Source organism: Parasteatoda tepidariorum, chromosome 4 (assembly GCF_982258835.1).
Source record: "Parasteatoda tepidariorum strain Cologne lab strain chromosome 4, Ptep-v5.0, whole genome shotgun sequence".
NCBI classification, from domain to species: domain Eukaryota; kingdom Metazoa; phylum Arthropoda; class Arachnida; order Araneae; family Theridiidae; genus Parasteatoda; species Parasteatoda tepidariorum.
This window is the reverse complement of record NC_141758.1, coordinates 106899494-107033471: the sequence shown is the minus strand read 5'-3', so window position 1 is coordinate 107033471 and position 133978 is coordinate 106899494. Positions and strand designations below refer to the sequence as shown.

At 30.0% G+C, this 133978-nt stretch overlaps 6 protein-coding genes across 9 annotated transcripts; 1 reads left to right on the top strand and 5 right to left on the bottom strand.

Moving 5' to 3' along the window:
* Positions 1–5898: 5898 nt before the first annotated feature.
* On the bottom strand, positions 5899–10647 carry LOC107451129 (uncharacterized). Its single transcript, XM_016067128.4, has 2 exons — positions 10519–10647; positions 5899–6264 (listed from the first exon to the last, which is right to left on the bottom strand). The coding sequence occupies exons 1-2, from the start codon at positions 10528–10530 to the stop codon at positions 6046–6048; spliced, it is 231 nt and encodes a 76-aa protein (XP_015922614.2). The 5' UTR covers positions 10531–10647; the 3' UTR covers positions 5899–6045.
* A 12487-nt stretch (positions 10648–23134) lies between these two features.
* LOC107453223 (uncharacterized) lies at positions 23135–25065 on the bottom strand. The gene is made up of 2 exons (XM_016069956.4): positions 24943–25065; positions 23135–23469 (listed from the first exon to the last, which is right to left on the bottom strand). Exons 1-2 carry the CDS (start codon positions 25042–25044, stop codon positions 23239–23241), a joined length of 333 nt encoding a protein of 110 aa, XP_015925442.2. The 5' UTR covers positions 25045–25065; the 3' UTR covers positions 23135–23238.
* Positions 25066–38075: 13010 nt separating this feature from the next.
* On the bottom strand, positions 38076–43181 carry LOC107453222 (uncharacterized). The gene is made up of 2 exons (XM_087160411.1): positions 43045–43181; positions 38076–38463 (listed from the first exon to the last, which is right to left on the bottom strand). Exons 1-2 carry the CDS (start codon positions 43054–43056, stop codon positions 38158–38160), a joined length of 318 nt encoding a protein of 105 aa, XP_087016537.1. The 5' UTR covers positions 43057–43181; the 3' UTR covers positions 38076–38157.
* A 13790-nt stretch (positions 43182–56971) lies between these two features.
* On the bottom strand, positions 56972–92633 carry LOC107453226 (choline/ethanolaminephosphotransferase 1). Of its 3 annotated transcripts, XM_087161883.1 has the most exons (10): positions 92158–92633; positions 83366–83513; positions 82116–82257; positions 79972–80056; positions 75065–75196; positions 73683–73814; positions 69480–69638; positions 69255–69380; positions 67790–67958; positions 56972–58794 (listed from the first exon to the last, which is right to left on the bottom strand). In XM_087161883.1, the coding sequence occupies exons 1-10, from the start codon at positions 92389–92391 to the stop codon at positions 58673–58675; spliced, it is 1449 nt and encodes a 482-aa protein (XP_087018009.1). In that variant the 5' UTR covers positions 92392–92633; the 3' UTR covers positions 56972–58672. The 3 variants fall into 3 exon arrangements, with proteins under 3 accessions (XP_087018009.1, XP_015925444.1, XP_015925446.1); XM_016069958.4 differs by lacking the exon at positions 73683–73814; XM_016069960.4 differs by lacking the exons at positions 56972–58794; positions 73683–73814 and adding an exon at positions 60574–60653.
* LOC147812530 (uncharacterized) lies at positions 86103–91014 on the bottom strand. The gene is made up of 3 exons (XM_087160425.1): positions 89874–91014; positions 89461–89774; positions 86103–88863 (listed from the first exon to the last, which is right to left on the bottom strand). The coding sequence occupies exons 1-3, from the start codon at positions 90933–90935 to the stop codon at positions 86103–86105; spliced, it is 4137 nt and encodes a 1378-aa protein (XP_087016551.1). The 5' UTR covers positions 90936–91014.
* Positions 92634–92827: 194 nt separating the features above from the next.
* On the top strand, positions 92828–122324 carry LOC107453220 (tyrosine-protein phosphatase non-receptor type 5). 2 transcript variants are annotated; one of them, XM_043051601.3, is made up of 15 exons: positions 92828–93108; positions 94906–95105; positions 97604–97717; positions 99673–99840; positions 102188–102325; positions 103320–103600; positions 105631–105711; positions 107214–107313; positions 107402–107480; positions 109457–109533; positions 111363–111500; positions 113222–113335; positions 116363–116526; positions 117649–117762; positions 121417–122324. In XM_043051601.3, the coding sequence occupies exons 1-15, from the start codon at positions 93051–93053 to the stop codon at positions 121502–121504; spliced, it is 1914 nt and encodes a 637-aa protein (XP_042907535.1). In that variant the 5' UTR covers positions 92828–93050; the 3' UTR covers positions 121505–122324. The 2 variants fall into 2 exon arrangements, with proteins under 2 accessions (XP_042907535.1, XP_071038926.1); XM_071182825.2 differs by lacking the exon at positions 97604–97717 and having other exon boundaries at positions 92856–93108.
* Positions 122325–133978: the final 11654 nt, after the last annotated feature.

Below are 133978 nucleotides of genomic sequence, written 5' to 3'. Positions count from 1 at the left end.
TAGGACAACAACAACAAAATTTTACTTCATTCTTTCGAACGTTATGCTCACAAACGGATCATATAACGACACAACCTTCTTAGAGGGACCTGACTATCGTTCGTCTACGGTAAGAACTCCCCCCGCCATTAAACCTCAGACCGTCTGCTGCTATGGAAACATGAATAGCGCATTTCAGGGAGGGTTGCTTCTCTTCACTCTAGGGTTAACACAGTAAACCGAAGAAAAAGATTCCCTATCTCTCGCCGAACCGACCCATAACCTGTCCTAAGCAATTATCGCTCACCCTTACTTGAAATAGTTATACGTCGTTACCATAGTCACCACCATAGGTCCAGACAGGGGAATTCTTACTTTAGACTAGCTATACATGGGACAGCATAAAAATGCTTGGACTTTAAAAACAGTACAGAATATAAGAAGATATTTCACGATTCCTGCTTTTAACTGTATTTCAGCTCAGCATACTAACATAATTGTTCAATAAGATACCACCTCAAAGAACAAAAACCATGACAAGATGGATTTTAGCTGAGCATACAAGACTTTGCGAAAAGAAACCTTATAATTACCTTGATTTGAGATTATTTTACGCCTTACAACTAGCTTTATTTAAGGATTTTTTCACGCTTGAAAACCTTAAGTCAACCTCGATTTAAGGTTATTATATAGAAGCTTGTTTACCAAGGTTTTGGATTAGGGTAATGAGCGTAGAATAGAGCAGATTGTCGCAGATCTCGTTTTAAGGTTAGAAGGTTTACACGTAAACCTCATTACAACCTTTTTAAGTTTACCTTAAAAGGTTTTTGCTGAGTGAAATAAAACCTTATTTTGCTGCCTGGGTAGAGTGCAGTGCGCAATAAAACAAGCTCTCAGAAACACCTTGATAAGTTTCGATTTAAATAGTTAGATTTTCACGTACCAGCTCTCGAACATAATGGTTGGAGAAGCAAACTTTAAATATGCTTTAGCTAGAGCGGATGATAATTTTGACTTTTAGAGACGTACTTTCCCTGAACAAAACAGTACTTGTCTGTAACAAAAACGTACTTTCTCTGAATGAACATACCATTTTCCGAAGGAATAGGACTCCTTACCCTTAAAATTTGGACGTTAGTTTAGTGAAAAGGGCCGTAGAAAACATACTTACCGTTATTTTCATGGTTGTTGATATGCAGAAAATATGAAATCTCTTAAAAAAACTTGATGGATTGTGTAGATCCTGATAAGGTGGACCCAAAGCTGATGTCATTTTATACAAAAATTCTGTGCTTACTTCGTGCTACCAAATTCAATCACTTCCTTATTGATTTCTCCGAAAAGCAATAAATAAATATTCCTCATAACAAGGTTGATTACAAGTTGTCATGTCTATCATTGTTCTTCAAGCTATATTCAATTTTGAAATTCCAGATGGGAAGAATTTTGCATGAGATTTTTAAAAAAAAATGCAAACATATTTACGCACGATATGTAATTCCATTTCGTTTGTTGCGACACTATTTTGTAATCGAAATATTCGTGCAAACTTAGTGGGATATCAGAAGTTTTTATGTTGAAAACTATTTGCTCAAACTATTTGAAATTGAAAAAAGTGCTACTGAACAATGGGAATAAAATATATTAAAAATTATTATTTTTATTTTGTAAAAAAAAAACATTTACTTTAGGATTTTTTTTTAAATGTGCCAAAAATAATTACTGTCCATTTTTATGATTTTATTGTGTTGGCAATTAGGTCCTCGACTTCGTTTTAATTTTTTGATAAGTTTTGTGTGTAGGAACGTTTCATTTTCTTTAACTTAGCTCTCTTGTCGCGCCGTTGTTGTTGTAGTTTATTTACGTCGCACTGGAGCTGCACAATGGGCTGTTGGCGACGGTCTGGGAAACATCCCCGAAGATGATCCGAAGACATGCCATCACAATTTTGATCCTTTGCAGAGGGGATGGCACCCCCGCTTCGGTAGCCCGACGACCTGCACGCGAAGTCGAGCACTTTACGATAGAACAGTTTAACGAGGACCAATACCGCACACCCTCGGTCCCTACGCAGACTGATCCAAGTGGGTCACCCACCCGCACACTGACCTCAGCCAGTGATGCTTGACTTCGGTGATCTGCTGGGAACCGTGTCTTAATGATCAGTGCACTACGGGACTTAGGTTCCAGTAAATGATCCGTTGTGAAAAGCAGTATATGCTCCATTGAATGAATGCTAAGAGGAACAAAATTGCCATAAATTCTAAGCAGAGTAATTGTGCCCCATGTGCTCAGTAGAGTACGAGAAATCTCGCACTTCAAGCGTAATATGGGCCATAGCGTAGAGCGAAATTGTCATTTATGTTACAATTTTCAGAATTTTACTTAGCAATCAAAAACCTGTGAAACTTAGAAATATTAAATTCTATAAATTTCAATATTTTAAAGCCCTTGTTGCCTAAAACGTTATTGTTAAAAAGAACTAATTTTCCTTTCTGTCTTCTAAATTATACAAAAACGCAGCTCTTGCTGCAATCATTCACGTCGTTTCAGCAGTGGTGGCTCAAGGGAGGGAGCGTTCCTCTTCCAATAAGGTAAACCGGGTTCGAATCCCAGCGACGACTGATGGATTCGAATTCCGCACTCGGCTTGCACTGATCACAGAGATGATGTAAAATATCCGCAGTGGTAGGCGTATCATGGGTTAGAGTCCCTTTGCCGTCAGTCTAAACATTGGAGTTTTTCGAGGTTTTCCTCTACATGTGACGCAAATGCGAGTAAGTTTTATCAAAACGTTCTCCACTAAGGCAAACTTCTCCCAATATTTGATCCAGGAATTCCCTTGTCTTCTGAATTGCGTTCAAAATAACAAGGCTACGGTTGAACATTATTCCCAAAATTGGATCGGCAGTTCGGTGACCGTTATGAAATAAAAAATAAAAATATACTTTTCGTAATATAAAAATATTTTGACAGTGTTCGCCATTCTATTTATTTATTAAAATTACGACCTGCTGTGTGCTCTAAATAGTTTATATTATATGAACCCTCTACTTTAAAATGTAAAACACACAAAAAATGAAGTTTCTGCTCACTGCTATTATCTTCATATTTCTATTGCACTCCGAGACAAGTGTCTTTCAATACTTCTTTAGTTTCAACCAATCCTGTAAAATAAAATTATTTTATATAAGATGTCTCAACTGGTCGAAATCACAAGCTTTTAAATGAAATATATATATATATATATATATATATATATATATATATATATATATATATATATATATATATATATATATATATTTCAAATTTTGCGCCGTTCTTTATTTTCTACGAATTCAAAGTTATTTTTAAATCTTACTTATTATCACGCAGTTATACAATAAATCACGTAGTTATACAACAAATTATCACGCACGTATACAATAAAAACTAATATGAAATAAAATCACAGCTTTTTTAAGCCTTCCTATTTTCTATGTTTACTTTCATATTTCCACCGCTGTTTTGGGTGCTTTACATTTTGTTTAGAAGTGCAAACTTTATAAGACTTAGAAACTCGAAATTACGAATGTGTGTTGAAAAAAAATACAGTGAGTACGAAGAAATTAAATAATTTAAAATTCGACTTTAAGGTAGAGAATTAATAACTGTGAAAAAATACCATGTTTTTTCAATCTGGAATTTTAAAAAATTAACTCGTTTTAATTTCAGGAATAAAAATGGCGCTTTCAAACGTCAAATTTCAGCTCTGTAGTTGTATTTCAGTGTTCTGTGGATGGGAGCACAAGCACACACCAGCATTTCCCCCTTAAAGGGGCATTTATTGGTAGTTGTAAGGCAAGGCAGTTAGTAAAAAGAGAAAAAATAACAACAAAATAAATATTTTATTTTTTTTAAAAAGCACAGAAATTTTGAAAAAAATATTTTTTCTATTAGTAGGGGCATTTTGTTTACAAAGTATTTCGAACTAATTGGTCAAGTTTAGTAGTAGTTGGGCCTCAACATGGCATAATTTTGTCTTTTTTTCATGAAATTTACTTCAGGATTTCATAGTATTCCTGTCGAAAATTATTCAGGTTGGTTGCCTTCTGTTCAACTTAAAATTCTTATAGATAGATCTCCCCCAGTCTATAAGGAAGCTAGCAAAATTAGAATTAAAGAGTGATCAGCCTGATTCATAATAAAACTTAAGACCGAAAGAATTATATTTCTCACTAACTTAATCTACTTCTCGATGCCGATGGGAAGGTAATGTCTAACCTATAATTTGTGCAGAAATTAGCTGATAACTTCGATAAAACCAAAAAGGAGCTTTGTTTACATCAATTCAAGAGACAAACAGTAAAGGATAGAGTGAGGTCAAGAAGAGAAGCGAGGTGTCATTGAACACTCTGAGGTGTTATTTCTTCTTGTGCAATATGCATTTCTTCACTTGATCATTTTCATTTGATTTCTTCATTTGATCATTTGTGGTTAGCGTGGTTGAAAACTCCCTTTTTTTAAACAAAAAAGTTCAAGTTTATGGTCAATTCTTTAAAGAAGGTAAAATTTAAAGAATCACAACCTTCCCATAAAGGAAAAAAAAATTCTTAATCACATTAATTTTAGTTAATATTCTAAATGAACTTTTTTTAATAAATTAATCTCAATTTCATAAATATTTTAAGGTAATATTACATAAGAAAACCACCTCCGAATGGTTACTTCTTTTTTCTGCAATTAAACCCAATATGAAAAGATACGTACCTTTTAGCAAACTTAATTTCGATCAATTGCATTGGTTAATGCAAAAACAATTCCTTTTCTAACACAATTTGTACATGAGTATTTTTGTATTTTCTTAAAGTCTGTTCAGTCCTAATGATATTTAGGAAGATGAAGAAAAATGAATGGCAGGAAATTAATAAGAAATACTTTTGGATATGCCAAGGTCCATTCCATGGTCGTTATGCCAAGTTGTCAATTAGTGTTTATTTCTTAATGAACACAATAGAGTCATATTGATACCAATATGCATTCTTTATTCTTAATAATTCTAATAATATTTCTTTTTAAGTAAGTCATTTTTTTTTCTCAATAACAAAAAATCGTTAAGATATATAATGTATTGCTGCTTGGATTGATTTTTGATTGCCTCAACTATATACATGCGGGGGATTAAATTTGACCGAAAAATTTTTTTAAAAATGCATTGTTTAAGGTTAGAATTTATCGTATGTCTCAAATCTATCAATCCTTATCTTCTCCTCTGCTGACCTTATGGGTGGACCTCACAATGTCCAAGTCCAAAGCGTCCTGTAGCGTCCATCACGTAATCGGGGGCAACCACAAACGATTTGTAGCTTACAAATTTTGTGGTAGGGTTAAATTTCATTGTTATTATCAAAATTGCTTACTCACAACCTAACAACAACAGCAATAACAACATATATTACCTTACAGGCATAAACATTTGCCATAAGTGGATATGCAATATCGATAGATAAAATTAGATGACAGAAAATTGCCTATGTTATGTCTTTTTTAAATTTGGTACTTTATGAAATTCAAACAGCGATGTATAAATCTGAAAAGCAAAATAGATTTTGACTTGTAATAATGTTCATACAAGTGACATGGCTCTGCAATTGTGATGGTAGAACGAGTTGCATGTTTTGTGATTGTCACAAACAATCAGGTTAAAATAATTTTAATAAAACTGCGTGGTAATGAAAACTAAATCTATGCGTTTAGCAAAAAAAACGTAATTTTATTTTTTAGCAAATATTACACTTAGGTTTAATTATTAAATTTGATAAATTATATTCGCATTTTAATTAAATTTGTTAGATTCGTATTTTTATTAAATTTGATTAGTCATTAAATTTAATTTGTTAAAACAACTTCACCATACTTGATTTTCCGAATTGAATCTGTATAAAATATGCACCTTTTTAAACGCAAAAATATTTTATTATCATTTTTGTAGGTTCAGAATAAATGAAACATAAAGTTCTAAATAGATATAATTTCGAGTTTTAAGCTTAAAACAAGTTCTTCCATGTCCATGGTGAAACATTGTTATTTTCCACCACCAGCTCCCATTCCAGATCCACCACTACCTCCGGCACCCATTCCAATGCCTCCACCCATTCCAAATCCCATTCCCGCTTGAGCTTGTGCTCCACCTCCAGCACCAGCTCCAGCTTGACCACTGCCTTGACCTTTACCTTGGCTTTGAGATTTACCTTGAGGTGCTCCATGGGTCAGTAAAATAAGTGCAGCACACAAAAGTAGGATCTGAAAATACACCAAGCATTAAAACAGCATAACAAACCGCAAGATGCCTTTTTTCCTAATCACGTTGTTTTTTGATATTGAAATTACTTTAAACTTTGATTTGCAGTAACGAGAACAAAATAGCAAAGCAGCAACTTTTCAAATGTGCAGTGCGCCAACTGAGCTACATTGTGCGGACCACACTGAATAACTTTTGTTTAAGTGATCGAATCTTCACGGACTCAAACTTAATAGACTCAAACTTTTTCAACTCATTTCGATTTCTGACCCCCTATTTAAAGGATAAGAAATCCAAATGCGTCGAAAAAAAGACATGTTTATTTGGAGAAAGTGTGTGTTTTATTCGGTAACTTAAAATATCGTCTGCACTAAATCATTAGCATATTTCAGTTCACCCCCTCGAGCCATTAAGTTTGGGTCCTAGAACGTGAAGATCCGATCATTTGATGAAAAGTTATTCAGGGTAGTTCTTGTACATGTAACGTCGATGAAAAATTATATGGTTCATAAGAGCATCAACACGTTTAAATGTACAAACGTCGATTTTATAGATTTTAATCCAAGTTTCAGTTCTAACAGATGACTATAGAATTGCTTGAAACGTTTTTAGAATGATGTTCTATTGCTTATATCTTCAAAAAATACGTCTGCAAAATGCAACTGTAAGGTTTCATTAGTTATTGCAGAAGTGCTAATGTTTTCGAATGCACATGATAAATGAAAAAGTCTGAAACTTAAAACAATTTCGTCTTTTCAACAAAACTTTCTTTTCTTAGAAGAGATTTCCTAAAGAAAAATTTTAACTTACATAGATTTCTGAATTGTTTACGATATACAGTGATTAGAAAACATGCGATCAAGTTAATCCTTAAAAACATTTTAATACATTTTAAAAGAGTCTGCACTATATTACGCATGATAAAATGTGGGAAGGACTCTGCAGGTTAATGTCTGCAGGTTATTCCATCATTCGAACCCTTATTACAATTTCCTAGTCACAAAAAAAAAAAAAAAAAAAAAAAAAAAAAAAAATTAGTGCTTTTTAATGAAAAAAGTTTTGATCAAGAAAAAAAACAGTAGAAATTTGACTAAAAAATGTATGAATTACAAACGTTAAACCCTGTTTGAAACCGAAATGGTTGTCATAACTTTAAAGTGTTTCTAATTATCGCCACTCTTATAACAAGACAACCGAACTGGTTTGGTATTTCCTGTATATATTTAAAATACTATTTTTATAGATTCTATGGACTCAACTCTGATAAATTCTATAAGTTCAGTACATTTTTTTCTTCATTCAAACATTAATTTGCAGTCACTAATGCAGATCTTTGTTCACCTCATTTTATGCAAGGATTTTATTATCAAGAGCGGAGATTACAAAATAATCAGTACAACGAATAAGCTAAAAGCGAAGAATATCCAGTTTACCTTATTGTGATAGAGTCATAAGTTATCATGTAAAATTATATAAATTAAGATTATGTGAAATTTGTGTACCTAACAATACAAAAAATTTTCTATTATTATTTAATGAGATAATAAATAAAAAAAATATTTACTATGCAATTATCTTTGGCTAAACGAATTTCATAATTGCGTCCAAAACATTTTCAATTTACTTAAAAAGTTCTAGAGATATGGCAAATACGCAAAAAGTAAAATTAACAATAGGGCTACAAATTTTGGATCGCTCTTTTGACCTAACTATGTAGACCATATTTCTCAGACTCCGGTCACCCCCATATATTTTTTGAGTCAATTCCACATCGTTGAAACAAAAGTATGTTTATTTAGAGAAAGTACGCTTTTGTGTCTGATTTTGTAACTTAAAATATCGTCTGCATCGATTGGTTAACATATTTGAAGTCAGCCATTCGAACTATTACGTATGAGTCTGAAGACGTGAGAATCAAATCATTACATCAATAGTTATTCAGGGTGGTTTGTTTTTCTTTTGCCGCAATGTGCATCATTACATTAAATTTCGAAACAATTGAATAATGAGGAACTATACATAAGTAATAATTGATAGCACAATCAATAAAACGAAAAGTCTTGTAAATCAACAAAACAAAACCAACTCAGTTTCGGTAAAGCTTCGTGGATGCGAGGTAAGAATTTTCTGAACTATTTAAACTGTTTCCTTCCATTTTCATTTTAAAATAAAATATTTTTAAAACATCATTTTTCATTACTTGAAATACAAATCATAACGAGAATTAATAACTCTAAACAAGGAATGCTTTGAAGAAAATAATTAAGATACGATCTTTAAACTTAAAAACTATTTTTATAATTGCAGAACTTGGGGCATTATAATGATAAGTAACGTTTTTCAAATTATTCACAAAAATAAATTTGGTTAAAAAAAACCATGATTTTTCATGATTGCTACAAGATAATTTATGTGCATTGCGTAGCTAACGGAAATTCTGGAATCTTGTGAAATACGTACATAGAAACGATAGTAAGAAACAGTTCGATGCAAAACTGTCATATTTGGAATAATGTTAGCTTATAGTTTTTCAATTCAGCTCGTTAATAGTTTCACAATTCAAATTTTTTCAAGGACACAATCGTGGTTAATTTTAGGATACAATAGATAAATGGTAAAAACTTAAAATAAAAAATAAATTAAAAGTAAAGTGAATTAATCCCAACGGACTGTTCGGAGCATGGGAAGAGATCCATGGTTGGCAATTTATCAAAGGATAACATAGCCAAATATAAAGCCATTCCCCCCCCCCTGAATCAATATTAAATTTGAAAATAATTTGGCGAAAGCGAATCGTCAAAAAGACTGTGAGAATTAGTATAACCCTGCAACTGAAACATTTTTGCGGTGCGAAATAAAGACTAACAAATAGATTTTGTTTTCGATTTTGTCGGGGCAGTGAATTAAAGCTAATTGAAATAAAAAGTTAACCGTTACATTGATTGTTAAGAGAAGAATAAAAACTTTATATTAGCTTTTTATTAAGTGTAATAAAAATTAAATAATTGGTTTAATTTAATTGAAACTCGATTAAGAATTATTTTAAAAAAATAAGTTTTAAGAAATTAAAGAAATTTTAAAAGGAAATATGTAATGCCTATTATGGTATCTCACGCCCAGTTTTCAATATGAGAAATAATGTATGTTTGAAATGAAACATAAGAAAAAAAAATGAAATTGAATAAAAATAAGTTACATTTTTCAGGTATAGTCTAGAAACGAGATGATAATTTTTCGTTCATCATACCACACCTGAAATGCAAAATGCAATAGGCACAACTTTTACAGCAAATTTCTATCTCATTCAAAAATGACCTTAATTTTGTATTTTTCCATTATAGTCCTTTCATAAGGAAAAATATTTTCTCGTTGAATTTGAAAAGCGAAGTTATTTAATTTTATTTAATTCTTTTCTTTTGAATATTTTTTTAATTTAAATTGTCAAAAAAATACGTTTTATTACAAAAATTTGCAGAAACAAAAAATAATTTTTTCTTCTAAATGCCAAATTCAAGATTTTTTATGGTTTTCCATTGATGGACCAAGATAGTCTTGAAGGTGACCATCAATAGCTCCGTCATAAACCATTATATTTTTTGATGGTAACCAACATAAGTAACCATCACTCCCATGTAGGAATTCGAACTGATTTATGATGGTCCGACTTGTTTCAATGGTTTGTTCATGTTAAACCATCAGAAATTTCCATCATAATTTCTTAGAAATCAAATGTTGGAACGATCATGAACCGCTAGCCCCCCAATGTCGGAATTTGGACAAGATTTATGATGGGCCAATATAAAAAATCAAACAAATTACATTGATGGTTCATTTCTGAAAACCCTCATGGACCATCGCGAATCATCATCGATTATTGGTCATGGGGATCAAAATTCTCGTGATTATTAACCAAAACAAGGCATTAAAGTAACATTTTCCATCATGGAATGAAAGAAGTTTGTTGACATATCAAAAACCATGAACACATAATGTTTTGATGTTGGATGACGGTGACATGATATTGGAAACACACTGAAACCAACATAAACCATCAAAATTGTTTGATGGGACAAATACGAATTTTGACTTGAGTAGCGGGGCATATTTTACGGCTTTTTAAAAAGCAATTAAAGCATATTATTTATACATCAAATGGGAAAATTAAATGCATTTTCAAAAATATTGTGCTTCAATAACTAATAATAAATCTAGCCAAGAACCTATGCAAAATAACCAATATAGATGTTAATACTTACAAATGTTTTCATATTTAAGCTCTTCTACAAAGGAAAAATATCTTGTAATATTAACTAAATATCAAAATCGATAAAATAGCATAGAAACCTGACGCGTATATATACCATTAATACCCATATGCATTGCGTGATATTTTGCATGTATTAACAAATATTTTGTATCATGAAATTAAAGTATTATTTTCCGCGTTTGCCTTTTCACGCGATTTTAAAACATTTAGTGTCAATATGCTTATTGCTTCTAAATATCACGCTATAATCATTATTTCTTTTAGTTCTCTTCCAGGAATGTATAGTAAGAGTGAAAACAGGAAACTTTTTAACAAATGAATTATATTCGTTTTATCAAATGCACTAGAATAATCGTTAACATAAAGAACATTTCCGGTCAAGTAAACAGGAAAAAATGGTGTTAATTCTAAGTGGCTCGAGGGCAATTTCATAACTTATTGACAAATTTTTGAAAAAATGATTCTCAAGTTTAGTCAAAAATACATTCAGACTTAAGGGTAATTTTAAGCATTGACCGGGAACTTTAAAGTGGAAATGTTTTTAATAAAATTGATATGAAAGTGTAAGTAAAATTTTTAAATGCTTTTATAAGCTATCATTCCGTTAGTTCAGCTAAAATTATCCTCACACGCAAGATCAATTTTAAACATTTACCGGGAACTTTAAAAGGTAAAACTTTAGATTTTAATTAAATTTAAATTTTAATAAAATTTTAAATACTTTTGTCATCAAGTATGTTGTTAATTTAGTCGAAATTACTCTCTCACTTAAGGTCAATTTTATACATTCACCGAGAACTTTAAATGAAAATTTTAGAAATTTTATTAGTCAGGTCATTTGACTGGCAATGGTAGAAATAGTATATATTAAGTGTTGGTATGTTTAGTGTTAAAAAAAAGTTGTGCTTTTCTATGCACTAGAAGTACAATAAAAGTTTCATAATAATTCTTTGAAAGAACAGAAAAGCAATATGTAAAAATTGAGATGCGGAAATTTAAAAAATTCAGTAATAGTTTATATCATCTCTAAGTTTACACCTGAATTTACACTATCTCAAAGTTACATGACTAAATTTAAATAAACTCTGAGTTTACACCATTTCAAAATTTACATCATCTCAAAATTACTTCTTTGAGTTTATATAACCTTTGAATTTTATAAAACGAAAAAAATAAAATAAAAAATATCAGATAAATAAAAATTAAGTATTTGTGCAAATTAACACAAAATTATCAATAGTATTTGATGTATTACTTTTAAAAACTATGTTAATAACAAAAAATGCAAAGCAAATGGCAAATATAATTTTTTTACTGCTTTAAATAAATTTTTTCTCATTTGAGAAATTTGATCATTTTAAAGATCATTATATTTAGTAACGTAAAAACCCATAAAGAAATTTTCAAGAAATTTTACTTTGTTACATCATTCAATTTTCCTTTATTAGATAAAGGGAATTAAAAATATTTTAGTTGCTTTCGGTAACTCTTCTCCTATCATTTAATAACTTAAGCAACCTCAGCACACTCGGTTTTGAATTTTTAAGTTTTTAAAGAAAATGATTCCAAATAAATATTAGAAGTATGGCAATTATTTTAAAATCAAACTGTTCCTTAGTATTGTTTCCAGAAATGTGTGCTACAAGCGTTATGGACTGTTAGTATTACTACGAAATAACAGAATAATACGCATATAAGTATTTTTTTAAAAACCGTAACTCACAAAAAAACGCTTCCTCACATTGGAAAAACTTACGTTACGGCTCGGTAACTTATCGTTAATTAGCATTCTAGCTTATCAAGAGAAACTTAGCTCAACTTTAATACGAAATTTTGCTGATAAAGATTAGCTGGCGCTGGCGTCATAGGTCACGTGCGTGGTCATGGGAGGTCTTCTTCTCCTTGAAGTGCAAGTACCCAATTGCAGTTGTACCTTAAGACGAATCCAGTACCTTATAAAAAAGGTAAGAGCACTTTTCTTTTAAGAAATGAAACGTTATATGAAGTAGATGACGAAGAAATCATATGTAAATTGCCTTCACCATCAACGACATTATCTTCATTGCGTCAAAAGCAATCAATTACCCTGTGAATTACATTGCATATGACATCTCCATGGACTAGATAAAGAAGCCATTATTTTTTAATATTTATAACTAAGATTCATTTTCAATATTCTGTTTAATTTTCATTTAGTACCAAGATATAATACCCTGTACCCCAAAGTACAACATGGTGTTGTACCTACTTTGAAAGGGTGTAAAAACATTATAACTCCCTTATAAAATAGCATATTTTTAATAGATTCTTTAAATGGTAAGCAATGAGATATCACATACATCTTTAGTATGATCTTTATCGAAGTAAAATTGAAAATATCTGTTTTTAAACTGTTCTTAAGTCCCCTACTTTATTGTAAATTTACCAAAATCATAACCGAAACACTTCGGTAAGAATCACATGCCTTTTTGATGATCCCATAGAGCCAGACACATGGTAAATTTTACCATAATATGGTAGATTTGAAGATAATTTTGTAAGTGTAGAAATGTAAAAAGCAGCAAAAAAAAATGGAAAGAGCGGTTTATGTACATTTTTCAGAGCAATGATCATTGAATAGCTATCTGTTGCAGTTTGACGATTGCTAGCTTTTAACAAATCAATAACGTTTAAAATCAGTCCGACCCGAGAGTTATTGCATAGTGAAGATGAGTAACGCAGGGTAAAACCGATCTCTGTACGCGCATAGATGACAGAGAAGAGAATGAAGTAGAGGAAGGGAATACTAGTATGGAAGTATATTTTACTAAAGAGTTTTGAGAAGAAAAAAAAGAAAAAAAACGATTCTTGAAAAAAAACGTCCGAGTTTCAAAATTTGTTTTTTTTCTAACATCAAAAATGTAAATACATACGAGAGTCAGTTTTGATATCACGCGTATTAATTTACATCCGTCCATACTTATATTTTTATAATTTCAAAGGTATACTTGCCCCTAAAACAATTCAATTTTTTTTTCTTCCTCAGAATCAGCTTTCATGTACATAAACTGTTCCCCCCCCCTTGATCTTCAAATGAGGTTTCCTTTTAAAAAAAAAACTGCATGACAATCATTCGACGTCGTCTTGAGAAAAGATAAATCTGGCCCTAAAATTCTTAGCAAAAAGTGCTAAAACAGAAGTAAAGTTTTTAATGACATTCAACAGATACTAAGGAACGTTTAAGATTATGTTGATTGAACGTTTAATCGGTAACAATATGTTTCACCTACTTTCTTTTTTTTCCTTCATATTACGCACCAACTCCTCACAATACACAACTAACTACGCGCATAAAGCCTTTTAATGGAAATGCGCATTTCGTAGAAAAAAAATAACGAGTCAATGTTCCAGTTGAGATATTACCCAGAAAGCATGTAACCTTTACGGCAACCTTGTTTCGGAATTTTCTTTTTAGTGTCACGAAAATGTTTCTAATAAAAACCTTTTTTCAATAAAGCAAAAATATTGCAATTTCAAACATTTCATTCTAAAAGGATTTAAAAAAATTTTTTAAAGTATTGTCACTTAGATAAAGTGGTCACTTAGGTCCATCGTGACGTTTTAGATGACGTCACACTAGCGATAGGATCAAATTGCATTATCCATTAAAATTTCAAGACAAGGTGGATTTTAGCTGAGTATATATGACGTTGCGAAAAGAAACCTTATAATTACCTAGATTTAAAATTATTTTCTCCTTGAGTCTAGCTTTATTAAAGGATTTTTTCAAGTTTGTAAACCCTAAGACAACCTCGATTTAAGGTTTCTATATAGAAGGTTATTTTCCAAGGTTTTTTTTATCAAAGTGATGTGCTTAGAATGAAGAGGATTGTTACAGATCTCGTATGAAGGTTAGAAGGTTTACACGTGAGCCGCATCACAAACCATTTTAGGGTTTACATTAAGAGGTTTTTGCTGAGTTAAAGTAAACCTTATTTTGCTCTCTGGGTGCTTGATTAGAACCAGTAAGATAGAGTCCTAATACAATAAGAATCCGATCATTAGATCAGAATTTATGAAGATATTCACCCTTTTATTTACATACATAGTGTCATAGTTACACTTTTAGTGTAATGTTACAATCACGCATTTATTTAAATCTTCCCATTTTTCTCTTATTTTGAATCTGTATTTATCCTTAATTTCATAACAGTTTTAGTTTATTCTATGCGAAATGTTAAAGAGGTTTTTTTCTTAATCTAAATATAAATTTAATGAATATTATTTTTTGTCTTGCAAAATTTCATTTCTCTTTTGGGTTTCAACTTTCTATTATCTCCTCTTTAAATTCAGAGGTCGTTGCCTGATATTAAATTTCTGGTGGATAAGAAAAATATTCTCTTCAAACCAAATGGTGCGTCATTGAAGGCGTTTTTTTTTTCTGTACAAAATTGTAGACTTCAATCGTTAATTCTTTCTTTTCTTCATTTATTTTCGAGACTTTTAAACCTATCCCAATTGTCTGTTTTTCATACTTTCTAATTCTTGAATTTTAACTGGATGTCGTTTGTCTGTAGGCTTCACCAAGTTACTTCTCATTCAACGATTTTTTTAGTTATGCCCACTTTGTTTTCTAACATCGGTTCTGGTGTTCCTTTTTTTGTTTCTTCTCAAAAGCGGATTTCAGTCATTTTTTCCTGATGTTTCTCAGTCTCTTTTCAGTAACTAAAATGTCCCTTATATCTGCCTCTTTATGCCTTTGAATGTTTCGTTTATGCTAAGATCCTTTCATTTAATACCTTCCTGGGTGTTAGTTCCGGCAAATGAGTGTTCCTTTTGTACATATCTCCTTAACTCCCTTTATATCTTTCTCCTATACTTTTTATAATAATTGCAAATCCAGATATAAATCCAAATATAAATTTCCAATTTATACATATGTATACGTTCTTGTTAAAATTATGTTCTCCTAACTTCATGTTCGCTGATCTGTTTATTGTGTCAATTTATGTCTAAAAGAAATTTTCGTTTGTGAAAAAATAATGTGTGATGTAAAACAGTTTACCATAATCTAACCGTCGTTGTGCAGCAGACAAATTTTTTTGGGTTTACGACAACTAATGTTCAACTCCGTAGCCTTGTCATTGCGAACCGAATCCAGAAGATAAGGGAACTCCTGGATCAACATTGAGAGAAATGGGTCTTCGTGGAGGACTTTTTGATGGAACTAACCCGCGTTTGTGTTACATTGGGAAGAAAACCACTAGATCATCACACGGATAAACTGCCAGCAATCGGACTCTAAGCCATGATTCGTCTATTATGTAGGATATTTTACGTCACCACTGTGGTTTGTGCACCGCGGAATTCGTATCTAGCAGCCATCGCAGGGGTTCGAACTGAGAAGGATAAAAAAAAATGTAAGGTATAATTAAAGAAAATACGAGTACAACATTTATCTTCATTTCATCTGTGTGTTGGTTTTTCTTTTTTTCAATTACGCCAGCATGTAGTATAGTTTGTCTAGAGTAAGAACTCCCCTAGCCATTCATCTGGACCCGTGGTGGTGACTATGGTAACGAGTAATAACTATTTCAAGTGGGGGTGTAGGGTAACTGTTTAGGACAGTTTTTGGCTGGTGTCAGTTAGATAAAGGTAATCTTTTTCTCTGGTCTCTTGTGTTAAACCTAGACGAAGGAAAAGCTACCCTCCTTAAAACGCGCTATTCCTGTTCTTGTTACTCCTCAGACTTTGTGGCGGGGGGAGTTCTTGCCGTAGATCAAATATAAGTATCTTTTATTATCTCCTTATTGGCATGATGTTATTAGAAGTGTCTGTATATTTTTTTGAAAAATTTCATCTTTTATTTACTGAATACTATTTGTCATTTATTTTAATGTATGTTTCATTTGTATTTTTCCCTCCTATTTCTAAATTCTAGTGGCACCCACTTGCTCACTGTCAACATCACGTAGTTTGACCATTGAACCTATAGGGTTACTGCGTTACACCTTGTTTTTTACTACCGTGCCTCTTAAGCAATCACGTTTCTTCAATAATTTCAAATTCTACTTTTATGGCATTTATTTATTGGATTTGCAATTTGCTTTGATATTCAATTTACTTCTTTTTCGGCCTTAATTTTATGCGTTTGTCTTTACTCTGATATGAAATTTACTTCCACTCCACTACAATGATAGACGAAATTCAGCATCCAAATATAATTTTCTGCAATTCATTATTGCTCTATGATCATGTTTTCCTAATCCTTTGGTTCGATGCTCGTGTTTCCTTTCATTCCAATCTCAAATTTCAAATAAAATTTTATTATATCATTTTAAGGCGGCACCAATTCCTTTCTATATATATATATATATATATATATATATATATATATATATATATATATATATATATATATATATATATATATATATATATATATATATATATATATATATACACTATTTGAAAGAAAGTGACGGGACACGACACTATAATGACATAAACCCATATTTATTAAAATTAATAGGAGGGAGGACGTCTTTTGGCTGCGATCACAGCTGCAACCCTCCTGGGCATGCTTTCCACTAAATTAGCCATAGTGGCAAGAGGAATTTCCTTCCAAATGTTTAACAGGAAGTTCCATAGTTCATGCTTGCTTTTGGGGAGTGAGGTGCAGGCTCTCAACCGACGGCCCAATTCGTCCCAGAGATGTTCAATTGGGTTAAGATCAGGGCTCTGCGCCGGCCACTCCATGCGTTTAACGTTGTTGTTCACATACCAATCAAGAGTCCTCCTTGCAACATGGGATCTTGCGTTGTCGTCCTGATACAAGCAATCATCCATATCGTTCGTTGCCCACAAGGTAGGAAGGACATGATTGTCGAGAATATCACAGTATCCATCGGCATTCATCATACCATCAACCTTCACCAGTGGGCCAGCCCCATACCAGGAGAAACAGACCCATACCATCAATCCTCGTCCACCAAACTTTACAGTTGTCCCGTCACTTTCTTCAAGATAGTGCATATATCTTTATATATAAGAAGAGAGTGGAATGATAACGCATAGCCAATCGTAGAAAACTTCTGGTTAGTAACGCACAAAACAGCCAATCAAACTTGAGAACGCATGTGTATTAAAAGGTAATATGTTTTAATAATGCTGTCAAAAAATACAAAATACAAACTGACATCAAGTGAAACTCAGAGGACTTCGAATCAAATAATTAAGAAAACTCTACTATTACGTTTATAAATAGGAAGATTTATTAACTCAACAACAAAATTATAGCATCGCCATTCCAAAAAAAAAAAAAAAAGCTGATACATGTTACGTAAAGCTATAAAAAGACCGAACGATTATTTATGCAAACGATTATATATGATTATTATGAACTAAACTTTATGCAAACGATTGCTTATGACGTCATTGAGTGGCAATGTTAAAAAATAGTTGTTCTAAAGTTTCATAATAAAATGTTTGCTTTGATAGAACGCAGTTATTTATTTTAGAATTTCAATATATTTTAATAACTTTGATAAATCGGGTAGAGTAATTGGAAGCACGAATCAACAGTCTCTCAAAAAACTATTTACATACCAAATTATCAAAATATTTTGAACAGAGTTTACTTTAAAATACTTATATCTTTTATAAAAAATGGATCGTCGTGAATATCTTAGGCGATATCAACAGCGACATTGGGCTGAACAAAATTTAGCTACACAAAATTAATATCGAAAATAATCGTAGTGTCATCAATACGCGACAGCGAAATCCGCGGCGAAGAAACGTTGAAGAGTCAAGACGTTTAAATGAAAACGAATAATATGGAAACGAAATTGATTTAAAATGCTGTATATAAGGAGGTTTTGTAAATAATTTTTAATTTTATCATTGTTTTTTCTTACTTTTAATTGTTTTTTACTTACTTTCAAAAAATCATTCAACCAGAAATGTTAATTAACAGTTCATATATGTTTGAGATAGTTCTTAAATAATGCATAAAAGTGCAAATCATTGGTACACAAAATGATGTGAAAAGAAAAATTAATGAAAAATGTACATAGCTAGGTTTTGTGAATATTCAGTGATTTATTGTAAATAATTTTTAATTTTATTGTTTTTACCTCATTTTTTATAACATATCAGACAAAAATGTTTATTGATCATTGATAACATAATTATTTCATTTCATGTTTGTTTTTTTTATTACACTCATGTCCATAAATTAAGGATAATTCAGAATCACACGGAAATCAATCTCTAAAATTAAAATTTCACCGGTAGAATTATCACACACATCCTGAAGAAGAATATGCAAATTACAGGAAACCACTAGATGACGCTGGTAGTACGTCACAATGAAGAGAGTGTAAGAGAGGGTTATATAAGGAATGGTGGCAAAGAAGTAAAATTGTTCACAAGCGCTTTAAAAACCTTTCAGTGCAATAACCGCATAGTTATGGCACAAAGAAAGCATTTGGATGATTTTTTACATGGTAGAATCATCGGACGACTGGAATGTGGACGTACCCAGCTGGAAGTATCCGAGGAACTTGGAATCGCTCAGAGTGTCATCTCCAGGCTTTGGCAACGATTCCAAGATGATGTGAGTAGACGTTACAGCACAGGTCGCCCCCGAGTTACAACGCCGAATGAAGACCGGTATTTGGCAGTTACTGCCAAAAGAAACAGACGGAGCACAGCATCAGACCTGTCTCGTCAGCTCTCTTCAGCTACCAGTACGACAGTTTCAAGGCAGACCGTGTACAGACGCTTAGGGCACATTGGTCTATATGCTCGTAGGCCAGTCAGATGTGTTCCACTTACCGCAACTCACTGTCGCCTGTGATTAGCCTGGAGTAGAGAGCATGCATTGTGGACACCGCAACAGTGGTCTTTAGTGTTGTTTTCCGACGAGTCTAGGTTTAGTTTGCAGTCTGATTCTCGCCGGACTTTCATATGGAGAGCGCCAGGTACCCGTTACCACCAAGACAACACCATTGAACGACACCGCTAAGGTGGTGCAGGACGGCTCGTTTGGGGAGGAATTATTCTTGGTTCCAGAACTTACTTTCATGTTCAGAGTGTAACGATGACAGGCCACATCTATAGGGATGTCATTCTGGAACAACATGTAAGTTTTTTTCGGGGCGCCATGGGTGCTGAATTTCTGTTTATGGACGACAACGCCCGTCCTCCCCGTGCAAACATTGTAGACGAATGCCTTCAATCGGAGGATATCACCCGTGTGGATTGGCCAGCATACTCACCGGACTTGAATCCAATAGAGCATGAGTGGGAAATGCTTGGCCGACGAATTGCAGCCTGTCAACCCCCTCCCACCTGTCTACCAGACTTTCGGAGGGCATTGCTTGATGAGTGGTGTAATATTCCCCAAGATCAGATTGATAATTTGATACTCAGCATGCCTAGGCGTTGTACGGCCTGTATTGCATCGTCCGGGAGACATACTCCGTATTAACCATCATACTAACCATGTTATACTGTTTTTTGTAAATAGGTTCTTTTTTGAAATTTGCTCCAGGGAGTAAAAATCGCAATTTTTATTAATTATGTCAAACATATAGCATCTTTTTTGCTCTTTAACTTTTGCTTAATACATAGACTTTACAAATAAGTCAAATTTGTTTGGCTTCTGTCTCTTTCTGTGCCTGAACGTCATTATCCTTAATTTATGGACATGAGTGTAGTATTCAGTATGAGAAAAAAATTTAATTGCTTAATTTACTTTGTCGAATTTCAGTTACATATGTTTTGATTATATGATTTGCTTTTTGTCTAATTGAGACTGAAATATTTTGTCAGTTGACAGTATTGAGGTTAATTGGGCAATTACTTGCAATGGTATTTGCTTTTGAAATATTACTCAGCATCAACTTATTTATATTACATGTTTTAATCCCCTGAGATTTGCTCCAAGATCAGAACCACTGACCAACAACTATGGAACATCCCTCCGGCCCACTCTTGGTGTAATGGACATCCTCCTGGTGGGGTACTTACCATAGGGGCTGATAGAGCCATACAGTCCTCTATAAGTAGGCTCATAAGTGGACACATCATGTGGGTATATAAGCTTGGGCGAAAGACCTATTCAACGTGCACGAGGTGTAACTCTGCAGAAACTTCTCCCGATCACATTTTACACAGTCTTGATCTGAAAAAGAAAGACCTCTACTCTGGTCCCTTACTTGTATTTGATTTCCTGAAGACTTTCGAGCTCATTGACTTGGTCTAGGCTTACCAAGAATATTAAGTCAACAACAACAACAACAACATGTTTTAATTTGTTTGCCATATTTTAAAGTTCTTTTTTTCATTAGATTTTAATTTTTTTTGAGTTTAAAATTTAAATTACTGGGAAGCATAATATAGGGAGCGTCTGGCATTCTTCAAGATCATCAATGATTTGAGTTAGGCTCTGCCACTCGTGCTTCGGATACGGAGATTAATCTCCGGCTAATGCCCTATAGTAATGTGTTAAATAATATTGCTTCCTCGCTTTATATAATTTTATAATATTGTTTGTATTAAAATTGCTTTATGTAAGTTTATAACGCTGATAATAAGCACCTCTGGCATTTTACAATCCTATCATATTCTCTCTATGTGATGTTGGTGCAGAAAAATTGCCAGCTAATCTCCAGAATAACGACTTTAATTTTGTTCGCGAAGAAAACAAAAATGTAATTGCGTAGCAATTATCGGGGGTTTGCGAGTGGTAGCGAGTAGGGGGCAGAGCCCTCTAGTATGTATATATATATATATATATATATATATATATATATATATATATATATAGTCTCGCAGTGGACTGATTGTTAAGACACGGTTTCCAGCAGGTCACAGAAGTCAAGCATCACTGGCTACGGTCAGTGTGCGGGTGGGTGACCACTTGGATCAGCCTACGTAGGGACCGAGGGTGTGCGGTATTGGTCCTAGTTAAACTGTTCTACCGTAAAGTGCTCGACTTCGCGTGCAGGTCGTCGGGCTACCGAAGCGGGGGTGACATCCCCTCTGCAGAGGATCAAAATTGTGATGGCATGTCTTCGGATCATCCTCAGGGATGTTTCCCAGACCGTCGCCAATAGCCCATTGTGCAGCTCTAGTGCGACGCAAATGAACAACAACAACAACATATGTATATGTATATTTATATATATATATATATATATATATATATATATATATATATATATATATATATATATATATATATATATATATATATATATATATATATATATATATATATATATATATATATATACAGTGGTGGCCAAAAGTGTGGACATTTTTTGAAAGTTTCATTTTTTTCAACATTGTGTGCTTGTAGCATATATTAATTTTCACTTAAATACAAACGTTTATACATGAAATTGAAGGTAATTTAATGTAGAATTTTATAATAAATACAGTATTACAATATTTATATTACAAAAAAAGTTATGCAACTAATAGTAAGATCTATCTTAGATTTGCATTTTTTTAAAGTGATACTTACACAATCAATACTTAGTAGGATACTACTCTACGCCTTACGTATTTTCTACCATCACTACCAAAGAGCGATATTTTACTCTCATCGCTCCAGATTACTTGCTTCGATTTATTTTCTGACCATTTAATGTGTTCTTTTGCCCACTTAACTCGTTTTTCGTGTTGCTTTTGATTTAAATATAGTTTTTTCCTTGGAATTCTAGCTTGTAGTCAAAATCCTGATAACCTTCTTCTTATTGTTCTTGAACTTACTGCAATACCCGCTGCATTCATTTCACATCTAACGGAATCTGATGAAATTTTTCTTTCTTGAAGGCATAGCCGTTTAATTTTTCTATCGGCAGTAGCACTTGTATATTTTTTTCGGAATGATTTGGCTTTATTTTCCACTGATTTCGTTTTTTCATAACGTAAGCAGAACTTTCGTACACCAGAACAAGTGACCAAGTGACTGAACCACCAGCTTGTCTTGAAATTTCAACATAAGGGAGGCCATTTTCTCTCAATATGAGAATTCGGCTTCTTTTTGTAGATGTCCAATCAGTTCTTCTTGTTGATGACATTGTTTAAAATTAGTTTAATTAAAGAAAAAGGACTTTAAATGTTCAAAAACAGCAATACTCAATTTAATTGTACTAGTATGCATTTTTCAGCAAAATATTTCCACAACAATAACTCTTTTACCATCCAAGTAACCTAAACTCTAGTTACAGACATTTGATTGGTTCTAAGAACAGTGTTTGTGATTGGCTAGTGCGCTTTTATTACAAAACACACCCTTATTCAAAGCGATTTGAGTTTGCTTGTTCTACCAAACTGAGCATAACTTTTTTTGTAATATAGATATTTTAATTATGTTTTGTTATTAAATTTTACATTAAATTACCTTCAATTGGATATGCAAATGTTTGTATTTAAGTGAAAATTAATATATTCTACAAGCACACAAAGTTGAAAAACATGAAACTTTCAAAAAATGTCCAGACTTTTGGCCACCACTGTATATATGAAAATTTTCAGTTTTATGTGCATATATAGAGAGAAAAAGATGTAAAAAACAATATACATAAAACATATTTAATGTTAAAGAACACCTTTTTATTTTAAAATATTTAATTGCTTGACAAAAATCATTGCATGTCTTCTGAAGTATTAAAACACTACAGACTGAATTGTAGTATTTTTACATAACAAGTCACTTCCCTGCCCCAGCTTGTGTTCCGCCTCCAGCTCTACCTCCGATTTCACCATTTATTCCAAAACCAAATCCTACATTACCTCCTGTATTACCTCCCATTCCTGTATTACCACCACTTCCTGCTCTATTCGAGGTTGGCCCTGCATCACGATTATATCCATTAACATCCCTATTGGTTACTTGGGGAAGTCCATGTGACATCATCAACATAGCCGACAGAATAAATACCTTAAAATGAAGCAAATACACTACGTTCATTTGTGATAGAATCAATCTAAATAAATAATGCATTAAATGTGAAACAAATGACGTACTAAAAACAACTTTATTTGATACTAAAACCAACTTTCAGTTACTTTCTATGCTCATTCTAAAACATCCTTCAATAATTCTAATGAAACGCAGCTATTGCAGTCCGTGGCCAAATTATTAGACGCACTATAAGATTCTATGTAAAATCTTAATCATAAGGTGACATTATACAGCTTTATTGTTTCTACCCGACTGATTCCGGTTTTCACTTGTTTATGTTTGTGTATCCAATGATTAACATTGTAATGCAATACGTTAAAAATAAATACAAATAGGAAGTATATAAGAAATCTTCTGAATAAATACCCATTACATGTATGTTTACATATAAAAGTATAGCATATGAACTCGTGCAAAGCATGTCATTATTAAAGCACTAGTGTGCGTCCAATAGTTTGCTCTAATTATTATAATATACTAATATAATACCTGATATAATAAATATTCTATATTTATATAATATATCGTCTAATTTATCCAGTCGTCGAATTTATGTTATATATCGTCTAATTTAACCCTTGATACACGAATGTAAACAAGTGCAAACCGGTTTCAGTCGCGTAAAAACAATAAAGCTGTATAGTATCATCTGATAATTAAGATTTTGCAAAGAATCTTAGAGTGCGTCCAATAATTTGCCAGAGACTGTATATAGAAAATGGTTAAATTTCTCAAACATTCTTGAAGATAGTTACTGTTTTAAAATAATCGTGCACTGTTGGTAACTGTAATGTAATACTTCGCCGAATTTGGTTTGTAAAAACTAAAAAGAAATACTAATACCGAATCGAACGTTCATTTACACTATAAAGGATCCCGCAGTGGACTGATCGTTAAGATACGGTTCCCAGCAGATCACCGAAGTCAAGCATCACTGGCTGCGGTCAGTGTGCGGGTGGGTGACCCACTTGGATCAGCCTGCGTAGGGACCGAGGGTGTGCGGTATGGGTCCTCGTTAAACTGTTCTACCGTAAAGTGCTCGACTAAGCGCGCAGGTCGTCGGGCTACCGAAGCGGGGGTGCCATCCCCTGTGCAGAGGATCAAAATTGTGATGGCATGCCTTCGGATCATCCTCAGGGATGTTTCCCAGACCGTCGCCAATAGCCTATTGTGCAGCTCTAGTGCGACGTTACGCATAACAAACCGTTTTAGGTTTACCTTAAAAGGTTTTTGCTGAGTGAAATAAAACCTAGAGATTGCAACCAGGTCTCGAACATAATGGCTGGAGAAGCTAACTTTAAATATGCTTTAGCTAGAGCGGATGATAATTTTGACTTTTAGAGACGTACTTCTTCTGAATGAACATACCATTTTCCGAAGGATTAGGACACCTTACCCTCAAAATTTGGACGTTAGTGTAGTCAAGAAAGCCGTAGGAAACATACTTACCGTTATTTTCATGGTTGTTGATATGCAGAAAATATGAAATCTCTTAAAACAACTTAATGGATTGTGTAGATCCTGATAAGGTTCACCAAAAGCTGATGTCATTTTATACAAAAATTCTGTATTTACTTCGCGCTACAGAATTCAATCACTTCCTTATTGATTTCTCCGAAAAGCAATAAATAAATATTCCTCATAACAAGGTTGATTACAAGTTGTCATGTCTATCATTGTTCTTCAAGTTATATTCAATTTTGAAATCCCAGATGGGAAGAAATTCGCTTGAGAGTAAAAAAAAAATGCAAACATATTTACGCACGATATGTAATTCCGTTTCGTTCGTTGCGAAACTATTTTTTAATCGAAATATTCGTGCAAACTTAGTGGGATATCAGAAGTTTTCATGTTGAAAACTATTTGCTCAAACTATTTGAAATTGAAAAAAGTGCTACTGAACAATGGGAATAAAATATATTAAAAATTATTATTTTTATTTTGTAGAAAAGAAAAAGAAATTTACTTTAGGATCTTTTTTTTTTAAATGTCCCAAAAATAATTAGTGTTCATTTTTATGATTTTATTGTAATTAGGTCCTCGACTTCATTTAAATTTTTTTATAAGTTTTGTGTGTAGGAACGTTTCATTTTCTTTAACTTAGCTCTCTTGTCGCGCCGTTGTTGTTGTAGTTTATTTACGTCGCACTAGAGCTGCACAATGGGCTATTGGAGACGGTCTGGGAAGCATCCCCGATGATGATCCGAAGACATGCCATCACAATTTTGATCCTGTGCAGAGGGGATGGCACCCCCGCTTCGGTAGCCCGACGACCTGCAAGCGAAGTCGAGCACTTTACGGTAGAACAGTTGAACGAAAGCTGATACCGCACACCCTCGATCCCTACGCAGTCTGATCCAAGTCGTCACCCACCCGCACACTGACAGCAGCCAGTGTTGTTTGACTTCGGTGATCTGCTTTGAGCCGTGTCTTAACGATCAGTCCACTGCAGGACAGAGGTAGGATGAAGTATGCGAAAATTAAGTTCAAATTAGGTGGTCCAAATATCTTGATTGTATAATTGGGACCATATTTTCCAGATTGTGGAAAAACAGAAAATTGCAAAAACTGTTTTTATCAGTACATAAAAGAGATATTGACTTCTTTCTAGTTCCTTTTTTTTTTTTGCCTAATTGAATGAAACTAACCGCAAATCGATAAGCGAAATAGTCAAATAGCGAAATAGTCAATATATGCAGTAAAAAATACAATTTCTAGATTGTTTATTCTTGCTTCCTTAATTGCTTTCTGGAAAAAAGAGTCATTATCTTCTAAAAGTAGGCTCCTCCCCCTGTTCGCTGACGCTTACCAACCCCCGAAAATCGCAATACAATTTTATACGATTTGCTTAGCAAACAAGCTACTAAGTTAGCAACAACAAGTGTTAGCAGGCCCTAATGAAGTGCTATCCTGCCAACACACATATATCAAAGTTTTATAGTTTCTCTTTTCTGCTAGAATTGTTTTTCTGACCAGATGCCTTACTTTTTATTTTACATATTTTTTTTAACTGTTAAATTTTTTACTCGTATACTGTAATTATACAACTGAATATTCTGACCATCTAATTCATTGGTCTGACTCTTTTTTCCCCTTTGGCTTGAGAACAATTACAAGGGTATACCCAAAGGAAGAAATTCTAATAGAATTACCCACCTTCCCAGACAGCAAAAGAAGGTTCATTTTAACTCAGCAAAAACCTGTTAATGTAAACCTATAAAAGGTTTTTACCCCATGATTGTAAAATTACCGAATTTTTCCACTTTTACTACCAAACAACATGGTAATAAAACAATATTTTATTGTTGAATTGACCAAAAATCATCATCGTTAAAAATTATCGTACTTTTTGGTGTTCTCATAGAGACAGAAACACAATAGATTTTAATAGAATCTGGTAGCCTTGACTACACTCTATTTCTCAGTTCAGATATGATCAACCCATCTCATCATTTTCTAGTTTTTAATTAAATTTTTAGTAAAAAAATAGTTTTATTGTTGAATTTTGAGAATAAATTTTGTATCAATAGTTACAACTAAGATGTCAAGAGCTTTCCAAAGAGTTTAAAAATATTTCTAAGTCGAAGAAACCTCAAAATATTTCTAATTACATAAAATTTTCTAAGATTTTATTTAAAAATTAACAGTTTCAGGTTTTTTCTAAGTACAAACAACTTCGGAGTTTTTCGAAGTTAAAAGCACTTGAAAAAGTATTTAAAGGTCAAGTAGCTTCAAAAACTTTCCAAGTGCAAAAAATTTAAAATTATTTCTAAGTCTGACACGTCTTCTAATTTTTCTACGTACAAGCTACTTCAAAACATTTCCAAATACAAACAACGTCACAATGTTTCTTATTACAAACAACGTCCTAAATGTTCTTAGAAACGTTTGTTCGTCAACGTCTGCTCTTAGAAATATTTTGAAGTTTCTGGTACTTAGAAAACTTTGAAGTTGTTTTAACTTTGAAAATTTTTGAAATTCTTTGTAGTTATAGAAGTTTTGAACTTGTTAATCTTTTGAAAAATCTTAGAAAGCTTTTCGTAATTAGAAATATTTCGAGGTTTTTCGGACTTAGAAATATTTTCAAAACGAATGGACTGAGAAAAATTCAGAAGGTATTCGCACTCAGGGCTAAAGAGAACAGAAAGGCTGGTTCACTCCTTTGTAGAAACTCTTGCCGCGCCAATCCTCCGATTTTCTCTAGTGACGTCACTTTGGCGCAAAGTTCGCACTTTTACTTCAAGAACGGAGCGTTCGGCCTTAATAGCTCTAACTAATATTGAAACATTTCTTTTTGTGACATATTCTAAGACATTTGTTTTTTTCTATAATGACTTTCCTCAGTTTTTGCAGTGAATTTACAAACATTGAAAACTATTATCGAAATGCCAGTTTGCGCAATTGCAACTTGTAAAATTTCTGATAGAGAAACAAAAGGAAAAAATATAATTTTCCGCGTGTTCCCTAAAGTAAATGAACAACTATGTAAAGAATGGATTCCAAAATGACACAGTTAATATAAAACAGCAATACGTTTATTCTATCGTTAAGAACTTTTATAAAAATTCATTATCTAAATAGACACCACCTCGTTACTTCAAAAAGAAAAGTAGGTGAAAAAAATTAAAAAATTTATAAAGTCAAAGAAAATTAAAATGTAAATAAAAAGTATAAATAAATTATATAGTATATAGTTGAAATTCTCCTAATTTCATAACATATTTTTAATGTAGTTATTCTAAATATTTATGATTCTTTTAAAAATTATATTCTCTTAAATTTAAATATCTACAAATTATATCATCGTAAATTTAAATATCTATAAGCAATTGTAAAATTTCTAATGTCATTATGAGCCTAAATTATTTTTTTGTTTCAGTAATTAGCGTTTAAGGTTGATGTTTCCTAATGATTAAGTATGAACAAATTAATGGCATATTTTAAAATCAGGTACTCTAAATTTAACTCAACTTATTGTTATAAAAGAATATGTAGATTAAAAAGTCTCGATATATGCTCTCATTTTTCTTAATAATTAAAGTTAAAACTGAACTTTTTAAAATAAAGTATTTATAGTGTCATTTTCACCAACTCGTAAAGTATTTTTATAAGTTTAAAATGGTATTTTTTTTTTAATATAATGGCCAAGAAGGTTTTTTTGAACTATGTTTATGAACGGAAATAATGTGTTAATAACGCAAAGTTTGAAAGCTAATAACCAGAAAAAGTCTAACTTATTTTTACAAAGAGAAAGATGCAAAGTTATCATAGTATCTTCGCTTGCGATCTCCGAGATCTGTGGACAGAGTGACGTCATGAGGAGGGAAATCGTAGCTTCAGCTCTAAGAGCGGAGTGAACTAGCTCTTCTATTCTCTTTAGCCCTGGTTTGCACTTAGAAATATTTTGAAGTTGTTTGTGCTTAGAAAAATGAGAAAATACATTAACTTTCTTTTTACTTAGAAATCGATAAGGTCGAAGTTAATAACTTATGTTGTTGTTGTTAGATATTGCTAGTTGTAATTTCTATCCATGGAGATCAAGCAATGTCTCCAAGAAATGGAGACAGAAATATACAGCCCATGCACAAAATTATCATAAACTAATTAAGAAGAATATAAGTGAATATGAACAAGAAAAGGATTAGCGAAGAAAACGGAAGATAAAGACGGGTAGATTTCGGTCAAAGTTCTAGCAGTCCAATATCATTGGGCTATATCACCAAGTTTCTGAGACTTCCTCGTCACAAAAGAAGTTGTTCAGCACTCCCTATACAGATTTGACAAATATTTGACCGAAGTATACCTATTCTATTCAGATGTTCTTCCAAGCAGACGTGGTCTGTCTAGAGTTTGCCCAAGCTACAATATGAGGTTTATGGTAACGTATTTTCCCGTTATCTTGGATATAGGTCCAGGATTTACCCACTGAATTTACTTCATGGACGTTTTTAGCACGTTAAATGCCACGCTAATTTTACATGGCTTGCCCGTCTGGCCAAAGTGATTTTCTCAGTATGTATTGTATTAATTTCTTCAAACCAGTTTAGTAACGATAATAATATAAAAAAAATTAAACGCATTAAAAATTTACTCGAACTGTGTGTTTCTAATAATCTTGGCTTCACTGGTCACCGGTGACCCCAGTGGCGATACGAACAACTCAATGCCGGTCACTGGTAACCCCCAGGGCATTCAACGTGTTAAAGGTACCTATTATTTTCTCCTAAACATATCTTTCATGCATGTGATTCTGGAGGAATGGGTTTGTTGTCTTGTTGTTGATTAGTTCTCTCTACCTTTTAGCTGGAATCAATTCCCGCATCCAATAAGTCATTTGGATAAATGACTTCCTGAGCAAGAGAAAAATAAGAGTGCGATACAATAGCCGTTTGTCTAGATACACGAATGTCTTTGCTGGTGTTCTGCAGGGTTCTGTCCTGAGTCCTCTACTCTTCCTGCTACATATAAATGACATTCACCCCAACCTTGACAATGAAGCCAAAGTGGTCTGTTACGCTGATGATATCGTGATTTGGTACACGAGCAGAGACATCAACAACTCAGAAAGGGCTCTTCAGAAGTCCCTCAATTTTATCATCAAATGGACGCAAAATCTAAAGCTAAAGATTAATGCTGAAAAAGCACCGTTTGAGTCTTCTCAACAGATAGAAAGCACAGGGGTGCAATAGATCCAAAACTATATATTGAAGGATAATGTTTCATGAAAACATCCAACCCTAAGTATCTGGGAATAACTCTAGATGCCGAATTGAGATTCACTGAGCATGTGAAGACAGTTTCCGAAAGAGCTCAAAAATCATCAGAAGTCTTTGCGGCGCTGACTGAGCAGCTTCTCCCACAACCTTAAAGACCACATATACCTCACTCATTAGACCAATTATGGAGTATGCCTCACCGATCTGGGTGCATGCCTCTGATACCGCCCTAAACAAGTCGGAAAGCGTACAAGCGAGAGTTGCAAGGATAATAACCGGCGCAGTGTCTTCCACCAACAATGGCAAGATAATCAGAGGTTGCGATCTGGAAAATCTTCAAAAGAGAAGGAAAATAACTATGATAAAGTTCACCAACAAAGCACGAAGTCGCGTACCTGAACACATTTCCCGAATCACCTTCGAAGAATGGAATGCCAAGATAAAACTGAAAAGATCTTCACCCATGCAATACAATAGAGATATCAGAGCAATCGTAGGCCTTGAGCACAACAAATATGTTATTCTACAAGAACCAATCTTCCGCAAAAGGCTTCCACTGAACACAACTATCCACACTGACCTCTTGGAGCCATGCAATAAAAACGAAAACAATGACATCATTAAAGAAAAAGGACTCAGGACAATTGAACTGTTACCAAAAGAGAACTTTGAACATGCATATACAGATGGTTCTTTTGATAAAACTATCACAAATGGAGGCTCCGGAGTGTTTTTTTAACTACTTTAAGTAATTCCCCTCAACAAGGTAAATTTGGAGCAGGTTCTTTAGCCTCTAACTTCACCTGTGAGTTACGGGCAATTTTGGAGGCCCTTAATATGTATAAAACCCTTCCCACCTCTGAGCAAGCAAAGGGCCTTGTTATCTTCTGCCACCCTCCAAGCAATTTTAAAAGAGGACTCTTCTATCACCCAAGAAATCACTTCAAATCTTCATGATCTTCAGGATTTAAGCAGAACCTGTACTTTTCAGCGGACACCAGCACTCGTTGACATTGCAGGCAATGAAAATGCAGATAAACAAGGAAGTCAGAAATCTCAACGTTAATGACTGTAACGTCTCAATTCAAGATACAAATGCAATTGCTAAATCTAAACTAAGTGAAAAATCAATTCCAACGAAACACATGATTTGTAATATAAATGCAGATAGATCCACAACAAAAACTACAGCCAGGCTGAGAACCAATCACCACAGAGGCATGAAGATCGACAGAGAGGGCAGGAAAGTATATAGGAATTGTGAAAACTACCCAGATACACAGCAGACACCATGCCACATCTTTAAGTGTCCAGTAATGAGTGCTAATCTGAGAGAAATAGGAGTCTTGCCGTCATTGATTGACCTTTATGACGATAACGTCAACCAAATCGCAGAAGCAATAATCAAGACTCATGGAAACATTTGATTCGGCTATGTCATAGATACATGGAGAGGAAGACCACGAGAACCTCCCACGGTTAGCCTGATCACAAAAAGGACTCTAACCCATGATCCGTCTACCACTAAGGATATTTCAAGTCAGCATTGTGGTTGGTGCAAGCCGGATGCGGATTCATATGAGGTTGGTGCAAGTCGAATGCGGATTCGTTCGCGTATTGTCCAGCCATCGGTGGGATTCGAACCCGGGTGACCACATTGGAAGGTGAACGCTCTATTATCTGAGACATCACGGCTTCATTTAAGCTTTTAATTTATTTTTAGAATGGTCTGATTTTGTCTGTAAAGATTTATGATGACAGCGAGAGACGCGATGGCTCAGGGGGTAGAGCATTTGCCTCAGACTGAGGCGAACCAGGTTCGAATCCCAGTCGATACAAATTCCGCATCCGGTGGAATTTGTATCGGAATTTGTCGGAATATCGGGATTTGTATCACGCCAGCACTGTGGTCGGTGTAAGCCGACAGTGCTGGCGTGAAATATCCTCAGCGGTAAGGGGATCATAGGTTAGAGTCCCCTTGCCGTTAGGCTAACCGTGGGAGGTTCTGGTGGTCTTCCTCTCCATGTAACTCAAATGTGGGCTAGCTCCATCAAAAAGTCCTCCATGAAGGCAAATTTCTCCCAATACTTTATCCAGGATTTCCTATGTTTTCTAGATTGGTTTCAAAATTAAAAAGCTGCGGAGTCGATCATTAGTAGTCGTAAACCCATCAAATTAGGTCGGCTGTTCAACGACAGTTATAAAAATAAAAAAATAAAATATGACGACAGCCAATATGGTTGCTTTGAAATCACCCAAAATGTCTGCCTTTGAGAAACAGTTGTTTTTTAACATGAGCTTTTATAAAGCTGATGATTAAGTAAGGATTTCAGCATCAAAATTTGACCTGTAACACCCACACGTGCATACTGTAAGAAGAGTTTACGCCGGCTACAGCATTATCTTTTATCTCAAAGTCGTCTGAGTACAATCTCAGCCATTCGGATTCAGGATATTGTTCATATGACATGCACTACACGTGTTTGTGTCAGACATGTCTTTCCAACCCAATTATTAATATCTGTAGTCCCTGACCAAATTATTAGACGCACTATAAGATTCTATGTAAAATCTTAATTATCAGGTTATACTATACAGCTTTATTGTTTTTACACGGTTTGAATTTTTTGCGTTCGTGTATCAATTGGTTAACGTTGTAAAGCAATACGAAAATGCAATTTAAAATAAATTCTACTAGGAAGTATATAAAAAATCTCCCGAATAAAAACCCTTTACATGTATGTTCAAATATACAAGTATTGCATATAAATTCGTGCAAAACATGTCATTACTTAAAAATTACATTTCGTCCAATAATTTGGTCTAATAAGTATATAATATGCTAATATAATACCTCATATATTAAATATTCTATGTTTATATAATATATCGTCTGATTTATCCAATCGTCGAATTTATATAAAATAAATAAATTTATATAAATAAATTCTACCAGGAAGTATATAAAAAATCACCCGAATAAAAACCCTTTACAAGTATTGCATATAAATTCGTGCAAAACATGTCATTACTTAAAAACTACATTTCGTCCAATAATTTGGTCTAATAATTATATAATATGCTAATATAATACCTCATATATTAAATATTCTATGTTTATATAATATATCGTCTGATTTATCCAATCGTCGAATTTATATAAAATAAATAAATTTATATAAATAAATTCTACCAGGAAGTATATAAAAAATCACCCGAATAAAAACCCTTTACAAGTATTGCATATAAATTGGTTCAAAACATGTCATTACTTAAAAACTACATTTCGTCCAATAATTTGGTCTAATAATTATATAATATGCTAATATAATACCTCATATATTAAATATTCTATGTTTATATAATATATCGTCTGATTTATCCAATCGTCGAATTTATAAAAAATAAATAAATTTATATAAATAAATTCTACCAGGAAGTATATAAAAAATCACCCGAATAAAAACCCTTTACAAGTATTGCATATAAATTGGTTCAAAACATGTCATTACTTAAAAACTACATTTCGTCCAATAATTTGGTCTAATAATTATATAATATGCTAATATAATACCTCATATATTAAATATTCTATGTTTATATAATATATCGTCTGATTTATCCAATCGTCGAATTTATATAAAATAAATAAATTTATATAAATAAATTCTACCAGGAAGTATATAAAAAATCACCCGAATAAAAACCCTTTACAAGTATTGCATATAAATTGGTTCAAAACATGTCATTACTTAAAAACTACATTTCGTCCAATAATTTGGTCTAATAATTATATAATATGCTAATATAATACCTCATATATTAAATATTCTATGTTTATATAATATATCGTCTGATTTATCCAATCGACGAATTTATATAAAATAAATAAATTTATATAAATAAATTCTACTAGGAAGTATATAAAAAATCACCCGAATAAAAACCCTTTACAAGTATTGCATATAAATTCGTGCAAAACATGTCATTACTTAAAAATTACATTTCGTCCAATAATTTGGTCTAATTATTATATAATATGCTAATATAATACCTCATATATTAAATATTCTATGTTTATATAATATATCGTCTGATTTATCCAATCGTCGAATTTATATTAAATAAATAAATTTATATAACTAAATTCTACTAGGAAGTATATAAAAAATCTCCCGAATAAAAACCCTTTACAAGTATTGCATATAAATTCGTGCAAAACATGTCATTACTTAAAAACTACATTTCGTCTAATAATTTGGTCTAATTATTATATAATATGCTAATATAATACCTCATATATTAAATATTCTATGTTTATATAATATATCGTCTGATTTATCCAATCGTCGAATTTATATAAAATAAATAAATTTATATAAATAAATTCTACTAGGAAGTATATAAAAAATCACCCGAATAAAAACCCTTTACAAGTATTGCATATAAATTCGTGCAAAACATTTCATTACTTAAAAACTACATTTCGTCTAATAATTTGGTCTAATTATTATAATATACCAATATAATACCTCATATATTAAATATTCTATGTTTATATAATATATCGTCTGATTTATCCAATCGTCGAATTTATATTATGTATCGTCTAATGTAACCAATGGATACACGAACGTAAAGAAGTGCAAACCGGTTTCAGCCTCGTAAAAACAATAAAGCTATATAGTATCACCTATTAATTAAGATTTTACGTAGAATCTTATAGTGCATCGAGTTATTTGGCCAGAGACAATAGTGGGTTCTCAATATCCATATATTCAACTACTAACCAGCAGCTAGTTGCAGTCTATTGGTTTGTTAGCATTTTTTAGCGTTTTTTTTTTTTTTTTTACAAATTTGTATAGGAGAGATTTTAGTTTTTAAAAGTCTTGTTTTGCATTCATTTATCCCTTGTGCTCTTTTCATTTATATCTATTTCCTGTTTCTTAATTTCTGTGGTTATATAACTTATATATTTGAGGTTATATGAAATAACTAGTAATATAACTTATATAACGTGTTTTTTACATGTTATGGACCTCATAATGTATTGAATTCAATTCAATCAACTCTATATACACTCAAAAATAATAGAGAAAAAAACTTTTCTTTTTATATGCTTCATTTTTTTCACGTGTGAGGGGTAGTGGTTAATGTACACAGTTTTTATAAATTGGCAAAAGCCGTGTACTAATCATCAATTTTAACATCTTCAGCCTTTTTTAAATAAATTTCTAACCTTTATTTTTGTTTGAGATGGTTCATAAGCTTTTTTGAACGTTTATTTTATTTCAAATGGTGCATAATCTTATATAGGCGTTTATTTTATTTCAAATGGGGCATAACCTTAATTGAACGTGCGCTTTTTAAAATGCAATTTTAACTAAAAAAAAGTGTTTGTCAACATTAGCCTTATGACTATGACTTGTGGGAATAAAAATGTGTTGTAATTTAATTTATTTAATAGAGTGTAGTAGTTTGAAATTTAATTAAGTATTTATTTAGTAGAATAATATTAGTTAAATGGAATTCGGCTTTTATATTTCTTTTAAATTTTGAAAATCAATGTTAAATATTAATTGAGAGATAGGTCATTTACTGAATTTAGTATTAATACGTGTTACAACTACTATAAAAAATAAAACACTACATATAATCAAGATTTTAAATTAAAACAAAAAATAACGTGCATTAAAATATTAGCTTTGCCCAAAGTTTGCATTTTATAAAAATAAGTGTAATTTAATAAATAAAAATTTAAAAACTAAAAATTTAATAAATTAGTTATTTTGCAGAATCCATTTAATTTCGTAAAATAAAATTATATTTATCAATTTGCTAGTAATTAACCCACGTTATCGCTGAAAACACTTTCATTTGTATATATATATATATATATATATATATATATATATATATATATATATATATATATATATATATATATATGTGTATATATATATATATATATACATATATATATATATATATGTATATATATATATGACTGTGTATATATATATATATATATATATATATATATATATATATATATACACAGTCCAGTCACATTAATGTGACCACCTGTGAAAAGCCAGAATAACCACCTTTGGCAAAGCGGACCGCTTCGAAACGTGCAGGAAGAGAGTCTATTAGGTTTCTGAAAAAGTTCACTGGGATGTTGAGCCATGCCGACTCCAGTGCCGTGGCCAGCTGCGCTAGATTACGCCGTTGAGGATCCATGGCCCGAACAACCCGATCGAGGTGGTCCCACAGATTCTCGATTGGGTTTAAATCCGGTGAGTTTGCTGGCCAGGGGAGTACGGTAAGTTCATCCTGGTGCTCTTCGAACCACGCACATGCACTGCGAGCTGTATGACACCTCGCATTGTCCTAGTGGTAGATGCCATCATTCTGAGGAAAAATCATTTGCATGTAGGGGTGGACATGGTCCGCAAGAACAGATACATACTTGTATTGATCCGTTGTGCCTTCCACAATGATGAGTGCACCCAGTGCATTCCTAAAACCATAACGCTCCCTCTTCCAGCCTGCAGTCTTCCGGCAATTGTTGCAGGGTGTTTGCTTTCAGACGTTTTACGCCTTATACGCCAACGTCCATCTGTCCCATGGAGCATAAAATGTGATTCATCGGAAAAAGTCCCCTGTTGCCACTCTGTGGACGTCTAGTTGCGGTACTGGCGTGCAAATTCCAACCTTCGTCACCGATGAACAGCAGTCAGCATAGGTGCATTAAACAGGTGCCTGCTGCGGAGCCCCATGCGCAGCAACGTTCGCTGAACAGTTGTTGAGGATGCACTCTTGGTAGCCCCTTGGTTCATCTGGACGGTCAGTTGCTCAACAGTTGCACGTCTATTCGTCTGAACGCATTTCCGTAGCCTTCGTTCGCCCCTGCCATCTTTGGCCCGCGGTGCACCACATGTGCCACGCCGCTTGTTTTGTATAGTGTCATTTTGCCATGCACGATATACTTTTATCACGGCGGCACGCGAGCAGTTCACAAAATCAGTCGTTTCCGAAATGCTTCCACCCTTGGCCCGAAGGTCAATAATCATGCCCTTTTGGAAGTCGGATAAATCGCTACATTTCTGCATTGCGCCAACGACTGAAAGGTTTTTCGATGCCCTAGGATATCCAATATATACACTACACTGTAATGTGCTGCCACCTGCACTCCGTGATTGGTTATTTCGCGTTGACGTCGAAAGTAGGTGGTGGTCACATTAATGTGACTGGACTGTGTATATATATATATATATATATATATATATATATATATATATATATATATATATATATATATATATATATATAAAGAGGGAGAGAGAGAGAGAGGCCCTGTGAACTCATTTGCTTGTACCAATTATTAATTAACTTGTAAATGAAAATTTGTGATGTGTACATTTATGAGGAACAGAATATCTCAATTTTTTTTAAGAAAATAATGCATAAAAATAGTCTAAAGTAGAAGTTAGGTAGCATTAAAAAGCGAATTAAGGATTTACCTTTCTACTTCAAAACCCTTTTTAAAATTAGCATGAAAGTGCGCTTTCATACAACTGAATGCGAAATTGTGAAACAGTTCTGTTATTCTGTTAAAAAAAAATTTTTACATGCATTTTGAGTAATAAGTAACAGAGCCATTCCAGGACACCCGATCTTATGTATGCTATTATGAGTTCGTTTAAATTAGGTACTTTTCTCTAGTGATAGTTAATAGTTCAAAAATGCAAAAAAAAAAAAAAAAAAAACAGTTGTAAAAATGATAATAACATTGTTTTTTCCACCCAATGTTTGTATAAAATCAATATCAAAACAAAAATAGTTTTAAACAATTTCACTCAATCAGACTTTTGAAACATTTTAATTTATACAATACTATCTACAAATTAAAATTAATAGAATTGACAAAAGTAGTTGCATTTATTCATTTTCCTCCAGCTGCAGTTCCAGCTCCAGCTCCACCACCGACACCGGCACCCATATTAAATCCCATTCCTGCTCCCATATTTGCTTTTCCTCCTGCATTTCCTCCTGCTCCTCCTCCGGCATTTGCTCCCATATCGGCATTTGCTCCAAGATTAAATCCCATATTAGCACCCCCACCTATTCCACCCAGTGCGCCTAATCCAGGTATTCCGCCGCTGCCCATTCCAGGCATCATGCCGCCCATTCCAGGGATTTGAGGAGCTCCGTGCACTGCTATCACAAAAACAGTCGAAAGGAGAAGTACCTGAAAAATAATATGTCATGACAATATAGGCTTCGTCAATAAATGTCCGTAAACACCGCTGTTCTTTATATATATATATATATATATATATATATATATATATATATATATATATATATATATATATATATATATATATATATATATATATATATATATATATATATATATATATATATATATATATATATATATATATATATATATATATATATATATATATATATATATATATATACTATTTAGAATCCCTGTCAAAAGTGAATTAATGAAGTTTAAACATAGCTATTTAATATTAAGGCCAAGATTAAAAAAGTTTAAGAACGTAAATCAATCCCAAATTAGTTCAGTTAACTCAAAATAAAATATTCCTAAAAATTAGTTAAAGGTGGTCGTGAGAGAACACCGAGAGTCAAACTTTAATAAATAAACCAATATTCTTTATGAATTAAATAAAATTAGGAAAAGTTTACAACATTTTTGAAGAATATTATCAATAAAAAAAGAGTTTATTAAACTGCAAAGTTTCTAGAAGCCAGCACGTTATCGAACGGAAGTTTTTATTTTATTTTATAACAGTCGTTGAACAATCTACCCAATTTTTGTGCTTAGGACTAATTGCTCAGTAGCCTTGTAATTTTGAACCCTATCCAGAAGACAATGGGAACTCCTGGATCAAGCATTGGGAGAAATTCACCTTCGTATAAGACTTTTTGATGGAACTAACCCGCATTTGCGTTACATAGAGAGGAAAACCGCGAAAAACTCCTATGGTTAGCCCGACTGTAAGGTGCACTTAAACTATTAACACTCAACATACTGCAGTAGTGGCAATAGCACTGGTGGCATGGGGACTCTAACCCATGATCTGTCTACCACTGAGGATATTTTATGTCAGCACTGTGGTCGGTGTGAGCCGGGTGCGGAATTCATATCGACCAGCCATCGCTGGGATTTAAAACCAGTTCACCTCATTAGGAGGTGAACCCTCTATCCCCTGAGCCAACACGGCTCGTCGAATGGAAGTTAGCGATAAACCTTGCATGCTTTTAAATTGTCGACTCAAAAAATAAAAGAAATATCCCGTTTTGTGATAATATGCGCATTAATGTTTTATATAACACAAGAAAGCTCCACCCCCTGTTCGTTGAGCTCACCAACCCTTGAAGCTGCTTTCTCAGCTCTCCGGATCACTTCTAATCTTTTCGGATCACTTCGCAATCCGAATCCAAAATTGCGCTGCTGGCGCTTTGAATACGAATGAGTTTTAATCTAACTTGAAATTTCAGTTTTCAATTCTACGCGAAGATGAAATTTTATCGACTTAGTGACAATGCACAGTGTTTTATATAATATTGATAGATATTGAGATATTACACCTCAAATCAAAATTCGTAACGAAAAGAAATGATTTTTGCAGTTTCATATTTTCCGTTTTACTCCTTCAAAAAAATAAATAAATTCGAATAAACGAGTTGTAATCGCGCATATTTAGAAATATGGTACTTGCTATTGACCTTTTTTTTCCATCTCTTTAATTTTTTTTTAATTTTTTTTTTTTTTTTTTTGCTTTCTTTCTTAAATTGTGTAAAATGACGAAAACAAAACTTATTGTATAACCAATTTACAAGAAATAGGAATAATTGAAAATGCCTAAAAGTTGTAACAAATGTAAGCATTTCATTCCGCATTTAAAGAAACTAATGAAAGAATGATAAATATTTCTTCTACAGCGAAACTAAAGAAAAAAATTCGTTATCTCTCATTTGATTTGTTAAGGGCATGTCAGCATAAAACGTGCCATTTTTAGTGTTTCAATCAAATTCAATGCTTTTTCAACGTCATATAGTTGTTTCTTTTCCAAGACCGAATGTTCTACTTATTTATCGAAAATATGTAGCCAAGTCTAGGATTCCAATAGCACTAAATAATTCCATGATATATATCGTGAAATATAACGCGAATTAAATTTCTGCCTGACGTGTTTAACTTTTTAAAAGCATTTATATTGTTTTGAAAACATATACTTGCATAATTTGATAATGAAGTAAAATGGAACTATATATAGTCATGGATATAGATACAAAACAAATACATCTGGCCTCTTATCAAATTTTACTGTCAGTAACGAATTAGAAGTGTTTGCAAATCTAGTGGGGGAAAAAGTAAAAAACTAAATAATTTAAAAAAATTTCAATAAAAAAAAACAGCTTTTTTATGTGTTTGCACGAAAAGGTAAAATATAAAATATTGAATATTAACTTATAAGAATAAAGTTCATATAGTCTCAGTAAATTTTTTAAGTATTAAGTTCATTTGAAATAAAATTTATCTTAAAATGTTGATAGAATTTTTGATAATATTTTTAAAGAAAGAAGGTGAAAAGTGTTTAATTTGTGACATTATAGGTATTCGTATTCGTTAAGATAAACTTTTTTATGAAATATTGTCTGGAAAATTACTACACTTAATATTTTATTTCTTAATTTTTCTTACAAAACCATAGAAAAAATGCTGATCTTTTTTTTTAAATTATTAATATTTTATTAATTTATTTTTTTATTAAATTTCTCGTAGCCTATTTTAATATTGCTCAAGATTTGGTTCACGCTTTTTCTAAAATTCAATGGCTTTATGATAAACGATTTTATGTAGCTTAAACACATAGTTTTCTGTAAAGGCTACTCATAATGCATATTTTTAGTGACTTTTCTTTAAATAATGTTAATTGTGAATTAAGTAATGAGAAAATTAATTATAGTAAGGATAATAGGGATATTTGTTAGATAAAATATAGTTTGGAAATTAATTATGTGAGAGGTAATTGGGGAATTAATTATAAAAGGGAAAATTAGGATTTTAATTATAAAAAGTACAATAATTAATGAAAGATATTGGGATCAGTTACATAAGGGATAAAGAAGAAATTTATTATGTAAATGAAAATGGAGAAATTAGTTAGAAGAGGATAATTTACCATTTTACTTCTGGAACCAAAAAAAAGCCTTTTGTGTTCTTTCTTTAACATTAGCTTGAAAGATAAAATAACTATATAATTGTTTTTAACTACTTTTCTTCCAAACAATTGATTATTTCGGCAAAAAAGTCACTTTTATAGTATAATGAAATCAATTAATGAGATATTGATTAACATCAATACATTTGAAGTAACTGATAGACAACATAATGATAAGTCACGTTTTCAAATTATTCATTAGTACCTTTTTCAAAATTGTGTGTGATTAAAACAAGAACTCTACGATTTCCATGCAGTTTATAAGATCTTTCTGATTATTGTGCTGATATTTAATAAAAAGTTCGAAAACTTCTGAATTACCTACCAGAAAACACTATTCGTTAACATTTTAAAAAAATATATAATAGTACATAAAAAATACGCGCCATGCATAAAATAGCACAACTGTGGCGTCAAAAGGAGAATTTTTTTTTTTTTTTTTTTGATCTCCTTTCCAAGTATTCCAAAAATAAACCCTTCCAAAATATTTTTATTCTTTTTGTACATATACTGTAGAAATATCAGTAACTGATAATTAGGTTATTAGTAATACATATATTTAATTATTTTCTTATGAACTTGACATATTAGTCGTAAAATTTAAAGTACAACTGTGGTCCTTTAAAATAATTTTGTTAACAAAAGAAAAAAATTTTTCTGCTTCTATAATAGAATAGTCAAGAAAACTCGTAATATGTTATTGCATACATGAAGATCGTGCAGTTTTCACCAAAAGAAGTTCTTATGAAACGCTCTCTAGTATACTTTGTAAACGTGGATTATTATTATACGGCCCAAAGCACTTAACATTAAATACCTTTCAGTGAGCTGCCAGTTTGAGCCATAGCTCAAGTTTATGAATTATAGTTTAAAGAGGAGCCTTGATGGCTCAGGCGATAGACCGTTCGCCTTCCAATGACGTTGACCGGGTTCGAATAACGGTGATGGCTGTTCGATACGAATTCTGCATCCGGCTTGCACCGACCACAGTGCTGATGTTAAATATCCTCAGTAGTATACGAATCATGGGTTAGAGTCCCTTACCATCAGGGTAACTGTGGGAGGTTTTCATGGTTTTCATCTCCATGTAACGCAAATGCGGGTGAGTTCCATCAAAAAGTCCTCAACGAAGGCAAATTTCTCCCACTACTTGATCTAAGAGTTCCCTTGTCTTCTGGATTGAGTTGGAAATTACAAGGCTACAGAGTTGTACATTAGTCGTGAACCAAAAAAATTGGGTCGGCTGTTCAACAACGGTTATAAAATAGTTTAAAAGAATAGAATAAAGAAATAAATTAATTTTATTTATAACATATCTATCCATAGTATAATTTAAAAAAATTTACAAAAATTAAATAACATAATTTAGTTGGAAAAAATTTCTATATAAAATTTATAATTATTGCAGCTAATAATTGTTAAGCTGTGTAGATAATCCAATTTTTAATTTATCTAGAAGATTTAATGAATACTATCATAACAAAGTAAACAATTAATCACAAGACTTAAAGTTATAAAAATTAAGCAGAATTTTTTTAGCTTAAATGAAAAATGCTGATACTTACTACAAGTTTCATTTTTGATATTCACTGCAATGTACAGGTTTTTCAAATATGTAATTTAATTAAAATCCGAGTTATTTATACCTTGCATCTTCTTTAAACATTTCCTTATCACCATATTTCAAAACACATTAAAAAACAATTTTCATAGGTTTATTATTTAACCATTGTAATCCCATTGATTCAATTTTCAAGCAATATCATCACGCAAGTTCGACATTCTTTTGTTGTTAAGAATTCTATTACAAAGCCTGTTTGCACGAAACACATAAAACACACCTTATTTGACAATTTTATTGGAAACGTATACTTCTGCTTTCATAAAACAATTATTTTCCTTAAAATCTCAAACGATAAATAAAATTTTTGATCGAAAGAATTTCAAGGACGTATTGAAAATTCTAAGTCGTCTTAACCCTTTGATGCAGATGGGGCACCTGTGTCCCTTTGGAACATTTTTTTCCGACACTCAAATTTCTATCATAAATACATTTTGATAATTTTTAATTATGAAAAACCGTCTAATAGATGCTATCAAAAATATAGATTACGAGAATTATATATATTTGTTCTAAAATATAAAATCAAAAACAATTGCTGAATTTTTTTTCCATATAATATTCAAAAAGGTATCAATGGTAGGTAGGTACTTTAATTACGTCACACTAGAGCAGCACATTGGGCTATTTGCGATGATCCGGGAAAAATCCCCGAGGATGATCCGAAGACAGGGCAATGCAATTTTGATCTTCTGTAGAGGGGATGGCTCCCCTGCTCGGCTAGCCCGACGACCTGCACGCGAAGTAGAGAACTTTACAGTAAAACAGTTTAACGAGGTGCCGTGCACCCTCGGTTCCTATTCAGTCTGATCAAAGTGACCACCCACCCGCTTACTGACCGTAGTCAGAGATGCTTGACTTCGGTGTTCTACTGGGAACCAAATTTAGGTCAAAATAAAAATACAATTTTTTGAAATTTCTTCTAAATTTTAAATATCTCGAATCACGAGTGAGGAAGGTGATTTGAAAAGTATGAAAATCTGTTTGATTGCCTAATAGAACTCGGAAATGTTCCATTTTTATTTTGCTGGTAATCATAGAGTTTTCAATTTCAGTCCCGAATTCTCAAGTTGTAACTCAATAGATTGAAAAAAAAGAAGAATTTTTCTTTTTTTCGAATAACATGTTTGTCTACCGGAGGAATAGGAAAGGATTTGAAATGCGATTGTTGGACACACCGCCAAACTTCATCAAGCAATCAAACTGGTTTTTACATGTACCACATTACTTTCCTTAAGAGAACCCTATTATTTATACCTTTCTTTTCTTCTTTTTTGGGCAATGATTATAAAAATATTTATCAAGGAGAATGATTAGTGAACAATGAGTTAAATAAAATGTACAATTAAAAGCGCAATTAAAGTACAGTTATAACTAGTACAAATAAATTAAACTACAAATAATGATAGGAAGAAATAGTTTTTTGATTGAAATTCTTGTTCAATCATTAGGGATTTTTGATAATTGATTAATATTTGGTTCCAGAATATGACACTTCGTTAAGACATTAAGCCAAATGCTTATATTGTTTTTATATCTTTTTTTTTTAATTTTATATCCGTCGTTGAACGGCCAACCCAATCTTCGGCTTACGACTACTAATGTTCAACTCCGTAGCCTTGTAATTTTGAACCAATCCAGAAGACAAGGAAACTCCTGAATCAGTACCCCCAGAGGTATTGAGTTGTTAAGCGAACATGGAGGACTTTGAGACTCGACAGATTTAACGTGCATCAGTCACTATTTATTACACGGGGAGTGTTCGGCCGACTGGGATCGAACCCACGAACTCTTGGACATGGTCCCAGTGCCCTACCAACCAGAATATCGCGGCCTTTGCTTAGATTGTTTAGGTGCTTAAAATTATATTCATTTTACTCTCCAATTTTTTTTTCAAATAAAGTAAGGGGCCTCGCAACATCCTGTTGTCAGTCACCCAAGGAAACCATAGAGCTTCATGCTTCAAAAGTTCGAGACCGCGGGTCGTGGCGGTGGCAATGTAGTTCACACGGCCGCCTGAAATTCCCTGTCTAACAATTGATCAGTGTGACTGAGGTATCAGCCTCAGGTAACAGAGCCTCGTTCCTTTACAATGACAGCTTAGCCACTTATTTAATGGGAAAACGTAAAGATCTTCATCAGGACACATTGCTTTACGATAAATGCTATATTTCTGAATAAAGAGTAACTATCCTAAGATAAAAATTACTTTTTATAATGCGTCTATATCGCTAAAAATAAGTAGTTGAAAATGAGTCTGAGTAAAAGAAAGCAGAAAACAAACTTACAGACGTTGAACAAAAGTAAAAATGTGTCTTTATAATAGATATATATTAATTAATTTAACAGTAAACAATATATATATATATATATATATATATATATATATATATATATATATATATATATATATATATATATATATATATATATATATATATATATATATATATATATATATATATATATATATATATATATATATATATATATATATATATATATGTACTGTTTTATGAGAATAACAATCATTCCGATACCTGTGTAATGCACCTCATGCATTCTTTGCAAGGTTATTTGTATAAATATGCTATTGTGAATGACCGAAATTGGTGGTTGTTGACGTCCACCCATCCGAGACTGTTGACAGTCACATAGTCGCTTTGGTAAATGTTTGATATCTATACTTAGTTTAAATAAGTGCTACTGCCCGGTGTATATTTCCCAGTATATCCTGCACTGATGTTTTTTTAAGGTTCATCAGTGCCACTGCCAGGTATACATTTGCCTGGTACAGCCTACATCCATGACTTTTTAAGGTCAAGTGCCACTGCCCAGTATGCATTCAATAGGTACTCCGAACACTGATGTTTCTCCTAATCTAACCTCAGCTGATATTAAATTTTCGAACAAATATAATAATATCAACGAATAAATTAATATCAAATCGCATATAGCAAATAATCCAGACATTCACCAAAGCGACTATGTGATTGTTGACATTCACTGGTGAAAGTCGACATTCTCTTGATTTCGGTCATTCACGGTAAGATATATATTGTAATTATATGTATTGTAGTGTATGTAACTTTTGCACTTGTTTAAATCTCGATATGACGAGTGCAATATATTACAATAAGTCATAAGGCAAGTTATAGGACATACAATAGGACAAGTTCCAAGTCACTCAGATATTCAATTTTTCAATTATTCAATTTGTATTACAGTTTATAAAATCGAAAACAAAAATCTATTTATAACTTTTTATTCTTTATTTCTTACCACAAATATACTTCAGTTACATGGTTATGCTAACCCTAACAGTCTTTTTGGTGATTCTCGGTCACCAAATTATTATCAAATCTAATATTGATTATGGGGGATTGACTTTATTTTTGGCTATGTTACCTTTCGATAATTCGCCAACCTTGGATCTCTTCCCATGCTTCTAACTGTCAGTTGGGAACAATTCATTCACTTTCAATTTCCAATTTTTAGCGACTGCGAGAGGAGGAGAGGCTTTTGGGTCTCCCAGTCCTAACCGTTAAATATCAATATCAGAAATTCTCGATATGAAGAGAACGATTTTTCTTGATCCCTTTAAGGGATTTTTCTTTATTTTTATATTTTGAATGTGGCCATTTTAAAGTTAATATTTACTTAATAAATCAATTTTTCTTAAATGATTTTATTCATTTCTCTGAAACAAATATTTTAACATGATATCCAAATTGAAGGGTATCTCACACAACCAAAAAGTATGCTCAATAGTACAATGATGTTACCACTAAAAATTGGAATGATAATCACCGCCGTCACACAACTCTCTACAACATGTCTGCTTTTGGCGGATGGTCGTTACTGGCGATCGAAATGGGTTACAGGTTGCGTAGAGTAGAACTCTTTACCTATGGCAACACTTCGCATGCTTTCACCATTAGCGTGTGGGGAGCCATAGGAGAAGGAAGTACGTTAGTTTCTGTCTTGATTTTCAAATAGATTAAAAACTTTTAAGTTAGGAAACTATATGGAACTGAAAACTACATTATACATAGTTCTAAAAAGAAAGCGTCATGGAAATTAAAAAAAAAAATATTTTTAACAATTAAATGCAAAAAATATTAAGAAAAAGAAAAATATCGTAGTACATTCCTATACAACTGAAAACAGGGAAAGGTGTCAAAGGCATGGAACCGGTTTTCTCCCCAGATGGCGCATTAGAGCGCTGCAACTTTATATTTGTTGATAGTTTATATTTTAATATTAAAAGCATATCAGTTTACGAATTCTGTGGCTACCATAGTTACGAATGATTCGAATAAATAAAGGCAAATCTTTGAATGTACCAAAAGGAGTAAAAAGTTAATGCAATTATCGTTTAAAATAAAATTGTCAGCAATCATTTTTTTTTTCTTCTTCTAAAATGTAAAATAATTAACAAGTCGCGATGGCTCAGTGGGAAAGGCACTAGACTGCCATTGAGAAGAACTGGTGTTTACTTCTCGATGTAAGCTGGAAGCCCACCCAGCCTCAGATTGATGGGTACCAACTTGTCGGGGTGGTAAAGCCGTCCAGTGCGCAATGCTAACCTTACTTCCACCATCATGGTGTTTGCCTCGAAATTGTTATACCTTAACCTCCACCCCTTTTTTAGCCCACAACAGGCTATAACAATAATACTTTACTTTTTAATAATTATTTAAATAAGTCAATATTAAGTTTCGAAATCTGGCGTTGAAATACCGAGAAAAATCTTAAATTAAAGCAATTCTTTAAAGTTATTAGTAAGCCGTGATGGCTCAGGGGATGGAGCATTCGCCTTCCAATGAGGTGGCCAGGTTCGAATCCCAACGATGGCTGGTCGATACGAATTCTGCATCCGGCTTGCACCGACCACAGTACTGACGTGAAATATCCTCAGTGGTAGACGGTTCATGGATTAGGGTCCCTTTGCTGTCAGACTAACCGTGGGAGGTTCTTGTGGTCTTCCTATTCATGTTACGCAAATGCTAGTAAATTTCATCAAAAAGTCCTCCATGAAGGCAAAATTTCTCTCAATGCTATGCTTGATCCAAGAGTTCTCTTGTCTTCTGAATAGGGTTCAAAATGACAAGGCCACGGAACATTAGTAATCGTGAACCCGAAAATTGGGTCGGTTGTTCGACGACGGTTATATAAATAAAATAAAAGTTATGTATATACATATATTTTTTAAACGAAAACAAAATTAAACGTGGATTTCAGTTTAAAAGAATTTTTTGAAAAAAACATCCTCGTCTTTATTTTTAACATTTTCTTTTACAAAAAAAAAATAAAAATATGTAAATCATAAAATGAACAAGTGACCTACATCGAAAGCGTGATTAATGAATCATTAACAAACAAAAGTGATCACGCGAACTCGAATATCAAACACGATACATATTTTTTTTTCCTTTCCTACATTATGAAATCCTTGAAACAGTTGTACCTTTGAAAATAGTTTATACTTTATAAAAAAAAAATAATAATAATGTTGCATTGTAAGTAATAAAACATGATGTATTTATACTACACGCATAAAAAAAGTCATTCAATGAATAGTTCAATTAAGCCATATTTCTAACTCATAATTTATTTTTGTAACATTTTGCATGCGTGATATTTACTAGTTATTGATTTTCACAGCGGAACTTCATTATGCTGAAAATTTACGGAAATTTCAATAACAACATATTAATCCAGAACAACTCATCAAGGTTACTCTATAACTAACAATAGACATTGACTACAAATTAAAAACATGTTTATTTTTTATTATTATAAATTTTTTTTGACAAACAAATCAATAGATCTTAGAGCAGATGCCCACTTTCCATACCCTTGATGGCTCTGAATATTAAAAGTCAATTTCTAATTCAGTGGTATATTTGAAATGAACTTTCCACTTTCTAAATTTTTCGTAAAGCTGTGTAGCACTAATAAAAAAATGAATGCATTTTTAACTAGAACAAAAATTGCACAAAAGTTAAAAATCGCAACTGGCTGTTGACACCACTAATTATTAACTGTCTGCAAAAAATAGCCAATAGAAAAATACTTAATCGTAAATTTTCATGGCTAGCTTTGTTTTTAAATAAAAAAAAATTCAAATTTTCGTTTGTTGCAAGATATTTCGCATAAGAACGCGTACCCCCGCTAAACTGTTCCCGTTCCCTTGGGGGTATGGGGACCACACTTTGGGAAACACTGCTCTAGGTTAATAAAGATGGGAGCTATATTTAATCAACTGATTTCACCGAGATTTTTATTCAAAATATTTTTAAATATTTAAAAATACTATTAATAATTATTTTTTTTTTAAATTTGCATGACGCTTTCTTTTAGAACTATGTTTAATGTAGTTTGTAGTTTTCAGTTCCATACAGTTTCCTAACTTAAAAGATTTTAATCTTGTTGAAAATCAAGACAGAAACTAAAGTGCTTCCTTCTTCTACGATTGGGAAAGAGTTATATTCTACGCCACCTGTAGCATTTACCACGATTATTCGTCAGTGCGACATTAGCAACATCGGACAAACTAGTTTAGAGTTAAGAAACGCGGTAGATAGGTCCGTTATCACCAATTGCTGCACATTGTTGGTATCTTGGGCATAAATTCAATTTCGACAATGCCAAAATTATTTTTACCCCACTCACATTAGTGCTTTGAAATTTTGTTTTATTCATATTGTGGGAAGAACCGTTATCGGCAATGTTAACCTTCATCTATGAAAAGGTAGCCCTACATAGAATCGAGTTAACATGTCTTATATACTAGTGAATTGAAATTGTATTTTTGTAGCGGTAGATACACTACAGTACTACCCCACCAGAATTATGTATGTGATGGAACTCGATAAACGAATACCACTAGGTGATTCATTGCTGTTTTTGTGAGAAGCTGGGAGAGCTGTATTAAGATCACCGTTTTTTTTAGAGCTAATTGTGAGAGCTGTACTAAGTTCAAGGTCGTGGTCGCTACTGTGTTGCCATTAGCAGTCGAGTGTATACAGGCCGAAATTGTATTTGATCGAGACTAAGTAGCAACATCGCGAGGTGGATATTGTAGCAGTCACAAGTTACCAAGTCAGCTGTTCAATGTGGACCATCCATCGAAGTAAGCGTGTTTAGATCGAAGTGGCCGCTACTGTCAAGGTAGGCGTGTTCACATCAAGTCCAGCTCACCAATGTGGAGAATGTAGTTATCGACAATATCAACCTTCATCTTTGAAAATGTACCCCAACATAGAATACGAGTTAACATGTCTTATATATTAGTGAATTGGAATTGTATTTTTGTAGTGGTAGATACACTGCAATATTAATGCTGATTCTCTTGTTACCGACATTAGTTCCTAACTACCTCTTCATAGTGCGTAGAGATGCATTTTATCCTGGTTTGTCAATTTCCTCCACGGTTATTTTTCACGTTATTTTTTTCAACTTTTTCCTCTTTCGGCTACTGTGGTTTTTCTAGTTTTATTTCTTATCTTTGTTTTTCCATTTTATGTTGGCAACTTTACGCTTATGTTTCAAATCCCTTTTGTTTCTTCTCATTCACGCCTGGCAAGTCTTGAAGATGAGCGCATATTTTTGAGGGCTTAAAACATGTCGACTGTTATTTCCAATTTATTTATATAAATGAAGTAAATTAAATATTGAATCGAGAATACCCATGCGCTAAATGTTACCAAAAATGATATCAGATTTAATAGGTAGGATCATTAAATCCACAACAATAAAAAAAAAATGATACAAAAATTTAAAAAAATGAGATATTTATTTATACAGACAAAAATTAAAATTTTCAGAATACAAAAGTGCTGCAAAAGCATAAAAAACTGTATATAAAATGCAATGTGACCAATTTTCAGTATTTACAAAAGTAATCAAAAATTGAGGTAAGAAGCATTAAAATTCATGCCTATAAATATATTAAAACAAAGATTGCACACAAAATTAAAAAAAAAAAAAATACAAATAACGCAGAAAATGTTATTTTTAAATTTTTCGAAATCCATATCTAATTTCTCAAAGATGTTTGTAAACAATTGCATTTTAAATACCTCTTCAAATACTAGAACATAGGACCGTTATTTTTCGATATTGGCCTGATATAGAATTGTCAGATTTACCCGATATTTTACAGCCACTTTACAACCAATATCGGTCCTATATGGAATTGTCAGATTTACCCGATATTTTAAAACCATTATTCTGTCTATATAGGTCGTTATAGGACCAATATTGAAAAATTCCAATATTGGTTTCACACTGTATGTTCTTATACTGGGGCCAAGGTAAAATTGTTGGTAGGGGCATTCATTAAAAATAAAAGAAGAATACATAAAAAAACAATGATTGAACTTTAATGAGGGAAAAGTGCCACTATTTGAAAAAAAAATGTTTGTAAAAATAATCGTTTGATAAGGAAGAATAAATGTTTGTAGAAAAAATCACTTGATAAGGAGAATTTTTTTTTTTTAAGGATAATAAGGAAAAATACGTTTGGACGGAATTAAGGAAATAAGGACGTTTGATAAGGAAAAAAAATAATTGTACAAAAAATCTTTTGATGAGGAAAAAAAAAATTTTGTAAAAAAATCGTTTGATAAGGCAAAAAAAGAAAAAAAAAAGACAGGAGCGTCCATCGCTGAAACTCTTTAAAAAAAGGCTACAATTTGGAGTCAACAAACAATTCCTGAAAATAAATTACTTCATAAATCAATACATTCTGTTATTTAACGTATTGCGTAACCCAAAAACAGAATCCTTTTCAAAAAATGCACTCGAAAAAAAAAATCCCACATTACTCGAAACCACCCATAAAGAAGGCGAAACAAAAACCGGTTTAATTGCCTGGAGAAATTCAGAGGTGCTTCTTATAGGTGCCTTTTAACTATTCTCAAACTGGTTTCCAGTCTTTTCTTCCTCAGTAATGGCCCGCTAGACTTAGATACGTTTTCTTTTCCTTCTTACTTGAATATTAATTTGGGTTCTTATCAGTCATAAGTACCATTAAGCCAAAAAAGTAGGAACAACGCTTGATTTTGATTTACACAAGTACCAATAATGCACATAGGTGTTAATGCTTCTTAACACTTATTGTGTATATTCCACATTCAATTACGACATCATCGCGACAGTCAATGATAATAATACAAGTCGAACGTGATAATATTGCGATCATTATTGATAAAAATTTATTATAATTACGAATATTATACGTAAAAGTTATAGAATACGATATTATTGCGAGTGTTGATAAACTTATGTAGGTTATGAAAATATTGAGCAATATAAAAATAATATGAACGAGTTATATCGGAAAAATATCGATCGATTGTTAAATACCGATATTTTTTGACAATAAATCACTATTTATTGCAACTTTGTCGGCTGACAATGTTTAATAAAAACTATATCATGTCCCCAGACAATTTATTTTGTAATTGTACACAATGCACAATTTCACAATATTCTATATCGACCTGGGTTTCATAAATTGAAATCGATAACACAAGTGCAAGCCGGCTAGGTGCCCAAGCTGTTAGCATGCCTGACTGCGAAGCCAATGGCTGCAGGTTCGAATCCCGCTCTGGGCATGGATGTTTCTCTCTGTGTTGTCCTCTGTTGTGTGAATGTGGCCCGCCCTATGAACGGGTTTGTGACAGTGTGGCGTGGGTAATGTTGCTCGCCTCCGTGACTTAGGTTCACAGGTGCCCACTGGGTAACGCTAAATGAGCAACACTTCCGGCATCTTCAGAGGTGAAGAACGAAAGTTCAAGTGCCTACCGTTATTAAAAAAAAAAAAAAAATACAAATGCAAAGGCAAGTTAACTCGTCATCGGTTAACAACGTGTAAAAATTAGTATTTATCAACTTATATATATTATATTCGATCGCATAAGGGGAAAAAATAATTATCAACAAATGGCACCAATAACTGATTAATTTGGGACCCCAAATGTGTAGACCAAATTTTTGCGAAGGATTTTAAAAGAGAACATTACAGAACATGTATTTTTACAACCCCTTAAGAAACAAGTATTTTAAAATCGTAAACTAGATTCCAGTGTCTACTCTATTAAGTAGCTTTTCATTAAGTTTACTTGCTCACAACATTTTGAAAAATATTTAAATACTGAATTAAGTTACAATAATACATAAAACACTAATTTCCTGATTTTATCGAATTTCGATGACTTTAGTAGCCATTGTATTGGTATTTAAGTTATTTACCTTATTCTTAAACATAAAATACACTTATACTCATATAAGGAACAAATGCTAAGCGTACTTGCTTTGCCATTAGAGTTAGAAAATAAACAATTATTACAAGACTAGTTCTTTTGGAAAAAATATCAGGTTTCAAACCATCTTCAAGTAATTCATAATTATTTTTCCTGAAATTATAGGTTGAATTCCCTGATTGATAAAAATTTACTATTTTCTTATTCTTGTCTTGTAGCTATCCAGAATAAAAAGAGCAGATTAGTTTTAAATTTTAAACATAAGTTTCGTATTGTAAATGCAATAATTGTTTACAACTTTACAATAAAACAATAACTGTAATTATGCAACTCAAGATAAGTAAAATAAACTATTTACACTTTTCCCCCCTCATCAAAGTGTAATAATAATATGCAATTCAAAATTAATACTATATTTCAATGTTTTTTCAAAACTGAACACATAAAATTGATACATTTACATAGTTTAAAATAATATACACATCTTTTTTCACAATACTGTGAGGCCCAGTTTTATGTGACCATCTTAAAATAATAGCATAACTTTTTTCCCCCTAATGAAAAGAAAATCTTATTTTTGGTTTTATTGTAGGTAATTTGAACATTTGCATTTTGAACATTTCCGTATGCAGCATAAAAATTTTTTATATTAGCCCAATTTTAAATAAAAAAATATTATCATTAAATGAATAAATAAATAATTACTTAAATAAATTTATATTACAAATGTAAATTAGTGAATGGCTGTAATATATTTTTATTAAAATTTGTTTCTTAATTCAGCACTTCTATAATGAAATAATTAAAAAAAATTAAATACTTTTAAAATGTAAATATAATGAGTATTGAAGCTGAACATTTTTGTCAGCAGTAAATTATTATACGGGTCCTAAACTCATAACATTTAACAAATCTGAAATTATTGAATTTTTTTATTTCAATTGATTTTAAATCAAATCATTAAGAGAATGACAAAAGATTTTTTGCTGCATTTAAAAGAGTGAAAGCACCTCACTTCATACTTTTTTAAAGTCTTGCCTCTAAATATAATTGAGTTTATTCATAAAACAAATTAAGAGCACTGAAAATTTAAAAAATAATAATACAATAATAAAAAATAATAAGTAATACACTACAATAAAATGTAAATTTTTTTATGGAATTAGTGGACGGTCCCTCAAGGGAATAAAAGAGAGATTGAGGCGATGAAGCTGTGTAATTCTTGACTGCTCCGGAAACCCACATGAAAATACATAATTAGTGAATAATCCCCAAGTCAAGATTAAGGATTATGGTGCTGATCTATAAATAGAAGAGCGCAAGAAGGCCATTAGTTTGACGAAGACGATGGCGCTACACCAATGATGAAATTAAAAGTAATAAAATTTTCTATTGCTATTAGAGAAAAAACAATTGGGCAATGTTTAGTTGGTCCCCGAGATCAGCAAAATTGCGAGAGATTTTTCGGTTCGATTTCAGAGGGCGAAAAATGAAGCCTGAAAATGAGAATCTGTTGCAAAATTGCAGCAATGTAACACATGAGAGTGTAAAAAATCCTTCAAACTGAATCCAGCTCAGTATATGCAAATGCGGACCTGCAAGTATTTCCTCAAACATGTAAAGTGATAGGCGCTTTCATACGCTACGGTCCGAAGTTACACAGAAATGGATTGTGGTTGAATGAATTGTGAAGACCTAGATGCGAAAATAACGCTTTTTACATATTTCATGGCCAAACTCGACAAGGTAGAGATAAAATATTTCCTCCTGAATCTTTTAAATGTAGCACAAAACATAGATACATGTTTGAAGTTTAAGAAATACCAATTAAAGTTAGTAAGTTGAGTTTTGAAGTTATGCAGTTAAATGAAGTAAGTGTTTCAGCAAATGCTAAGTAATAAAAATTAATTTTATAATATTAAAAAACTATATATGCATACTTTAAAATTAACGTAATTCATGAGTTTACTTAGTTAAAAGTAAATTCCAATAAAAAGTTTTTATATTGTTTAAAACTACATAATTTAAGACAATTTTAGTTATTTCCCAGCCTGAAATATTTTTTATCATTATTAAATTAATTAAAGAAAAAATAATTATAAAAACTGTTTTTTCCCATGCCCCATTTTTAGAAGGAAAAAAAATCAATTTATGCCAATAATAATTTTTAATTTTTTTATGATTATTTATAACTACAAAAAAATTAACATTTATTTTGCATACTGTACAGTACAATATAATCTTCATAATTTTCTTTTTTTTTTAAAAAAAAAAAAGCATAGAAAGAAATGCATTCATAGTATTTTAAATTGACTGATGTTCATTTACACTTTATTGCATTTATAAATTTTGAATAATGTAATGTACAAGTAATATATCACATAAAATACTTATTTTTAATGCCCCATATCTCAGTGATTAAGTTGATCCCTTGTTTCTGGTTAAATGACATCAAATTTCTAGCACAATGGGGGTAAAACTCGACCACTTAAAAAAATAATTATAAAAATTTCTAAAATTAAAAAAACGTTTAAAAAAAATTTATTAAATTTCCCAAAGTTAAAAATGTTGAAATACTCTTGATTAATTTATCTTAACTTTTTGTATTCTTAATTTTTTTCTGAAGTAAATTAAATCACTGTTTTTAAATATAAAAATATACATGCAAAAAAACAAATGCAATATTATTTAAAAATAATAGATTAAAAAAGTTTTTGAAAGGGATAAATAGATTGCATCATATCGCATATTGCTCAGGATTTATATTGTATCAATATTTCACGATCAAAGACATTATTACCAAAGTATAAGTCGAACCGTTCATTTTCAAAGCACTTTTGGGGTTTGAAAAGTTGACTGATGCACCTGAGTATACAGTAATTAATATAAAAAAGAAAAATGATAAAATAACGTAAGAAGCATAACATATTACATAACAAATAAATGATTGATACCCATGTACAGTATAAACTAATAAATTCAATTAAGTAAATTTGATGAATTGATGTGTTTTTTTTTTTTTCAGATCATTTAAATGTAAATAAAAAGTATATAAAAAAATCATTGACATAACAAATAATTTTCCATAAAACAAATGCAATATATCCGAAAACAAATGGCATTATATTTAGAAAAATAAGAAAATGCAAAATATAAAACTACCATAATAATAGAAACTCTATTTTTAAATAATAATGAAGCAACATATTATTTCTTCACAAATTAAATTCATAGATATAAATGCTTCTGAATGTAAAGATAATTAATTTTGCATATTTACAAAGCTAGTTCATAAAAAATGTATTTCACAAATGATAAAAACATCCCTCATCATCAATATCATATTATTACTAACGGGTAAATAAATAATGCTAACAATAATCTCAAATTTTTAAGAAAATTCAAAACAAAACTAAAATCACAAATATTGATTTAAAAATTATTATTCACAAATATTCACTAAAAAATTATTATTCATTAAGTAACAAAACATTTCACTAAACAAATTTTATATTCCTTTACAATATAAAGGAATATGTAACCTTATTAAATACTAAGTAACCATCATTAAAATCCTAAATGTTATTTCAAAAGAAATTTATTTGCACAATACTTGGTTTAATCTTCAAGAAATCCCATCAAACTAACGTCATGAATATCATAACTTTAATCCAAATACAAATTTACTTTTAAAAAATACTTCATTTGATTTTTATGAGACATTATAAAGTCCATCTCATAAAAATAACAATTTTTATCAAGATTAGTTATCAAGTCACTTGATAAGTAATTTTTATCAAGTGAAAAGAAAACTCTTTTTTTACGTAACCTGATCCACAGAGACATTCAAACCAGGAGAAATGATAGAATACATACATAATAAAGAATGAGAATTAAAATGTTGTCCTATGCAGCTAGGGTAATTTCCTTACTAAAAACTGGCTTTTTGCGCACAATGAAACTTTTATTTATCTAAATTATCTTAATTCAATCTTATATTTTTTAAACAATTGTTATCAAAAATTGCATTATCGAGAAATACCGATTTTAAAATAATTTAAGTTTATTGAATCGTAGTTAAATGATTTATATTTGTAGTATTGATTGCTATTTCATCATAGTTATGTAACAACCAGATCTAAACAATTTGGTTTCCAAATAGTACAGGGTGTCTAGCCAGATTTTTCAACACAAAATAAGGACCATTTAAGTACTTTTTAAGCACTTGAATATTTTTAATCACTTTCCAAAAAACAGAAAAATCATAATTATGATTTGTGCAGTAATAAAAGTTACTTTTTTCTATCGTTTAATTTAGAAACATAAAATCAATAAAATTCAAAAACATTTTTAAAAAGTTTACTTAGATAATCATGATAAAAAAACTAGCTTCCGACAAATATTACAGAGAAAATTCTGAAAATCATGAATTTTTGTAATTCAGAACAACAATTGTCACAGTAAAGAAAAAAATATATCTTTTTAAAAGATAGAAAATTAAGCACTTTTTACAATCCCTGAATAAAAAAAAGCACCTTTAAGGGCTTTTAAGCTTTTTTTTAAAAACGCTATGCACCCTGTAGCAAATTATGATAAAAAAAAGCTATTTCTGGTCCTGATAAATATATTAAACGATGAAAAATTTTTCTGAAATTAAACAACATAGAACAAGCAAAGCAAAGAAATTGGTTAAACACTATTTGCTTGAAATATTTTCAAATAAAAAAGAACAGGAATTGGTAATCCAATTAGGCATCTTTAAAACAATCACACTCATCGAAATCTTTGACATCAAGCTAATTTAAACATTGAACTTTTCATAATGTAATTATATTTACCTTTTAATTCCAAATAAAACATAAATTATTTAAAATAATTTTTTTGACAAACATTTTAATTACAAGAATTGAACATAATAACTAGATATTTTGCAATGAGAGATAGAACATAAATATAAAATTAATTATTGAAGGTTTAAATAAGATACTTATAAACAAATCTTATGCGAAATTAATGCCTTTAATAATAAAATCTAATAAAAATGATTTTTAATTGTTTTACTAATCACAATAAATTTATAAAAAAGAATACAAAAACACGAAATAATAAAAAAAAATATTGATAGAATTAAAAGGAGACATATTTCTAGGTTTCCGTAAAGAAGTACTATAGTTGAGTAAAAAATAAATATATATCTCATTCATAATAATCTGCTCCACCAAATTGTATTGAGAGCTATCACAGATGCAATTTAAGTTACTTAAGCCTTAATGTTATAAAAATCATTCCAGATGAAACTTAAGGTATCTCATCATCTAATTTACATTCAGTAAGAGATTCAGAATCGGCCAAGAATGAATGCTGATAGGATGATGGTGATTGGTCAACAGAGATGGACTCACATGGTTCATCTGTTACATCTAAAACCAAAAGAGAAAGAATTATTCATTCATCCTATCAACATTCATCTCAAGTCAAAATTTTTGATGGACCAACATAATCTTGATAGTAACCATCAATGATTCCATCATGAACCATTACATTCTTTGATAGTAACCAACATAAGTAACCATCACCACAATGTCGAAATTCGGACTGATTTATGATGGTCCAACTTGTTTTGATGGTTTGTTCATGTTGAAACATCACGAATTTCCACCAGAGTTTCTTAGAAATCAAATGTTGGAACGATCATGAACAACCGTCATCCCAATGTGGGAATTCGGAATGATTTATAATGGTCCAACATAAAAGAAACCAAATTGTTCTGATGTGTGGAATATTCCTGAGAACCAACAAGAATTCCCAATAAACCATCATAAAAATGTATAGTTGGAACCATCATGGATTGTTGAATCATCACGTATGAGAGTCAAACTTCTCTTGGTGGTTAACGATCATAGTATTAAAGTAGAATTTACCATCATGGAATGATGGCAGTTTGTTGGCATATCAAAAACCAATGGAAAATGCTGGATGATGGTGACTATCAAATGATTATGGACATCAGATGATGCTGATAAACCACACTAAAATCAACATAAGCCATCAAAATGTTTTGATGGGACCATCAAGAATTTTGACTTGGGTGTAAAATAAACATTAAAAATAATAAGTTAACTGATACACCAGGAAAAAGTTATCTAACACATGAGAAATAAGGAAATACATTTACGCTGCTAGTAAAAATAGCTAGTACTTTTTGTAACAGTTATTTCTATTTGTAACAGATTTGTCTGTTATAAAAACAACAAGCTATTATAAAATAACTATAATAGCAGCAATAATACTTTATAATAGCAGCATCATAGTGCTTTATATTACTAGTGTAATTAGTACTTTATAATATGTTGTGTTTTCAAAAACTTGTTTTTTATACTTACTATTTAGTTCAAACTGTCTTTCATGTTTACTTTATTTGAACATTTGTACATTGGAAGAAACAAAATAAAAATGTATATCTCATTTAACCAATCTATTGTTTAACTATCAAAAATTTTGTGTTTCTGTCATTATTAACAGTAACAATATATACAGAGCAATTAATAAAATCATCCTTAGAGAAGTCAAAATGAGTTTTATCCGGGGATATGTTTCTCATGTTAGTGTAAGATCAGAAACATATATATTATAGTTATTTCTTTCCAAGGCCAATATCATTAGTTTTATAACACATATTATTAACAGATATTATTCTGATGCTAGCAGCTATAGCTAGTAATTTTAAAATAACTGCAAGAAGCTATTCTCAACTGCTTATTTATGTTACAACAGTGCATAAATACTTGTTTTTCAAAGAAGAAATCAATAATAAAATACTAAAGATATGAAAAAACACAAAATAAAAAAATTATAAAATTTATTTCTTACAAATATAGATAAAAAAAATTTAATAACACACAACTTTCGCACGATATAGAAAAATGTAGGCATTGAATTTTTATTACACAATTTTTGTTTCATAATAATTCACAAAAAGGATTTTTAAGTACGATTCATATGAGCAATTGTAAGATCTATTATTGCAAAGGCACACTAGCTGAAACGGCATCATTTTTTTCCGTCATTTTTTTATTTATGGCAGCATTTGATATTACATTTATTGACAACAAAAAGACGAAATCTATAATAAACTACTAACATGAAACTAAAATATTACAAAATAAAATTATATGTGACACGATGTTAAAGAAATTTTTAATACCTACTTATCTTCAATTTATTTAAAAAAGGGCTGGATCATATTGCATTCGATCTTAACATATAAGAAGTGCATTTTCTGGAACAAAAGTTACATTTTCATACAAAATTCTCAAAATATATAATAAACTTTTGAACACAAATTTTAGTAATATCAATTTTATGAAAATTAAACTTTGCAATACTTTGATTTTATAAATAACATATACTTGATTAGCAAATCTTGAAAACTAAGCTTAAAGCAAGTTATAGCCTCATACGAAATTAGCAAAACAAGAATTTTAGAAATGTTAACTTCAGAAAAAATATCGACAATAAAACTTAATTTTAAATTTTTTTTTAACAATTACAAGAAAAGAAATAAATATGAAAATTATTTCTGAGGCCTGCAATATTAGTGTTATAGTTAAATTCCCATAATGGGGAGAAATTTCCTTTTATTTTTTAAATATTTCTGCAAACAATACTAGTGTAATAGAAAAAAATTTATAAGTCAATATTAAATGTTAAATATGTAACTTACAAACTTCATGAGTTTATTTTGTTAATACTCACTTAATACGAATTGATGGTTAAGGGATGTGGTATGATCTCAAAAAGTTTGAGTGAGCTCAAATATGAATTTTTGTTTGTACTAATGTCTTAAATTACAAACAATAATTCATTTAGAAAATCATTCCCTTTCAATGTTATGTTCAGAATAAATTACATAAATAACAAAAAAAAAATTTATTTTTAATATTTTACTTTATATAGAAAATTTCATAATTAAACACACAAAATTTACAAATCCAAGAATTTCATTCACTAAATAGAAGCAAAATTACTTGATATAAAATAATACAATTCAATAAATATACATGATTGCAAAACCAAGATAAATTTTAAATAAAATAATTTCAGCAAATTTTTTTTAAATACTTTCAGAAAAAAAATTTAAGACAATGTTCAAAGGAGTTAATATGCAGTTTTAACAGAAAAAAAGGTTACTTTATAAAAAAAGGTAAACCCAATAAGATGTCCATTAAAATCATTTATTCAATAATAATTTTTTCAACTAGAAGCTATGAAAGGCACAAAATAAATAAAATTAAAGAGTAGAGTATTTTGGTAACTTTTAAAATGAATTTTAATTAAACAAATAAAAGCAAACAATGTATAATTTTATATAAAATAATTTCAGCAAATTTTTTTTAAATACTTTCAGAAAAAAAATTTAAGACAATGCTCAAAGGAGTTAATATGCAGTTTTAACAGAAAAAAAGGTTACTTTATAAAAAAAGGTAAACCCAATAAGATGTCCATTAAAATCATTTATTCAATAATAATTTTTTCAACTAGAAGCTATGAAAGGCACAAAATGAATAAAATTAAAGAGTAGAGTATTTTGGTAACTTTTAAAATGAATTTTAATTAAACAAATAAAAGCAAACAATGTATAATGTTATATAAAATAATTTCAGCAAATTTTTTTTAAATACTTTCAGAAAAAAAAATTTAAGACAATGTTTAAAGGAGTTAATATGCAGTTTTAACAGAAAAAAAGGTTACTTTATAAAAAAAGGTAAACCCAATAAGATGTCCATTAAAATCATTTATTCAATAATAATTTTTTCAACTAGAAGCTATTAAAGGCACAAAATAAATAAAATTAAAGAGTAGAGTATTTTGGTAACTTTCAAAATGAATTTTAATTAAACAAATAAAAGCAAACAATGTATAGTTTTTATGCTTTATTAAACACTGGTTCATTTACAAAAAGTAAGTTATACATTACTTATGCTATTACAGATTTTTATAAACAAAGTTACAAAAGCTGAAAAATCTATAGTTTTACATGCACACATTACCATTTTTAATTAAAACTCCTTTTTCTAAATGGAAACATATAAATTAAATTTAAATATTAAAAACATATATTTGTTAGAAATATGTCACACAAAAACAATGGGTCAGTTCCCAGACTTGGAGTTTTTGAAACTCACTCAAAGATGTTCAGAGGATACAGTTCAAAAAATCCGTTCTTTCTCTTTTTGTTAAAATTTTGTATTGAATTATTTCCATTTTAATACAAAATACTCTCCAATTCTGTGCTAAGATTATTTTTCGATATAACTTTCATTTCGAAATAAAAACTCACATAAAATATACATTTATGAATTGAAAATTTTAGTACTAAAAATGTCCCAGAAGTATTTAAAAATCACAAACTCTTCAAGATTTAAACTTTTTATCTACAGTAGTTTGTTTTTCGGATAGAATCATTTAAAATAATCATTAAATAAAATTAAAGAAAAATGATGTCACTTGAAAACTCTGGTTGGTAGGGCACTGGACTCTCGTTTGTGAGAACGGGAGTTCGAATCCAGCTGGCTGAATAATCCCCCTGTAATAAATGGTGATTAGTGCACGCAAAATTTGTCAGGTCACTAAGTCCTCCATATTACCACAAGAAATTATACTTCTGGGGGTAATGAATTGGAGATCGATCGTACTCTGTTTCAGGTCAAAATTACGGTATGTGTATGAATGAATGGATGTATGAATTTATCTGCCCTATTAATGGGTGAAGCAGAAATTTAATTCTCGGCCACAGATGGCGCCACTAGAAAACAAGAACAATCCCACCTCCTCTGCCTTAAAGGCCAATGATAAAAACTTGAAAACTATGAACTGGATCATTCAAAAAGTCGACTGTCAACTTTTTCAAACGTCAAAGGAATTTAGAGTTATCTCCACGAAACTGACCTATTGCTTTTATAAGAAGACAGAAAATAAATCTTTTATGTAAAAAATCAGCGTTATAAATAATTTCAAGTAGCAACCTTTGATAGTAAACAGAGTTTGTAGAAAATCACTCATGTAAAAAATTAATATCATGCAATTTCAATCTTATCTAACAATGCCACTTAAATCAATTATCCAAACTAGGATAGTATTTAATTTACTTCGATAGGTTGAGTCTTTAGTTCAACTTTTACGAAAAATCTCCTACTATGATATAACTTGTTTCAGAAAACTTCAGAATTAAAGGGAGAAATTCTGTTGTAATCATTATTGTGCAATTTTAATTTCCTGATATAATAAGGTATGTCTGAAAATACTTTTCTTTGGCACTTAGTGAAAGAAAGAACTTCAGAATCGTAGTAAATTACACATGCAAAAAATCTCACAATTTTAATCTCATGTAACTTTAAGAGGATGCTATACCTCAGGAGAAACTTTTCATCACAAATTTTTCATCTCCATAACTAATTTAAAATGAATTCAGGCAAACCTAGAGTAAGTCATGAAGCTTCAATCCTTAAAAAAAAAAATTTCTGAATATCAAAATGCAAACAAATTATTCGAAGAGAACTTCTCCATCGCGTAGTCCTAAATTATCATATCATATTTTATTTTTGTATCGATATTTTAAGAATTTACTACTGCAGGGTGCGTAGCTAAATCTTTCAACAAAAAATAAGTACCTTTTAAGCACTCAAGAAATATTTTTAACCATTATATACTTCAACAAAATGCAAAATAATTTTCAAACACTCTACATGATCCTGATAAAATAACCAGTTTTGGACAAAGAACTCTTTTCTTGATGACATTAACCATTATAAAAAGATCGAGAGATTTTTTAGTTCTATATCAGAAGGTGGAAAATAAAGCTTGAAATTGAAAATATCTTTCAAAAATGCACCAGGGTTGCACATGAGAGTGCAATTATCTCTTGGAACCCAGCTCAGTAGACGCACACATGGACTCGCAAGTATTTCATCAAACATGTAAAATGATTGACGTTTTCATACGCTAACAACCAATGGTACACCAAAATAGAATGTTGCTGAATGAATTGTGAAAACGTTGAACAATGTGAAAAGCACGCTTTTGCATAATACGTGTCGAAAATTGACATGGTAAAGAAAAAAATTCTTATTTTCAAGAAAGGGAAAATTAAGCACTTTTTAAAAACACCCAATGAAAAAAAAACACATTTAAAGGCTTTTAAAACCAAAAATTGAAAATAAACACATTTAAGTACTTTTTAAAAATGCTACGCACCATGTACCAGTATTTTAAACTTTATGGCTTACTCTAGGTTTGTCTGAACTTTTTCTTTTACTTTAAAATTTTATTTACCTATTCAGGTGAAAGAGAATTTGTGACGAAAAGTTTCTCCCGTGGTATGGTGTCCTCTTAAGTGGCAATGAAAAAATTTTTATTCAAGTTATGAAAGTATTTAGCAGCATGATGATATACATTCTTAGATAATCACTTTAATAATAAAATTTCATTCTGAAATGACAATTATTATATCTTTATTTATCAAAAAGTATAAAATTTACAAAATAAAAGTTGGAAGACAATAATATTGCTTTAGTTATTTTTTTTCTTCTTTGGTATACCATTGTTTAGAATCAATTTTTCAACTGAACATTTCACAATAGATTATAAGTGTGGCAATATTAAAACTATTCATTTGTCCAGTTTATCGGTAATAATAATTATTATTATTATTTGACAAAATGCTAACTCCAGTATTTAATATTAAAGAGACATTGGCACTGTAAAAGCAGTATAGTTAATGCTTTAAGCTCACAAACATGTTATCTTAAACAAAATTAACGTATCTTAATTTATATTAAATAAAATAAATTCAATTATAAATAATACTATTTGACTAGAATAATATTGAACCTTAGTTTTAAAATATGCAACACTAAGTGTAAAAAATTCTCTGAACGAATATACTGAATCACTAATAATTCTTCAAGATTTAAAATGTCTATTGTAATTTCAATCCCATAGAAAGATCTATTAAATTATAGCTATTGTTTAAAAATTATTGCCCAGAAGAAAAAATGTAGGAAAAAAAATGATGAATTATGTGCATAAATAAAAATTTATCAATAAATTAAGAAAGAAATTTAATTTTTAAAGAACTTCGAGTTGAGATGTCAATATAATATTTTTAAAAAAAAAAGAAATTATGTATTCAAGTAATAATATATTACACTTTATCTTATATTGGCAAAATGAGAAAAACAAATCATAAGAATGTATAAGAAATAATACTAGAAGTCAATAAAGCACATGCTGTATTATTTTAAGAAAAAAAAAATAGATTTCTTACATTTACAGAAAAAATTGCCAAAAAATACCATAGTATATTTAAACATACTTCCACAAAAACAAGCATGTACTGTACAAAAAAATATCCACAATAATGGTGTACACTTTCAAAAATTAAGCATGTACACTTTGACAAAAATAAACATACTCACTTGTACTTAAGCACACACATTTTAATACCCAATTTCAAAAAATGACTCATATCACAAATAGTTTCACTGGTTCTTTTACAAACGCAATATTAAACAAAAAATAATCTCAAGGAAAAAGTTCTTTTGTCAGAACAAAATTGAGCATAAACAAACAAATATAGTGAAAGGTCTATGAAAGAACGGTATAATTTTCACAGATACAAATTACTGAATGCTTAAATTCAATATCACTTTAAAAAAATTAATATGCTGAAACGTCGTTAAGTACTTTTTCTCTAATAAAAAAAAAACTTATATAAATTAATCCACAGCAAATGATGTAATACATAAAAAAATAATTAGTAAATTTAAAATGTAATAATATGCCTGATCTTAAAAAAAAAGCAATTAATTTACCATAATTTTAAATATTTAAAAATGAACTTCATAAAAATAAATAAAAAAATTAAGTTAATTTTTTACATTTTAAAGAAAATACAACTTGCAACCAGTCATTATATCCCAAATAAAAATAAATCATGAGTTTACGCATGATTTATTTTTATTTAGGATATATATGTAATACTTTAGTCGAAATGAAGAATATAACAAAATTACTATAGAATTGTCAAAATGAAGAACATAAATCGTACAAATACGAAGAAATAATATCTAAACAAGATAAAACACTTGCTATATTAATGTTAGAAAAGTAGATTAAAAAAATCTATAAACTCGCATTTAACATATTTGAATTATTTAAAAAAATTTGCCTATAATGTCTCGATTTTTTCCAAAGCTATGACAAATTTGAAAGAATCAAGGAGCACATTGAATTAACGGGATGTAATTAAAAAGTAAGAAGCATAAAAATAGCAAGAAATTTTAATTTACAATGACGCAAGATGACTAAAATAATAAGAAAAGAAAACTTAAACCACAATATAATAGCACCTTTTTTACAATTCACTTTACATACTCAAAAAAAAATATGCATGTAACATAGCTGCCAACCTCTAGTTATAAAAATGCAGAAGATAGACAAAAAAAATGCAGAAGAAATGCCTAAAAATGCAGAAGATTCGCAAGCACATACTAATTACCAATAAATTTATAAAAGAAGCGGATTTTAACTATTTTGATTAATTATTTATTTATAAATCCACTTATTATGAGCAAAAAAAAGCAATACTCATCTTTTTTTAAAACAAAATATTTTTTAAAAAAACTTTCGACCAGCTACTTGATGGTACAATATTCGATTAAAAATGTAGTTACGGCCTTGCCAAACGCTGTTACAAGAGGAACAGCGACGTCTGACTTAAAGAAAATACTAGCTATCAGGCAGATGGGTAAAATGCAGAAGATCTTATCTTCTGCGCATAAAAGAGGAAAAAATAGCTAAAATAAGTAAAAATGCAGAAAGCTTCTGCAAAATGCAGAAGGGTTGGCAGCTATGATGTAATATAGCGTTGTCTTTTGCTACATTTTCAAAATGTACTAATTACCAGACTAGTTTAATCTAATAACGTTTGAATGACAAATGTGTATAAAAAGTTTAATAGTACACACTCATGTATACTTGTCACCATAAAACTAAATTTAAAAAAGTGGAAAAATATTTTACATAAATTCAATATAAAATTCCAATACTCAAATAACACAGAAAAGGTTTTAAAGAAGAAGAAAATTGGCACCTCTTTAACAAAACAGGAAAATAATTATAAGTCTCAATGCCACTGTTTGGAAGATTTAAATCAATGTTTATCATTTGAAACACTTTACAGTAGAGGAATTGTTAAAAATTGGAGAATGTTTTACATAAATTCAATATGAAATTTCAATACCTAATAACACAGCAAAGGTCATGAAGAAAAAAAATTGGCACTTCTTTCACAAAACAGAAAAAAAAAACATAAGTCTCAATGCCGCTTTTTAGAAGATTTAAATCTATGTTTACCATTTGAAGCACTTTGCAGTAGAGGAGTAGACAAAAATTGGTTTTCTGTGTTTGCTTCTGGAAGAGACCCTGTTTGAGGAACTATAGTAAATAGCTGAATGTGTAGATGAGAGCATATCTGCATACATACTATAGAACTGTAGTGAAGAAAGTTAGCAACAGAATATGCCTGGAAAAAAAATATGTTATGAAGAATAAGTCTTCGTGAAACCATTCATAGAACTATAACAAATGTGTTTGATTTCCAAGAATCATGATTAGTCTTTTATATGAGTCAACCGAGAAAGAAATTAGATCAGTTTAAAAATCATTTACTAAATTCTTAATCATAAAAAATTTTAATTTAAAAAAAAAGGGGTCAAAAGCGGGTCTTTCACCAAAATAACATTTTTCAAAAACTGCTTGAAAACTAAAATCTTAAACTACTGCTTGAGCAACAAATTTTCATAAGGGATATTTAAAAGATTAGATATTATGACTTTTTGATGAAATTAACCTCCATTTGCATTAAATGAAGTAGAAGACCACGAGAACCTCCCACGGTTAGCCTGACAGTGAAGGGACACTAAATCATGATTTGCTACCACTGAGGATATTTTACGTCAACATTGTGCTCGGTGCAAGCCAGAAGCGGAATTCCTATCGACCAGCCATCGCTGGGATTCAAACCCAGTTCGCCTCCTTGGAAGGCAAAAGTTCTATCAACTGAGCCATCACAGCTCTAACCAAAATTTATTGAAAAGTCTAAAGAAGTGTTTTTTTTTTTTAAAAAAAAAGATACAAATGCTAAATCAAAATAATACCTTTCAATACGTTAAGCAACGAAATTAAGGTGACTCCTTTCAAAAGGAAATAAGAAAAGCTGAGTTGGCAAGGTTTAGGACAGAATGGATTAAACCACGGTTTAAACCCTTTTGTCCAAAACCCATTTATACAAAACTGCCTTAAACTGTAAAAACCCTTTTATTCAAAGTATGTCCCAATTTTAAATAAATATTGTGAAAAATAAAAGGTTAATTTTTGAATAAGAAACAGAATGAAGACAAGTTTTTGCTTTATTAAAAAAGTTTGTTATTTTTAATGTTGTATTATTTAACCTTATGCAAAAACATAATTTATCAGGATTAAATGCATATTTATTCATATTTAAAGGATAAGGTATTTACTTTTGTTGTTCAATGAATTGTGGAGTTTCGAAAGTTATAAATATTTTCCAACTATATTTTATTATTTTCCTTTTATAAGTTAAAGCCAATTGTATAAAAAGTATCAAATATTTATTAATATACATAACTATTGTGTGTATAGATTTTTTACCTTTTACCAATGTTCAGGGTTTGGGAAACTTTAGGGTAGTTTAGGACAGTAAAATGCACGTGTCCTGTCCAAAACCCGTTTAAGACATCCGAAATCCCAACCCTGAAGAAAAGTACATAAAAGCTAGTAAGAAAGATATAAAACTTACCAAACATATCCACAATACAATGTACTCATCAATGAAGGTGTTAAAATACTGGTTAAGAAAGAGCATTCCAGGCCCTACAAGGATTGAATCTAGTTTCTCAATTTCACTTTTTGTCATATGAGCAATCTGTAACATAATATAAAAATATGATAATAAAAAGAATTGACAAATATAACAGAAAATCAAGAATTACACTATTTAAAAAACAGAATAAAACAGACTAACCACAAGTTTATTTGTGACTTTTGAGGCAACTACACCAAATGCCAGGATGTACAAACAAGGATGATGTTCATAAACTCTTGTGATGGACTTCTGATAAATAACAAAAGCTGGCACAACCACTAATGCAAGAGGTATGAAGGGTGAAAGTATGCTCGTCCCCTGAAGCAGGAATATTGATTTAAAAACAGACATACTATTTACTAAACTGAAATAAAAACAGTCATTAGCCTATTCATTAGACGCACTATAAGATTCTACGTAAAATCTTAACTATCAAGGGATACTACACAACTTCATTGTTCTTACGAGACTGACCCATTTTACACTTGTTTATGTCCGTGCATCGATTGGTTAAATTAGGCGATATATAAGATAAATTCGACCATTGGATAAATTGACGATATATTATATAAATATAGAATATTTATTATATCAGGTATTAAATTAGTTTATTATAATAATTGGTTCAAATTATTAGACGCACAGTAGTTTTTTAATAATGACATGTTTTACGCGAGTTTATACGTAAAACAGGGTTGCCACAGAAAAAAATTAACAAAATAGTTGCCTTTAGTAGCCTAAAGCATAAAAATAGTAGCCAAAAACTAGGAAAATAGTTGCCTTATAAGAACAAAAATTCATCACAAATATGACTAAAATTTTGTTAATGACTTAATTGTCATATACCATGATCCATTCAGTCAAGTTGGTGGCAAATATGATGATTTTCATATAAATGTTTATATATATATATATATGAAAAGTGATTACTAAAATTCGAAATTCATGTATTGTAATACCGTTAAAAAATTGCTATTTTTTAAAAATAAAAAAAAATCATGCAGAATTTTTTAGCAATAATCATTGAAAAGGTGATCGAGAAATGAAATAGACTAACAATGGAATTTGTGCAGATTGAACGAATTAAAAAGTGAAGACTCAAATTTGCAATTCAAGATTTTTAACATTTTTTATTTTTTAAGAAAAAAAAGTTCAGTGTGTTCAGGAACTATCTAGCGGGGAGCAGATTTTTCTCCAATTTATGCTTGAAAAAAAATATATCTCTAGGAGCACAGAAAAGTCTCCCAATAGTCTCCTTTTCTTGAAAATAGTTGCTTTTTTAGCCTTTTTAGGCAAAAAAGTTGCCATAGTCGCCTCATGCCAAAAATAGTTGCATTTTAGTCGCCTGTGGCAACTCTGGTAAAACTTTTATATTTAAACATACATGCAATGGGTTTTTATGCAGGAGATTTTTTATATACTTCCTATTTGTGTTTATTTTTAACATATTGCATAACAATGTTAACCAATGGATACAGGAGCGTAAACAAGTGCAAATCGGTTTCAGTCGCGTAAAAACAATAAAGCTGTATAGTATCACCTGATAATTAAGATTTTACATATAAACTTATAGTGATATAAACTTATATGATTATTACATGCATGAATTCTTATGAAGCTAATATCACTCTAATTTAGTGAATAACATTGAAATCGAAGTTTAATTGCTTTGCTCAATTCTGATAATCACTATGAAATGAAAACTCAATAGTTTTCATTTCATAGTGATTCAATAGTTTTAACTTGATATTTATTGAATTAATTTAATGTTTATCGAATTAAATTAATATTTTACTAATTTATTGTGGAGTACTAAATTTGAATTACTAAGTAAACTTATAAGAAAACTTAATAGTTTTAATTTGATATTTATTGAATTAATTTAATGTCTATCGAATTAAAATAATAGTTTATTAATTTATTGTGGATTACTAAAACTAAATTATAATGTTTTAAATATAACATTTTCATTAGTGGCGTCATCTATTTTTGTAAAATAAAATCTGGAAAAAAAAAGATCTGCATTATATTATGTCTACCTAATCATAACTTATTTTTAATGTTTTCTTTTGCTTGTTAATTGTTTTATAATACCGAAAAACAATTATTTAACATCTAAGAAATCTAGCAATTGTCTTTTAAGATGTTTATTTATCAATTTTTGATGCATAATTCCCATCAAAATCAAAGTGAAAGGTTATGAATTGTCCATTGAACTAATACCATGAATAATGAAAGAATAAATTCACAAAAAATTATATCTTTTAGTTCTAGTATATTTCTATCGGATTGTAAATATTTTTCAATTATTTAATTGCAAGAAATTATCTGTTTGTCACCACAGTGCGTTTATGAAAGTTCCGCAGGAAAAATGCAAAAGAATTTTCTCAAAAATTCTAATTGTCAGGTAACAATATCTATAAGAGTGAAGTTGAACAAAAAATCAGCAAAGAAAACAAAATCCTTTATAAAATAATATTTTCCTCTATAATATATATAAAATATGATAAAATCTTATTCAAATAATGAAACAAAAATTTACAATAATATTTATATACATTTTAAAATCTCATATAATAAATTCAAACTGAAATTAATGGTTCTGAAATCATACTTAATAAATTAAAGTAAGAGATTTTAATTTCTGAGTGCATAAGGAGGTTCATGATATTATTATATTTGAATATTAATAAATTCTTATATTTATTACATAAAAGCTAGCCAATAAAGCTTTAATTTTTGTTTAATAATTATTATTGTACTAAATTGTTATTTTACCAAAACAGGGTTGTTTACCTGAAATTCATAACTTTAATATTAAAAAATATTATACTGAAACTTACAAAAAATATTTTAAAAAATGAAGAAAAATATAAGAATAAAATTTAGAGCAAATTAGATTTAAATAAATGTGTTATTATTTAAAGAACATTGATGATGCTATTTTATATTTTGTACAAAACTTGTAACATTTATCTTAAAATTAGTATGATAAATATACTGGAACTGATTTATGATTGGTTTAGATTTTGTGAACAAACTACGGAGAAATGATATTGGGGAGGAGCTACAAAGAGAACAGAAGGCAATGCCGAGAAATCCAATCAGAGAGCTCAAAATCTCTTGGGGATACTGTAGATGTAAAGGTAGTTTACACGCAGCCTTGCATTAAATGAAATAAAATTTTACCTCTCTGTTTCTATATTTTTGATGTCCATGATTAACTTCTAAATTGATATGTTAAAACTGCAACATATATCAATGTCCACAGAGCATCTTTACTGATTACATCAATTTAAAATGCAGTGAAAATTGTTTAATGTAAACTTGTGAAATTTAAAATGTTCATCAGTGAGAAGATATCATAAGTATATTATTAATGTAAGAAAATGCGGATAATTTGAAATTAGGCATTAACAAAATTTTGAAAATAAACATTAACAAAATTATCAAAATAAACATAAGCATTATACAACAAAATATCACCTTACAACAAGAAAAAGAATACTTTCAGTTCCATAATAGAAATGAAACTAATACATTATAATTGTATAATTTTGTAAAAAAAAAATTAAATACACAAATTTATACAAGTTAAAATAAAATTAGTTTACATTACACTCTTACATTTACTATGAAGTTATTTAAGTAGAATATTTGCAAAATGTGCACAATATATAGTTAAAATATTTGCAGTGAAAATAAAATCGAATCATTCCATTTAAAACTGAAAAATCAAAAATAAAAATAGCAAATCTGTTTTAATTTATACACTTAAAACAAAGTAAAACATTTCCAGGGGTCTGTCCAGACATTTTGTGAAAGGTCCGGTTTTTGTGAAATTGTGAAAAAATTACTCACTTTCCTTCAACCAGGGTCCTGCTTTTATGAATTTGTGCAAATAGGTTCCGTTTATGGCAAAAAACTTTTTAAAGGAGTTTCTAAATTGTAAATAAATACAAGATAATGCTCAGCACTATAAAATTATAATAAAAAAATTTAATTTTCAAAAATAAACAGCAATTGCTGCTTATAAATTAGAGATTCAACATGCAAATACTTGGTATTCAGCCTATACTGCTGAACGCAGAATATTCATTTCGGACAATTAATGAAAGAATCGTCTGCCGAAGACAAAACTTAATTGGTTTACATCCATCTTACTTATTTTCTGTACGTATTTTGTGAAGGGTCCGTTAACGAACCCAAATTTCTTCTGAACAGACCCCCGATTTCCCTAAATAATTTCAAATTACAATAGAGAGAAACTTGTTTAATATGAACTTCTTAAACTCAAAATTATAATTTTGGATGGTCCCTTCAGCAGCTAATCTTTTAAATTAAAATGATTGACTAACTTACAGCCACAGACGAGCCATTTTTGCCAGTTCCCCCGGACAAAATGACCGTAGAGTTACTATAGCAGAGTAGCAAACTGACAAGAAAGGCTACAGTTAAGGGTAAGAGCCTCAGTTCACAATGTAAACCTGGTAGCTAAGAAGATAAGCAGATGTTAAAAATTCTGAAACAGGAAATTTAATTTGTCAGAATGTTAGCTAATAAAAAAGTCACTCAAAAAATAAGTTGCAAATAACTTAAAAATGCAGTGTAATGGCGAATTCTTAAAGCTTTTTTAATTTTTCTAAAACATTTTTTTGGTCTGTTTCACATTAACAGGCACATTATTAAGTTCATGCTAATAAATAAGTTTAAAAAATATATAAGTCAAATAAATATTTATTTATTGCATATGTTAGGGATAATGCAGGAATGAAATTCAAATTCTGTGATAAGGGCTCGAAAAAGAATGTCAAAAAGTTTGAAAAAATAAATAAATAACTGCCGAAAAAATTATCACTGAACCACTTGAAAGTAGGATAGAATCGTCACAAATCAAATGAGCCAAAAATTGAAATAAAATGCAAGTGTCATTTTATGCAAGGCATTGTAAAAAATAAATTAAAGTTTTTTTTAATATTTGATAAAATTACTGTATGTATTTTAAAACATTTTTGATAGTAAACATAAAATATTGTGATTGCTGAAACTAAAATGCCTTTCATTAAGGAATTTCCACAAAAATGATTTCAATTTTTCACAAAAAAACAAATTAATAAATGAATAAATTTGTATAAAATTAGGAATCACAAAACTTATGTCTTTTAAGATTAAGGACCAATATCCAATATTTTTCTATCGTGATTTTTTAAGGCTATGGATCATTGCTTTTATAATAATGTGCATTGCAGATTATTAAATTAGAGGTTTAACAAACTAAGATTTATTACACCTAATCCTAGTCAACTAAGGATGAAAGCATTGGAGGTTCTTGCGATTTTAAACAGTCAACCCTATGCTCATTTTTCACTCTTTTATCCGTAACACACACATTGATATTTAGTTGTAACATGATTATCTACACTTGTGCAACTTATTTTTTAACTAACTTTTTCAAAATGAAAGAAATAATTAGAAGGATGAGATTTGCTAGAACTTACACACCAGTTAGGAATTGAACAAAAGGAAGGAGGGTTTTTTTAACAGTGGTGAAAATTATATTGATAGAATGCATGCCTATTCACAGATAGATTATTAGATTACAAATAGATTACCCAATAATGCCTGAGTTTTAAGGTTGAAAAAAAAGGGGGGCTGACGTAGCAGAAATATTTTTCAAACTTATCAAAAACCTGTCATAAATTTTTGTTTCAATACGAAGGCTTTTAATTTACAAATAATCTTACTGCAACAGATGATCCATTTTTCCCAGCACCGCCAGTAAATATTCTCATAAAATTTGAGTAAAACGCAAATGTGGCAGCAATAAATCCTACAAAAACTGGAATCAACTTTATTTCTATGTACAAAGAGGGAATCTAGAGATAAATACAAAAAAGAAAAAAAAAACATAAACAAAAATACATAACATAAAGAGAAACAAAAACATAAAACAGAGATTTACACTATAATAAACATGCAAAAATATATGGTTTTTTTTCAAAAAAAATTTAGTTACTGATAGTCAATGGTTAACGAAGTAGCATGAACATACATCTTTAGTAAATAAATTCCACCAATAATATGCAAAATTTCAAATCATTCAAACAAAGATAATTCAAATAAAAATTAGTATTTTTTAATACACACATTGATAAGGAAATGATAAACATCAGTTGTAGATGTTCTGCATGGTCAAAATGTTTTCAGCTTATAATTGATTATTAAAAATAAAATTTTAATAAATTGCAATTAATAAGACTAACAATTAATCAATTCATTATATACACTACAATAAAGCATACTTTAAGTATACATATTCCTTCTCTCATACATTCCATAAAGTAAAACTTAATATAAAAATATAATTGGCAATGATATGAGTGTAATTTCAATCAAATTTTATCTACAGATTTTTCGTACTACTTGCATTGAAGGTTTAAATTAAAGCTGCTTAAAGTTATCGAATATCCATAAATTATGTATCTTTAAAGAAAATTTAAGGAAAAAAATATATTTATATAAAGATTTTACATTACGCACAAATAATCTATAACAGGATTATTTTTACAATCTGCAAAGCTTTTCCGTACCTAAGCAATATTTCTCATTAAAATATTTATTCTTATTATTTAACGGTTTGTTTTGCTTCAAATACTGACACGAAGATGAGAAAATAAGCATCACATTTTGCACTTATTATATAAAATAAAGGGATATTTTACTAGGGGTATTTTTTAGACTATGAGGAAAATATTGATACATCGTGCATAATCATGTAAGTCAAAAAGAGATTTTCAAAACTGGAAATAATATAAGAACTTACGTTTAGCAAAAAATATGTATATAAATCTTATCTAAAGAAGATATTTCAAACGATTATTTATAATTACTGAAATTATTTTATGACCATTGTTAAACAGCCGACTCAATTTTAAGTTTACGGCTACTAATGTTCAACTTCATAGCCTTGTAATTTCGAACCCAATCCAGAAGACAAGGGAACCCCTGGATCAATTAAGTAGTGGGAGAAATTTGAATTTGTGGAGGACTTTTTGATGCAACTAACCCACATTTGTGTTATATGGAGAGGAAAACCACGAAAACATCCCCCAGTTAGCCTGATTGCAAGGTGTACTTAAACTATTAACACTCAACATACTGCAGTATTGGATATAGCACTATCTGTTGAGGAATAAGAGAAGTATTTTAGCTATAAGCAAGTATTTTATTGCCAAAAAAAAAATTAATTTCTTCAAAAAATAAGGAGAAATGTGAGAATATACAGGTAAACAGGAGATATTCGTAAAAGGCGTACAGGAGTCTTCGTTAAAAAACAGGACACTTGGCAGGTGTGCAGAGAGAAATTCCTACATATATTACTGTCTACTTGAATATTTAAAATCAATAACCTTAGAATAATATGCATATTTTGTTCTACACATCACTTTGCATGTGTCACCCACTTTTGTGTAATTACTGTCACAAGTACGAAAGGCATGAAGAAAATACCAAGTTCCAATTGAATAAAATATAACTTTGAAGTTATAAAAAACACTCTTCTCTACAGAACAGTAAAGTTTATTTGTAGTACCCTTTCTTTTACAGTCAATAAATGTAATTTAGCCTTAAAAACCCAGTGAGTGACTTTATTGAACAGGGTGCCCAGCCAAATTTTTCCACAAAAAATAAGCACTTTTTAAGCACTCAAAAAATTTTTTTAAGCGCTATATCATAACTGCCAACCTTAGGAATCAAATATTAGGAACACTATATGGGACAAAATTATACGCACTAGTAGAGAGTAAGATAAGAGCAGCTATGCTATATACATTAACAAAATGCAAACAAATTTTCAAAGACTTTACATGATTATGATAAAATAACTAGTTTTTGACAAAGAACTCTTTTCTTGATTATAAAAAAAAACAAGAGGTTTTTTAGATCGAGATCAGGAGGTGGAAATGAAGCCTGAAATGGAGAATATCTTGCAAAATGCAGCAGAGTTGCATATTAGAAAGCAAGAATCTCACCGAACCCAGCTTAGTAGACATACGTGTGGACTCGTAAATATTTCATCAAACATGTAAAATTATTGGCCTTTCATACGCTATGGACCGACTGGACGTCAAAATAGATTGTGGTTGAATGAATTGTGAAAAACGTTGAATAAAACAATGAGAAAAGATTGCTTTTGTATAATACATGGTAAAAATTGAAATGGTAAATAAAAAAATCTCATTTTTGAAAAACGAAAAACGCTATGCACCATGTTGAATGTAATTACTGTACACTTAATTTTTATCCCAGAAATTGCGAGCTAGTAAAAAAAATTTTGATGTGTACAAAAGATAATAACTTACTCATATAAACTACAGATAGATGAATTAAAGAAATTAAATAGTTTATCATCCATTTTGCAAAAGCAAAAAAAAAATCTTTTGAAATTACTGTCCCTAATTGAAATGTACTTAAAGGGGACAGTAATTACCAAAGGGTCTATAATTATTTTATTTGAAAAACTTTTAATGTGTTCGATTCATTTGGTCATACTATTGCACAGTTAGTTTCCTTTATTGTCAGAATTCAAACAATAATAAAAGAACATAATTATTTGACAATCAGAACATTGTTTGCAAACATAAGAAACTATATTTTAAAAATTAACAAGTTTATGACTATTATTTTTTTTCCTTTTTTTTTTGTTTTTTTTTTTTGGAAAAAGTTAAAATATTCTACTAACAAGCATTTAGACAGTAATGAATGCATTCTGTTTTGAGCTCCAAATATAGTTTGATTCATAAAAATCAAAATGTTAAATTTATAAAGTAAGGCTGAATAGCTGGAAAAAAAATCATTTTTCAAATTTTAACTGTATTTTTATTTATTTACTTTCTAATTTTTTATTGGAAATTTACTTGGTACTTTTGTGTTCCTTTTTTACTCTTCTTAAGAAGGGAATAATTTAGAATATTTGCCCAATTACTTTAATTTATAATTTTAACAACAATATCTAAATTGTGATTACTTTTTTTTGTCACTCTTTATTTAAAGAATGTTTGGTAAAAAATAAAATTTGAGTATAAAAAAAGTTTCACTTCATGTAAAAAAAATAAATGAATAAATAAACAACTTTTACGTATTATAGAATTTGCAGTTTCAGTTTTAATTAATAATATATTTTGCTTAAATATAGGTGATAAAAAGAACAAAAATAAAACTTCTACCAGAGCAAGAAAGCAATTTAAATTTTACTGGGCTGTTGAAATGGAAAGTTTTATTGGTAGCAGGCACATAAAAAAGAAAATTATGCATCATTTAAAAAAGGCTGAAGTCAAAAATTAGCCATTTCTATACCATAAACAATCTAGATGAAATATACAAATTATAATGTAAAATAAACCATGTCATATTTTTAAATTATTATAGAGCAAACAGAATGTAGAGCAATGGTCATATAGATTACAGAAAATTTACAGAGCAATGCTTATGAAAAAAATATAGCTTAAAATTTAAAAAAAAATATATGTTTTTTTCAGTTAATTGCTATCATTGTCTCAGTACACAAAAACACATAGAATCCTGGTGTCAAATTATTATGTATATGTTTACAAAATGTGGTATTACTTAAATATAAAAATGTAAGTAATAGAAAGATTTTTTTTCAATGACAAAGTAAAATGTTACGAAAACTTTTAATATTTCATCAAAATATTAGATATAATTGATTTTTCTAAAAAATGTTAATTTAATTTTTGATTAAACATTATTTAAAATGTTAACCTATATTTACTTATTAATTATCGATTCATAAAAAAATTAAATATTATGTGTTCTTTAAAGTGCTTAAATATTAACATTTTAACAGTATTAACATTTTCCTATACAATTACAATTTAAAACTGTCACCAATTTTTTATTTTTTGATTTTGAAGCTTTTTCCTTGATTTGAATATTTAAACGTATGATTAAAATTTTCAAAATTAAGTTAATTAACTATAAGATGAATTTTTCTTAATTGCCTCAAGCAAAAGTTAACGTTTTAAGAAAATCATCAGGGATAAAAGAGTGAGACAATTTGGTTAAAAAATATTGTGTCTAGAGGTAAGAATAGTTGTTGAGCATGAAAAACAAAAAAGAGATTAGTTAAAGATATGAAATATCTATTAACAAAAGTTGGAAATAAAAAAAAAATATTTAAAAAGCAAAAGAATCAGAAAATTATATTTAAATTAATTAGGGGTGGAGAAAAACCATGCGCTATTACATTAGTATTGATGGTAGAAAAGTTTTATACAGATGAATAAGCATGATTGGAATTAGAGAAAAGTTATCACAGTTCAGCATATTGCTTTAGGAAACACAACATTCAATTTTGACAACAAAAAAAATATTAATTATTAATTAAAGTAATAAAATCAAACATCATAATAATTAATTGGATTACATAAGACACACAAATGAGAAGAACGAAAAAAAATCATTAATAAAGAAACAAAAACTATGAATAAAAATTTCAAGAAAATTACATGACACTTTCATTTTTTTTAAAAAAGTTTTAGTTTAAAATTATGTAGCATCATAAACAGCATTAATAAAATTTTAATAAGATAATAACATTATTTTAAACTTAAGATTTAATCAGGATACTTACATGAATAGACCAAATATGTGGCCCAAAAATCGCTGATATAATATGTATTAGCATAACAGTATATTGTGCTTCTGTGACATCAAACCTAAAGAAAAATATAATTTTCAGAATTAGCAATATATGTGTGTGGGTGTCTACATACATAAGGAGCCAAATGTTTATATGTATGTGTGAATGCTTAATTAATTCTGGTAATAGGTACAAACTGAAATGAAAAAATAAGTTTTGAACTAATAAGCTAAATTAATTGAGATAAAGTGCTTCTTCACCCAGAAAAAAATCACATTATTATTATTCACATCAATAATGTTTAATTAGTTTTAGTAATGGGTACTATAGTTACTGCTACAGATATAGTGCGGCTTTGAGGAGAACTCCTACAGACTGAATGTCTGGGGCTGTCTGTTGCTATGGTAACAAGCGAGAACACATTTCTCATGGGGGTGAAATGGAGGAAAGAAGGTGGTGATTGGTTTACTCACGATGACATACGCTAAAATAAAGATAAAACTATTCACCCCACACCCCTATTCGAAGTGACCTTTCCTCGTAACCATAGTACCTGCCATAACGCAAGACGGGTGTCTGGAGGAGTTCTCCTGAAAGCCGCACTATAGGTTCTTATTAGCAGAGCAAACATTCTGACAAAATATTGCTGTGATTCTGATACAGGAGTATTGATATTTCCTCAATATTTTCTAGAGTTTATCTTAGGTTCCAACATTTTGCTAAAACATTAATCGAAATCAGGAAAAACACATGTATCACAATTTTATGTCTCCTCCACTCTAGTTGAACATGAATTAGCAAGCAGACATAGAAGCTGACATACTAAAAAGAATTCATGTTATACCACGTTCTGCCCCCTCTTCACGCCGCATTCAAAACGAATGAATTGATAAACAGATGCAGTTGCAATACTTGACCTTGAGTCATGATTCTGTTTCCTTGGCTGTCACAATGTTCAAAGGGGGAACAGCAGAAATGATAGAAGGTTTTTAAAAAAATTAGAAAAAGTAAGAAATAGGAAATAACAGGAAAAAAGGAAGGGTGCTGAAATAATAGAAGGTCTGTGGTCCTTGCACAGTTCTTATAACGGCAATACCAGAAGTACGAAAATAGAGTCAATAATCCTTAAACAATTTAAAATTTTATTTTGAAAATTAAGAATGTAAATAATTTAAAATTACAAAAATAATGGAAAAACAAATTTTTTCACAAGGATAGTTAAACACCTGCATAATTTAATTCTCTTTTTTTTTAAAAAAAAAAAGCAAAACTTCAAATGCTTTTTTAGTCCAAAAACATTATGTACACGCTATGGGTATTTAGTTCATTGTCTTGCAGTTAAGACAAATTGAAAAAGCTCTAATTATGCTAAGAAAATATTAATTATAATCAATTGACATAAAAACTAAAAATCATTTAAGTCTTCGAAAACCAGGGGGGGGGGGAATGAAGCTTAAACATTAGAAAAGGTTGTCTTTTCCCCAAATTTAGATTATGTTGAATATTGAAATAAAATTTATTTGATAATATCGTAGTACCTAGATTATATTTATCATACCTGCCAACATTGGTGAAATAAAATAACCGAGATTTTGCTAACTATATTTTGTAGGCTATGAGTAAAGTTTTGATACATCATGCATAATTATGTAAGTCAAAAAGAGAAATTCAAAACTGAAAATAATATAAGCACTTACATTTACCAAGGTAAAAAATATGTATATATATATTAATCTAAAGAAGATTTTTTTAAACCATTATTTATAATTACTTAAACTATAAAATACTCAACATACTGCAGTACTGGCAATATTTTTGCCATCTATGGATATTATAATGATATACATAAATTTCTTCAACAAATATGGTAAAATTTGAGAATATACAGGTAAACAGGAGTTAGTAATAAAATACAGGAGTCTTCGCTAAAAAACAGGAGACTTGGCGGGTATGTATTTATCAATAAAATTGCAAATTTTAAAAACTGAACATGTAGGTTAAAATAAAGCCTGAAATGCAATAATAAATTTAAGTTTGGAGACAGAAATACAAAACCAGCAACAACAAAAAATTATAACATAATAACTATATAAATATAAAATCTGATTTCTTTTAAAGGAAAATATTTCAATTACCTTCCAAAACGAAGAGTACCCGTTACATATGTCTGCCAGTGAGCGATGTAAAACAGTGTGATAGCTGTAAAAGACTGAAAGAACATCCACGAAGGATAAGACCCCAATTGAACTGCTACACATACTCCAAGAGATACAAAAACTAAAAAAAGTTAAAAACCGTAAAATTACAAATACATAAATTATATTACTTAAACACAGAAAACTCATTGAACAATATTAACTGGAACTTTGAACTTTAATAAATTTTGTTAAATTTGAAGTTTAATAAATTTTGTTAGTTAGTTACACATGCTCATTTTTCCTTTTTTTGTAAGCAACTTATATTTTCCATTCATTATAAATGACAAAAATATTTGAAATTTGGATTTTTTATTTTATTATTTTTTTTTTTTAATAATAGAATTTAAATCAAATGAATCAAACAGTGATTACTAAATAGGTTTGTGTTGTCCTAATACAATTTAAATTGTTCTAATAGAAACATTTGGATTTCAAAAAATTGCTTGCATTTATTGCAAAAAAAAAAAAAAAAAAAAAAAAAACTACTAAATTACACTACAACAACTACTTATGTTGTTGTTTTTTTTTAATTTTCATAGTTCTTTTGAAACAATAAATTCTTCAATTTTTTTTTAATTTCAGCAACTTGTTTTGAATCAATTATGTTAATAAAATACGTAATGCCCACAAAGAAGAGGGGTTATGAAAAATTTTTACAAAACCATTAGATAAATATAAGGCAAAGTTTTTTAACACTTACAAGTTTTTAGATTAAATTGTCTAATCTTTTTAAATCAAAATCCTGTGCCATTTTTAAATTTGCAATAATATGTGAAAAATTAAGGTTACTAGTAGTGATATTAGAGCCGGTCAACCTTAGGTGTGAAGTAAAGTTAGAAAGTTTGAAAGAGGGCATCAGATTATTTTTGAAGTTTTTTAAGGTGTTGCGAGTCTTTTTTATTTAATTTCCTTACATGTTGAAAATTATTTATTGTAGACTCCTTACATGTTGACTGATTACATGTTGAAAAATATTTATTGTAAATCTTTTCAGAAATTTTAAATACCAGAAAAGATACCCATGATTTTGCACAATGCAGTACTATTACAATGTCCACACCTGGCTTACCGAACCGAATAGTTCATTAATCAAGTAATGCATAATTTCGGAGGAGGTTTTGTCCCCCAAACCCTACCCAAAAGTATGCCATTGACCCTGATACAAAGCCAAGATAAATTATCTATACCTGTTGATAGTGAATCACAACCATGATCAAAGAGTTCACCTAGAGGACTACTAGTTCCTGTTCTTCTTGCTTGCTTTCCATCACATGCATCTAACAACTGATAAACAAAAAGACCTACAGCACACAACACAAAACCCCAACGTGGTGCCTATTTAAGAAAATAAAAACATGTTATACTTTTAAAAATTGAAATATATATTTTAAAAAAATCTGCGTTAAAATTCAAACACATCAATTAATGCATAAGGTAAAATACAGGAACCAAAAGTTATTCAGGACAACATTCTTCAAAACTTTTTATAATTAGTGATGTAAAAAAATTTTACATACAAAATATTCCTCAAAGATACCTATAATTTGAATACAAACATTAACTTCAAAAATAGAAGAAGTTGAAATAAATTTAAGATTGCTACGAAAAGAATAAGTAATCTAAGTTTTTTCTTTTTTTTTTGGTACTATCTTATACTAAACATTTTTTTGTTGTGCATATTGTGAGCCCAGGAAAGAAACCTTTATGTAGGGCCCTCCTCTATTTCGATCGCTATTTTTAGGTTGCCAAAACTGTTATACTCTGCATCTTTATATTTATAGATTTTAAATTAAAAAAACAGGGTAAAGAAAGAGTTGAAGCAATAAAATAAGTGAAAAAAATACAAAGGCAAATAATTTTTCATCTTTTTTTCTGCAGAATTATATTCTAAAGATACTTTTCTTGTTCATTGGAAAGAAATACTCCAGATTTTTCTGTTCTCATTTCCAAATTAAAAAAATTCGCCAATGACTGGCTTGCTTCAGTTAGAATTTTAAATTGATAAGATAAGAAAAAAAATAACAAAAATTCTGAAATCACAGAAATTTAAAAGGTAATTCACGGTGTTTTAAATTTCATTTATTGAAAGAACACCATAGTTTTTAAAGAACATGATAAAAGCTTCTTATATTTTAATAAAATATGACTGTGAGGGGGTTTTGTTACAAATTCAGATATTCGACACATCAGGGGGGGGGGGAGGAAAAAATTCTATTTTAAAAATTAGATTTTTCATAAACCAAAATTCACGACTTTCCATGATTTTTTTAAAAAATAGTTAAAATCATGACAAATTTTGTTCAGTACCAATCATTTAATACTAAAAGCTTACCTAAATAATTTACCTCGATTATTAATTTTTTCTATGAAATTACAAAGATTATAATAATAGATTACTAAAATCAAAATAACTTATTTTAACTTTTCATTAACTGGACTAATATTAAATTTTTTACTTAAAAATAATACAAATAAATCTCTTTAAAGTTGTTTTTATAGGAAGCATTTTCTTAGGCAAATTTTTGAGTCCAGCATCTTTCAAAGCATCATTAGTCAACATTTGAAAGGCAGGCAGAGCTGCCTAGACTTTTTTCATGCATTTTCGTTTTATTCTAGAGTTTTGAGACATTGGTTACTTTCAACAGTCATTGACTAGGTTCTCGTTACTACTCTCACTCTCTTATGTCATCAGGCTTTGTGTGAGGGTACATCTTCTTTACTTGTGGATGTCAATTCCTTTTTGTTAGAGAGTTTGTTTTGTTTAATAGGGAAGTCTTTTGGAATTTGAATTTAGCATATGCATCCTAATAAAATTCAATCTTGATAATGTAAATATCTGTAACAGGGTGCATAGCCAAACTATTCAACAAAAAATAAGCACCTTTTAAGCACTTTTCAAGAACTCAAAAATGTTTTTAAGCACTTTAAAACAATATCATAACTAGGCAAGGTTGGAAAGTTTTTGACAATGGACGTTTTTTTTTTTAATCTTGTGTTAATGTGAACTGTGTCTTTTTGCATAATTCGTAGCGAAAATCAAGATAGTAAAGGAAAAATCTCATTTTGAAAAAGAGAAAATTAAGCACTTTTTAAAAACACCCAATAAAAAAAGCACCTTTAATGGCCTTTAAAAAACAAAAATAAGCACCTTTAAGCACTTTTTAAAAACGCTATGCACCCTGTGTAACCTTTCTGCTTTGGGGAGATTTCCGTAATGTGTTCTATGACAGAACAATCGCAAAGTCTTGGTAACTTTCGGACAGTGGCCCGCTAGAAACTAAACATCACAGAAAGCAGGGGTCTGTCAAGGGTAAATTTACTACCGTTTAGCAGTATTTTCACAAATTCAATTATAGGAAAAACGGTAGTTTCACAAAATACTTTTAACATATTTTCAAGTTTTTTTTTAAGTATTTTTGAAAATATTTTCTTAATTTACCATATTTTTGTATCGGGTTTTTAATATTTTTTTTAAAGTTTATAAATTATGTCTAAATTTTCACAAAATAGGTGTTGTGTCACAACAACCAGAAATAAGACGTGAGTTGTACCAAACAATTTATTTAAACATTCACACGAAAAATCACAAAATATTACCCAAAGAAATATCTCTTCTTCGAAAAAACTCTCTTTTCAACTACACAACAAAAGAACATCACTTCTCGTGTGTGTCTATCAAGCAACATCATTTTAGCATTACCTCTCGAGGAATTGATGCTTTTAGCTCAGTTGTCACACACTGTTACGTTACAGTCTAACTCCTCCCTTCCACAGAGTTTTCTTTGCAAAAGTAGGAAATGGCAAAAAAACTTACATAAAATTTTGTCAAAACTGATTTATATGGGCTGACATAAAACTGTTTTGTTTATCTGTAAATAGGAAAATAAAAGTTAACAACAGGCTCAACTTGATGTGCCCAAATGACTAAGTTAGTCGGCTCAAACTATCAGCATTGATATGCATAGTTCCAGGTTTATGTATAACGTCGAAGTTCAAATGCTGCAAGGATAAGGCCCATCGTAATAGTCGGGAATTGATTCCAGTGTTTTGTTTAAGCCATACTAAAGGATTATGATCTGTTTGAATTATAAATTTGTGAGGACCATCTATATAGCACTTTAACTTCTTGACAGCAAATATAATTGCCAAACATTCTTTTTCTACGGTACTGTACCTACTTTCAGCTTCACTGAATTTTCTACTTAAATATAGTATGGGATGTTCTTCTCCTCTATCATTGATTTGCGATAATACTACACCCATTCCAAGGTTTGAGGCATCACACTGTACTATAAAGGGTTTATCAAAATCAGGACTGTACAGAACGGGGCTCTCAGATAACTTCAATTTCAGGGTTATGAAAGCCTTTTGACATTCGTCATTCCAAAGTATAGACTCCTTCTTAGATTTTCCTTTCAATAAATCCGTTATTGGGCTTGAGATTAAGGAAAACTCTGGAATATATTTACGATAATATCCAGCAAGTCCCAAGAAAGCCCGCACTTCACTCTTGGTTTTTGGTACAGGGAAGTCTTCAACAGTTTTTACCTTGAGTTCTCCTGGACTTCTTTGTCCTTGTCCCACTTGATGGCCTAGATATTTTACATAGAATTGTGCAAATTTACATTTAGATGGCTTAATCTTTAAATTGGCGTCTTGAATTCTTTCCAATGCGGTGTTGAGATGAATAATATGTTCATCCCAAGTGTTCGAGAAAATGGCGACGTCATCGAGGTATGGAAGAGCGTAATTTTCACATCCTTTTAGTATTTCGGCCATTAGTTTACTAAAATAAAAAGGTGCATTCTTTAATCCAAAAGCCATTCTTAGTGGTCTAAAGGATCCAAAAGAAGTAACAAATGCAGCATATCGTTGAGCTCTTTTACTCAAAGGCAGCTGCCAATATCCTCTGGTCATATCGATTAAGCTTATATACTTAGCTTTGGACACTTGCTCTACTCTTTCTTCAATATTTGGTAAAGGATAGTATTGGCTACGAGTAATTTGATTCAAACGTCGATAATCTATACATGGCCTAGGATCTTTTCCTGGAGCTTCAACTAATATTAATGGTGACGCGAAATCAGATTCACCTGGTTCAATGATCTTAGCCTTCAGCATTTTCTCCACTTCTTCTTTCAATATTTTAGTTTGACGAGGAGATATACGATAGGGTTTTGTATATATTGGCTTTTCGGTTTCTAATTCTAGATCAAATTCTACTAAATGAGTACAACCAGGGTCAGTTGAAAACAAATCAATGTATTTATCCAGTAGAAGTTTCAATTCGCTTATTTGGTGATCATCCAGTCGGGTTTCTACTTCACTATCCTGCAATAATTTTTTAACCTTCTCCTCATTTTCAAAATTAACCGGTTCCATCGAATAGTGCAAATCCAAAGCACTTGGAGTCATCAGTTGAACTAAATTAACGGTTTCAGGTCTTTGGAAATAAGGCTTTAGCATATTAACGTGATACACGTGAGTCGTATCTTTTTCCAAAGTTTGAACCACATAATTTGTTTCAGATAGTTTTTTCACCACTTTCATTGGACCAATCCATTGCACTGATAATTTATTAGGTCTTGTAGGTGCTATAACTAAAACAGCGTCGCCCATTTTAAAATCTCGCCTAATGGCTTTCTTATCATACCAAATTTTTTGTTTCTGTTTGGCATCTTCCATGTTCTGAATTGCAAGTTCCTGGCTTCTTCGCATTCTATTTAAAAGGGAGAAAACATACTCCGTGACCGTATTTTCAGAATCAATTTTATCAGATAATTTTTCATAAATTAATGTCATGGGCGTTCGAAGATTTTTTCCATGCACTAGTTCAGCTGGAGTAAATCCGGTACTATCATGTACCACAGACCTTAAAGCAAAAAGCACATGAGGTAAATGTTGCTCCCAATTCGTTCCAGACTCTAAGCATAGGACGCGTAAAATTCTTTTCATAGTCCTATGAAAGCGTTCAACCGGATTACTTTGTGGGTGCTGCACAGAGCTATGTAATACTCTGATTCCAAATTTTTCCAAGAATTCTGTTGTAAGAGCGCTGACAAAAGACGTTCCTTGATCACATTGTAACTCTCTAGGGAAGCCCATTCTACTAAAAATTAACAATAATGCCTCCACCACTCTAGGTGAGCTAATGTCTGTTACTGGGATGGCATCCGGATATTTAGAAGACAAACAAATTGCAGTAATAAGATATCTATTTCCTGAATCTGTGATAGGGAGAGGCCCACATGCATCGACATTTATTTTAGTGAATATCTCTGGAATAACGGGCACTAACTTTAAAGGAGCTTTCCTTTTATCTTGAGATTTTCCAACCCGTTGGCACAAATCACATGTTTTAACGAAGTCTTCAATATCTCGGTAACAATTTGGCCAATAAAAGTTTTTTGCCATCGCATCCTTCGTTTTGGTAGCTCCTAGATGAGATACAACATTTTCATGACAGAGGTTCATCAGCTGAAACCTAAATTTTTCTGGTACCATTAATAGCCTCCTTTTTTCACCACTTCTATCTTTCTTCATAAAATATAAAATTTCATTATAAATCTCGTACTTATTCTGTGACAAAGGAGAGTCACGAATCTTTTCAAAAATAATTTTAAACTCTTCACTTTCTCTTTGGGATTCTTGGAAATTTTGTGGCGAAATACAGTACAGAACCCGTTATCCGGAAATCAGAAAACCGGAAAACCAAAAAACCGGAACGAAATTCGATAAATTTTCCAAGCAATTTTTAAAAAAAAAATTTTTTTCCTCATAGGATTTTAGGATTTTTCTTTCTTTTTTGAAAGATGTTTACCTTACCATCATTTCAGAAATAATCATTAGTGTATTACCTCATTGTTTTTTCTTATTTTTAAGATTATTTCCAAATATTTTTTTTTTTTTAGTTGGGTTTAACACTAAAAAAACGGCTTTTTGTAGCGATTCAGAAAACCGGAAAAATCAGTTATCCGGAATAGCGATAGTCCCGATTGTTCCGGATAATCGGTTCTCTACTGTATTTAACAGTTCGATACCAATAAATTCTTTATTACAAGGTAATATCTTTTCAGTGAGTAAGTCATCGCTTTTCGCCGTTTGATCAGAAGTAACGATGTGTTCATTGGAATCGTCTATACCGAGCTGTACATTATCTTTATTTTCTACTTCCCTCCTTTCATTCATTTTTTCTTGTTTTCGAGTCATTACAGCACTTATCATTGGGACTTCAAACGAATTTTCCAATAGAGCAGCCGTTTTGTTACCCAATAAATAATACCCTTGATCAAGAGAATCACCTAATACAGCTGCCTTAGTAACCACTTTTCCTAACTTACAGTTTAATTCAACTACGGCTAATGGGAAACAAAATGATTCTTCCTGTATTGGAGTTTTTATCCAAACAAATTCACCCGTGTACATTTCAGGTTTCACAAATCTCCTAGGAATTAAATCCAAGGTTGCGCCAGTGTCTCGTAGTATTGAAATGCCAACGCCATTTACCACGCCAATGCTCGTATATGGTGTCATTATATCAGGAAACCTTGGTTCCGAAACGTGAAGCGAAGCCACAGTTTCTGAATTTGTTTTCACCTTGGGACATTGAGGGCGTAGATGATCATAAGAACCACATTCAAAGCATCTAAGCTGTCTTCTTCTTTCAAATTCTCTTTCGCGAACATTTTCTTTAACATTATTTTTCTGCCAAGTCAACTTTTCTTTAGTTCTGGTATCACTTTGGTTCAGAGATCGCCAAGAATCATTTTGGTTACTTCGATTATAAGGCACAGACTTTTCCTTGAAACTGTTTTTTAAACTTTCATAGTCGTCCAATTTTCCGGCTAATTTGGAATAAGAATTCAATTCCATCCAATCTTCAAGAAAATGATCTCTTATGTCATTTGGTACATGACGTTTCATTTGCTCGGTAACCATCAAACTCTTAAGATCATCGAAAGTGGTAATTTTTGCTTCAGAAACCCATTCGCTAAAATAGCAATTTAATTCTTGTGCAAAATTTCGCCAAGATTTTTCAGGTGATTTAAAATGTCGATAAAAATTTTGTTTGATTTCCTCTGCATTAAGCTTATATTGTTTAAGAATCAATTCTTTTACAAAGTCGTAGTTATTGGCATCATTAGGGGACTCTCTCGCCAACATATTTGAAATGTCGGATGGTACTACGCTCAATAGGTAAGGCACCCATTCATCTTTAGGAATTTGTGCAATTTCTGCTCGACGTTCAAAATTTATCAGATACAACGACATTTCATCTTTACCTTCATTAAATTTTGGTGTTATTTGTAAAATCTGTATTTTATGATTTGTTTCACCTGATACCGGTCTGTTTTGGTGCTGAATTTGAGAATTTGCTTCTAATTCGAGTTTACGCAATTCCAATTGATGTTGCCGTTCAAGTTCTTCTCGCCGCTCTTGTCTTTCAAGTTCTTCTCGCCGTTCTTGTCTTTCAAGTTCTTCTCGCCGTTCTTGTCTTTCTCTTTCAAGTTCTTCTCGCCGTTCTTGTTTTTCTCTTTCAAGTTCTTCTCGCCGTTCTTGTTTTTCAAGTTCTTCTCGCCTAATTCTCTCCTCCGTTATACGAGTCAAACAGATCTTTACATCCTCAGCCTCATAATGTTGACTAGTTTGAATTATTTTTTTAATTTCACAAACATTTGCTTGAGGTGGAACAGATTCACCTAATTCGTCGGCCAATTCTATCAAATCCACTTTTTTCGCTTTATTAAGAAAAGCCATAATTTACAACTGATAAAAAACTAAATATACAATCACTGACTACCTTAAATCAACTACTCTTACTATATCCCGCCGCTGCCACCAGAGAAATTCTGTTGTGTCACAACAACCAGAAATAAGACGTGAGTTGTACCAAACAATTTATTTAAACATTCACACGAAAAATCACAAAATATTACCCAAAGAAATATCTCTTCTTCGAAAAAACTCTCTTTTCAACTACACAACAAAAGAACATCACTTCTCGTGTGTGTCTATCAAGCAACATCATTTTAGCATTACCTCTCGAGGAATTGATGCTTTTAGCTCAGTTGTCACACACTGTTACGTTACATAGGTATCTCTCAAAAAAACCTAGACAGACCCCTGGAAAGGGACCAACTCTAAAGGTATAACTCGTAACCATCCCCTGGCAAACATCTACATGTTTTTTTTAAAAACCTTTTGCAAGTTTAAAATCTATGTGGCACCTTGGCGAAAGTAGTTGGCGCAACACATCACGATACGGAAATATCCCCTTTGTTTTTACAGCAAAAGCATTTTCAATATTTCTAATGCTTATAATAGCATCCAGAATCATTCTTGATTTTTCAGTTGTGACAATTCTTTTATTAGCAGAGAAACCTCTTTCCACTGATGCCAATCCATTGGAAAATGTAAGAACGGCTTTGTTAAAAACTGATAGATGACTGTATTTCGTGAACATCCTTATTATCTTCTAATTCGAAAAATTTGGGCTAAAAATAATCAATTTGTTCAGAGAAATATCTCCTTCATTTGAAAGATTCTACTCATCTGAAACTTTATCAACAGAATCTTCAATTATTACTAGAGGCATCATATTGTTATGACAGGCGGTGTAGATGTTACATAATACTGCCTGTTAATTTATCCGTATCGTGATCGGTGGCAGAATGATCGCCAAGTTTTGGAAACTTCCGGGCAGTGTCCCGCGAGAAACTTTATAAAAAAAAAACATCACAGAAAGGGACCAACTCGAAAGGTATAACTCGTAGCCACCCCCGGGCAAACATCTACATATTTTTTTTTCAACTTGCGTGGTACCAAATAGTTTAAAATCTATTTAGCACCTTGGAGCGGCATATCACGATACGGAAATATCCCTAATTATTATTTCATTTATACACATTAATGATCTTAGCCATCAGAAAAAAAAAAGTTTCTTTAGGATAAAGATTAAACAAACTTAAATATAACTCACCTCTTTCAGACCATCGGGACTATAGCATATTAGTATTAGAGATGTTAGAATATTGATTAAAAGTCCGGCAATAGTCATTAAATTCGGTGCCAGCCATAATGGAAGCTTTAAAACAGCCCAATTCCAGAAAGGTTGAACTATAGGATCAAGCAACGTACGGCCACAAGAATTATACCGATGATCACTCAATCGTTTTAATTGAAAAGGTGTGAGTATATCTTTAGTCAAAAACATTATGTTAACCAATGAAAAGGGAATTAATTGTCAATCAGCAGTAAATTAAATTTGACAAATGAACATTATTAATATAAGAGACGAAGTTCCCGAAAAATACAAATAATACGCAAATAGGAAATTTACACAAAAAAAATTTAAAGGAAAATCTCTTTATTTTCAAAACTTTAATTAAAACAACTTTTCACATAAAGTGAAATCTCCAAAACGACGTTTGTATACAAAATGATTGTTGCCATTTCTATCAGCGGTTAACAAAAATTTTTTTTTATAACACTGGATATTTTTCCCAAAAAAAATTAAATTATCAAAATAATTAAAAAATATTACCCACATAAAATTTATTTCAATGCATAGAACAGCTCAAAATGTTTGATTATTTAACGTGAATAATCGATAAAAAATATTAATTTCAATATCGATACGCTTTAAATCTAAATCTTAATTTAATGAATTTTGGCGTTAGACAGAAAACTTTTGTTTACATAATAATAATGTTACAATGTTACTTATTATTAAAAAGCTTCGATCAAAAAGATAAATCTTAATGTTGTAAAGTAAAGTTTATCTTCTAAGATGCTCAAAAATTCTAAATCTATGTTTACATTTAATAAACTCTAATATATATTTGTTTACCGGAACTAGTATAAACTATTAAAATGACTTTAGTTCTATGTTTTGGAGGAATGATTTCCTTATTGTTTCTTGGATTTGTCGGTAAGCTCATAATTAATAAAAATAATTCTTTAGTGAACTTGAGTCTTTTGTGAATTCACTTTTAACTCTTTCTTCTGATCCTACAGTTACTGAAATATATATATACATCCTTTTGCTCATCCTGTAGGATGCAATCTATGTTTCATTTCTCAAATTTGGTTCACTACATTGGGTTTGTCATTTTAATGTACCTAAAATCACTTCTAGTTGTGCAATTTAAACTGAAATATTTGATTCAGAGTTTCACAATAATTTTTGGATTGCAAGCCACGGAAACATAATTGTATAGCACTGTAATCATAAAACTAGCTAGAATATTTAGATTCTATTTGAAAGTTACATGAATAACTAATAATAATGCTGATTGCAGATAATAAAACATGTAAATCTAAATAATTCTTCCTACAAGGTTAAAAGTGACTAATTTACAGGCATGGCTAGAAAAACAAAAGTAGACAATTAAAATTTTCTTTATTTTTCTGTATGTTTAAAATAACAATAAGAAATTAATGTTACTTACAAATTAGTTAATGGGTAATTTCGCATTATTTATGTTTTAGATACGGGGATATTTCCGTATCGTGATCTGTCGCGCCAACTACAATCGCCAATTTGCCAAACAGATTTTAAACTTGCAATTTTTAAAAAAAAAAAAAAACGTGTAGACGCTCGCCCGGGAGTGTCTATGAGTTATACCTTTCTAGTTGGTCCCTTTTTGTGATGTTTTTTTCAGTTTCTCGCGGGCCACTGCCCAAAAGTTTCCAAGACTTGCCGATTATTCTGCTACAGATCACGATATGGAAATCTCTCCTTAGATACAGGAGATTGCACAGCCAAATTTTCAGGCTTTTTTTTCAATTTGAAAGTACAAATAAAAATCATATAAATTATTTTTGTGTTCTTTACCCCTACAACTGCATAATTCTGAAATTTCTTTGGGGAGATATCCGTATTGGGATCTGTGGCAGGATAATCGCCAAGTCTTGGCAACTTCAGGGCAGCGGCAGAGAGAAATTTAAAGAAAAATTACAGAAGTGGACCAACTTGAAAGGTATAACTCATAGCCACCCCCTAGAAAACATGGGGAGATTTCCGTATACTGATCTCCGACAAAATAATCGCCAAGTCATGGAAACTTCCGGGCAGAGGCCCGCAAGAAACTAAAAATCAAAAAACATCACATAAAGGTACCAACTTGAAAGGTATAACTCCTAACCACCCCCGGGCGAACATCTACATATTTTATTAACAAAAAAATTTCAAGTTTAAAATCTATGTGGCACCTTGGCGATTAAAGCTGGCACGACAGATCACGATACGGAAACATCCCCATTTCCTTTTAAATGAGCCAATGGATTTTCTTTTTAAAGAAATAAATAAAATATTATTATATAAGAGATATGAAAAAAAATTCAGAACAAACTTCGCAAGTGTGGAAAGAATTCTGAATTTTATAAATTATTTTCGTAATCAACTTTACGATAAGGTACTGAAATATACATTTACTAAATAAACTTTTCAAATAATATTTATAATTGTATAAATAAGTGGAAGTTAATTTTTTTATGTACTAGACAGGACTATTTGTTACATACGGGACTTCAGATTTGAAATTAAAGTATTACTGAGCATAAAATGGTAATTTAATTGTTTGGAATCTCTTTTTTCAAGCATATTAGAAAACTCTTTGTCACTGTATTTATGAGACACTGCTTCTGTTTGTTTTCTTTACATATTTTTATACTTTGGTTTAAGTCAATTAAAAGAAATAATCTAGCAATGAATTTCTATTTTTAGAAACAATTCCAAAGATGTCTGGAGAAGAGCCGATAGAGAATGAACTCCTTATTGATTATCCAAAAGCTGATAAGAAATTGAAAATTCATTTCAAAGGACATTATGATCCTGAGTTAATCAAAGCACTACAGCGTTCCCCTCAGCTTGTATCACCTGACCTCATAGACAAAATTATACCTGATCATAACAAGATAATTTTTGTAAGTTCTGCTGTTTCTTTTTTCCACTTTTTCTTTAAAAAGTCACTTTATTGTATTTATTTTATAATATTTTATTAGCTGAACAAGGGTCTGTCCAGGACAAATTTACTACCGTTTAGTGGTACCTTCACAAATTCAACTTTAGAAAAACGGTAGTTTCACAAAATCCTTTATAAAAAGCAAGTTCTAAGTTCCCCGCTTCTTAAAATTGTGTTTTTTGTATCCCCATAAAAAACTACAAATCCCAGAGTTTTTTAAAATGAAACATCGAGGTTCTCTCTATATAAACTATACAGGAAATCAAAATTCGAACATCATTCTAAACATTCAATCGTTATCCTTATCATTATTGTAAATTTATTCTCACTGGCCTTTATTTTGTATGAAATTTTTTTTTCCTTATGAAAATTTTTTCTGTATGACCTTGTCGAAAATAATGAAAGTTCTCATAATGAAAATAACTTTCAGTTCTAGTTCTTCTAAATGTAAGTTGAAATTTTAACTATGGACGATGGATTTTTAAATTTGGATACAATTTTAAGCTCGAAAATTTTACAATAGCAAAATTATTTTTTAATATATGGGGAAATTTACCAGTCATAAATGATTTTTATTTGTATTGATAATTTTTCATTTTACCATATTTTGGTTTTGATTTTTAATGTAACTTTTAATTTTCACAAATTATGTGTAAATTTTCACAATATAGGTACCTCTCAAAAAAACCTGGACAGACCCTTGCTGAAATAATAATGCTTGCAATTTTTCAAGATGTTTGATGAGAATATTCTCAAAAAAAAAAAAAAAAAAAAAATTCTTAGAGAGCAAAAATATTTTGAGAATATTCTTGTGTTGCTTGAAATTAGAATAATACTTGAGAAAATTCTCTTGTCTTATAGTAGACAAAATAGATTATTGGTAGTTTTTATATAAGTATTTTCTTTAAACCGTGATTCTAACAATTTTTTAACTGAACATGTGATTTTGATTTTTTATATTTCTTCTGAAACAAGAGCACCAAGAATATCTTAAGGTTTCAAGTTTCTAAAGTAATCTTTATTTAAAAAAATGAGAAAGAAATGTAAACTTTGTTGAGCAAAAGCTGATAAAATTCTTAATAAAGAAGGTTTTTCTAACAAAATTTAATATAGTTAAAAAATATCATTTTTATGCTATGAAGATGAAATTTCATTTTCTCTAGTACATTCATTGTTATCTTCATTTATTCTGTGATTAATAGCTGAATATGATGGTGTAATTCTTTACAATAAATACAAATTCTAAATTAAGAATAATGTCTCAAAAGGCATAATTTATGATTAAATTGTGCTTTAGAATTATTTTTATGACAAAATTAGGGTTTCAGAATTACTTTTGAGAACAATTTTGTATAATACTTGAAGAATGTTTGTTTCATTTTAATTATTGAGCAATTACTACTAGTTTGTATTTATTAATTATGCTTGTTCCCAATGCATTTTTTTAAAAATCTTTGAGATATTAATTCTTATACAATAATTACCTATTTGAAAGTTTTGGAGAACAATTTTCAAAAAAAGTTTCTCTTTAAATCATTTTATCTGATAAAAAATTTTATTGTAGCAATTTCATCTGATAAAAAATCTTAAATATTAATAATTTTTAAAAAATTTGATAAAATTTATTTAGTGTTTATATTTTACAAATATTATTGATGTAATTTTAAATTTTAGAAATATTAATTTATTTCTAAAATACTGATATTTATATTGACTAGGAGGCTATTCTCCTTGAAGAATATTCCCAAGAATATTGTCGAGAAATAAATAGTGTTAATTACATTAGCTAGGAGACTATTCTCCTTGATAAGAATATTTCCAAGAATATTCTCAAAAAACAAATGGCAAAAGTTTTGCATCTCTATGCAACTGAAATGCAGGACTTTCTTATTTAATTTTTTTAACTAAGAAACTGTACTTTTTCTTAAAAAATTTCCATTGAAAATCTCAAGCAAATTAAAAAACACAAACAATGAACATTATTATTATTTTTTAGAATTTATATTGTTGCTTTAATATTGTGGATGTCAACAACAAGGTGTTTACTCTAAAAATCTTATAAATGAGAATTTTTTTATTTATTTATTTATTTCTATTGAAAGTCTTAAATTAGAACACACAAACAATAAACTTTTTTTTTTCTTTGAAAAACTTTTCAATTTCACAACTAAGTATAAAATTGCATTTCTTTTTTTCCTTGATGCAGCAAATCTTTGATCAGTCCTAATTAAAAGCCTTAATTTTTCCAATATAATTCTTCTCAATGTACTTTGTTGTGTTTTATGAATGTACTTAATAATATAAATGGAAAGATAGGTAGAAAATTCATAAATTAAAAAAAAAGCTTTTAGTAAAAAGTCCTGGGTTTTAAGGATGCATACATTTCAAATCCTAGCAGAATCACAGCTTGTATGTTTTATTGTTTAAATACCTGATTTGGTTTTTTCTGTACATTTTAAGGTTATACAACTTAGGGAGCCACTAACACATTTGGAAGTTATTCATGATATTACAGAAGCTGTTGCAAAACATCTGAATTTAAATTTGGATGATGTTAAAATTTCTAAATATGAGGTATGCTATTCAGTACTGAAAATAATAGTGTATGGTGTTTATCATTTAAAGAATTATTGTTTTTAAAATTATTACCTAGTAATAATTATAAGTAATAATAATTTTCATAAAATAAAATTTTAACTAATACAGTAGAGTATGTTTTCCATTTTTCACTGCATACAAGAACCTGTTATAAGCTAATAAAATATCCCACCCAGTTCTTCATCCCATTTAACGCCACAGATTTCTTCTTGGAAGCACAAGATTCTTCCTTGCTTTTGCAATTTTCCTCTTTACCTCATTTACCTTTTTTTTTTTTCGTATTTATTAAAGATTCCAGTGGCAGGAACACGGCGACATGGTCACGGACATGAAATCCCCTTGCAGACAGCTTTTGTCTGTGCTAATAAAACTATCTTTAAAAATGTCTGCAACCTTCAGGCACATTCTTTCTGCGGCCTGTTCTGATGACATCACGGAACGCAGCACAGTGGAATCCGCTCGAAGATCTGACAAGAACATATATTGCTCTACTCGCAAATAACACTGCATCAATGTGACGTTCCTTTTGTTGCAAAAGGGAACGGATGAATCCAGCTTTGCAAGCTTCTTCACTGTCCTCGTGACCCTTTTATTTCTCTGCCCTGTTCACATACTTTCCCTTCCTCCATTCTTGCTTCCTCTGCATTGCTTTCTTTTTCTGTGTGCTTGCTAAGAGATTAAATCATTGCGTGGAAAACAAACAATGTGCTAGACTGTCATCACGAAATAAGATTGTATATGGTGTGTGTGGATGTAAATTAATTAAAAGAAGAAGAAAAAAAACTGAGCACACATTTTATGGGGCACACCCTCATCAAGATATTCATCAGATCCAAGCTTGTGTTAAAAATGGTCTGCAAGTCATATTAAAATATACAAAACATTCTGTGGAGTAGCAAACAAATTCTGAAGTTGATGGTGAGTAGCAGAACCAGGAAAATCTGTCCGTCGAAGATCAAAGAACAAACATTTGCTCTGACAGTAAAAAGAACAATTATGATGAAGATGGAAGCCAGAATGTAACGGAAGCCGGAAAGCAGATTGCCTGGATGATCATGTTTTTTTTTAATGTGAAGTTTAGTTTGTAAATATGCTTCATCCATTTGTGTATGTAACCTTTTTTTTTAAGGAAGATACTCTAAACACATTACAACCTCATATTATCTACAAATTTTTTTTTTGTTTAAAGTTAGTACATCTAAAGCAGTATGTTGATAATTTTGGGCTAGGATAACATGGTGCATAGCATTTTTAAAAAGTGCTTAAATTTACTTATTTTCGTTTTTTGGAGGCCTAAAGATGCTTTTTTTATTAGGTGTTTTTAAAAAGTGCTTAACTTTCCCTTTTCTAAAATGAATTCTTTTTCTTTACCTTGTCAATTTTCACCATGTATTATGCAAAACCATGCTTTTCACATTGTTCTATTCAACGTTTTCACAATTCATTCAACCTCAATCTATTTCCGCATATTGTTGGTCCATAGCGTATGCAATCATTTTACAGGCTTGATGAAATACTTGCGAGTCCACATGTGTAAATAGTGAGCTGGGTTTGGTGAGATTCATGCACTCTCATGTGCAACTCTGCTGCATTTTGCAAGAAATTCTCAATTTCAGGCTTCATTTTCCACCCCCTGAAATCGAACCGAAAAATCTCTTGATCATTTACTTAATGGCTATTATAATCAAGAAAAAGAGTTCCTTGTCAAAAACTAGTTATTTTTATCATGATCATGTAAAATCTTTGAAAATTATTTTGCATTTTGTTAATGTATATTGTGCTTAAAAATATTTTTTTAGTGCTTAAAACATGCTTATTTTTTGTTGAAAGATTTGGCTATGCACCCTAGAAAATTACTTTATTAATTGCTGACTAAATATTGAAGTATAAAATTGTATTACTTTGTAATTATGATTTTGTGTTCTTTTCAGCCTCAATCAGGAGTCATCAAAATGTTTTTCCTGTACAGAACTAAACACGACAACGACACAGAAATTGGGAAATTAAAACCAGCCTCTGAGATGCTGGGACATTTTGTTAAGAAGAGATTGCAAAATGCTGGTGGTGCCATCAAAATATTGGATATTCATGATGGCAGTGTAAGCTTCATTTCATTTTTAAAATTCAGTGCAAGGTCTACTCTCTATTACAAAATATCCTCTTAAGTTGAAAAATTCTTTAAGATTGCTGCAGCTGTTTTAAGCCCTTGAAATAATTAGTTTTTTACATCCTATTTGTTTTAATCTTTTTCTTGCATGGGTTTGCAAATATTTAAAAAATCTTCCATTAAAAAAAAAAATCCTCTTTTCTTTCTTTTTTTCAGGTATGGGCAAAGGCATGATAATAACTGTCTCCTCTTCAACATGAACAAAATATTTTTTGTGTGCTTCTAACTTATTTCTTGTTCTGATTTCTGTCTATAAACTTTTTTTTTTTATCGTTTCCGAGGTACTCTTTAAAAAATTTAATTTGTGTAAGCATTTACTATTTCAATTTTAACGGAAAAACAATTATTTTATTGCTAATTTATTTCGCTATTTATTATTATGTTATTATTTATTATAATATTTATTATTAATTGCTTATATATTTATGATTATTTTAAAGTTTATAAGGCATGGTGCATAGCGTTTTCAAAAAGTGCTTAAAGATGCTTATTTTCATTTTTTAAAAGCCCTTAAAGGTGCTTTTTTCATTGGATGGTTTTAAAAAGTGCTTAATTTTCCAATTTTGAAAAGATTTTTCTCTTTACCGTGTCTGTTTTCACCATGTATTTTGCAAAAGTGTGCTTTTCACATTGTTCTATTCAACGTTTTCCCAATTCATTCAACCACAATCCATTTCGGCTTACTGCCGATTGGTAGCGTATGAAATTGCTAATAATTTTACATGCTTGTTAAAATACTTGCTGTCTCTCAACTCTGCTCCATTTTGCAAGATATTCTCAATTTCAGACTTAATTTTCCACCCCCTCTGATATTGAACAGAAAAATCTTTCGATCATTTTATAACGGCTAATATAATCAAGAAAAGAGTTCTTTGTCAGAAACTAGTTATTTTATCATGATCATGTGAAATCTTTGAAAATTATTTTGCATTTTGTTAATGTATATAGTACTTAAAAGTATTTTTTGAGTACTTAAAAGGTGCTTATTTTTTTGTTGAAAGATTTGGCTACACACCCTGTGAATGCCAAAACTTTAACAACTTTTTTTGGTACTTATCAGTTATAGGGACCATGAGTTGTACAGCATGTACAAGCAACCTGGTATACACAGGCCGCAAATAACCACTAATACGCATGGAGTATAAAATTATATACTTAATTATAACAATACAAACATAACTAAACAATATTTATGCCTATAAATATCAACTAGCATAGCATCATAATCATTATTGATTACATATCAAAAAGATAATATCTCCAATAGTGTACATAATGATAATTATTGAATAGAAACTTATTCTGAGTGATGATAAATTTTACTGGATTGAAATTTATGAAACGCAAATATTGGCTCAAGGTAAACTGAAGAAATATAGTATTGTTGATATTTTTTGACAATACATTGTTTAGAATACGTAAATTATGCTTTTGATATGCATTCAGGGGTCTGTCCAGACATTTTGTGAAAGGTCCTGTTTTTGTAAAATTGTGAAAGAACTAATTATAATTTCTGAGTACTGAGTAAATATAAAATAAGCACATTCTTTCAACCAGGGTCCTGCTTTTGTGAATTTGTGCAAATAGGGTCCTGTTATTTGGTATTTAGCCTATACTGCTCAACACAGAATATTCATTTTGGAGGAATAATAGATACAAAATCACTCATATTTTTAATAATTTCAATTGACATATTTTAAATAACACAACTTAATAATGAATCACTTTTAATGTGTTAAGCATTAAGTAAACTTAAACAATTCTTAAATTTATAATATTTTATTTAAAAAATTTGCCAGAAATTTATTTTTATTTGCATAATATTCAATTAATTAATTTTATGAGTTAATATTAATAAGAATGTGCACACGATGTTTGAAAAAGTAGAAATATTTTCTTAGAATACTACATTTGGAATTTAAACTTAGGGAAACTTGGAAAACTTGTCTCGAACCGTCTTTCTTCCCCCTCCTTCCGAGAAGGGTTTATTCGATTAACAAAACAATAATGAAGATAAACAAATATGTGAAGGGTCCAATTGGAAGATAAATTATTTTGTGAAGGGGTCCGTTTTTATGAAAAGATATTTTGTGAAGGGTCCACTAACGGACCCAAATTTCTTCTAAAGAGACCCCTGGCATTGCAACATGTTTGTGTTAGCAACGGCTCAGAAAGATCCCTCTATCTGATGAGTAATTTCAAGCTTTGAATTATGTAAGTCACTTATTGCATGCCTTTTGTTTATAATATGTTGTTAAAACTGTATCTGTTTTACATAGGAATCTCCATACCAATATGTGAATGGTCGAAGAATCACTGTACAGAGTATATTTAGTGACAAGAACTGGGAAGCATGGCAGCTAGCTGTTCTCATTACAGCTAGCTTATTTGCCATATTTTGTATGACTGTTGTAATTGTAAGTTCTTTTTTATTATTTCTTCAGAATTCTTTATTATTTTATTGTATCTTGCAAACGTTTATTATCACAGGATACAGAACTATCCAACATCTCCCTTTTTTTTATGTTTTAGTTCTATGACTTAATTATGAAAATTCACGAATCCTATTTCTTCAGAATTCTTTATTATTTTATTGTATCTTGCAAACGTTTATTATCACAGGATACAGAACTATCCAACATCTCCCTTTTTTTTATGTTTTAGTTCTATGACTTAATTATGAAAATTCACGAATCTTATGATTTATAATTTTTTTTTAGACATTTTATAAGTAAATATGAGTACAAATTTCTTTTAAGCTGAAGCAATTTTATTGTTGCAATTTAATTTAACATTGTCTTGAAAATGGTTTATGAAATATAATATTTAAATAATTTACAGAACGTTTCTCTTGCTACCAAAAAAAATTTTCTACTTCCTCTTCAAACTCTCTGGGCATTAACCCACGCTCTTTCTAAACTTAAAATATGTTGCTTTGCTATAACAAGAATTTAAAATTACTGCGTGGAACCTTTTAATGTTTTTGTACGATTTTATAAAACAAAGTTCAATACATTTGGGTATTAAACAGCTTGTTCTACTTTTTTTTTTTACGTATTTGGGCATAATACTAATTATTAAATGGAAAATTAATGCTAAGCACTCACAAAATTCTGAGCAAACAGTCATATTGCACTTTCAAAATATGATTTTGAAAATACTTTTGCAACATACAAACATTTATAACTGTGACACAATTTTGCTAACATTTATCATGCCGACATGGTGATTTTTCTATAACTGGTAGGCCATAATTTTGCTAACATTTATAACAGAGACACACTAATTTGCTGACATTTATATCAAGATATCTGTATCTTTTTTTTTTTTTTTGGATAAGTACAATTTTATTTTTAAAAAATAAGAAAATTTATTCTCTTCTAAAAAATAACATAATTTTTTTTTCTGTAGCTTTTCATCAGTTCGTGCCGCCTTTCAATAAATAAAGTGGGCCCCGTGGAAGAGCCACGGCATGTCGTGGTGCAACCGGTTTTAAGGCCGGCAGTTGCTGGAGTTGGTATAATTCAACCTGAGAATAGAGATCAAGGAATCGAACAGATTCAGCAAGCTGTTGATCACCACCTGGTTGCTCGTCCTGCCCAAATCGAACCTTTACTACCTGAATCAGATTCTGAAAATACCCCGAGTCCATCCCGTAGTCCCATGAGAAGAGGCAGAGGTTTACTGGAAAGGTAATCTCTTCAATTGGAATAGATTCCTTTAAATATCCTCTCACTAATTTCCGTATTATAGTTTTTACATGGTGTTTAAAATTATCCCTCTTCCTTGGAACACAATGATTCCCATCCTATTTTGATTTATTCCCCCCTAGTCTAATATTGCTTACTCCCCCTTCAGAAACACAAAACATCCTATTTACAAAATTTATTTGGACTTATATTATTTCATAGCACATTTAAAAATGAAACATCAAAAGTATGTGCCAATGTTTCTTATATTTTCAAACTAGTTATTTAAACATTAGAAATAATATTTTAAATATTAGGAAAAATATTGTATACCGGTGTGTTATTAGCATGCCTACCAAGTCTCCTGTTTTGTAACGAAGACTCCCGTATTTTACAACTATCTTCTGTTTACCCGTGTTTTCTTAAATTTCTCCCTATTTTTGCAGAAATCTTAAGATGGGGGTGCGCAACCAGCAGTCCGCCAACTGTTGATGTGCTTCTGAACACATTATTTCTTTTTTTGCAAAATAAAAAAAATTCTGAATCTTTTTAATTTCTCTTCACAAAATATTGATTATTAATCTGTACTATAATAGTTTAGTTTTAATTTTTGGTTTTTGCTTGAACCTTATAAATTTTCTTTAAACAAATTCTTTCTTTAAAAATATTTCATTCAAATTTATGTTACTTACCATTAAAATAAGTATGTATGTAGTTTATTTATTCTATGAGCTTTATAGTTTGTTTGTTTTTTTGTTAGAGTTTATAGTATCTCTTATCCTCAAATAAATATATAGATAGATAAATAAATCAATTATTAATAAAAAGACAAATAAAAATTTGTTTTTTTTTATTATTAAATGAATTTTAATAATTAAAGGCATTTAATTTTGTTACTAAGTTTACTGGTAAAAATATTTATTGTTCAGAGCACCAATTTTAAGAATTTGAGTAAAGTGGCCACTCAAAAAGGTTGTGCGCCCCTATCTTACAAAAAGTTTTTTTTAGTGATAAATATCTACGAATGGCAAAAATACTTCTCTTATTCCGCAACAGATGGCGCTATTGGCAGTACTGCCGTTCATGCGCTGCCATGCCGACCCGACCAAACTGGATGTAGTGAGAGTGTGGTTGTGAGTCTTTTATTCAATAAATCGTTTTTCCTCGGATAACGAACTTTGTTTTTTACCTACGGGAGTCTGGCAATAACTTTGTTTGCATTACATTTTTAACAATCGTCAAAACATAAATGTATTTCTGTTTTTAGAATCATTTACTGTGGGAGACAATTGGGCAACGAGGAATTGAACTGTATAATAAAAAAATAGTTACAAAATATTGCAGATGTTATGTTAGGTATCATATATATTACATATAGCAATGACGAGCCCGAAAAATTTTTCTCTTAAGTAAAAGGGAAGAAAAAAAAATTGCTTGCAAATTGCGTTCATTACTTTCTGATGCAAAACTTGAAAGCCTGCTTTTTATGAAGTAACTGTTATGAACAGAAATTTGATAAAAATGTCCTTTGTGCAACCAAATCAGCTAATTATGTTCAAAATATGAGTATGTAAAATAAAGCTAATCACTTAGAATTAAGAAAATTATTTTGATATGGAGTGTTTATAGTATATAAGTAATTATGAATAATCGTTTAAAAAAATCTTTTTTAGATTAAGATTTATTTACATATTTTTTACTTCGCTAAATGTGCATATATTATTTCCAATTTTGAATTTCTCTTTTCGACTTACATGGATATGCATGAGGTATCAAAACTGTACACATACTTGCCGCTAGTAAAATCTCTGTTATTTTATCTCTCCAATGTTTTATTTAAGTATTTATTATCTGCCTAATTGGCAACACATCTTTATCATTATGGTTCAATCAATAATATAAACCTAATTAATGAAAAAGAAACTGAAGAAAGCTGAAAAGTGCTTCGTAACATGAAGTGTACCTTTCCCTCATTTGGAAATAATTTTTATTTGTTAACATGTCTAACAAAAAAAAAATTTTCCTCTCTTTAGGCGTGGTTCAAATGCTTCATTAACACTTGATTTGAATCGTTCTCAAGAAAATATACACTGTGGAACTCCACCAAAAGAATGGTAAGTTGGTTCAATTCGTATGATTTTTAAATGCCTCCTGTTTCTAGACCTATTTAATCCAAGATAAATGAACATGAGTAAGAGATAGACTATTCATAAACATTCCTCTATTGATCTAGAAAGATCCTTAGAAGTTATAAGTGCTTACCTATTTTGGATTTACATATCTAGGGTTAACAATTCACACAATTAGGTTAACAATTTAGCATTAACCTTGTTCATGTTCTATTTTAATAATATTCATTATGAGTTTTTCTAGCATCTTCTATTTTTAAAGGCAAAGCTTATACTGATATAAACTTTTTCTAGAGAAAAGTACAGGGTGGCTATTATTGTGCTGTAAGAAATCGAAGCAAAATTTTTAAGCACTACTGAATTTTTAAAAAAAAATTATATTTTGTCTATCGTAAGAACTCCCCCTGCCGCAAAGCCTGATGCTATTTAAACAAGAATAGCACATTTCAGGGAGGGTAGCTTCTCTTCACTCTAGAGCTAATACAGTAGACCGAAAAAAATGATATCCTTTCTCTCGCTGACCTGATATAAAACTTGTCCTAAACAATGACCCCCACTTGAAATAATTATACCTATTTAATGTCGAATATTTATTACAGTCGCTGCCACAGGTTCAGATGAATCGCTAGGGGAATTCTTACTTTAAACAAACTGTATATAAATTAAATACTGGCTTATCAAAATGTTGTTTCTTTTATTCTTTTTTGTGCTGTATGTGTGTGCATATATCATGGTATCCGGTACCAGGAAAGTCATGAAAATTCATGGAAAGTCATGAATTTCAGTATTGAACAAAAATGTCATGATTTTAACTATTTTTTTAAAAAAATCGTGGCACCGAAAAATCTAATTTTTAAAATGGAATCTCAATTTCATTGTGTTTCAAATATCTGATTTCCTAACAAAATCACTACTCACAGTCATATTTTATTAGAATATAAAATGTGTTTATCGTGTTCTTTAAAAATTATGGTGTTCTTTTAAAAAATTAAAGAAAAAACATCATTTGTCGAGCAAATTATCTTTTAAACTTCTGTGATTTAAGAATTTTTATTATTTATTTATTTTTTTATCAATTTAAATTTCAAACCGAAGCAAGTCAATCATTGGCGTTTTTTTTTTTTTTGAAATGAGAACAGACGAGAAAGGAGTATTTCTTTCCTTTCTGATGAACAAGAAAAGTATCTTTAGAATATAATTCTGCAGAAAAATAAGTGGAAAAAAATTTGCTTTTGTATATTTTTTTTCCAGCTATTTTATTGCTTCAACCCTTTCTTTACTCTGTTTTTTAAATTTAAAATCTATAAATATGAAGATGCAGAGTATAACAGTTTTGGTTTTAATTATCATTTCAATGAATGTTATTATAATGCGTTTTTAAGTTTATTGTTACATTTCTGTCGGAGAAAATAGTAACTTCTTTAAGTCATGAATTTGAAAATCTAAAATGTAGCAGATACCCTATATATATTATTTATTTCTTACAGCTCAGCGGAGGAATACCTACAGTCAGCAAGCAAAAGGCTCACCAGACGTCAACTGAGATCTGTTCTTAGAGATGTTAAAGCACTTCATACTGAATTTTGGGTGAATTTTCTAAAACATTCTTGATTGTCGCTTATATTTTTAAAGTCAATAAAATATTGAGAAAGTTAAAATTTATGTTCTTTTTTAGGAAATTCCCATGAATCATCCTGAGAAAGTAGAAGTTGCTGGTTCTGGTACTAAAAACCGATATAAAACTATATTGCCAAGTAAGAAAAAAAAATTTTAAATTATAACATAAATACTTACTTTTTTATTGTATCTCCCTTAAATTGTTTGTTTAAAATACCCAATTTATGACTTAAGTTTGAATATTTTATACAGTCATTTTAGATTTGTTGTTGATATTTAAATGTTGTTTTATTAAATTAAAAGTTTTTACATATTCATTAATTCTTTCAGTTTCAGAAGTTTTTTATTTAATCTTCAAAAAAAAATACTACTCAAATAGTATCTCATCATAATTTAATTTTTATTGGCAATATGCAATATAATTTTTATTGGCAAGCTTAAAGTGCAGAGTTTAAACTATTCATGGATATAACTTATTGTGCTTATGTAATATAATTTATATATATATATAACTCAATTTTTTCATGACCATCGAAATGTGGGGTAATACTATTCTGTTTAATAAATACATGCAACTAAGAGCCTGTTGGTTCTGTTTTTTTGGCAAACTAGCCAAAATTATAGAGTAAAACTAACATTTTGCCGCAGGACAACTACAACTAAAATATGGCCATTAAAAATATATTTATTAATTGCCAATTTTTTTGCCTGAAAGATTTTTTGATTTTTTGCCTATTTATTAATTATTTAATTGTAAATTTATATTAATTTTAATTTATTTTTATCAACGATAATCAGAAAAAAATTTTATTTTATAATGTTAATGATTATAAAAACAAAACTGTGATCAAAATGTGATAATCGATCAAATACTCAATTTGTGTTATTTTATGAATAAAAAAATGGAATATATAATAAAGTTATGAATTTTACTTCATAAATATCCTATATAGTAACTAAAATAACAATTTAATAGTAAAATTTGATTATTTACAGTGTTAACATTCATTTTAGTAGAATGGGTAGACTCGCCCCATACGAGAGATTTGTCAGCCGTTCTATAAAAATATACAGTAACAGCGTAACTGTTAATATTTTCTAAAATCGATTTCTCAGCTTTAAAGAGGGATAAATAGCGATTCCGAAACACCTATTAAAGAACTTTTTTCTTTAATATTTACAAAAGTTTGACCACTTGAAAGTTAACAAACTGAAAAAATGGGTAGACTCGCCCCGGTTTACGGTAGTGAATTTTTTTAACTAGTGAATTTTATAATTGTTAATAAACAAATGTTTTGTTTTGCATAATTGGTTTAAAAACTCTAACCTTAATTTTTTTGTAAAAAGGTTAAATATTACATTTAAATTTTGCATAACCTTTATTATCTTAACTTTAAAATAATCAGTTCATATCAATAGTTTTAGATATTGCATTTTTGAAGAAAGAAAAAAATTACCAGTTTTTAAAGTTGCCTACTACTAGCAACAGGCCACTCTTGATTTTTCCTTATACCTTACACCAATAACTTGCTTTTTTTTTTATTGTTATTTTCTATAAAAATTATAGATAATCTAGATATTAAAAAAAGAAAACTTTTATATGTTCGTATTATTTAAAAATTCTAAACTTACAAAAGTCATTAATTTCTTTTTCAAAAAAATATATGCTTCATTTAGAATTAAATGGTTTAAAAAAATTTATATTAGAATAATTAGAATAAAATAGTTTAAATTTAATTAAATTAGAATAAAATAGTTTAAAAAATTTAAAATCAGCTCATATTATTTAGCATAATATAAATACCTGTAGAGTACTATTCTGTGAATATCAAAAATACTTCTTATTATTAACATAGTGTGATGTCAGCATGTACAATTTTACCTTATTTTAGTTTAATCATTTCACAAAGAAAAATTGGTTTATGAGCATTAATATTTATTGCACAAAAAATTTCTACTTGTCTAAAATAGTATACAGTTTTTAACAATTTTACTTTACTAATATTCTTTTTATGTTCCATTACTTTAATTATTTATTTACATTTATTATTATGTCATGTGTTAAGACTTTTTAATATATTTTCATAATCTATTTATAATATTTTAATTTCAGATGAAAATACCAGAGTAAGTTTATATGAAAGAAAGGATGATCCATTATCTAGTTATATTAATGCCAATTATGTTCGAGTGAGTCTATTTTTATTTATTTAGCTCCATTCATTCTGTTCTGACATTTTCTTTAAAAAGTTGTAAAGTCTAATATGGTCAATATTACAACTGCATAAAAAATCATTTATTATGAAATTGCATTTGGTGCTTCTGGAAACAAATAGTTACAAATAAATAGTAATTACTAGAGCCCGGATTTTGATGACCTAAAATATCTCAATAATGCCCTTAAAAAGTGCAAAAAATGCCCTTACAAACTGCAAAAAATGCCCTTAAAAGTGCAAAAAATGTCCTTAAAATGCGAAAATTGCGCTAAAAATGCCTTATGACATGACTTAAATAGAAGTAAAAATATTGAACTAAAACAATGTTTTACTCTTTAAAATTATTATGAGTCGTTTCAAAAAATATAAAGCAATGCAATACTTGTTCTACGTTCATTAAAGTTTGAAAAATATGTTATATCCTAAAATATTAAAAAAAAAAAGGAAAATATATTGACTCCAAAACATTTTCATTTTGTATAGAAACTTAAATGAATATAACAACTTCCATCTCATAATATTACTAAATATCAGAATTACAATGGATTATTATTTTTTTTTTTAATATTTTGAAGTGTAAACGAGCGTTTCTTGTCTGAAAAAAAAAAATTTATACCAGGAGAAGCTTCTTTCAACGTCTACTGATGTTATTGGTGCGTACTTGAAAAGGACGGTCACACTTACTGGCAATTCTTCTTCAATTTGAAAAGATGTTGCTTCACCTGTTAATATCCTAGAGATTTTCTTCATTGTTTGGAAGCCAGTGTAATAATAAAAAATAATAAAAATTAACAAAAAATTTAAAAAATGCTTTAAAATGCAAAATATGCCCCAAAAATTAAAGAAAATGCCCTATAAATCTCAAAAAATGCTCTAAAAGACAAAAAATGCAAATGTCATCAAAATCAGGGCCTTAGTAATTACCTTTTATTTCCTATTCATGTAGGAGTAACAAAATTTAAAGTGGTGCAAGGGAGGGGAAAAAATCTCTTATACGGAGAAAGCCTCTTATACAGAAAAAAAATCTTTTTTTATGTGTGTATTTTATTGCTCAGATAAGTAACAATAGATTGATATTTTGTGGCCAATCCCAATCCAAACAATACTAATTTTCTACTGTAAAAATTCTTCATTTAAGTAACTTGCTATAAAAATAGGTATCTCTTTTAAATTCCATGAAAACTTACAAAAATAAATTTTGTAAATTTATTAAGTCATTTTAACTACAGCAAGATGATACATAATGAAAAAGCCCAGAAAACAGAGCTACCTGCTTTCGATTACAAACTCTTAAATGTAAATAACCTAAAATCCGATGCTCTTTTTTTTCCATCTTTAAAACCACATGTTTAACCTATTTTAAAAGTTTTGATTCTTAAAAAATGAACTTTCTTACAGATTCTGCCTTAAATAGAAAAATAAATTTTCAGTTAGAAATTCTAAATTAAAGCCTGGTAAACTAATTCTTATTTAATATATATATATATATATATATACTTTTTTTTTTGAATTAAAAACATATTTTTAATTTAGATGACTGTTGAAATTAAACTGCCTTTTTTTTAAAAATAAAGATACACAAAAAATTACATTTCGCAATGTTATTAGGCAAATGGGAATGTTACATTATTACTTAAAATAGGAAATAATCTAACTTTAAAATAACATCACTAAATTTAAAACTGTGCCTTTATCTGTATATTTAAGAAAATAAATAAACAAGACACATTTGTATGTGTATTAGTATACTTTTATTATAATAGAATATTATACTTTTAAATCTTCAATTAATTTTGCTTTCAGGGCTATGGTGGTGAAGTAAATGCATATATAGCTACTCAAGGCCCCTTGCCTCATACTGTAGATGATTTTTGGTTGATGATATGGAAAGAAAGGAGTCCCATCATTGTTATGATTACTAAACTGAAAGAAAAACTAAAGGTAGTTCTTCCGTTAAAAAAAATTTTCTGAGTGCAGAAACATTTAGCTTAGTAAGCGCTCACTAAACCTTTTTTTTTTTTTTTTTTTTTTTTTTTTTGTTATTTAGATATTTACATTATTGATTGGGGAAAAAAACACTTAGTAACACTAGAATTCAATAGCTTAAGAAAAAATTTTTATTCTTCATCATTTATCAGTTATTCATGAATCCTCTGGTCCATTTTGCTTTGGTTTAATAATATTTAACTTGTTTTTACAGTTTACTTGTTTTACAGCATGATAGATATATTTTCTTCAGAATTTAGTGTTATTTTCAACAGTAATTGGCAAATACTTTGTCCTATTGAACTAAACTAAAAGAGAATAAAGAAAAATGAAATTCATAAGAAACATGTAAATAATTGATGTAATGAGGTAACCGTAGTTTTGTCTTTTTAGCCTTTAAGCAAACTATTCGATATTTTTGTGGTTTTGTCCCGATGTTTAATCCAAGAGTTCTCTTGCCTTATGTATTGGATTCAAAATTGCTATGTACAGGGTATCCGCGCATCTGGAAAGTCTCGAAAAATCATGGAAAGTCATGAATTTTGGTATTGGACAAAATTTGTCATGAAATGTCATGATTTTAACTATTTTTTTAAGAAAACCATGGATTTGGGTCACTGAAAAATCTGATTTTTAAAATCGAATTTAAAAATAACACCCCCCCCCCCCATTTCATGGTATTCCGAATATCTGAATTTGTAATAAAATCCCCAGTCACATTTTATTTAAATATAAGATATTTCTACCATGTTCTTTAAAAATTATGGTGTTCTCTAAAAAAATGAATGAAAAAACATCTTTTCTAGAGCGAATTATCTTTTAAACTTCTGTGATTTCAGAATTTTCGTTATTATTCATTTTTTATTTTATCAATTTAAAATTCTAGCTGAAGCAAGCCAGTCATTGGAATTTTTTTTTAATTCCGAAATGAGAAAAGAAAAATCAGGAGTATTTCTTTCCTTTCGGATGAACAAGAAAAGTATCTTAAGAATATAATTCTGCAGAAAAAAATTATTTGCTTTTGTATTTTTTCAGCTATTTTATTGCTTCAACTCTTTCCTTACTATCTGAATTTTTCTTTTTCTAAATTTAAAACCTATAAATATGAATATGCAGAGTATGACAGTTTTGGTTATACCTATCATTTCAATTTATATTATAATGATTTTTTAAATTTCTTGCTGTGTTTTTATCGGAGAAAATAGTAACTTCTTTAAGTCATGAAAAATTCTAGGAATTAGTCATGGAAAGTCATGAATTTGAAAATCTAAAATTTAGCAGATAATGTATGTAAGATAATAATGATTTAGTGGTAAATCTGATATAGATTTGGCTGTTCAATGCAAGTGATGAAATAATATTTGAAATAATAAATTTGTAGGCGAAACTTTGAACTCCACTTAGTATATACAAACCTTTTGACTCAACCTTATATGTAAGTTGTTTTTTCATGAATAAGTTAAACATGGGGAAATATTTCTTCAAATATTAGTTCTGGTTTGATTTTATGAAATGCTAAACTGACAAGCTATGTGTAGTTTTTATACAAAATACAAAAAAAAAAACTTTTTACCAATTATATGGATACTTAATAGTAATCTGCGTACATGCTAAATTTATAAAATTTTATTACAATTATAATGATAAAATATTCATGTTACGTTTCTATCTTTCAGGTAAAATGTGAACCTTATATACCAGATTATCAAGATAGGTTTGGAGATGTTGAAGTAACTGTCATAAGAGTCATACCTCGTGAAGGTTACACCATTAGAGAACTCTTTTTAAGAGTAAGTCGCATCATTTTCTAATGTACTTCTGTGGAGTTAGTTTTACTGGGTCTCTCAAAAGTGAATTGGTTTCAAAAATAGATTGAAATGAAGTAGAAGGGGGGGAATTTTATTGTTTACTGCATTTTGCTTACAGGGTATATTTACTGCCATTTAGCAGTGCCTTCACAAATTCAACTTTAGGAAAAACGGTAGTTTTACAAATTAATTTTGAAAAAGCAAGTTCTCATGCAAACCCTGTTCTCGTTGAAATCTATGGAAGAGAGTAGCTTTTCCGTTAGCTGCCTTTTACGAAAAGGTTGCACATGTTTGGTCAGATAGTGCAATGTGATAAGTCTAACCAATCGCTTTGCGCCATATCAAAGTGAGCTTTTTTTTTTGCTGAGTTTTTTTAAATGAAACAACGAGAACCCTATGTAATCAGAGAGTCGTAATTCAAACATTATTCTAAGCATTCGAATATTACCTTACGCACTATTGTAAATTTATTCTAACAGACCTTTATTTTTTATGAAATATTTTTTTCTCTGTGAAACTTTTTTCTGTTTGTTGTTCTCATAATGAAAATAACTTTTAGTGCTAGTACTGTTAAATGCATGTTTTTATTTAATTCAAGTTGAAATTTAATTATGGACAATGGTTTTTATGGATTTTTAAATTTGGATACAATTTTAATCCCAAAATTTAACAACAGCAAAATTGTTTTTGAATATATGAGGGAAAATGTATAGAAATTTACGAGTAATAATATGATTAATAAATATATGATTTTTATTTGTAGTGGCAATTTTTAAAAATATTTTCTACCTTTACCATATTTTTGTGTTGATTTTTAATATAATTTTTAATTTTCACAAATTACTTTGAAATTTCACAAAATAGGTACCTCTCAAAAAAGCCTAGACAGACCCCTGCCTTCAGAAATTAGATGATAATTTCGCCAATTTTAAAAATTTGTAAGTGAAAAAATCTATGAAAAAGAGATAGAAATTAAGGGTTTGCTATTTCGTGCTTAGGAACCTAGAAATTTACTCCCCAAATTTTAAAATTGGATACCAATTTCTCAGCTACTGACTAGAAAACTATTAAGCCTGTTTCTTACTGCATTACAGACAATTCCAACTAAATTATTTGTTCAGGTGTTTGCTAATTTTTCCCTCAGACTGTATAACGTTATTGCTGCTGTAAAATTGAAGATGTTTTGAAAGTGCTTAGCAACCTAGAAATTTTCTCCTCAAATTTCAAAATCAGTAAAAATTTCATCAGTAGGTGGTGCTACTGACTAGAAAACTGTTAAGCAGTGTTTCTTACTGCATTCCGGACTTTTCCAATAAATTATTTTTGCAGGTGTTAGCTAATTTTTCCCTCAGACTTTATAACATTATTTGCTGCTGTAAAATGGCAGTTATTTTGAAAGCATTATTTTATAATTTTACTTGGTAAGCAGCGCCATCTGTGTTTTGTTTTAACGTCTGTTTCTTCAAATTATTTATTAAAATTATTGGTCATTTTTGAAATCTCTAGTAGCAAAATAACATAAACTTTAACGCAGGGCAGCAAGTGCTTCAGATTATCCCAGAAAATGGGGGGGGGGGGGGTTTTACAGAAAACAAAAAATAGTTTTGTCTTTTTTCTTTCTTTTTTTAAAAAAAAAATTTGATACACATAATTTTAATTTTTTCTGATTATTGTTTAATTTGTCTACAAAGTATTGTGATTATATGAATAGTAGTAGTATAGAGTTTTATTTGAAGAAACTTTTAATAAATCGAAATTCTTTTAATTTCCTTTTTTTTAAAATGAAACGATTTTATTTTAACATCATTCTTTGCAAGTTTAACCTTTCTTTCTGATTTCGATATTAGGCTTAGCATGAGCATTTTATTTTGTTCTTTCTTTTTGGGGGGTAAAGCTAAAATAGGATGGTATAAAGTTCAAATTAAATTTTAACAATAAGCTTTTTATTTATAACTTCATCATGTTCTATTTTTCATATATTCTATTATCATATCATCACATCATATTCAATTTATTTTTGTAGTGTGTCTACCACTACAAAATTACTATTTCCAATTCAATAGTATATAGGACATTTTAATTTGATTCTATGTTGGGGTACCTTTTCATAGATAAAGGTTGACATATGTGACTCTTCCCACTTTGGAGACCCAGAGGTGATGTGACCACACCTTCCTTAGCAGAAACGCCCACTTCGATATGAACATGCCTACTTAGATGGATGGTCCACGTTGAACAGTTGACTTGTGACTGCGACATTGTCCATCTTCTCACTCTGTTGCTACTCAGTCTCAAAAAATCTCACCTGCTAATGGCAACACAGGAGTGACCATGAACGTGAATTTAATACAACTATCACAACCAGCTCTCAAAACAGAGTTCCCACGGGTCAGGGAAAACTTGGAATTGTCAGGGAATTTTATTTTTATTCTAAAAATCAGGGAAAGTTAAAAAACATTTTACAAAAATCTGGAATATTCCTATATCATACCTGAAAAATAACCAGTCTTAAAATTGTCAGTAACAGTAATCAGTTATATAGATTCTAGTTAAATAATTCTAACATTTATTGAAATTATATGTTGTAAAAATATCACATTGTAGTCAAACTGAAATGTTCCCTTCCTCATTTAATAATATTTTTTTACACAGAAAATCTAATATTTCACGTTACAAATAAAAGAATCAGAGTTTTCTGATGAAAATATGGTCTCAATTTTCATTTAAATTTACCTAGAATACCTGGAAAAGTCAGGGAATTTTTTTCTTTCTGAAATTCAGTGGGAACCCTGTCAAAAGTACGGCTATCTTAATACTGCTCTCTCTACCTTAAACAAAACCAGTTTGTCTACCACTATAAAATTCCAATTCAATAGTATATAATACATGTTAACTCGATTCTATGTTGGAGTACCTTTTCATAGATGAAGGTTGACATTGTCTATGTGACTCTCCCCACACTATTTTAAAATAAATCTCCTTCTCAAAAAAAAATGTATTTATTTGCAGAAGGGAAGTGAAACGCACACTGTTCATCATTTTTGGTACACCACTTGGCCTGATCATAAAACACCTGAAACAGCAAAGCAGTTGTTAGCAATGGCTCTTGAAGTGGAAGGTCTAAGGCGTGATAATTCTGGAGCGACTAAGGGACCCATGATCGTTCACTGCAGGTAATTTCATCTTCTTTGAAAAAATACTTTAATGTGCATAAAATCTTATTTTTGATTTTCCATAATTCTGTTTTCCATAATATGTAACATAAATTATAGCTAAAACAATTAGTGATTAATGAAATCAATATAAAAATAGATTTCTTTAGAGATAAAGGTTATTAGTCAGAATTTTTTTATATTTTCTAAATTCACCCCTTAACAATTGGTTAATTTTCAAGAAAACGGTCATAAAAGTGCCTATTTAGCCAAATACACATATTTGATTAGTACTGACATCTAGTTTAAAATAAACTAACTATCTACAATTACCCTAAAAAGATCTTGGTATTGACATCAGGTGTGTAAAATGAGAAGTAAAATGTTTTCTGGACAAAAGAAATGAATTAGTTTTATTCTTATTGGCGCGTTACTACTGAACACTCCAGCCCGGAAATTTCACGGGAGCAAAAAATAGAGGGCGAAACCTCACCTTGTCATTTTCACAGGAGCCAGAAGATAGGTTTTTATTAAAAAAATATTCACAAATCACTTTGTCCATAACTGACATTATAGACAACAGTAAAACCAACATAATGATGAACTGAGGCATAAGATTAATCTAAACATCTGTGATTTTGTTTTGTTTTTTATCAATTTGTAATTTTTTATTAAAATTTTGAGAAATTGAAAAATAATCATATAGCAAAAAATTTTCTATCACGTACTTTTCATAACCCATGAAAACTAATCTATATCAACTCTATATTCATAGATTAAAAAGGATTCAAGTCAAGTGCTGGAAATTAATGCTTTTCAATTTGACTTTCTGAGGTTATTTGCTAATTAATTTTTGTTAAGTTTTATTTTGGATTGGAGATTGAATGTTCTCTGGTTCAAATTTATGATGTATGGATGAATGAAGCAGTCGGCACTGTAAAATGGACTGTGACGTACGAGTGTGGCTGGAATCGTTTTCCTGACCAAAAATGGCGTCACTGAAAAACAAGAAGCATACTCTCTGTCTTAAATTTGCTTGGTTTACAAATCAGGCTTGCTGCCATTGGCAAGTGGCATTAGAAACAACATCAACAAATAAATGTAAATTTATTGTTTGGAATTAAAATTATTTAACTTTTCCAGTGCCGGAATAGGTAGAACTGGATGCTTTATTGCTGCTAGCATTGGTATACAACAGCTTTTGGAAGAAAATTCTGTAGATGTTCTCGGAATAGTTTGCTCATTAAGAATTGACAGGTAAGTAATAAAAGCATTTTATGTTTTCTCTTGAAGATTTGTAAGTTACGTGTATAAATTTATTACATTATTTTACATCATTATTTTTTTACATTCATTTACAACTGGCCAGGCAGTCAGAGTGCCTGACTTTGAATTCACGTGAATTTAAAATACAACATTGCTATTGGTAGTCGCACGGTTGTAATATCAAACATCGATGCAAGATTTATAAACAATGCATTGCGATTCGTATTCACACAATTTAAAAATTATGCATCATGATTCTTATTTGTGCATATTAAAACTTCAATATCACAATTTTTATTTTTGCATTTTGGAAAATTCGATAACGCTATTTTAAAATCCGTTGCTGTGACTCTTCTAAGAAGTAAGTTGGTTTTTTCTTGAATTAGTTATAAAGGTGTAATATTCTTTATTAGTAGATAATTAAATTAAAAATGTTTGTTAAAAAATTTATGTCAAACATGAAATGTAAGGTTTGTAAATTGATGTAAATTTTTTTTTTTATGATTAAAATTTTCTGAGATTTTTCACTTAGCCTTACAATTACCCCGAATTAGTATTTTAAATTACATCAGTATTTCGAGTTGAAAATACCAATGTGACTGCTCTTCCAGTGAATAACAACGATGAAATAACGCTGTTCCAAATTGGCCGATACATCAGCTCCAATGAAGCTGTTTGGCATATCTTTGAATTCCCAATTCATGAACGGGATCCAACCGTTATTCATTTAGCCATCCATCTTGAAAACGGTCAGAGCGTATATTTCACGAATGAGACAGCGATTGACCGAGCTATAAATCCAACGAAAACTGCACTCACCGAATTTTTTGAATTGTGTAATCGTGCAGATGCTTTTGGTGCCTTTGCAGGAACATTACTCTACTCAGAAGTACCACACTATTTCACATGGGCTCAAATAAAAAAAATGGTCACCCCACCGGTTGATGCATGTCCCGGTTTATTCAAATCAAACGCCTTGGGGAGAGTATTTACAGCCAATCCAAGGCAGACTGAGTGCTTTTATTTTCGACTGTTGCTGGTTAATGTCACCGGCTCATTTTCATTTCAAGATATACGTAAAGTCGATGGACATCAGCATGCAACGTATAAAGATGCATGTCTTGCACTCGGCTTGCTGGAAGAGGAGAACCAGTGGGAATGTATGTTTGCTGAAGCAGCATTGAACTGTACTGCAAAGCAAATTCGTCTACTATTTGCTATAGTATTAACTACATGTTTCCGGCCCGTATAGAAACATTATGGGATAATCACAAAGATTCGATAACTGATGATATACGGTATCAATATCGCACACGTTGCAATGATCTAACGATAGCATTCAGCAATGCTATGTACAATGAAGCACTGATTGCTATTGAGGATCTTCGTATTATTATTGCCAACTTGCCACTCAGTCATTTCGGTAAGCCTTCGCCAAATCGAAGTGCATCTGATTTATTAAACACTGACATGAATCGTGAACTTCAGTACAATACAATAGAAATGGCAGCGATTGTTACTCGCAATGTTCTACTAATGAATGGGGAACAAAGGAACATTTATGACCGCATTATGCTCACAGTTTCGGCAGGACAAGGTGGATTTTTTTTTTAATGCACCAGGTGGAACTGGCAAAACACTTATTATTTCGCTAATTTTCGCTGAAATACGATCAAATAATGGCATCGCATTGGCCGTTGCATCATTTGGCATTGCAGCAACTTTATTAGATGGAGGCAGAACAGCTCATTCAATATTTAAGCTGCCACTAAATATTCAAAACAACCCAGACACAATGTGCAACATAAAAAAGCAATTGTTTATGGCCACAGTGTTGAAACACTGTAAAATAATCATCTTGGATGAATGCACTATGGCACACAAACATTCGCTTGAGGCGTTGAACAGGACATTGAAAGATGTAAAAAACGATGACAAATTATTTGGCGGCACTCTGTTACTCCTTTCAGGTGATTTCAGACAAACACTTCGCGTCATTTCGCATTCAACGTACGCTGATGAAATCAATGCTTGCTTGAAATCATCTCCACTGTGACGTAATGTTGAAAAGTTTAACTAAAAGTAAATATGCACTTCCAAATGCTTCAAGATCCATCTGCTGAAACATATTCAAAACAATTGTTAGATATCGGTGATGGAAAAGTTACTATGGATGAGACTGGATGCATAAAATTACCGGACGATTTCTGCATAATCATTGATTCACAAGATGCTCTCATTAATCTAATATTGCCCGATGTACACACACAATACATTCATCATGAGTGGCTGGCAGAAAGGGGGATCTTAGCAGCAAAAAATGTGGACGTCAACGAATTGAATCTGAAGATGCAATAGTTATTACCAGGTAACTTGATGACATAAACATCTGCTGATGCAGTTTGTGATCCCATTGAAGCTGCAAATTTTCCAACAGAGTTTTTAAACTCATTGGATTTACCAGGCATACCACCGCATAATTTAGTACTCAAAGTTGGATCTCTGGTTATTTTGCTTCGTAATTTGAACCCACGGCTGTGCAATGGCAAATTCCGGGGCGAAAGTATATTTCTTCCACGAATCCCTATTATACCCACAGATGTGCCAATTCAATTTAAACGCATTCAGTTCCCCATTAGATTGGCATTTGCAATGATAAGGCCAAACACTGTCTGTTTGTGGCTTAGATTTGAGCAAACCATCCAGTTTATTTGTGTTAGCTAAAGATGGAATGACAAAAAATATTGTATACTCCATTGCATTAAGAGATTAATATTGTTGACTAATATTTTCAGAATTCGTTGTATATATAATTTATAAAAAAAAAAGTTGACATAAATTTAAAAAAATATTATTTAGTGTGTTATTATTTTCACATCCCGTCATCGTTCACAGCGCTCCATGACTCTTCACAGCGCTCCATGCCACGTATTCACACACTTACAATAAATAAGATATATTTTTATACTCTAGAAATAATTCATATGGCAAAACAACGTTTGCCGGGTCAGCTAGTATATATATATATATATATATTTAAAAACTTATTAGGAAACTACCGGAAATTCTGTTACGTATTTTTTTCTTTTAACCCACTGAGGATTCCTCACGTAAAAAGTTGGAATGAACAAGAGGGTTCCTGAACGCGAAAGTTTTTGAAATGCATCATCAATGATTTTACTCAAGAAATTTTCAGGATTTTTTAATTGAGCTCACAATCACCCCTGCATTATTAAAATATGTTCAGCTATTCCTTTTCTTCTCTAAGTTTTTCCAGGAATTAAAATTAGTATAGTTAGCCCAATATAGCTCACACATTAGTGCAGTAATTGTGTAATATAGCTCTCAGTATAAACATATATAATGTAACAACAATGTAATGTAGCTCACACAAGAACACAGTAATTGTTATGTTTCCTCTTAATACATTGTGTATAATATGTACAGGGAAAACACAGGGAATTTTTTTTTCCAGATTTAAGTGGCAGCCCTGATTGGGTAGTCTCTACAATTTAGTATGCACCATGGCAACCACTATTTCTTGTTTTTGACTATCACAACCATTATTTCATATTTTTTACTTTGATCTTCTTATTTTGAGTAATAGGCACAAATGGATCATGTAATATTTATTGTTACTCTTAGGGGAGGGATGATACAGACAGCGGAGCAATACGAGTTTGTGCATCAGGCTCTTAGCATATTTGAGGTAACAATGCCCGGAGGAGATTGATAGAAGGAAAATGAGTCGATTTGATTTGTTATTTCAATGTATCGGAGTTGTGATTGATGTATTGTTTCAGTGTTCATGCTGATTGTTAAGTGTCTGTGGTTGTTAGGAACTGTGTTCCTGTTTGCTGGTGTCTGTTAATTGCTTAACATGTGGATCATGTTATGTAACGTCGCACATTGTTGCGTTGCTGAGAGGTTGTTACTTGTCCCATTTTGTTTGCATTGTTGTAACCTGTGTGATTGTTAAATGTGAAAATATTTATCATTGTTTGTTTTTTTAAAATCCTTGTGACAATGTTGGTATTATTAATTTTTGTTTTTCTGTGTATGTATCATGTTAATTTAGTTACATCATATAGAGAATTGAATTTTTTTCTTTTTTATTGGAATTTGGTGAATTTATTTATTCTTTAGTGTTAAACATTTATTTTGATGTTATTGGTCGTAATTCATTATTACTTTTTTTTTATTATCATGTATTGCGGATTAAAAAGTATTTATTTTTTCGTATAAGTATAGTGTTATTTTCTTTTTTTGTTATGTCATTTATAAACATAATAGTTAGGGTTATTTAGGGCTTTAAATTGTCCAATTATATTGTGTGAGGTTATTATATTTGTAGTTTATTTTAAAGGGTCTAAAATAGAGCTTAAATCATTTTCAATTTATATGCAAGAAATAAAATTTAGTATTCTTATTTTCTAATAAGAAATGTTTTTGTTTTTAAAACGAACACTTTACTTACAGTGTTTCTCAAAAAATGCATGATAGGCAACAATTCTTTACTTAATTTCTATTAAAGATCAAAGAAAGTGAAAAAACAATGCAGTTAATATGTTGCAATTTTCTTACAACGAACTTCTTTTGAAATTTTTGTATTAGCAGCTCTTATTGAATGGATATATATGTTTTTCAATTTATTTCTTTTTTTTTTCTCTAAAGAGTTATAGATTATTGTATAGAGTAATTATTTTTAGTAGAACACCTTCCTTTTCTCTCCCGTCAAAACAAGTTTTGCTCTCTATTTCTTGTGCTCGTGATATTTCTGGGCTCTAGTGTTCAAAAGTAACATGCTAATAAAATTATTATATTTATTTTGTATGCCCCTGAATCACATTTATTTCTCCATCTTTTCACCAGGTGGCAGTATCAGACTATTTGTAATTAGTCTGGAAATAGCTAGTTTATTTGTAACTAGATGTCAGCACTCATTAAACATGTAAGTTAAAAATTAACCCAAAAATTAGAAAAGAAAGCATATATTGTGTTTGCGCTTAGTTTTATATAATATTCTTCATTTTAAAAAAAGCACTTTTTTGTCTGTTTCTTCAAAATTATGTGACGATTAAGGGCACTATTCTTAGGAATGTTTTTTTTTTCCTTCTTTAGATAAGAGGTGCTTAACAATTTTAGTAAAAGGGTATAAAAAGAAAACACTTTTGGCTTTCTCATGCCAAGATAAATTTAGGATTTATATCAGTTTATAATACTACAATTATTCTTTTGCTTAATAAAAATATTAGCTGCTTGTTTAAAAAAATAAAATGCAAAGTATCTGTAAAATGTTTTCAAATTAAGACACCTCTCATATTTTATACACTCTGTCTTCTTTAATTTAAATAAATTATTATGAAGAAAAATTAGTTTTATTATTATAATTTATTTATTTTTGTTATGCATAAATTGCTTACATATTTAATCTAAATTGAATTTCTAATCTACATTTGTTTTGAATATTTTTTAGCAAGTACTCCTAAATTTTTCAGTTTTTATATTTAATTTGGGTGCGTTTTGCGGTCGGGGATGAAAATTTTGAAACGGGTTTTAAAATTTTCATCTTACTTATGTAGCTTTTTTCTAATAATTTTTTATTTGCAAGCAAGGGGTGACATTAACCAGTTAAGGCAGGGATGGGGAAACTACGGCCCGCCGGAAGATTTTATCCGGCCCGCGGACAAAATTTTAACTAGCCGATCAGTTGCGAATATATCTACTTTGTTTAAAACTATTTTTGTTGATTTCTTTTTTAACAAAGTACTGATGACCTTTTCACTTTCTCTATTTTTGTTCTACAAAACATAAATTAATTAAAATAGTTAGCACAAACAGCTTTAACTGGTAAAATGTTGACAGCAAAAGTTCTTTATAGAATAGCTGTAGATTAGCTCCAACTAGTATTTGTCTTTCTCGAGGAGCAGACATATGGAATCTAATATAGGTGAATTGTACTTCACATGAGGCTGACTACGCGTTTTAAGTTCCAACGAACGGATTTTTCTGCCGGCACGAGTTCTAACATAATTTACTGTGTATGGAAAAGTTGCACACATACAATGTCATTGTAAATAATGAAATTATTAAATGTATAAAATGGCTACTGCCTTTTTGAGTTATTTGTAAACATTTTTTATCCCAAAATGGCAACTAAAAAACGCAAAATTGATGTGGAGTGACGTGCACTCAATGATGAATTGACTTTATTTTATTTCAGAAGTTTTTACTCGGCCCACCAAACTTTTTTTTCTAGATTTTTGGCCCACGACCCAAAAAGTTTGCCCATCCCTGAGTTAAGGGTTGTATTTGTCCCCTAGGCTACTGTATATACTTTTATGAAAGTACACATTTCTTTTCCAAGGCAAATAAAATACTTAATAGTTAAAAAAAATTATAATTATTTTGAAATACAGAAAATACTTTTTTAATTGACTTGAAACTGAAATATTTTTTACAACAAAAAAAAGCTACTGTAAAATAATCTTGAATTTCAATTCTTTTTAAAGTTCTTAACCTAACTTTCCTTTTATTTCTTTTTTGGCTCTTTTATGAAAAATACTTTTTTAAATTTACATAAAACTGAAATGTTTTTGCTGCTATTTTAAAATAATCATGAATTTCCATCTTTATAAAATTCTTACCCTTACTCTCTCTCTCTCTCTCTTTTCTGTAAAGTTTTTAAAAATGAATCGATAGTTTGAAACTAAGGAACCTACTTTTTATTTCTTTTAAGCAAAGTTTTTGAGACCTAATGTATTCTTATTCTTATAAGAAAGACGGTGAGAAAAATACTATTAGCTAATGCATATTTAATGCTACATATTTTTATAACTCATATAATGACTTCACAAAATCACATATTTAGTACTTGCTAATGTGCCAGTGTTTATACTAGCAATTTTTTAGCTAATAGTAAATTCAAACTTTTTATCTTATTTGTTTATTTTAGAATTTCACATGTATCTATCTTTTCATGCATAGTTTTTAGATAAATTTCCATGCATTTTTTTTTATTACATGAAGCATTTTCTGCTACATTAGTTAAATTGCAAAAATTTCTCATTTCTGGGATAACATTGTGTATTTAAAGTGGTATGAAATCATTTAATATTGTATGTCTTAACTTGTGAACAGTTTAAGGTAGTATTTGAACATTTATTTTCCATCATGTTAGGTTTTTTAAACAGTTTTTCAATAATTGTGTATTATATAAAAAATCTTCTAATAGTTTAAGCATAATATATGTTTTTAAAAATTTCATGCTTTGTTAATTTAAATTGTGTGCCAATTTTATTACTTTTTAGTCCATTTCTTTAAATGAGAAGTTGACTCTTTATTGCTCATTTTTTTCCTAATCAGCAAAATCTAACATTCAACTAATAGTTCATTAAAGTTTTCAACCATGTTTATTTATACTACAACTCATTTTAACTGCTATTCAACCTTATGATGTACTGAATTTGTACTATTAAATTTAATTATACCAATTTTAAAACTGTATTCTTTCTTTGAAAAAAAAATTAAGTACCTAGTTGTTTGTAAATAATGATCTGTGCCTCATTGTATAAAACTAATTCATTTGTAGAAACTGTACATATTCTTTCTGGAAATTATGCATTTTAAAGTTTTTTAGAAATCACGCACGAAAGCTGTATTTTTACTAGATAATGAAGTTTAAGGTACATAACTGCATATTTTAAATCCGATTGGTTATTCTAAAAAAATTTTATAAAGAACTTTGGCTAAGCCCTTTTAATTAATACAAATGCATCAAATGTCATGCTTACATTTATTGTTTCGAAATTCAAATGATTGAGTTTGGATTGAAAATGAGGCAATATAAAAATGCCAGTAAATTATACTGTATCATCTTTAATTCTACATACAGTGTCATTAAAAACAAAGGAGCAAATTTCATATATGGCAATCGGTGCATGATATTTTATGTGAGATTGTGTTAGAAATCAATGACCAGCAATCAACGCATCAAATTAATTTAGACAATTCCTCTTTGTGCTGCCTATTACCATCGTTTGGAATCTGCTTCTTTTTATTTTGAATGATTGTTATTTCACATACCCCTGTATTTTTTGTGGTATTTGTTTTTGAATTTAGATTTTCATTGTATTTTAGTTTCATTTCTGTCATAAGCTATATAGTACTCAGGGTTGCCACTCCACAGGAAAAACTTGGAAAATACAGGAAATTTTAGTAGATGGGTACTTTATTTACGTTGCACTAAAGCTGCACAATGTGCTATTGGCGACGTTCTGAGAAACATCCCTGATCCGAAGACGTGCCATCGCAATTTTGATCCTCTGCAGAGGGGTGGCTTCTCTGCTACGGTAGTCTGGCGATCTGCACACGAAGTCAAGCACTTTGCTGTAGAACAGTTTAACGAGGACCAATACCACTCACCCTTGGTCCCTATGCAGGCTGGTCGACCACCCGCTTACTGGGCTCAGCCTGTGATGCTTGACTTCAGTGTTTTACTCGGATTCGTGTCTTTACGAACAGTCCACTGCGGGACACAGGAAATTTAAAAATAATCTAGAATAACAGGGAGTTTTGAATTTCTCCTTACAAACTGGGAAAATACAGGGATTATTCGTCTTTTAAAAACAAACCTATACACCCTGGGAAATACAGGGAATTTAAAATCACCTAAAATAATAAATATAATCACCTAAAATAACAAACTGGGAAAATAAAGGGAATTTTGTTTCGTATTTTTGTCTTTTAAAAAATGGTGACCACTCAAAGCGTAATCTATAGGATATTTAAAGATGATAGTTCAGCTATATTAAATTATTTAATTTCTAACAGCATTATTTCTTTAATGTTGAGCTGTTCCTTATTTCCCTAAGTTTTTCCAGCAATTAAACTAGCATCGATATTCCTAGTATAGCACACAAGAGCACAATGATTGTGTTTTTTCTCATAATATATTGTGTATGTTATGTGCAGGGGAAAAACAGGGCAATCCTGATACTATATTAAGTGATCATTTAGTGTACAAATTCTTAATTTAAAATTTATGAATTAGTTTGTGTGATAATATAAAAACCTTTTATATGTTACGTTGGTGCCAAATTACTTAATATTAATGTCGTGGAATGGATGTCATAATATAATGTTATCTTCTAAGACGAGAAAACTTATATTTATTTTTAATCATTTTGTTTGTTTCTGGTATTCATTGTAAAAGTGCCATATCTTCATGTCTATATGTTATGAACCTCAAATATCTTGTATTGTTTGGTTATTTATTGATGTTTTAAAAGTTGTGAAAGACAAATTTATAATTTCATTACTAATAAATATCTGATTTTTTAAAAAAAAATTTCTCAGTCTAAAATATTGCAATTCTATAATGCTTTTAGTATTTTAAGCACTTAAAGTTTTACTCACGTTTTTACAATTATTGTAGCTTGAACACATCGGTAGACAAATTGTTTTGAATTTGTTAACATCATAATAATCGCAAATTTGGGTACTTATCAGTTTGGAGATCATGTGTTGGCGACTGCTTTTCGAGTTGTTGACAACACGAACATTGGCCCCTATAACTGATTAGGATGTATTTTTAATATAATGGTGTATTGTCAAAAATATTGATATTTAATAATTTATTACTGTATTGTATTTAACTAATTTATATTATTTTTACATTGGCATTATTTTCATTACCAAATAAAATTTATTAATACTACTCATAATTTGTTATTATTAGTGTTAATATTTGATAATTATTGTTATTTATGCATTTTGATGTTTCATGTTGACAATATCATCCTCTTCGATATTTACAGTTATCTATAATAATTTCGATATTATTGTATTTGGCATATATTGGTGGCGTTAATATTTGAGATACTGTTGTATTTAGTTCACCTATATGTATTATTGGTTAATTTGCATAAACCAAAATCTGGCGTCACTCCTAGTTCATGTTGGCAAACTTGGCTCCATTGTCATTGATAACGGATAAGTACTCAAATTTGTATTCTATTTGTTATGAAAATGTGTCCATCATTGTTTTTAAAAGAAAAAAACAATTTTTAATGTCAATTTACTGCTTTCATGTTTAAAGTTTGTTTTTTAAAAAATAATTACATTTTTAAATTTTATTCTCATGAAACTGAGATACATAAAAAGATATAAAAATGTTGGTAGATGTTATATTGATCCATTAAGCATAACTTTATGAACACCAAGTATTTAATAGTGTGCACTCAAGAATTGTATTTTAATCGACGTGTCTCTAATCATCTATCTATTTCTGTCCAAAATATTTAATTTTTTTTTTTTTTTTTAAATTCTTTTACTAAATGTTAGTTTAGCCAAAGTTTATAAGTTATGATTGCCAAATAATGTGTTTATTTATATTCCGTTTCTATGTGTTTAAGTTTAAAAATGAATTCATGCTGTCTTATTGAGTATGCATATTTTTTACTGGGGCTGTATAATGTCACTAAATTAGAAAGTGCATTTATACTGTCTTATTGAGTAAGCATATTTTTTACTGGGGCTGTATAATGTCACGAAATTAGAAAGTGCATTTATACTGTCTTATTGAGTATGCATATTTTTTACTGGGGTATAATGTCACTAAATTAGAAAGTGCATTTATACTGTCTTATTGAGTATGCATATTTTTTACTTGGGCTGTATGATGTCACTGGGTCTAAATATGCATTTAAGCTGTCACTGATTCTGTGAGTGCATTTATGCTATTTTATTGAGTGCACTTATATCCTACGGGGGCCAAATGAATTGCATTTAATTATGGTGTTCTTCGATTTTAAATTAAGGGATTTTTTTTTAAATTTTCTTTAGGTTTTTTTATTTTATTCAAAATTAAAATTGAAAAATATTCATTTTATGTAATTAAGGCATGCAAATAGTTTTATTTTTACACAAACTTTTTCAAGAGCATGATTTAAACTTATGGATAAAAATAATTATTTAGATCACTATTTCGACATGAGACAACATAAATATATGTAATTAGTTTTTTTTTTCCTTGTAAACATCCTGTCAATAGTACATTTGATGTTACTGTCATATAATTCCTTTTTGTCTTAGATGGAGAGATAGTAAAAACTGCTGATTAGATTTAAAAAAGAAATTGTTAGTCACAAATATTTAAAACATGTAAATTAGTAAAATTAATTCTCTTAAATAAGTATTTTATAATATTCATTTCTTATAAGTTTTTTCAATAATAAAAAATATTTTAAAAAAATGGAATCGATTTGTTACAAGTGTCTCTTCCTGGCCAAATTCGATTATTGCCAGTTTTTTTAGTAAATGGTTTTATTATAGCAATGTTTATGTTTCTTTTTAATGACCTTTATTATATATTAGAGTCCTCATCATTTTATTTCTATGATCAAAACTCATAAGATCTGAAATTTTTCAAAAAAAATTATTTTGCAATTATTCTCTCTCCGAATTTAACATAATCTAAATTTGAATTTTTTCACAAATGTGTTAGCTTTATTAAATTTTTTTTTCATGTATTTTTAAAAAAATTATTAAAAGCAAAAGGATTTTAGTCTTTTTGTAAACATTGCTCATACCTCGCTGCCTTTCTTGTCAGTAAAAATAAACAGATCACAAACCTCGCCCTAATTTGCTTACGTAGGATTTCAGAGGTCAATATTATTTTCAATATTTGTCCGATTTGGAAGGAAAAAAAATCATAGTTCTGTTTAAAAAGCTTTATTTAAATTATCTCAAACCACAGAAGACGTGATACAAATCAATTCCAAAAGAAAAAAAAAAAATTATAACAAACTTGTTTACTTTATTATCCAGCACATCCAAGGAGAAAAAAATAGCAAACATTGCTGGTGGTTTGTGAATCTATTTAATTAGCAAAAGGTTTTCAACTTGTGATTCTTAAAGGAATTATGTGACAGTAGATTTGTTCATTCATAATTGCTGGAGAAAAAAAATTCAGTGTGTGCTCAATTTATAGATTTATAACAGCCTGTTATAATCCATCCTAACTATGTAAAAATATATATAGTTTATTGGTGTGAAATTTTACCTTTGATCAAATCAAAAGTGTTATTTTTCTGTAGCGTTTTTTGTTAACTGAAATAAAACACAATTTTGAAAAAAGCACATGAAATAGTATGTTATATGTATTGATATAATGCTGTGTATATACATAAATATATTGACTCTGTTATAAAAGTTTTAATGCTTAAACTTATGTTTTTACCCTTAAAGTCTACGACATTGGCATATGTGAATTTTCAAACGAATGTTGCAAATAAAGTTTCATTTTGAAATAATGAGTAATTACTTTGTGTATTTCACTCCATGTTACATAAAATGTCCTTGATAATTAATTTGCTTGAAACATTACATAACATTTCCTAAATAATGGGATTTACCTAAAAAAAAAAAACATTCCTTGCTATTTCCTTGATAATAAGTGTAGGTTAACAATTTAATAACTTTTTTTCTTCAAAGTCGAGCGACGGGAAGGTTTCCGTGCCCTGCGTTTTCAGCGGCAGAATAATTGCAACTTCCGGGCAGTAGCCCGCAAAAAAAAACACAACTTGAAGGACTTAACTCCTTATTACCAGGCAAATTTCTACACGTTTTTTTTTTTTTTTTTTAAATTTGCCAATCAAAAATTCATTTGCACCTTGGTGGTTGGAGTAGGAATGAAAGATACGGAAATATACCCGTATGCGACGATTAATGGGTTAAGGATAAATTTTAAAAGTTTTATTTTATTCAAAACACGCTTTGATCAGAGCATGAACATTTGACAAAATTTTTGCAACACGGGACTTATTCAAAACAGGTTTTTTTTTAAAGATTCTTAATTAGTCTATAACACGCTAAGTTCAAACAATATATAGTTCTAACGTAAGGAAGGACATTTTACGAAAATCTAATAATTTAAACATTTTTTTGAAACTGGTATATTAAAATATCAAACTAGTTTTTAATATTTTTATATTAATTAATAATTTGTAAAATATGCTATTAGTGTTAGAATCAGCTAAAAAAGGCCAGTAATTTAGGCTGACATATGTGAAAAAACTTTAGAATTTATTTCATCCAAAACAATCTCAACAATTTGGGTTACGACTTATGAATTAATGAGAAAATTTTTTCGTATTTATTTCAACCAAATTTACAAGGTTCCGCAACTAACATGTTCAAGGTATGTAAATCGCACTTCAATGGGCAATCTGGTCATTTTTTTTTTTTTTTTTTTTTTTTTTTTTTTGAACTTCCGAAACGTATAATTTTATGTCTAAGTTCAAATTCAAACATTCGCAACAAAAAATAATTAATAATTTTTCATAACAATTACGTTACATTAATTTCATAACATTATTTTGTGATCTTATTTTATTTTATAACCGTCGTTGAACAGTCGACCCCTTTTTACGGGTTTACGACTACTAATGTTCAACTCCGTCGCCTCATAATTTTGAACCCTATACAGCAGACAAAGGACGTCCTGGATCAAGTGTTGGGAGAAATTACTCACATGTGAGTGAGAGGAAAATCACGGAAATTTCCCACGATTAGCCTGACGACAGGGGACTCTAACCCATGATTCGTCTACCAATGATGATATTTTCCGTCAAATTTTCGGAATGTCTGTTATAAGCTGCAAGTAAACAGAACTCATTAGATAAGTTCAAAATGAAGATAAAACAAAGGAAAATTATAGACATATGCAAAAGGGGGGGGGAATAATAATGAAAGAAATAACGAACAACAGAATTAAAAATAAAAAAAAGGATTAAATTTTTTAAAAAAACCGGAAAATAAAAGCTATATTCTTTTTATCAGCTCACACGATTATATCCACAAAAAAAGAGTGCTTTCTGATATTCTATCAATATAGCCAAAGCAAAATATATTAATACAATAGTGTGAGGAGCACTCAAAAAAAAATTTTTACAAAAATTACAACAAATAAAATAGAACACAAGTAAAAATAACACGTAAAAACAGAAAATAAAATAAAAAGAAAAAACAGTATAAAACAAAAACTATAATGCGAGTAGCGAAATCAGATGTACTTACATGAACGGGAAATTTTTCAAAAATGATTTAAAAATATTTTCGCAAAAAGATTGCCAGATTACAAAATATGAAAGCAAAAGCGCAAATTGAGTGTAACTAGAAGAATTTAAAGTGCCGTTCTTACTGCATTGCTGAAGTGATTTATTATGCTGTTCATTGATTTGTTAGTTACCAAGGATGGGCCCGAAATGGATGTGCGCAAGGTAATATTATACTGGATAATTTAAAAAGTTGACCATAAATAATATTAGAAAATAAATATAATTAAGAAAAAATAGAAAAGAGAAACATAAATTGCCTGTTTTGCAAATAATTTTAGTCAAGGATTTGCACGAAATGGAGTTGCACATGGAAAAATTATATAAATTATCAAAGAAGAAAAATTTTAGTAGATAATTTTAACACGGATTTGCACATGGAAAAATTAATACAGAAATTTTTAGTAAATAATTTTAACCACGGATTTACCCGACATGGATTTGCACATGGAAATATTATAAAAATTAATAAAGAAAAATTATTTTAGTAAAAAATTTTAGCCACGGATTTGCCCGAAATGGATTTGCACAAGAAAAATTTTATAAATTAATAAATAAATTTTTTGTAAATAATTTTACCCACGGATTTGTCCGAAATGCATTTGCACATAGAAAAATTATAAAAATTAACAAAGAAAAAAAATTTTCGTAGATAATTTTAGCCACGGATTGGCCCGAAATGGATTTGCACATGGAAAAATGATATAAATTAACAAAGGAAATTTTTTAGTAAATACTTTTGACCACGGATTTGCCCGAAATGGATTTGCACATGGGTAAATTATATAAATTAACGAAGAAAATGTTTAGTAAATATATCCACAAAAATATACGATTAATTCAATGATTTTGTATAAAATTTTATTACTTTAGTTGGGTATCAATTGTTTTTTATCAAATTTTGAAAGAGTTTATCGATTTGTTTTTTGGATAAATAAATATTACTACATATTCTTTTAATTCTGTTCATTTCATTAAAAGTGGTATTTAAATAAATGCTCCTAGAAACATTAGAATTCCAAGTAATTAGTTTATTAATATTAAAATTAAAATCATTTCTTTTATTGTATAAATCAACAAAGCAGATATTTTCAACTTTTATAATACCCAAATCCAAAAAATTGAAATTAATATTATTATCATGATTACGAAGCAAAATTAATACTAAGAGTATAATTTTTATGAAATATATATATATATATATATATATATATATATAAGTGAATTCGCGATAACTCGAATCTGATAGGACTGACGAAAAACTTCGACATATCGGAAGTTCGACTTACCGTTAGTTTCGGTTTTGGACTTTCAAAATATTGTCGGATTATTTAATTAATGCTTATTAATTACAAATCTTCTAAATGCTTACAATATTTAAGATCATTTTTCTGACAAGCCATTTACGATAAGACTGTTTGAAGCACTTCATGATACCCTAGTCCATCGGCTGCAACTTTGCTGTTGTGTTTGGCGGGAGAAACTGCAAGTTTACTTCTTTCAAATCAGGTAGATCACTATGCGCTGTGCATTTATCCATAAAGAGTATCACTTTTCTTTTTTAGCGAAAAATTTCCGATCCAATTTTCTTACATAGTCTTCAAATAATACTGATGTCATCCAAAACTTTTTGTTAGACTTGTAATCCAATGGATACGTTTTTACATTCTTGAAACATCGGGGATTTCGGTATTTTTTGATAGCAAGTAAGGGCAATTTCTCTGTCCCAGACGCATTTCCTGCAACTAGGACAGTCAAACGTTCCTTGCTCATTTTACCCCCTGAGCAGTTTTCATCCTTAAACATCATAGTCTTATTTGGAAGACACTTAAAAAATAAACCCATTTCATCAATATTGAAAACATCATTTTAACTGTATCCTTGAAGTAAATTTGGTAACGTTTCATTTAACTACTGTTCACATACTTCAAGAGGGACAGCTTTAGCTTCTCCATGAAGATTGCGAAAGACATTGTGTGTGTTGCAAAGGAAAGGACAAGACATCAATCAGCTCCTAGGTTTTTTTCTTGCTTCAAAAGATCCAAAAAAAATCGAGTAAAATTCGAGTAATCGAGAATAATTAACATGAA

Excerpts from the sequence above, each read along its gene's own strand:
- LOC107453223 (XM_016069956.4), bottom strand. The coding sequence starts at position 25,044 with ATGACATCAGCTTTTGGTGAACCTTATCAGGATCTACACAATCCATTA. Across the intron at positions 23,470-24,942 it reads CAACAACCATGAAAATAACG|GTATTTATTCTGTCGGCTAT; the intron begins GTAAGTATGTTT and ends CTTCATTTTAAG.
- LOC107453220 (XM_043051601.3), top strand. The coding sequence starts at position 93,051 with ATGACTTTAGTTCTATGTTTTGGAGGAATGATTTCCTTATTGTTTCTT. Across the intron at positions 105,712-107,213 it reads GGAACTCCACCAAAAGAATG|CTCAGCGGAGGAATACCTAC; the intron begins GTAAGTTGGTTC and ends TATTTCTTACAG. Across the intron at positions 116,527-117,648 it reads CCCATGATCGTTCACTGCAG|TGCCGGAATAGGTAGAACTG; the intron begins GTAATTTCATCT and ends TAACTTTTCCAG.
- LOC107453226 (XM_087161883.1), bottom strand. The coding sequence starts at position 92,391 with ATGTTTTTGACTAAAGATATACTCACACCTTTTCAATTAAAACGATTG. Across the intron at positions 82,258-83,365 it reads TTGTGATTCACTATCAACAG|TTTTTGTATCTCTTGGAGTA; the intron begins GTATAGATAATT and ends AACTTTTTTTAG. Across the intron at positions 75,197-79,971 it reads CACATATTTGGTCTATTCAT|ATTCCCTCTTTGTACATAGA; the intron begins GTAAGTATCCTG and ends ATTTATCTCTAG.
- LOC147812530 (XM_087160425.1), bottom strand. The coding sequence starts at position 90,935 with ATGGCTTTTCTTAATAAAGCGAAAAAAGTGGATTTGATAGAATTGGCC. Across the intron at positions 89,775-89,873 it reads TGACTTGGCAGAAAAATAAT|GTGAAAACAAATTCAGAAAC; the intron begins GTTAAAGAAAAT and ends CAATGTCCCAAG. Across the intron at positions 88,864-89,460 it reads GGTGATTCTCTTGATCAAGG|ACGGGTTCTGTACTGTATTT; the intron begins GTATTATTTATT and ends GATTTCCGGATA.